Source organism: Symphalangus syndactylus, chromosome 10, assembly GCF_028878055.3.
Source record: "Symphalangus syndactylus isolate Jambi chromosome 10, NHGRI_mSymSyn1-v2.1_pri, whole genome shotgun sequence".
Lineage (NCBI taxonomy): Eukaryota > Metazoa > Chordata > Mammalia > Primates > Hylobatidae > Symphalangus > Symphalangus syndactylus.
Window position 1 is genome coordinate 121440224 of NC_072432.2, and position 133140 is coordinate 121573363.

Genomic DNA, 133140 nt, shown 5'->3' on the forward strand with positions numbered 1-133140 from the left:
TTAGTTTTTATTTTTGTAGAGACAGGATCTTGCTATGTTCCCCAGACTGGTCTCCAACTCCTGGCTCAAGTGATCCTCTCTCTTCGGCTTCCCAAAATGCTGGGATTACAGGTCTGAACCACCTCACTCAGCCCCAAATATTAATTACTTTTAAGAGGGACATTTCAAACATAAAGATTTGGACAGTTTCATAAGAAACACCCTTGATTCTCCACGAAGATTTTTTTTAAAACAGTACATTTGTGTGTATTTCACAGATACAGTAGTAGCTTCTTTTGTCTCATTCCCAGATTTCATTCCCCTCCCTGCCTGCCTAGAGGCAGTCATTGTCGCGAAATTGGTGTGCAGCCTTTCTGTCCATTTTTACGCTTTTATTATATGTACATTTGCCCTCATAAACATTGTATAGTATTGCTAGTTTTTTTTTTTTTCTAAAGAGGCATCATCACTTACATATCTTGTGGTTTGTTTTTTTTTTTTCACTCAATGTTCTTTTTCTGAGATTTAGTCATGCTGATACAGTGGTGATCATTTCTACGTCATTCCCATCTCCCGATGTTGAGCTATGATGTGTCCCATTCCTGACAGTCTTTACAGGATGGTGTGTAAATTGAATAAAAATGCACCTCGCAGCGCATCTCCGGCGGTTCCCCAGCTACAAGGGATCTGACACACACAGATTTCCCCCACACTATCCGCCCCCTCACTCACTCTCCACAGAGGCACCGCTGGCTCCAGAGGATACACTGCCCTGCCTAGAATCAACCTAAGAATCAATATTATTTTAAACATTGTTTACTGCACAAGTATTTACTTATTAGAGAAACTGAAACTGTCATTTCAGATCTCATTTATCATGCCTGTTCACACAGCTCACCTTCTGATGTGAAACTCTAGGTCTAAGTTCAATACTCTTCAACATTTACTTAACTCGTATCAAGCGCCTTTCTAAAAAAAATTGTAAAACACATAACGTAAATGCACCACTGTAACCATTTTTAAGTGTACAATTCTAATAGTCCATTCACATCGTTCAACTTAAGTTCTATGTGCTACCGACAGAACAAAATGATGCCCATGAAATCTAGGTTGACGAGGAACGAAAAAGAAGAGAAAGAAAAGATAGGTTAAACGGTGCAGTGAAAAGAAAAACAGCCCTAGGTTGGGATGAATCCAGGCCCCGTTGTTAAAACGCTGCATGGCTTTAGGTAAATCATCTAACCTTTGGGGGCGTTCTTTTCCTCGTCTGAAAAATGAGAGGTTCGGTTTAGATTATCTTTAAGAATTCTTTCAGCTCTAAAGCCGCTTATGTGGAAAAGCAGAGGAGAAACATTTCCTAAGGAGCAAAAATTGGGGCGCGCACCAGTAACGACCAGCTCCACCTGTTTCCTAAGGTCTTAGCCAAGAGGCTATGAACTATCCGGGGCGAGTAGCCTGTTCTGTCCGCTACGCTGTTTTGCATGGAGCTCTGCAGCAGGCCAGAGCTCCTGCACCCCATTTCACCCTCAGCATCCGGGCATCTGCCTCTTGAGCACCCCAAATCCCCAGGTCCGGAGGTCGACGCCTCTGGTTCTCAGACCAGGTGTAGGTGGTCCTGCAATCACACCTCCGCGCTGTGTCATCAGAGGGAGGGAGTGCATTGCGAGGAGGGCCCCAAGTGCATCTCAGATGAGCGCCTCCAGGGCTGGGAACGAGCACGCCGGAGCAAGGTAGCTCCAGGCGTCACTCAGGGAGAGAGGCAGAGAACAACGAGGCGCGCCGGGCCGGCCCCGCAAGCCCGGGCTCCGGCAGGGAGCTTTCGGCCGAGCGTGCTCACTGCGCCTGCCCCGTGCGTGCGCGCGCGCTCGTGCGCTCGCTCCCTGGGCCGCGCGCCCCGGTGCTCGCGAAAGCTCGCTGTCTCTGGGAGGCGCGCGCCGGCGGTCCTCGGCCGCTCCGGGTACCTGAGGGACGCGCGGCCGCCCCCGGCCGGCGGCGCAGCCCCCACCCCTTGGAGCCAGGCGCCGGGGTCTGAGGTGAGCTCCGCGAAGCGTGTGGGCCCCTGGGCCGGGGCAGCGGGAGAAGGAGCGGCGAGTGTGGAGCCTGAGGAGGCGCCGCGCGGCTGCCTGCTGCTCCGCCTCAGCCCGCGCCGAGGAGTCAGCAGCAGCCCGGCGCCTCCTCTTCAGGGATCGTTCCTCTCGTAGCGGCCACAACAAAAGCCTTGGGCGCCGGGCTGTGGCGGGCGGCGGAACGGGGGCCCGGGCCCGCGGTGGCGGCTGGGGGCCTCGGGGACGCCTAGTTTGGGGCTGAGGGCTGAGGGCTGAGGGGGGAGCTGCCCTGGGAGACTGTTAACCCTGTCCGCCCTGAGCCCGCGCTCGGCAACCTGTGCGAGTGTGGACCGCGGTTCGCTCGCCTCCACCCCGGCCCAGACCCTGCGCGGCGGGGAGAGGGGCCCGGCCGGAGCCGGCGGCAGCGCGGGGTGCCGGGGGCCGTGGGCGGAGGACAATGCGCCGGGGGCTCCCGGCCGCCCGAAGCGCGCGCCGCCAGGCTCCCGGCCCCGGCTCGGGTCAGCCTCGGGCCCACCTTTGCCTGCCCACGCCTGAAAGTTTCCCCTCTCGTCCATCAGTTTGCAAAGTCCTTGCTCCCTTCCGCGAGCTTCCCCCGCTACCTCCTCCGCGGGCTGTGGATTTGCTGTGGGGTGGCTGCTGCTGGATCCCCGAGGGTCCGCATCTGAAATCAAGCTGCTGTGAAATAGCCAGCAAGGTTAAGGAGACTTGTGTCCTTTCAAGACATGTAAACATCTTCCTAGAGGTGTTTTACATCTTAGGAGTCTTGAGTTCGATCCCTCTGTTGTAAGAGAAGCCAAGGGGGCTTTTCTTGGCTTTGTTTTTAAGAACAAAAGCACGTGCCATGAATTGAGGCAGAGGAGTAGACTTCAGATTTAGAGAGATTGGCGCCATGAAGGAGGTCCGGCGGTTTGCCCTGTGTAGAATGACTCTTTGAATTTTGGTTCCCGTCTGGGTTGAGGGAGATGCAGCAGCAGCACAGCAGAGTAGCCGCATCAGTGACTGTTATGGGAAAGTGTTCAGACACAGCCTTATCTTAGAGAAGTAGTTCTGATCGGGAATGCTTATTGATGGGAATTGAGTTACTTTGTAAAGCCAATATGATATGAGCAAGGAAACAAAGACCTGACTACCCCTGGGGATGTTACCTCCTTCCCTCATCCTCCTTTAGTCCTTGGTGGTGTGCTGGTGCCGTTCCTGCATTTTAGTCTGGAAAAAATAGAAGTCCTTAGTTCTATTATTAAGAAGTGGTTACTCCTGAAGATAATGCTTTCCGTCTTTACTTTTAAACAAATCAATACTATCTTTTTCCTCCAGAAAAAAGGACAAAAACCCACAAAGATAAAAAAAAATTCAGAGTCGGAGAGCCTAGGAAAGAGGTGTAAGAGCTTGACTGGGTGGGGCTGGAAGGATAAAAGAGCTAAAGATAAAATATAACTAAGATGCAGCCCTTCTTCTACCATACCCCCCCAACCCAATTGTTTGAAACTATTAGGAAAATAAGTAAATTACTGGTAAAGCCTATCATTCTACCCTCTCTTTCCTCCTACCCTTTTTCCCTCATCCGCTACTAAAATTCTCTATCTCCATCTCTCCTAAATCTATAAAAGCGTCCCATTTATAAAAGGAGAAGGACAATGAGCTGTTTCCTCATCCTAGCTACTCTATACTTCTGAGCTTTATTTTGTGCTTTGACCATTCAGGTGGCTATTTTTTGGGAGTTCAGTGATTGAGATATTTGAAGTAGAGAGAGCTAGGGGAATTTAATAGCAAAGTGCACATTCTTTCTTTGTATAGAACAAAGTGAAAGTTTTATCACTGGGGAAGGAGAGAGGAGTTTTTTGCTCACAATAAGTTATCTGCTTCCCAGGAAACAGACTTAAATTTCATGTTAGTTTGATAGTGAAACTCTTAAGATTTTTATATTCAAAACTTTTTCTGAGCATGTGAGTTTGTTGATGTTAAGCTGCTGTTGATTTTCTTTTCCTTCAGAGACAGATAGTAGGAAACAATTCTTACCACTTCGTTGAGCGGTTTTGGCCTCAAGTTTTTGTTTTTGTTTTGTTTTGTTTTTTTGTTTTCTTATCCCCAGAACTCTAGAATTATGCATGATTAAAACTGCAGCTGTGCACAAAAATAAAAAGAATGATTTTAAAAATATGTACTGGATAAATTATTCAGTATAGATTGGAGGAAAATGTGTGGTAGTCTCGAGGAAAGAAATTAGATTTTCAGTAGTGATATTTCTATAATGCTAGGAACAAATGAAGTGTAACAGCTTCTTACTGGCTAGGAAAGAATTTTACCTACTATGTCAAAAAATGAATTTCCTCTTTTTGCTTTCCAATTCATCATATTGGGAACTATTGACAGTTTGGTATATTCAAGGAGTGTATTGCACATGAAGTTTGAGATGAATGTAACTAGGCTAGTGGGCCTGAAAACCAAATCCTGGTCCCCAGATTTTATCTCATTAAAATAATTCTGTAGTCAAAGCATGCAAACCATACAAACTTGTTAAGAGGGGTGGAAAGCAGGGGCTTGGTATTAGAGAATTTTTTCATAGCAGATTTAAGAGAAGCTGGGCTGAAATTTCAGCCCATTTTAAAGTCCAGAATCTGTCTCTTAACTTTCCAGTTTTATTTTCAGGTTAATTTTTGAAGATCTTCTGTCTTCTTTAGTCTTAGTAATTAATAATTTCTAAATTGAACTGAATTTTGATGCCTACCATTCATTTAAATTTTGAACCTAGATGGATTTACTTTTCCTCTGTGTGTGTGTGTTTTAAGCCTTACTCACTTAACACATTGGAAGATTAAGTTATTTGTTGTAATCAGTAGATGATGACAAATGGACTTTAAACATTAGATGAAGTAGGAAAGTTCAGAAAAGAGATACTCTGAGATTAATAGGAATCTAGGTCCTGTGAATTAAATATGAAGCTATATAAACTTTCTTGTAGCAACCAGTAGGCAAAGGGCCAAAGACTATATAGACTTTAAGAAAAGGAAAGTAACATATGAGCAATGAGAGTACACTGAGTGTATATTTTGTCTAACAAGACAATAATTTCCTTAAGAGAAGAAGCTCTTATTTAGAGATAGTTATTGCTAATCCTTGCAATGCGTTCTTGAAAACGTGTCTGAAAAAAGACAAAGAATATCCCTCCTGTTCACTCTGTAGGCACTGTGTAACCAGCATTTACTTTGAGACAGCCTTTAGATGATCTTTCTCAATTGGAAATGCAAAATGTTACCTGTATTTATCAGGTGTCAAGAAAATGAAATCTCAACAGAATGATGGAATGGAGCCCTTTCTGTAGAGAAAGTGTAAATTGGAATGGAGTTGCTGAACATAATCTTTTGTTGCAGAACCCCTTTGACAAGCCCTTAGGGCCCACTTTTCTCATCATCCTTTCTTCTGGGATTCAGCTTGCTTTCCTCTTCACAGTTGCCACCTCCTGCGTTTCCCACCGCGTTCTTTGGGTCTGATTTTGCAGTCAGCCTGGGAAGACAGTCTTCCAAGATTGGAATCCCTTCCCTTTATTGCTGTCTTTCAGGACAAGTACTTAGTTGATTTTGTTTTAAAGACTTTTACTTTTTGTCATCAAAAGAAACCTGATAAATAATGGTTGGAAATGTAAAATTCCTGATGTTATACATTCATAAAAATAGAAATGTGTAAGCTTTAAAGTATCTAGTCCTTTTTGTTTTCTGATGGAATGTTAACCAAGTAACTTAGTCTGAAATCAGCTTTCCAGATATTCTGTATTGCTCTATGGAGAAGTGAATGTGTCTCTTTTCCCATACAAAGGGCGTGAGCAACTGTTGCATAGCATTCACTTTTTGCAGGGCCCTGGCCCCTGAAGCTACCCACTCCGATTATGTTAATCTAGTAGGTCCCCCCCCTTTTTTATTTTTCCAGTTGAAATACTACAGTTTCTTATAAGAAAAAAAATAATATCAGTAAGAACGCCCCAAATGACTGTTAACTTTTGTTTAGTGACTTGCTACATTTTGATAGGATCTCTTTGGGTCCAGAATCTTTGCTATGTCCTGCAAGTCTGGAACTTCAACTTACAACTTTTCCATGGTTGATCTTACCTTAGGAAAAATGGCATACTCACATAATTGTGATTAGAAGCAGATAATTCATTATGTTACTGAAGACATATTATTTGGAATGTTTATCAAAAGTTTTTATTTTTTTATTTTATTTAATTTTTTTGAGACAGTCTCACTCTGTCACCCAGGCTGGATGCAGTAGTACAGAGTCTCTGCTCACTGCAACCTCCACCTCCCATGTTGAAGCAATTCTCAAGCCCCTCCTGAATAGCTGGGCCTACAGGCGCATGCCAGCTAATTTTTGTATTTTTAGTGAAGACAGGTTTTTGCCATGTTGGCCAGGCTGGTCTCAAACTCCTGGCCTCAAATGATCTGCCTGCCTTCATCTCCCAAAATGCTTGGATTACAGGCGTGAGCCACTGTGTCCAGCCAGGAATGTTTATCAGAAGTTTTTAAATTTTGCATACCATTTGATTCAGTTGATTGGTTATCTGATTTTTTTAGTATTGAAAATCAGATTTTGACTCTTACTAAATTGGTCATCACTGATTTGCTTTTCTTACTAGGTACAGTAGAGCAGTAGTGTATTCCTTGGCTTGTTGCTTAATTAGTAGTCAATAAACCAGTCATTTCACTAGTATTTTTTCTTGTCAGCTAGTCAGCACATATTTACAGATTTAGCAGAGTTAATTACTTCATACACAAAATAATGTACTATAGGTTCTTTCATAAAATTCCATAAAGCATTTAATATTTTATTTTTAAACAATCAAAGTATTTTACTATATTACATGTACATATATTTTTTCTGACAAAATGAGAGATACATACACTGTTTTGTAAACTGCCTTTAAATTTTATTTTTTATTTATTATTACTATCTTACTATATCCACAAATACAGGTTTGTGCTCATCATTTTTAGTAACTATATAATATTCCATCATGTGGTTATACCATAATTTATTTAACCAATTTCTTATTGGTAGACTTTTCGGTTGTTTCCAACTTTTAGGTTTTTTTTGTTATAAACAGTGTTACACTAATATTTTGGTTGTGCATCATGTGTACTTATGTGTTTACTTAGAATAAATTATAAGATAGATTTGCTGGATGAAACTGTGTACATTTTAAGGGCTTTTGATATAAGTAGCCACTTTTTTAAGTGCCAACTAGTTTACTAATAGCATTTGAAAATGTTGAAGGTGTTCTTTACCCTATACTCCCACCCTCTACTGTGTTGTATCATTATTGTTTTTTCCCATCTGATTGGCAAAAAATCTTATCTCACATTTGCATTTTTTATTATTAGTGAAGTTGAATATCTTTTCATATATTTCTTGGCTATTTGTATTTCTTTTGTAAATGTATGTCCTTTGCTTATTTTTCTATTAAAATGTTATCCCCTATCTGCTTTTATTTTTAAAATTCATTTAATGTATATAATTACATAAACAATACTTTTATTATATTTAATTATTCTGTTCTAGGATAGCATTTCTCAAGACCTGACTTATGGAGCACTTGTAACCTGAGGTAATCATTAGAATGCATATCATTCTGCAGGATTCAGATTTCTGGGGGAATCCATGAATCTGCTACACTTTAAGATTAGAGAACTGCTGTTTTGGGGGAAATGAAAATTCTTTAACACCTATACTTTGCCTGTTTTCTTCTTGTCTCACTGAATTCCACTGCTGTTTTTTCCCTTCTTTTAATAATCATAAACTAAAGTCTTGCTATATCAAGATTATTGTCCTTTCACAGCTTAACAGTAGATTTTACAAAAGCATCTTGGTACATGGTAATTTGAATGTCATAGTACATAAGGAAGTACTTTTGTAAGAAGGTAGGATGCTTTACTTGCAAGTAAGGCAAAAGGAATAATCAAGAGGAAACCAGGTAAAATAGATGGAGTAGGCAGAAATGTAGAGGGACATTTCAGCTAGTTTTAAAAGCTCTGTGAGATATTGCTCAGTTTCTTCCTCAGGTTTTATGTGGTAGTCTTCTTTGAACCATTGATTTGAAACCCATACCTGCTTGAAAAATAGATTAATTTAAATGAAATTTTTGAAATTCTTGGTGTTACTATATGCATATTCAACAGGGAGTAATGTTCCCTTTAATTTTTTTTAGTTGCAAGCAGATGAATATGCTGCATAAGCAATAAACTACAAAGACTGAACTTACATGGATGTTTTAATACTACAATCAAATAAAACTTTCAACAGTTACTTGAAATATTTAATGATATGCATAATTGTTACTGTGCTGCATGGTAATTAAGATAAATATGTTTTTAACTATGGTTAATACCAGTTTTCTTTTTTTATCTGAGGGAGTTTCGCTCTTGTTGCCCAGGCCTGGAGTGCAGTGGCGCGATCTCAGCTCACTGCAACCTCTGCCTCCCAGGTTCAAGCGATTCACCTGCCTCAGCCTCCCGAGTAGCTGGGACTACAGGTGCCTGCCACCACGCCTGGCTAATTTTTTGTATTTTTAGTAGAGACGGGGTTTCACTGTGTTAGCCAGGCTGGTCTTGAACTCCTGACCTCGTGATCTGCCTGCCTCGGCCTCCCAAAGTGCTGGGATTACAAGCGTGAGCCACTGCACCTGGCCCAGTATCAGTTTGCTGTAGGCAGATCTCAACATTTGTGGGGAGAAAAAAAATATGGCAGGCCAAGAATCCGTTTCAGAAATTTCTGATGTAGAACATGAGGAGCTTTAGGGCTTTTTGAGCAGGGTTTGCTTTACCTTAGTTTCCTAATTCTAGGGAACATAGACTTTTCTTTTCCCTTCCATTAGTCAAGACCATCTACTAGAGGGAGAAATTGGGAAGATTCAGCCACTGTTTTACTTTCTCCAAATAGTTTTCTGCCTAGTAACTGAAGCTTGGGACATGGAGTTCCCAATCATTGATATTTAATGCACAAAGGACAGTTTCTTTCCCCACTTAAGCCAAAGCAGTTCCACGTCCCACAATCTAAGTTATCATAGGTGCTAGTATTTGAGTTGTCCTATTAATCTGGGTCTTTGAGAATTTCTGAACCTGAATTTCTCATCTTTTTCCAACCTAGGCTCTCCACAACAAACATAAGACTATCCAATGCATATGAAACAAATTGAAATAAAAGCAAAGTTAACATCGTTACTAAACCAAATCAAAATGTGATAGCTTAGAATATGCTTTTCTCATACCAGACCTGCCTTCCACTCCACCTACACCCTCTCAGCTGAAATTGAGAATCACACATATTTTTGCCCCGGAAAAGTACATAGAAGTCAGAAATTCTAAAGCGCCGTGGAAACAATAACTGGGAATTATTATTATTTTTGCTGTGACTTTTTAGGGATGATTTCTATTCTCTGTGCAGCATGGCTGTGTGTAATGACCATTCGTTGATGAAATATTTCTTAGTGCTGCATCTGTGTTATTAAATTTTTTTACTGTCTAAAAAATAATGTAATATTGTGAAAATTTCCTAGTATTTTAGAACCTTCTATATGTCAGTTCAGTATTGGTTGATAGAGGTAGCATTTGTATAAACTCAGTGATTAAAATGTCTAATGTTTAATACTGCTTTACCATTTATAAAGTACTCTTGCATACATTATCTTATGATTCACTCATATCGTCCCTGTGAGCGAGGTGGTGTTGGAATCATTTTCAAGAAGAAAAATTCTAGGTGCATAGAAGTTAAGTGGTATGTTTATATTCACACAGCTAGCAAGAGGCTTGAATCTGTATCTTTTGACTTACTTTTCAGACCACTTTCACAGATGCCTTCTGCTATGTCAGTAATACAAAAATATACTATTAAAGATTAAAACACATACAATTTTAAGTTCAATAATTTAGGTTATAAGCATAATATTTACTATTTAAATAAAATTTAGGACAATAGCATAAGAATTTTTCAAAATGAATCAATTATATATTGTGACAGATGAAAAATTGCCATTATAGATGAGAAGTTGAACCATGTGTTATATAAGCAACTGAGGGATGAAATTAAATTTGCATTTAAATGCTGTTTAAGGATCATTTTAGTGTAGCTATAGCATAAATGATAAAGTAGAAAAATTATGTCTTTATAAAGAACCCATATATTGTTAACTATTAGGTCAGTATAATATCTCTCATCAAAGATTTTTAATGTCAAGTCCATAATACTTTGAGAGGAAATGACTAATTTCTCCCATTTTTTAAAATAATACTTTTCAGATATTTCAGTCGAAGGAAGAAATAGCTCTTCTCCTAAGATGGAATCTGTGGTTTGGGAATGTGGTTGATCAACTTGAGATGTTGGCCAAATGTGCCCCATGTAATAAAATGAAAAGAAGAGACAAGATGATGTCATTTTCCCATATTGTGAAACCAAAAACAAACGCCTTTTGTGAGACCAAGCTAACAAACCTCTGACGGTACGAAGAGTATTTAACTGTTTGAAGAACTTAACAGTAAGATATAGAAGAAGTACCTTCGAGCTGAGACCTGCAGGTGTATAAATATCTAAAATACATATTGAGTAGGCCTGATCATCCGAATCTCATTCAGACCCAAGAAGGATGGCTGTGACTTGGATTGTCTTCTCTTTTTGGCCCTTGACTGTGTTCATGGGGCATATAGGTGGGCACAGTTTGTTTTCTTGTGAACCTATTACCTTGAGGATGTGCCAAGATTTGCCTTATAATACTACCTTCATGCCTAATCTTCTAAATCATTATGACCAACAGACAGCAGCTTTAGCAATGGAGGTAAGACTTGATCTATTCTTTGACGTATCTTAGTAAATGACTCTTGTGTTGTCCCATCAGCCAGTCTAATGAATGTGTTTGATAAACAACAGGAAAATAATATGCTATTTTAAATTATATCTTATAAATTTAAAAATGTATATATTTTGCTTCAGACTCTAATAGATTGAAGGATTCACAATTTGGTGAATGTTACTCTTATATTTTAGACATTATATTTTATAAAGAAATGTGAAACACCAGAACATGGGAGATAATAGCCATTCAGAAGTTTAAAATTTAAGAATAACTCCCAAGCAGTGAAAGAGTTTTTTGTCAATGCGAATTATCTGTTCTTGATCTCTCAGAATTTTATCAAAGTTTGCTGCCTTATTTGAATTTTTTAATGGTAATTCTTCAGACATTTCTTAATTATTTTAGTTTAGAAACTTTCAAATTTAGAAACTATGGACACATTAATTGATATAGTTAATAATAGGTTTAAATAAGGGTATATATGTCTATAATGGTTTTAGAATTGAGGACAGGGATATATATACCAGATAAGAACTAGGAGGCAGTTAAGCAGTGGTGGTAATGACCATAGGCTTTGAGGTAGACAAACCTGGGTTTGAATTCTACCTCTACCACTTTCTAGCTGTATACTTTGGCCATGTTATATGGACTTTCTCACCACAGTTTCTTTGCTTGTAACTTAGAGACTTCTGTAAGGTACAAAGTGAAAATCCATGTATAGTACTTGGCACATAGTAAGTACTCTATAAGTGATAGCTTTTACCATTAATTCATATTCTCATATTACCGTGGCTACATAATATAATTTAGAGGGAATGTTTGATACATTAGTCTTCAGCCTATTTCCATAGCGCTTTCAGCAAATGGAAGCCTATATGTTTTGGAATTCTTCATTTTATAATAAAATCAAAAAGTTCGTCATTTTGAAGGAGACTAACCTAAGCCTGAGAAAATTTGTAAGATTATTATTCATAGATTTTGAAATAAGGAGGGCATCTTATATATTCCAAATATTTGAAAATGCTGTAGAGGTTGAACAAAACATTTTTTGCTTTTCCTCTGAGTACACGAGGTCTAAGTGGTTGAAGAGAGAGATTTGGTATAGGCTATCAGATTAGGATATACAAAAATGGGTATTGGTTTAATACAGTAAGTTGGTTCCAGGGATGGTAGTCTTTGCTATGTATTAAAGCTATTGATTTCTCACAGAAAATTGAATTAGAAACACTTTTATTTCTGGTATCATTTTAAATCATAACTCCTTTGGGAAGCAAACAGGTTAATAAGAAGCAGGTCATACAGATGTTTGTCCTGACTTGGGTTCAACTTTTGGCTCTGCCATGTAGTAGGTTTAAGACAATGGACAAGTTACTTAACACTCCTGATCTTTGTTTTCTTCATTTGTGAAAAGGCAGTATAATGATATACCTTGAAGGGCTGTTAGGATTAAATAAGAGATTTATGAAGTAGCTAGCACAATGCATCATACACAATAGGTGATTTGCAAATATTAATTCTATTCCAGATTCCATTTCTAAATCATCTAAAGGGAAGCACTAGAAACACCATGTATTTGCTCCAGTGAATTTGCATCCCTCATTGTAGGTTCGTGGGGCATTCATTCATAGTGATAGCATGATAGGCTCTCTCTGACTTCTCAAATATACACAAATAGTCTAGGTAGTTCAGTGACAATGGGGTTGTCTCTGTTTGAATTTCAGACATTCTAGGGAGAGCACCTAAGTGAGTAATAGTTTCTGAGAGAAGGCTCTAATGACTTGAAGTAATGTTGGGAATAGTTGCATATTGCATGTTTGTCATATCAGGACAGTGATGCCACTGACAGAATAATCAAACAAAGTTTGAGAGTGTAACATTTCTTTAATAGCACATGACGTGGAAACTCAGCAGACAACACAGCCTGCTCAGTGCTGCTGCTGACTCTCTCCACCTCCATCCCTCTACTGATCCAGGAACCAGCTTAGCAGGCACAAGTAATTGGAGCAAACCCAGCACATTCTTGAGTGTTTGCTGTGAGACTGGATGAATTCAAAGACAGTTTCCTAGGTGTAGCATCTTTCAGCAGGCCCCAGGCTTTAAGCCTGCCTAGAGTCCATTCCTTTTTTCTTTTTTTATGTTTTTTTTTGAGATATGGTCTCACTTTGTGGCCCACACTGGAGTGCTGTGGTGCAATCTTGGCTCACCACAGCCTCAACCTCCCAGGCTCAAGTGATCCTCCTGCCTCAGCCTCCCAAGTAGCTGGGACTACAGGTGTGTGCCACCACCCCTGGCTAATTTTTTTGTATTTTTTTAGAGACAAGGTTTTGCCATGTTGCCCAGGCTGGTCTCGAACTCCTGGGCTGAAGCGATCCACCCACTTGGGCCTCCCAAAGTGCTGGATTATAGGCGTGAGCCACCGTGCCTGACTGGAGTCCATTCCTTTAATGTTTTGTGAGTTAAAATGAGTGCCTGTAACACAATGGTATGTGGGCAGTAAGCTAGATTAGCCACAAATAGGAGAAAGAGCGGAATCTGGGTTATTTTAAATTTTATTCACAATCAACAAGTTGGATGTTCTTACATTGTGTCTACGGGGTTCATACTCTGTACTTTTATTGAGATTGGGACATGTTTAAATGCGTAAGTGTCAATCCATTAAGTTAGAAAAGAAGGTTCTTGCTAATATGTTTATTTCTGCCTTCCAAAACATGCACATCAATATACAAACACACATGCTACATTTTTCTAAGTTGTTAACTTGATGTTCTCTTTTCTCCCTGTGTATGAGTAGCTTTTGATAGGAAAAGAATTCTCACTTCTGAGCCTTCCAAACCATTTTGAGATGTTGAAATTGCTAAGTAAATTTTTGGGAACTGTTCACCATGGAGCAATAATCAACAAATGTCAGTAGCAATCTTTACTGAGCCACCTATTATTGGGTATTTACGACTCTAGTGGTAATAAAAGATATCTGGGCAGGCTTTTCCTCATACTGAATAATTAAACCAAATTGGCTACAACGGGAACAGATTAGTGGAAGAAGCAATAGAATAGGGATAGGAGACTTGTATTCTGTCACTAACTAGGTTTGAGACCGCTTTGTGTTGATTTCTAATAGGAAGTAAATTTTTTCTCCTGCCATTTTGTAGGGTTATTGTTAAGATCAAGTGAGATAAGTGGCATTTATGTTAAAGAATTTTGAAAAGTTAAAGTGCTGTGTGAATACAGAGCATTATTCTTTGTTGCCTGTCACCCTGTTTTTTCATTTCAGTTAGTGTGTGGAACGAGTAATCTTTAATCTCTTTGGGAGGTTGATTGCTTGCCCCTCCCCACCCCGTATATAGAGGAAAGTAGGCCTCTCTATAGGATAATCAGAGGAAAAACTCCTGGGATGGTTTGTGTTTGCCTCCATTTCCTGTTTTCCTTTGTCATTCTCATTAAAGATTTTTTTATGATTTAAGGTTTTCTTACAATGGGAGCATGGGAAGCTGGCAGTGAAATAATCCTAGTAGGAACACAGAGCCTAAAAGCCTGAACATCCTGTATCTTTTATGGTTCATTAAGAACAAAGTATGTTTCAACCAGTCTCCCAGTTATCCAAACTCAAATTTGAGCTTTTTACTAAAAAACTTTATTATGGAAATTTCATTATATACAAATAGAATAATATAATGAAATGCCATGTATCCAGCATCCAGCCTTAAACATTACCAACTCGTAGCTAGTCTCATTTCATTATCACTGCACGCCCTTCTGGGTCACCTTGAAGCAAATCCCAAATATCAAAATTTCATCCATAAATATTTTGTTATGTACCTCTGAAAAGTAAGGTCTCTTTCAAAATATATGAACACAATACCTTTATTCCTTTATCAGTGTCAAGTATCAAATTAATGTTCAAATTACTCTTGCATATTTCACAATTTTTTTTCATACTGGCTTTTTCTAATCAGGGTTCATACATTGCATCCGATTGATATGCCTCTTAAGTCTGTTTTAATTTATAGGTTTTCCTTTCCTGTTCCCCTTTTTTTCTTGTAATATATTGATCTTACAGAGTTTCCCATAGTCTTTATTTTGCTGATTGCATCCCTGTGGTGTTGTTTACCATGTCTCTGTCTCATTTATTTTTGTAAACAGGCACTGTAGAGGCTTGATTAGACACCAGTTTGGTTTTTTATTGTTGTTTTGGAAGGAATACTTCCTAGGTAGCTAACATACTCCTGCCAGGACCACATAATGTTAAGTTGTTCCTCTTTTTATAAGTGTTAGCAGCCACTGATGATTTCCTAGACCAATAGTTTTGTTAGGGGTTTGCAAAATGGTGATATTCTAATTCTGTAACCCTTTCTTCATTTCTTAGCTGGAATATTTGGAAACTTCTCATTGACTATTGGATTACTTTCATGTACAGTTTATATAAGAAAGATAGGATAAGTGCTTGCATGTTCCCCCTTTATTAGTTTTTAGAATAATTAGTTGATTCCCAAGCATCCATCAAAGGTGACCAGTGAGGGTTTTTTTTTTTTTTTTTTTTTGGTTTAAGTTTCATTGTGAACTCAAGGATCTTTGTTTTTAACATATTTGATGTTTTAAATCTATCACAGTGATTATTGAGGCTCAAAATATTCCATCTTTGGTAGTGGGAGCCTCTACATGGCTCCTGAGTGTTTTGTTTTTGAGACAAGGTCTTGCTCTGTCACCCAAGCTGGAGTTCAGTGGAGCAATCACAGCTCACTGTAGACTCAAGCTCCTAAGCTCAAACAATCCCCCTACCTCAGCCTCCAGAGTAGGGACTACAGGTACATGCCATCATGGCTGGCTAATTTTAAAGAACTTTTTTTTTTGTAGAGGCAAGGTCTTACTATGTTGCCCAGGCTGGTCTTGAACTCTTGGCCTCAAGCTATCCTCCTGCCTTGGCTTCCCAAAGCACTGGGATTACAGGCATGAGCCACTGCGCCTGGCCCTCTTTAGTGTTTTTGAAACCACCCTAGTGGTGTTTAATAGTTTTCTTTCTGGTGTGATTCAAGCTCGCTTCATAAAATTCCACATCAAACCCTGAATCATCAATTATTCTCTAGGAAGCACTGGTTCCTTTTATTTGGAAATGATGCTTAAGAGATCACTGTCTGGGTGCTAAGCCTATTGATACTAAGTCATTTTTAGGCCTTTTCATGAACACAGCTAGGGAATACTTTTTTTTTTTTTTTTTAAGAGAAAGTCCATCATGAGTTTATACTGATACTTGCGATTCAAGTAATATTTCAGGGTGTTGTTTTGTTTTTGAGATAGGGCCTTGCTCTGTCACCCAGGCTGGAGTGTAGTGGCACAATCACGGCTCACTGCAGTCCTAATCTCCCGGGCTCAATTAATCCTCCTACCTTAGCCTCCTGAGTAGCTGGGACTACAGGTGCATGCCACCATGCCTGGCTAATTTTTGTGTTATTTGTTTGTTTGTAGAGACAGGGTTTCACCATGTTGCCAAGTCCAGTCTCAAACTTTTGTTCTCAAGCGATCCACCTGTCTTGGCCTCCCAAAGTGCTGGAATTATAGATGTGAACCACCATGCCTGGCCATGGATTTTATTTAGCATCTTTAAATTCATTTTTGTTTCTCTATTTTCTTATCCTCAAGTTTATTATACACATACATTATATAGTTTCAGAATAACATTAGCAATATTTTTACTAACAATGATTACAGCAAGCAGTTTAAGATTTCTTTATATTTCTTTTTGTCCTTTAGAGACAAAGATTTCTTTATACTTTTTGTCCTTTAGGGATGTATATCAACAAGGATGTACAATCAAATTGTTGTGTTTTAAGTCACTGAAATATTTTTTCTTCATGTGGTTAAACACAATACACAGTTAGGTTCATACGTTTTATTTTGATTTTGAGGAATGACTTTTTAATTTTTTTCATTTAAATTTATTTTATAATTATACTTCAAGGCACTTTCAGAGAAGTCTAGTTTCTATCCCTCTGTCACCTCTATCTTATTTTTTCCTTCCACCTAAAGGTAGCCATTTTTTAAAAGTTTTTATCCTTCCATTTAAAAACCTTAAATATAACACTTATATAAAATATTTAATATATATCTATATTCTTTCACTTTTTTTGATACAGTTATAATGTTTGTTTTCCCTACATTGTTTTTTTTCCCACTTAATATATTTTGGATATTTCATAGTAGCATTTATAGATATTCCTCATTTTCAGATTTTTAAAAATTATGGTAAGATATACATAATACAGTTATGTAACATAATTACAATTCCATCTCCAGAGTTTTCTCTTCTTCCAGAATTGAAAATCTGCACTCATTAAATAACAAATCAGTCCCCATTTTTTCTTCTCCCTAGTCCCTGGCAAGTACCATTTTACTTTCTTTGCCTCTGAAGTTGACCACTCTAGGTATTTCGTATAAGAGGAATCACACAGTATTTGCCCTTTTGCGACTGGCTTATTTCATTTAGCCTAACGTCCTCAAGGTTCATCAATGTATCATGTGTTGGAATTCTCTTCTTTTTTTAAGGCTGAATAGTATTCCATTGTAGGTATATAACACGTTTGGCTTATCCATTTATCCATCAGTGGACACTTGGGTTGTTTCTACCATTGGAGTGTTATGAATAGTGTTGCTATGAACGTTAATCTACAATCTGAGTTCCTGCTTTAAATTATTTGGGGTTTGTAGTCAGAAGTGGAATTGCTGGGTGATATGTTAATTCCATGTTTAATTTTTTGAGGAACTGTCAAAGTGTTTTCCATGTGGTGGCACCATTTTACATTTCCACCAGTAATACACAAGATTCCAATTTCTCCACATCTTGGCTAACACTAGGTATTTTCTTTTTTTTTTTTTTAAATAATAGCTGTCTTCATGAGTATGATGACATGATCCTTATTTTTTTATAGCTAAATTTTACTCCATTGGGTTGGATATACAGTATTATTCATTCAATCCCTGTTGATGGACACAGGAAACAGATGTGTTTCTGGTCTTTTACTGTTACAATGTTGCAAGTGTGTTTTCACATTTTGACTAGTGTATTTTTGGGATAGATTCCTAGAAGTATAAATGTATGTGTTACTTTCCTTGATATTGCCAGACCTCTCTATAGGGGTTGTACTATTTTGCATTCCCACTAATAATGTGTGAGAGTATCTGTTTTTTCACAGCTTCACCAAAATAATATGTTGTCAAGTTTGTTTGTTTTAAACCAGTATGATAGGTGGGAAATGGTATCTCAATGATTTTCATCACCTACTTTACAGAGACAGAAACACCTTCATAATTATTGATACATGAGGGTTCTTAATACCGGCAAGAGTATGAAATTCAGAGACAAAGCAGTTCAAGCCCAAGTTTTGCTACTTATCAACTGTGGACAGTAACAATATAATATCCATGTGCCATCATTAGAATAGAATTGGTTATAAGGATCAAATGAGATATGTGAAAATTGCTTTTTAAAATAACAGTGGGCCAGGTGCGGTGGCTCAGGCCTGGAATCTGAGCACTTTGGGAGGCCGAGGCGGGCAGATCACCAGAGGTCAGGAGTTGGAGACCAGCCTGACCAATATGGTGAAACCCCATCTCTACTAAAAATAGAAAAATTAGCTGGGCGTGGTGGTGGGCACCTGTAGTCCCAGCTACTTGGGAGGCTGAGACAGGAGAATTGCTTGAACCCGGGAGGCAAAGGTTGCAGTGAGCTGAGAACATGCCACTGCACTCCAGCCTGGGCGACTGAGCGAGACTCTGTCTCAAAAATAAATAAATTAATTAAATAACATTGCCGGCAAGATATGGTGGCTCATGCCTGTAATCCCAACACTTTGGGAGTCTGAGGTGGGCGGCTCACCTGAGGTCAGGAGTTTGAGACCAGCCTGACCAACATGGGAAAACCCCGTCTCTACTAAAAATACGAAAATTGTCTGGGCACAGTGGATCTACGCCTGTAATCCCAGCACTTTGGGAGGCCGAGGCAGGCGGATCACGAGGTCAAGAGATCAAGACCAGCCTGGCCGACATGGTGAAACCCCGTCTCTACTAAAAATACAAAAATTAGCTGGGCGTGGTGGCACGTGCCTGTATCCCAGCTACTTGGGAGGCGGAGGCAGGAGAATAGCTTGAGCCCGGGAGGAGCCCGAGATCCCGCCACTGCATTCCAGCCTAGTAACAGAGCAAAAAAAAAAAAAAGCCAGGCGTGGTGTCACGCGCCTGTAGTCCCAGTTACTCGATAGGCTGAGGCAGGAGAATCGCTTGAACCTAGGAGGCGGAGGTTGCAGTGAGCCGAGATTGCGCCACTGTACTCCATCCAGTCTGGGTAATGGAGTGAGACTCTATCTCACAAAAATAAAAAATAAAATATCAGTACCAATCCTTGCCTAGAGGATCAAATCCAAAGCATAACAGATATTCACAAATTGGCTTCTACTTATTTAGCATTCCTTAAGTCTATCAAGTCTGTAAATGCCATCTCTGCCTGGAAGGCTCTTGTAGTATCCCTTTTGGTAATATCTTAATTTTCAAGGCCTGGTGTGGATGTTATTTCCTTGTGAAACCTGGGATACCTAGAAGTTAGTGACTCTGTTCTCCATACTCACCAGTGTGTTTTATATGTACCTCTATTTTCGTGTGTATATTATTACGTTGGAATTGTTTACGTTTTTATTTCTTCTACTAGAATTTAACCCCTTGAAAGTAGAGCTTGTCTTTATTCATCTTTGTATGCCTAGTACCTGACACAGAACCTCACACATAGTAACTGCTAAATAAATGTTTGAATTAATTCATGAACTTTATAAACCCTAAATCCCTTAGAGGTGGCAGTAGTAATTGATTATGGTTTTAGTGCTATACCTGAGCTCTTAATCTCCTAGTGTTATGAATAGTTCTGTGGTTGGTGGGGATGGTGATGGTAATTCCAGTACCAAGGTTACCACATACTTTTGAATACTAGTATTTTACTTTTCTTTTTTTCTTTTTCTTTTTTTTCTGGGGTGGGGGGCAGGGTGTCAAAGTGACTTGAATCCTTCAACATTATGTGTTTGTACTTATAAGTGGTGTAATTAAGCAAAGAAAGCAACACAACTTTCTCATCTCTAGGCCTTTCCTGTTTCTTCTGCATGCATATTCTCCATCTTTGCTTATCAAAATTCTGTGGTACTTGATCCATTGTTAGGTTGAAAAAATAAAGTAAGGTAGATAGCAAAACATTAGTATGGTATCATCCTAGTTTGGTTGAAAAACGTATATGCATGTTCATTCAGAGTGAGTGATCTAGTGGGATTTTCACCAGGACCAACATTGGTTGTTCCTGAATTAGTAGCTTGTGTTTTCTGTTCTTCAATTTTTTTTTTTTTTTAATTATACTTCAAGTTCTAGGATACATGTGCATTTTCTGGTTTTTCTGTAAGGAACACATTATGCTTTTAAAATAGTAAAACTAGTAAAGAAATTTTATTTTTTAAAAATTTCAACTGTCCTTTTTTGCTCAGTTCCTGGTGCAGGGTCTGAGATTTAGTATTTATCAAATATATTTTGATTGGATAAGTACAATATGGGAAAGAACTTGGTAAATACCGCAAAAAAGCAAAGTGCTAAGGGGATTCAAAGAGAGAATGGTTATATGTGGAAGGAGTCATGGAAGCCTTCAAATTGCAGATGGTATTTAAATGAACCTTGAAAGACAGATTTTTTTACTATGGTTTTTATTTTAAGAGAATAGTATAATGTACCCCCATATAACAATAATTATTAACATTTTATGGATAGGCTTTTTAGAAAATGAAACTTCTTTTATCACATTTACAGAATTCATGGTGTTAATCTTTAGAATACATGCATTATCAAACATTTACTTTCTTTATTATTTTTTGTTGAGATTGATATTAATAAGGTGGTTTTCCCTAAACAAACATCTAGCAAAGTGGCCTAAGAAGCCTGGTTTGAGGAGAAACTAGCCAGGAATTAAACTTCTAAATACAAGTAGTAGATAATTGCATTTAGTCATTTCAGACTTTAGGACAAAAAAATAGCAGCTTCTGAAATTTTTAATTGATTTTCTTGTGTGACAAATTACTATAAAGTGATTTACTTGTCTTAAATTATTAAATGCATTGGAATTTGGTTTGTAAAGCTTTACCTTTTGAGACTTAATTCAGAACTGTCCATGATATTGGAAATATTAAAAGTTTACTTCCTGTAGGAAAGTCAGATTTATGGACCTCTCTGGGAACTCTACTTTGACTTATGAAAATACATATTATTCTGTGCTAATGAGAAATTTCTGTAAAAAACTCACTGAAAAAGTATTGGAAGGTATTTAATATGCTATCACAGAACATTTTTAAAAATTAAGATTTGAACAGGAAAATAAATCTATGGTAGGATTAAAGGCGTTTTTACAAACCTAGAGTTTTTTTTTTTTTTTAAATACAAAATAATTCTTAAAGTTTGGACCTTTTCTCATTAGGCATTTTATTGTTACAGAAAGGGGATTTTTAAAAGGTGTCATTTTTAGTCACAGTTATTCTAAAAAGTTGTTTTTGAATAATTTCTCATTCTAAGGGATCTGAAATAGCCATTTTTAAATTTTCAAGACCATTCCACATTTGGTTTTATATTTAGTGAATTTAGTCATAGTACTCCCAAACCCCATAGGGTACAGTTTCTATGGTTACCAGACCCTTTGTAGAGTGACAAAGGTTGGAATTCTGATTCTCATGAGTCAAATTTTGGCCTTTGACTGGGTCCCCCTGCACATCCTTGCTAAGCTTGGGCTGTTGCTATGCTTGAAGGCTTGTCAGCTAGCAGGTTCCTATGGTAACAGGAATGGAAATTTGAAAGAAGAAAGAGAATGGTAGCACAAAGGCTTGGTTGATTTGAATTTGAACAAAGAATGGAAGGTTCCCTGTAGTGCACCTTTGTTGTAGAAACCAGAAATTTAATTTTAGAAAGTTACTTTCCAGTTGTAAACTTCCTATACCCTGGTCTTGATTTAGTGAACAGAAGTATTATGGTTTAGGGAAGTACTCAATAAGAATCTTTATAATTCAGTTAGCTAAAGTTCCTTTTCTATACTTCATAGAGCTTTCATAGTATTTCTCATGTTATACATTTGTTCTCAGATTTTTAGTGTTCAGGCTACCTCATTTAATTTTCATTTTGCTGAGGTCAAAAATTGTTAAGGTTAAAATCAGGGCAATTTGCTTATTTGAAAAATATTAGTATTTGTTTTTATGTGACAGCTTTATTGAGATATAATGTGAGTACAGTAAATTGCCCTAATGTAAAGCATTCAGTTTGATGAGTTTTGACTGATCCTGTGAAACCATCACCACAGTCAAGATACAGAGCATTTCTATCACCTCAAAAGCTTTCTTGTGCTGCTTTGTAGTCACCCCGCTCTCTACTGCCTGCTCCAAGCAACACTGATCTGCTTTCTTTCATTATGGATTAGTTTCCATTTTCTAGAGTTTTGTATAAATAGAATCATGCCGTATCTACTTCTTTATGTCTGGTTTCTTTCACTCAGCATAATGATTTTGAGATTCATCTGTGTTTTGTTTTGCTTTTTAAAAACTTCATTCCCGTTTTAAAAACTGTCTCACTTGGCAGTTGAGAACAGAGAATTTAGCAGGGTTCCTCCTTATACCCACCAAGGAGGCCTGCTACAGCTCTATTAACTTGTACCTATTCCCCAATCCCTTTCAAGCTATCATTTATTAATTGTGTTCTGTATGCTAACTTTATCTTTTTACTTATGGGTTATTAAGACCATTTTACAGAAGAGGAAACTGAAGCTTAGAGAGATTTAAGTACAACAAATTTGTTAAATACAAGGGCTCTGGATAAGAATGCCAAGATTTGCCTTAATCCTGGGTCTATCTTTGTAGTTGTGTGATCTTGGATAAGTTACTTAGTTTTCTATGTCTCATTTTCTTCACATGTATAGTAAAATGAGTTCATAATAATAGTGCTTACCTTATAGGATTGTTGTGAAGGTTAAATGAGATAATATGTGTAAGGCATTTTGAACAGTGCTTATGTTAGCATTGGAATGTATCCAAGTCACACAGCACCAAAGTATGTTACCAGTGGCAGCGAATCCATATGGGTCTGCAGCAACCTCAGTTCTTGTCTCCTCAGAAGAATTCAACTGAGGGACATAAGGCAGAGTGGGAGACTGAGGCAAGTTTTAGAGCAGGAGTGAAAGTTCTGGCAGGGCCCGGTGGCTCACGCCTGTAATCCCAGCACTTTGGGAGGTCGAGGCGGGCGGATCACGAGGTCAGGAGATCGAGACCACGATGAAACCCCGTCTCTACTAAAAATACAAAAAATTACCCGGGCGCAGTGGCGGGAACCCAGGAGGCGGAGCTTGCAGTGAGCCCAGATTGCGCCACTGCACTCCAGCCTGGGTGACAGAGCGAGACTCCGTCTCAAAAAAAAAAAAACAAACAAAGTTCAGTAAAAAGCTTTAGGGCAGGAACGAAAGGAAGTAAAGTACACTTGGAAGAAGGCCAAGGGGGTGACTTGAGAGATCAGGTGCACGGTTTGATTTGACTTATGGTTTTATATGTTGGCATACTTCCGGGTCTTCTCCCTGAGTCTTCCCTTGGGGTGGGCTGTCCGCATGCGCAGTAGCCTGCTAGCACTTGGGAAGGGGCTGCACGTACAGTGTGTTTACTGGAGTTGTATGCATGCTCACTTGACGCATTCTTCCCTTACCAGTCTAGCCTTCCTAGAGGAAGGTCATATACCAGTAAAACGCTGCTGTTTTGCCTCTTAGTGAGCATGTTTGAGCCCACTCCCTCAGCTCCTGAGATCTTATCGGGAAGCTGCTGATCACCAATTTCAGGTTTTTCTTATCTGTTGGGAGACTGCCTTTCCCTGGCATCAGCTGAAACCAATTATTATTTTAGAGCGGCTTGAACATCAGATATTTTCTTCCATTCTGTTGGTTGTCCGTTCACTCTCCTGATAGTGTCCTTCAGTACACAAAAGCTTTTATTTTTGTTGAAGTCCAGATTGCCAATTTTTTTCTTTTCAACTTGTGCTTTTGGTTTCATATCTAAGAAACCACTGCTAAATCCAAGGTCATGGAGATTTGCCCCTATATTTTCTTCTATGAGTTTCATAGATTATGCTTTTATACTTAGGCCTTTGATAATTTTGAGTTGATTTTTGTATATAAGGTAACGTAAGAGTCTAACGTTATGCTTTTGCATGTGGATTTTCTCTTGTTCAGTATCTTTTGTTGAAGAGACTTTTTTCCCATTGAACAGTCTTGGCATCTTTGTTGAAAATGAATTGGCCATACATGTGACGGTTTAATTCTGGACTCCTAATTCTATCCCATTAAGCTATATGTCTATCCTTATCTAGTACACACTTTTGATTCCTATAATAGCTTTGTGATAAGTTTTGAAATTGGAAAATATGAGTACTCCAATTGGTTCTTTTTCAAGATTGTTCTGGCTATTCAGAGTCTCATGTAATTCCATATGAATTTTAGGACCAGCTTTTCCATTTCTGCAACAACAGAAGGCCGTTGGGATTTTTGAAGGGATTACACTGAATCTGTAGGTCTCTTTTGGGAGTATTGCCATTTGAACAACATTGTCTTCCAAACCATGAACAAACACAGGATGTCTTTCTGTTTATTTAGGTCTTCAGTTTCCATCAATAATATTTTATAGTTTTCTGTCTTACATGACATTGGATAAATTTATTCCTAAGTATTTATTCTTTTTGATGTTCTTATAAATGGAGTAATTTTTTATAATTTTCTTTTCTGTTGGTGGTTTTTAAATTTTTCATTGATCTACTTGGGTTTATATCTACAGTCTTACTATTTGATTTTAATTTGTTCAAACTATTTTGCATTATTTTTTTCTCTCTTATCTTGCCTTCTTTTTATTGTTTGTTTCCCTCTCTGTTACTTTGTTAGTTGCGCATTCTTTTATTGTTTACCCTAAAAATTATGATATGCACTTTTGACTTACAATATTCTAATAGAAATAATTACTTCAACCATGCCCCCATTAGTGCTCTTCTGACCCTCCACCTTTTCCACTTTACTATAATGCATGTTAATTTTACATGTATTTTAAGATGATATTATTTTTGTTGGCACAGAGTATTCATTTATATTTTCCCACAGTCATCCCTTTTGTTGCTCTTAATTCATTTTTAATTTTCATCTTAGATCATTTCCCTTCTGTCTAAAGAACTTTCAAGCGTTTCTTTTAGTGCAGTTTGCTGATGGCTAATTTTTCTGTTTTTGTCTATCTAAAAGTGTATTTGCCTTCATTTGTAAATAATATTTTTACTGGCTAGAGATTATAGGTTTGCAGTTATTTTCACTCAGCTTTTTAAATAAGCCATTCCATTGTTACCTGGTTTTCTGAAGTCAACTCTGAAAGTTACTGTCACTTCCTTGAAGGTAATATGTCTTTTTTCCACTGACTGCCCTTAACATATTTTTCTTTGGTTTTCAACCATTTAAATAAGATACGCCTAGCTGAGGTTTTCTTGTATTTATCCTTCTTGCGGTTTGCAGAACTTCTCAAATCTGTAAGTGGTTGTCTTTAATTAGTTTTGGAAAATCCTTAGCCATCATCCTTGTATATATTGCCTCTGCCCCGTTCTCACTGATCTGTCCTTTTGAGATTGCATTTACATGTGTTAGATCTTTTTTGTGTGTTTCACATGTTTCTTACCCTCTTTTCTGTATTTTTTGATCTGTGACCTTCTTTCTGTTTGAATATTTTCTATTGCCTTGTTTTGTGTTTTGCCAGTCCTATCTTCTGATATCTCTAATAAGTTCTTAATTTTGGTAATTATATATTTCAATTATAGAATTTTAATTTGATTCTTATAATACTAATTTTCTGATGAGTTTTTAATCTTTTATTGAAGATATTAGTCATAGTTATATACAGTCTTGTCTGTTTAAAAGCTGGATCACCACATTCTTTTATTTTTTATTTTTTGGTTTTCAGTTATATCACCCTGTCTCTTGGGATGCCCAGTAATTTTTTACTAAGTGCTAGACATAAAATATTAGTGAGGTTCCAGGTACGTTATGTTGCTATAGAAAAGATTAATCCTCTTTTCTGCTTAGCACATAAATGCAATTAGCACTTTATTTTTATTTATTTATTTATTTTAGAGACAGGGTCTCACTCTGTCTCCCAGGCTGAATGTAGTGATGTGATCATAGCTCACTGCAGCTTTGATCATAGCTTACTGCAGCCTCGAACTCCTGGGCTCAAGTGAGCTTCCTGCCTCTGCTTCCCAAGTAGTTGGGACTACAGGCATATGCCACCATGCCTGGCTTTTTTTTTTTTTTTTTTTTTTTTTTTTAAGTAGAGATAGTCTTGCTATTTTGCCCAGGCTGGTCTCAAATTCCTGAGCTCAGGTGATCCTCCTGCCCTGGCCTTTCAAAGTGCTGAGATTACAGCCGTGAGCCATTGCGTCCAGCCAGCAGATCACTTTAATTCAGTCAGTAACTGAGCTGAGTAGAGGCTGCATTGCAATGTTGGTAGGTCTCTCCCTCTGATTTGTCTCTGCTACTAGGATGTAGTCATTCAGGACTTCTCAGCAGAAAGTCTGGTATGTTGAGATGCTGTGCAGAGGTTGAACTGTAATTCAAGTCTCTTTAGACTGATGAAACTGCCAGAATCTCTACTCTGTTCTCTTTCTGCTTAGCTTCTTAGCTTCCTTCCCTGTGTAGCTTTAGAATTTTCAGATACACATAGGGAAAACTGGCTCTGTGTTAGGCTCAATCCTTCCCACTTCTTCTCACTTAGATCTTGTTTCTTTCATTTCCCATTTTGTCTCTATAGCCTCACAAGAGCACCTGTAGCTCTGCTGGTTTCTCAGGTTCTGCAGCACAGCCTAGGCAAAGCTTGATTCCTAGCCTCTTGTCTTACGCCCAGTTCAACAAATACCTCCTTTGAAAAGTGGCTGTACGTATCAGGCTACCTGTTTGTGCTTTCCTGCTCTTTGAATTCTTACTCCCTCTAAAGTTCTTTAGCAGTTCTCCAGCGGCTTTAAATAGATAACTTAAAACTATTTTCTCTTTTTAAGTTGTTCTTGATGGAAACATTGGTCTAATACAGAGTACTCTTTCTTAGAAGTGAAAGTCATAGTTTGTTGTTATATATCAGTTATTAATTCATTTTATAGTTCTTTGACATCCGTTTCTTTAAGTGACTCTTGATTTTCTAATTATATTATGTATAGGAGGCTCTGGAAAATAATATACATCAGTGCAGAAACAAATTGATTCATCCACATTTGAAAGGCCTGGTGGTAAGAATATCTCTAACCACTTTAAAATCAGCAATGACTCAAACTATTATATAAATAAATGCAAAAAAATTCCATAGTCAAAAGCCCAGATGCACATCCTTGGGATATTTTATCTATTCCTGTGGTTGAAATGATTATTTTACTGTGGTTTTATGTTTGGGGCTACTATTTTTTTTTCCTTAATACTAGCTTACAGCATTAGCTTTGTTTACATCATGTGATTTCACAGTATAAAGAACTCTGTTTAAAATGTGAAAAAGGCATGGTGGCTCATGCCTGTAATCCCAGCACTTTGGAAGGCTGAGGTGGTCAGATCGCTTGAGCCCAAGAGTTTGAGACCAGCCTGGGCAAAATGGTGAGACCCTGTCTTTACAAAAAATACAAAAATTAACCCTGTGTGGTGGTGCGTGCCTGTAGTCCCAGCTACTCAGGAGGCTGAGGTGGGAGGATTGCTTGAGCCTAGGAGGCAGAGGTTGCAGCGAGCCGAGATCCTGTCACTACACTCTAGCCTGGGTGACAGAGCGAGACCCTGTCTTTAAAGAAAAAAAAAAAAATCAAGAAAATTTGAGCCCAAAGTGAGAGACCTTTCCCCACCCTCAATGCCTAAATTACTACTATATTACTACTTACCTTCCTCTCCTTCTCCCATTTTTTCTGCTATTACTTGTTGTCCTCTCTCTCCTGTTGACAGTTGTTAATTGAAGAAGATTTAGAAATTGAAGGACTTAAAGGAGGCCAGGTGTGGTGGCTCACACCTGTAATCCCAGCACTTTGGGAGGCTGAGGCAGGCGGATCACTTGAGGTCCGGAGTTTGAGAGCAGCCTGGCCAACATGGGGAAACCCCGTCTCTACTGAAAATACAAATATTATCTGGGCATGGTGGTGCATGCCTATAATCGCAGCTACTCAGGAGGCTGAGGCAGGAGAATTGCTTGAACTTGGGAGGCGGAGGTTGCAGTGAGCCGAGATCATGTCACTGCACTCCAGCCTGGGCGACAGAGCAAGACTCCATCTCAAAAAAAAAAAAAAAAAAAAGAAAAGAAAGAAGTACTTAAAGGAAGAAAACTAAAATTTCTTGTAATCCCATCACCAATCTAGTCACACTTTTGAACATTTGGTGCATGTCTTTTGTGGATTTATTCTTTGTAAAATGGATATCGTCAGTGGTTCTCAACCCTGCTTCTTCATTAATATCACCTGTAGTACCTAAAATATACGTATAGATTCTGGGATACACCTCACATTTAACTAAATCAGAATCTTCAAGGGTAGGGCTAGGGCAGTTTTATTTAAAAAAACAAAAACTCCCCTTCAGAAAATTTTAATAACCCTCAGAATTTTCTTGTAATGAAAAAGAGAATGTTGCAGTATTATAGAAAGCTTTAACTTGTATACAACTCTTTAACTAATTATTCAATTTTAACTTTTCCCTAGCCATTCCACCCTATGGTGAATCTGGATTGTTCTCGGGATTTCCGGCCTTTTCTTTGTGCACTCTATGCTCCTATTTGTATGGAATATGGACGTGTCACACTTCCCTGTCGTAGGCTGTGTCAGCGGGCTTACAGTGAGTGTTCGAAGCTCATGGAGATGTTTGGTGTTCCTTGGCCTGAAGATATGGAATGCAGTAGGTGCGAAAATCGTAGATTTTCATGGATCATTTCTTATGTTGCAATATGTTTAAAATTACTTCTCTTCTTTTCCATCTGTTTTAAAAAACTTTTTTTGAAGTGTACATATTAGTCATTAATTTCGAATGGTAATTTTATGGCCTCAGAACTGTTTACTTGCTTAGAAATTTGGAAGCACTAAATGAAAAAACATTTCTGTGAAGAAGTTTTTAAAAGACTTAAGAATTACATAATCAAGACAGTTGATTTTTTCCCCCTTTAAAACATTTTTTTCTGATTATGAAAATAGTGCTATTTGTGAAAAATTATACGGAGAAGAAAACCATTTATTACCTCATCATTGCGGGGGCTTAAATACCTTTATGATTTTAATATAAATTTGTAGGATAGTTCTGTCAGTTCTTTCTTCTGTCAAGTATTAACATACCAAATCCAGAAAATGTCAAATACTTTTCAAATTACATCCAGTATATAGACTATAAGCATGTCTTAAAGTTCTGAGGATTTATTAGACATTCTTAAAGTTTCACTTGAGTGAGCATTATTATTAGTAATAATATACTATATTTATTATATAATAATATTTTACCTATTTGTGTTCTGAAATATTTCAAGGATAAAGAATAAGGTGAATACTTATGTATCTATTATTATCTAGCTTTTATTATTATCTATACTTATTATCTATTATTATCTTGCCCAGTCTTAACAGTTTGTAATATTGGGTTCAGATTTTTTTAAGAAATAAAGCAATACAGGTAGAATTGAAGGATTTTCCTTGTTATCCATCTTGAGCTTATTATCTTCTTTCCCCCCCAGGAGTGAGATAATCTTTACGTTGAATTTGTTTTAAAATCATTCCCATGTTTGCTTATATACTCTACTACATATATGCATATCCATAAACAATACAGCATTTTTGTATGTATCTATCTATATTTGTACCTGTAACCTGTAGGTCTGGTACATTCCTTTTAATTGCTGTGTAGTGGCCAATTGTATTAACATCCTACAATAGCCTTCTAGTGATGGTCGTTTAGGTTGTTTCCAGGTTTTTGTTATTATAAGCAACATTCTTTTCTCCTTCATATTTAAAAATAATTTTGTTTGTTATCTGGCAATAGCCCTTGGAACCAAGTAAAGCAGATGTTGTTACTCTTACTTGACAGCTGGAGAAACTTAAGAAATAATAAATCCTGTACAGTAAGTCCTCACTTAATGTTGTTGATAGGTTCTCAGAATATGTGATTTTAAGCAGAGTGATATTTAATGAAACCAATTTGTTTTCTTTTCTCTTCTCTTTTTTTTTTTTTTTTTTTTTTGAGATGGCATCTCACTCTGTCCTCCAGGCTGGAGTGCAGTGGCATGATCTTGGCTCACTGCAACCTTTACCTCCCCGGTTCAAGCGATTCTTCTGTCTTAGCCTCATGGATACCAATTTGTTTTCTTACAAACGTTGTAACAAAATGACATAGAAAAAAAAACAGTGTTATTTAAGGACCTGCTGTGTGGTTTCTTGCTTGAAGTCACAGTTTACAAGAACCTGTCTAGATTTTAAATGAGGACTACTATATTAGCTTCTTGTCAATTTATTGATGTTCTGCTTTCTCATATTTGTCTATTTCTCACCTATTTTACCTGCCCTTTTATTTAGCCCCATCTAACCATTCATGTTTTCTGTCTCCAGACACCTGGAAGTGTTTCAAGTCTCTCTTTTAGAAGTCTGTAAATTGGTATAAAACAATTATGAATTGCCTGGGCAGGAACTCTGTTTTATGCTTCTTGTATTTAACGCCTATTGTTTAGGTGTCTTTTTATTTTAATAGCTTATATATAGAAATCTCATAATCTTTTTTTATTTGTCTTGATAAGATTAAACCTATTTTATGTCCTTATTGTACCCTAGGATTGCCTAAATTTGAAATCTTAAATTCTGAAAAAGGGAACTTCCTTTTTTTTTTTTTTTTTTTTTTTTTTGAGACGGAGTCTTGCTCTGTCACCCAGGCTGGAGTGCAGTGGCATGACTCAGCTCACTGCAACCTCCGCCTCCTGGGTTCAAGCAGTTCTCCTACCTCAGTCTCCTGAGTAGCTGGGCTTACAGGTGCCCGCCACCATGTCCAGCTAATTTTTGGTAGAGATGGGGTTTCACCAGGTTGGCCAGGCTTGTCTCGAACTCCTGACTTTAAGTGGTCCGCCCGCCTTGGCCTCCCAAAGTGCTGCGATTACAGGCGTGAGCCATTGTACCCAGCCTCAGAGGGAACTTTCATAGCAACCTTTTTATTCTTTCATAGCTCTCATACTTTTGTGTCTACTATACTGGTTGCCTTGGTTCATTTGTGCTGCTGTAACAAAATACCACAGACTGGGTAAATTATAAATAATATAAATTTATTTGTCACGGTTTTGGAGGCTGGAGAGTCTTAAGATCAAGGCACAGGCAGGTTGTGTTTCTAGTGAGGGCTGCTTTTTGCTTCCAACATGGCACCTTGTTGCTGCATCCTCCAGTGGGTAGGAACACGGTATCCCAATGTGGCAGGATAGCAAGAGGGGCAAGCTCACTCTGCAGCCTCTTTTATAAGGACATTAATCCCTTAATTGTCCCAAAGGCCTCACTTCGTTTTTCCTTTTTGGAGATAGGATCTGGCTGTATTGCCCAGGCTGGAGTGCAGGGGCAGAGTCATAGCTCACTACAGCCTCAAACTCCTGGGCTCAATCAGTCCTCCTGCCTCAGCCTCCCAAGTAGCTGGGATTACATGGGCATGCCACCATGTCCAGCTAATTTAAAAAAAAATTTGTAGAGATGGTCTTGTTTTGTTGCCCAGGGAGGTCACAAACTCCTGGCCTTAAGCATCCTCCTGCCTTGGCCTCCTAAAGTGCTGGGATTACAAGCTAAGCCACTGCGCTTGGCCAGGTTCTGCCTCTGAATACCACTGCAGTGGGGACTGTTTCATGAATATTCATGTCCCCCAAAGTTCATGTATTGGAAACTTAATTCTCAGTGCAACAGTGCTGAGAGGTGAGACCTTTAAGAGATCATGAGGACTCCGCCCTCATGAACAGATTAATGCCATTATCTCAGGGGGGCATTAGTTATTGCAGGAGTGGGTTCCTGATAAAAGGATGAGTTTGGCCTTCCTTCCTTCCTTCCTTCCTTCCTTCCTTCCTTCCTTCCTCCCTCCCTCCCTCCCTCCCTTCCTTCCTTTCGTTCTTTCTTTCCCTCTCTGGCCCAGGCTGCAATCTACTCGGTTTGCTGCTGGCCGCGCCACGGACTGCCTGGGACTGCCGGCGCGCGCCACCGCTGCCTGCCTTTTCTCCTTTGGATGCAGGCACGCGTTCGCCATCTTGGCCACGCTGGTCGCCGGCTCCTGACGCCGAGTGCTCTGCCCGCCTCAGCCTCCCGAGGTGCTGGGACTACAGACGGAGTCTCGCTCACCCAGTGCTCGGTGTTGCCCGGGCTGGAGTGCGGTGGCGTGATCTGGCCTCGCGGCAGCCTCTACCCCCCGGCCGCCTGCCTTGGCCTGCCAGGGTGCTGGGATTGCAACCCCTGCCCGGCCGCCGCCCCATCTGGAAGGTGGGGAACGCCTCTGCCCGGCCGCCCCGTCTGGGAGGTGAGGGGCGCCTCTGCCTGGCCGCCCCGTCTGGGAGGTGAGGGGCGCCTCTGCCCGGCCGCCCCGTCTGGGAAGTGAGGAGTGCCTCTGCCCGGCCGCCCCGTCTGGGAAGTGAGGAGCGCCACTGCCCGGCCGCCCACCGTCTGGGAAGTGAGGAGCGCCTCTGCCCGGCCACCCACCGTCTGGGAAGTGAGGAGCGCCTCTGCCCGGCCACCCACCGTCTGGGAAGTGAGGAGCGCCTCTGCCCGGCCACCCACCATCTGGGAAGTGAGGAGCGCCTCTGCCCGGCCGCCCTGTCTGGGAAGTGAGGAGCGCCTCTGCCCGGCCACCCACCGTCTGGGAAGTGAGGAGCGCCTCTGCCCGGCCACCCACCGTCTGGGAAGTGAGGAGCGCCTCTGCCCGGCCACCCACCGTCTGGGAAGTGAGGAGCGCCTCTGCCCGGCCACCCACCGTCTGGGAGGTGAGGAGCGCCTCTGCCCGGCCACCCACCGTCTGGGAGGTGAGGAGCGCCTCTGCCCGGCCACCCACCGTCTGGGAGGTGAGGAGCGCCTCTGCCCGGCCACCCACCGTCTGGGAGGTGAGGAGCGCCTCTGCCCGGCCACCCACCGTCTGGGAGGTGAGGAGCGCCTCTGCCCGGCCACCCCGTCCGGGAAGAAGTGAGGAGCGCCTCTGCCCGGCCGCCCCGTCCGGGAAGAAGTGAGGAGCGCCTCTGCCCGGCCACCCACCGTCTGGGAGGTGAGGAGCGCCTCTGCCCGGCCGCCCCGTCTGGGAAGAAGTGAGGAGCGCCTCTGCCCGGCTGCCCCGTCCGGGAAGAAGTGAGGAGCGCCTCTGCCCGGCCGCCCCGTCCGGGAAGAAGTGAGGAGCGCCTCTGCCCGGCCGCCCCCGTCCGGGAAGAAGTGAGGAGCGCCTCTGCCCGGCCGCCCCGTCTGGGAAGTGAGGAGCGCCTCTGCCCGGCCGCCCCGTCCGGGAAGAAATGAGGAGCGCCTCTGCCCGGGCGCCCCATCCGGGAAGAAGTAAGGAGCGCCTCTGCCCGGCCGCCCCATCCGGGAAGAAGTGAGGAGCGCCTCTGCCCGGCCACCCATCGTCTGGGAAGTGAGGAGTGCCTCTGCCCGGCCGCCCCGTCTGGGAAGTGAGGAGCGCCTCTGCCCGGCCGCCCCGTCTGGGAAGAAGTGAGGAGCGCCTCTGCCCGGCCGCCCCGTCCGGGAAGAAGTGAGGAGCGCCTCTGCCCGGCCGCCCCGTCCGGGAAGAAGTGAGCGCCTCTGCCCGGCCGCCCCGTCTGGGAAGTGAGGAGCGCCTCTGCCCGGTCGCCCCGTCCGGGAAGAAGTGAGGAGCGCCTCTGCCCGGCCGCCCCGTCCGGGAAGAAGTGAGGAGCGCCTCTGCCCGGCCGCCCCGTCCGGGAAGAAATGAGGAGCGCCTCTGCCCAGGCGCCCCATCCGGGAAGAAGTGAGGAGTGCCTCTGCCCGGCCGCCCCATCCGGGAAGAAGTGAGGAGTGCCTCTGCCCGGCCACCCATCGTCTGGGAAGTGAGGAGCGCCTCTGCCTGGCCACCCACCGTCTGGGAAGTGAGGAGCGCCTCTGCCCGGCCGCCCCGTCTGGGAAGTGAGGAGCGCCTCTGCCCGGCCACCCACCGTCTGGGAAGTGAGGAGCGCCTCTGCCCGGCCACCCACCGTCTGGGAAGTGAGGAGCGCCTCTGCCCGGCCGCCCCGTCTGGGAAGTGAGGAGCGCCTCTGCCCGGCCACCCACCGTCTGGGAAGTGAGGAGTGCCTCTGCCCGTCCGCCCCGTCTGGGAAGTGAGGAGCGCCTCTGCCCGGCCGCCCCGTCCGGGAAGAAGTGAGGAGCGCCTCTGCCCGGCCGCCCCATCCGGGAAGAAGTGAGGAGCGCCTCTGCCCGGCCGCCCCGTCCGGGAAGAAGTGAGGAGCGCCTCTGCCCGGCCGCCCCGTCCGGGAAGAAGTGAGGAGCGCCTCTGCCCGGCCGCCCCGTCTGGGAAGTGAGGAGCGCCTCTGCCCCGCCACCCATCGTCTGGGAGGTGAGGAGCGCCTCTGCCCGGCCACCCATCGTCTGGAAAGTGAGGAGCGCCTCTGCCCGACCACCCATCGTCTGGGAAGTGAGGAGCGCCTCTGCCCGGCCACCTATCGTCTGGGAAGAAGTGAGGAGTGTCTCTGCCTGGCCGCCCCGTCTGGGAAGTGAGGAGCCCCTCTGCCCGGCCGCCCCGTGTCTGGGTAGAAGTGAGGAGCTCCTCTGCCTGGCCGCTCCGTCTGGGAGGTCTACCACGGAGGCCAGAAGCAATGTGGGGGCTGGACGTGGTGGCTCACGCCTGTGGTCCCGGCACTCTGGGGGGCGAGGCGGGTTGATCACTTCGGGCTAGGAGTTCGAGACCAGTCTGGCCAACTTGGCGAAACATGAAGAATACAACAGACAAACCAACCAACCAACTCAATGACAACAAAACAGGTCTACCCTGGAGTCATACTCTAATTTTTTCTATTTTCCTCCCTTTCTGATCCTTTATCCCACTTTCTTTTTCTTCCTCTTCCTTCTCCCTCTTCTTTGTCAAATAGAGGATTGAGTTATTATCACTGATCCATATAAAGTCCCTCTCTCATTTATTTTAACTCCCACCCCCATTTCTATTCCCCGACTTCCCATGTGCAACCTTCCTAATATGTTTGATACGCATCTTTTTGTTTGTATGTATTTTTAGAAAATGTTTATTGTTTTTGTATGCAAAAAAAAATTAATAAAAAAAAAAAAAAATACAAAAAAAAAAAAAAAAAAAAGGATGAGTTTGGCCCCCTTTCCTCCCTGGCCCCCCATGCTTTCTCTCCCTTTTGCCGTGGGTTGATGCACCAAGGAGGCACCTCCTTCCCAGATGCAGGCCCTCTTGACTTGGACTTCCCAGCCTCTAGAGCCGTAAGAAATAAATCCCTGTTTTTTATAAATTACCCAGTCTCATGTATTCTGTCATAGCAGCATAAAAGGGACTAAGACAGCACCTATTCTAAAAATTCATGGACAACCCCAGAATTTTTATCTTTTTATCCTAAATAGACCCTTCCTGATCTCATTTGTTTCTTTATTTAGCTTAAATGTTGTGGTCTATCACTTGAAATAATGTGTCTGATAGCAGTTTCATCTCATCCCTCCTACTGTACTTATTTAGACCTCCAAATAGACTGATTAATTTCTTACAAATTGATTATGCTATATATTTAATGACTCTGAAATTACAGCAGTTGTATTTTCTATTTGTAAGCACTTGGTCAGAAAAATTTCTGTTCATTTTCCTCAGCACTTGTGCCAAATCTGTATCACTTACTTTAAACTTGTATCTCACCTTTATTTCCTTCAACCTCAGCCTGTCCTCCTTTCCTGAAAATGATTCAGTCCATCATGTAAGAGAACTATTGTGATCTGTTATTTCTCAGACTGTTCCTTCTCAGTTTCCTTCTTGGATCCTCCTCTTTTTTCTGCCCCTTGAATAATGGTACTTCCCAGAGTTTGGTTCCTGTTCTCCACAGCCCTCCCTGGATAATCTCATCTCACCTATTTTAACTCTTATTTATATACTGATGACTCCTAAAGCTGAGTCTGTAGCCTCTCCCTGCAAAGCTCAAAACCTGCATATATCCAGCAGGTGTTGAAAATCCTAACCTATATCCAGTAGCCATTGGAAATCTTGGCCTCAGTTTGTCTCTGTGACCTCAATTTTGTCATATGTAAAATTGATTTTACTTCTTGGCTCACTTTTTTATTCCCTGGAAGTATCTTCTGTTCCTACTTCATTGATCTTAACTCCCACATTCAAGTTTTGCATTCTGTTGCTTTTAGCTAACTAATTTCGTATCCATCTCATTCTCACTGCCTTATTTGACTTTCATTTTGGCATATCTGGTATCCCTGCCCCCATTTTTGCCCAGCTCAAGTCTGTCTTTTACACTGCTCCTGGTTACCTTTCTGATTACTTGGGTTAGGGTTATATGAATATATTCACTCAACATTCATTAGTTCAACAGATGTCAATTGAATGTCTTTGGTGTGCTAGGCGCTATTCTAGATGCCGAAGATGAGCAGTGAGCAAAACAGAGATCCTGTTCTTATGGAGTGAAAATTCTAATGGTGATGGTAAATAAATAGACAATGTCAGATGAAAATGAATGCTAATAAGAACAAATGTGGTAGGTGATAGGGATACAATATAGGAGAGCAGAGGGATTCTATTTTCTATAGAGTCTTTGGAGAAGGCCTTTTTGATAAGGAGGCTTTGGGCCAGGGACTTGAATGAAGTGAGAAAACAAATGATGATATCTGGGGGCAGAACGGGCTAGGCAGAGGAAACAGAGCAGCAAGTACAGAGACTCTGAAGTGGAACCACACTTCCTAAACTCACAGAACAACAGGAGACCAAAGTGGTTGGAGCCAAGTGAGTGGGGGAGAATGGAAGGAAATAAGATCAGAAAAGTACTGGGGCTGAGGGTCTGTGTAGCTCTGGTAAGGAATTTGGATTTGACTCTGAAATGAGAAGCCATTAGAGGGTTTTCAGCAGAAGAGGCATGATCATGAACACAGGAGCAGCGTATCTTTAAAGGATTGCTTTGGCTGCTGTGTGGAAATGGAGATCAATTGGAGGCCCCTCTAGAAGTCCAGGGAAGAAGTATTTATGGCTCAGACTGGGCACCAGCAGGGGAGGAAATGAGAAGAGGTCGGTTTCTTGATATATTACAAAGTAAAATCACAGGAAATGCTGGTAGATTGTGATGTGTGTATGAAAGGTAAGGGGCATCAAGGATAACCCCAAGGTTTTTGGCCAGAGCAGCCAGAAGTATAGAATAACCATTTATGGAGATGGGGAAACCTGAGGAGTGGAAGTCAAGAATTTGCTTTCAGAAGGGTTGAAGATTGAGGTGCCTATTAGATATCTAAGTGTATGTGTTGGGTTGGCAGTTAGATATACAAATATATCCATAGATATATTAGTATTGGGTAACATGGGAAAATTGTAGCGTTTGCATGGTTTTAAATTTTATGTTAATGTTTATACATACACACACACACATACATTTCTGCAACATGCTTACCTCTCCAGTCTCATCTCCTGCCACAAGTCATGCACACTTTATATTCCAGCAATAACAAACACAGCCTGTTCAAACATCTATGCCTATGCTTATATTTGCTTACTAGAATGCTGATTGGCTTACTGCTAATACTGATTTAAAATCCTGTATTGGGGGACTGTGAAGTCTTTCATAATTCCTTCCCCTTATGTAATTAATCTTTCTCTTTATCATTACCATTTTTGTACCTTATATAGGTTTTAATTGCTAGCAGACTGTCACACTACTATATTTTGTGTATGTTGTGTTTATAAGTATGTGTCTCCTTCTAGATTCAAGGGTAGAGATCTGTATTTTTATCTTTTTAACTCCTGGCATATTGCAGGGTTCCAGTAAATACTTGAATGCAATACATTCTGTCATTTGGCTTTATAATTCTCTGTGAAGAAAATGGTTTGTATTAGAAAATTTGAAAGATTTGAAGATATTAATCAGCTACAGCATAAAGTTATGTATGTGTTTGGCAAACTTAATGATAGTTTCTTAGAAACTATTTGATGCATGTAAAACAGTAAACAGCTAGTTATTGAGGTCTAAAGTCTTAAAAACAGATATTGGCAAAAAAATTGAAGATGAAGGGAATTCATGACAATGATCTCCTTAGTTGCATAAATGTCTGCAACACAACCTTGTTTTCTTTGTCCCGAGGCTATCATACTTTTTCAAGACGTACAACTAGTATTTTTTGCTCAACTGTCGAAAATCTAGTTGTATGGACCACAAACAAGATATCACCATTTACTTTATTTTTACATATTACGTTTGCTCTCCAGGAATCAATAAGGTTGTGAGTGCCAGATTTGGAAATCCACATTGTTAGATCGAGGTAGATTTCCCCATAAGTAAAAATAGTTCTCATCTTGTTTTGTTTTTTAGGTTCCCAGATTGTGATGAGCCGTATCCTCGACTCGTGGATCTGAATTTAGCTGGAGAACCAACTGAAGGAGCCCCAGTGGCAGTGCAGAGAGACTATGGTTTTTGGTGTCCCCGAGAGTTAAAAATTGATCCTGATCTGGGTTATTCTTTTCTGCACGTGCGTGATTGTTCACCTCCTTGTCCAAATATGTACTTCAGGAGAGAAGAACTGTCATTTGCTCGCTATTTCATCGGATTGATTTCAATCATTTGCCTCTCAGCCACGTTGTTTACTTTTTTAACTTTTTTGATTGATGTCACAAGATTCCGTTACCCTGAAAGGCCTATTATATTTTATGCAGTCTGCTACATGATGGTATCCTTAATTTTCTTCATTGGATTTTTGCTTGAGGATCGAGTAGCCTGCAATGCATCCATCCCTGCACAATATAAGGCTTCCACAGTGACACAAGGATCTCATAATAAAGCCTGTACCATGCTTTTTATGATACTCTATTTTTTTACTATGGCTGGCAGTGTATGGTGGGTAATTCTTACCATCACATGGTTTTTAGCAGCTGTGCCGAAGTGGGGTAGTGAAGCTATTGAGAAGAAAGCATTGCTGTTTCATGCCAGTGCATGGGGCATCCCCGGAACTCTAACCATCATCCTTTTAGCGATGAATAAAATTGAAGGTGACAATATTAGTGGCGTGTGTTTTGTTGGCCTCTACGATGTTGATGCATTGAGATATTTTGTTCTTGCTCCCCTCTGCCTGTATGTGGTAGTTGGGGTTTCTCTTCTCTTAGCTGGCATTATATCCCTAAACAGAGTTCGAATTGAGATTCCATTAGAAAAGGAGAACCAAGATAAATTAGTGAAGTTTATGATCCGGATTGGTGTTTTCAGCATTCTTTATCTCGTACCACTCTTGGTTGTAATTGGATGCTACTTTTATGAGCAAGCTTACCGTGGCATCTGGGAAACAACGTGGATACAAGAACGCTGCAGAGAATATCACATTCCATGTCCGTATCAGGTAAGGGAAACCTTGTTACAAATTTCAGAATATATGATAATGAAACAAAGCATATTACTATAATGAGTTAATATCAGCTGTTTTTTGAAATGTCATGAACCTTCAACTTGTACATTAACATTTTACGGGTGAGATAACAAATATGTTGTAGTAAATATGTAACACACATATTTGATAGACATCTTCATTTTAAAAGATGACTTTACAAGTCTACGCTATGGGCTTTTAAGCAGTGTACTTCTATTGGTGATTTTTTTTTTCCCAGAAGTGTGCAGTTTCGTGGGGGAGAAGCACTTTACCAATGTTTATAAAAATGTGCTTTTTGTGGGAATTTTACTGATGCTCAGGTTAGAAATTGTTTTATTAATAGCAGTTTTGCAAAAGTAACAAGATGCAAGTATAAAAACTCAATGATCTTGATTTTTCTTTGCATACTGAATATTTTGTGGTTTCTTTTTGAGTTTAAAGAGTTCAGAGCCTCTGGTAGTCTTAGAATTATGGAATTTCAAATCTAGAAGGAACTTTAGAGATCATTTATTCAGATTCCCTCTGTAATTTAGAGTTCTTAAACATCTGGTATCTTTTTTGAAGCTTTGAAATGTTAAGTGACTTGCTCATGAGTAGTAAATGAACAGCTGGGATTTAGTCTTAGATAAATGTAGTCAAGGAAAATAGATCAGAGGAGTTAATGCTAAGTATTTCTCTCTCTCATCTTTAGTACTTCTAGAATCTGTGTTCCTACTATTACCCTATCTTATATATTTATGATTATTATTTAGAGACAGAGTCTTAATAGAATGCAGGGGCGTGATCATAGCTCACTGCAGCTTCAAACTCCAGGAGCTCAAGCAATCCTCCTGCCTCAGCCTCCCAATTAGCTAGGACTACAGGTGTGCACCACCATGCCCAGCTAATTTTTTATTTCCTTTTTTTAAGAGATGGGGTTTCACTATGTTGCCCAGGCTAGTCTCGAACTCCTGGCCTCAAGTGATCTTCCCTCCTGTACCTCCCCAGATGCTGGTATTAACAGGCGCCAGCCTCTCTTCTTTCTTTTAAAACAAGTTTTCTTAAAAGAGTACTCTAATGTGGTGTCTCCTGTTTATCATCTTCCAGATTTCCTGTTATAAAAGTGCACCAGACACCTTTCCATCTCCTCCAACCTTTGTTAACTCTAATACTTTTAAATACCTTTATTGACGTACTTATGGATTACAGATAACTTTTGTTTACTAGTCTGTTTCCCCTACTACTATACACAACTCTTTGCAAGAAGAACTTCTTTTTCGTTTTTTGAAGACATTCTGTAGATGATAGTAATGATAATGTGGGTATATTGCTTGAGAAGAGGAGACATTTTTAAGACATGGTAACAGAAATGTACATTTAAGAAATGGTTACTGCTACAGAGAGTATGGGGTTAGCACATAATAAATGCTGATACATTTTTGATCACTGAGAATGCCAATTTCCCTTTTATTTTGGTATAAATAGTCCTATACAAATGATATTTTATCATTGTATAGTATTAGCTACTGATTTTTAAAAAATAAACCAACTCATAACTTAGAGACTAGGAAAAAATTAATAATTGAAATTCCATTCAATTTCTTGCCAGAACTGCTTACTAAAAACTCTTAATATGAGTTTTCAGACCTAAAGGTATTTAAATAACCCAATTTTCCCTCTGAGAGAGAGAGATGTTGAGTTATATTTTATGCTTCCCCATGTCAGTTTCTAGGATTCTAAATTATTATTTTAGGGCTATTGAATAAATAATGTTTGACCATGAAATAATGGTCTTAAAAAATACCAGATTTCAAACATGTAAATCAGTAGAGTAGTTGAGATGCTGCTTTTTTCATGACATACCTAGAATTCTTTTAGCATCTTTAGAACCAGTTTGAGCTACACTGAAATATATGTGTGTGTGTGTGTGTGTGTGTGTGTGTGTTGGGTGGGAGCATTAATAGTGTTTTCTAAGAAATATTTCCAACATACAGAAATGAATAACAAATGATGATAATAACATAGGTATTAAACTGTAAGCTGGAGTAGGAGTCCTAACTTCTTTTCTTACTTTCATTAATTACTTAACTTTATAACCTTGGATGAACTTCACCTCCCTCTGCTTCAGTTCCTCATGATATGAGGATAGTAATGAATCTACCTCCTAGGGTTGTTTTTAGGGTTATGCATGTAATCCACACTTAGAAGTGTGGCTACTAGTCTATGGCCACACCACCCTGAATGCTCCCGATATCTTCTGATCTCAGAAGCTAAGCAGGGTCAGGCCTGGTTAGTATTTGGATGGGAGAAGTGTGGCTACTACATAGTAAGTGCTCAAAATGTTGGCTCTATTCTTACTTGTTATTGTCCATTATTGTTGTTGCTACCATTATTTACATATAGATATGTTTTTTAAAAGCCATCTAGTACTAAGCTTTAGCAAATGCAATATTTGCTTCAGACTTTTTAAAGAAGTCATAGATTTAGCTGAAACTTCCTGTGTACCCTTCCCTAATCTTGTTCCTCTTATTCGCTGCCCAGAGACAACCATCATCGTGAATTTGGAGTTGTTCATTCCCATAAAAGCCTATACAATTACCAATACATACGTAGTTATAAAAAATGTTTGTTTTACCCAGTGCATAAATTATATCACACTATACATGTATTTCTTTGACTAAATTCTTTAACTCAACATTTTGTTTTTGAGTTGCATTTATGTTAATACTGCAACTCTATTTTTTAAAATGTTTCCTTTTACTAATATAAAGGAAGTGTATAACATATGTCAAATATATAGAGATATAGAAAATAAATATCCATGTACTCACAACCCAACTACCTTGAAATCTTGAAATTATGGCATATGTATCTGTATCTGTCTGTGTACCTATATATCTAATATTAAAGATACAGTTGATACCTCCTCTGTTCCCTTCCATATTTCCATTCCTCTTCTCCCTCCCTCCCCAGAGAAGCCCTTCTCATAAATATGGTATTTTTCATTCTCCTGAATATTTTTACACTGTCACTGTTTTTCCATAAAATTTGCTGTTATGCAAGTTTTTAAAATGTATATATGTGAGATCATTCTGTAGCTCATTTTTTAACTCAGTTTTATGTTTTTGAGAATATATATGTTGATATGTGTACTGATAATTTGTTTTAACTGCAGTGGAGTATGCTATTGTATAACTATACTACAATTTATTCACTCATTTATTGATGAATTATATAGTTGTTTCTAATTTTTTGTTATAAGCCATTTTTCAGTGAATATTCTTGTAACACTTTCATTTCTTACATATGAACAAGAGTTTCTATTAGAATTTTTGCATTGTAGGCTATAAGCATGTTCAACTCAAGTGGTTATTTTAATTTATACTCACACCAGAATATGAGTTTCCCCTTTGTCCCCAAAAGCACTCTCAGGCTTTTAAATTTTTGCCAGCCTTTGAAATAATATCTCAATTCTGTAGTAATTTACCTTTTCCTTACTATAAGTAAGGCTGAATGTGTTTTTGTATGTTTGTTGGCCATTTGGGGTTTCTCCGTGATTTACCTATTTGTTATCTTTGTCCATTGCTCTATTAGGTTATTTGCTTTTTAATGTTTAAATATTATTGGTTTTTTTTTGTCAGTCATTTGCATTACAGATATTTTCTGCTTTGTTGCTTGTCTTTTCACTTTATTTGTGCTTTCTTAGTCTTTTGTGTTTTAAGATAATCCTTCCCTGCCACTAAAGTCATTAAAATGGCCTGCTTTTTTTTTCTAGCAGTTTCTACAATTTGCTTTTTTGATTCATATCTCTAATCCCATAAAATTTATTTTTGTGAATGTTGTAAGGAACACAATTTTATTTTTCCATTTGGTTAAGACATGTGCTTTCTGCATCATTTATCAAATAGTTCATCTATTTCAATTGTAATGCAACCTCTGTCATGCACAAGTTTTCATTTTTAGGCTCTCTCATTTATATAACCATGTGTCAACTCCACATCTTCCTTACCTTGTTCTTCTTCTTCAAAACTATTTTAGCTATTTTTGGTACTTTGCTCTTCTGCATGAATTTTAAAATCAATTTTCCATGAAAAACACTGTCAGGATTTTCATTGAAATTGTTTTCGATTTATAAATGAATCTGGGGAACATTGCCATTTTTGCAATACTGAGTTTTAATATCTTGTTTATTTACGTTTTTATTTATTAAATTGGTTATTGATGGTGTACAGGCATGCCATTTAAAAGTTTTTTAGTTTATTTATTGTGACAAAGTCTCGCTCTGTTGCTTAGGTTGGAATGCATTGGCACAGTCATAGCTCTCTGTAACCATGAACTCCCAGGCTCAAGTGATCCTCCTGCCTCATCCTCCCAAGTAGGTGGTACTACAGGCGTGTGCTACCATGCTTGGCTAATTGTTTTTTTTTTTTTATTTTTTGTAGAGATGGGGTCTCCCTGTGTTGCCCAGGCTGGTCTCAAGTGATCCTTCCACCTTGGCTTTCTAAAGACTGGGATTATAGGTGTGAGCTACTGTGCCTGGCCTGATTTATTTTGTGTATTGGTTTTATATCAAACATCCTTGTTGAACCCCTCTTAGTTCTGATTGTGTATGGATTCTCTTAGATATTCTTTCTAGAAATCATGTTGTTTCCAAATAGGGACAAATTTGTCTTGCTTGCTTTTCAGTTTCTATATTTCATATAAGAGCTGCCTACTCTTGGAAAGGATTTGCACATCCTGTAAAGCTCTGTCCTCATATCTTTGAAATAAAAGGAAAGAAGTTGGTTAAGAAAGTAGATTTTTCTAAGTTACCATTTAATCTCTTCAGTACTAATGGTTTTATTCAGGTCTTTTATTCTTGAGGCATTTTTGGTCATTTATATTTTTCTGGAACATTATTTCATCTAACTTTTCAAATACATCGGCATAAATTTGTTCATTTTTAAAATGTTTTTACCATTTTAGTTTTTGCTCCTAATATATACGTTCTTTTTTATTCCCCCATGATCAATCTTGTTAAAGGATTTTTCTTTCTTTTTTCTTTTGGTAGAGATGGGGTCTTGCTATGCTGCCCAGGCAGGTCTCAAACTCCTGGCCTCAGGGATCCTCCCTCTTCAGCCTCCCAAAGCACTGGGATAACAGGCCTGAGCCACTGCGCCCACCAAAGATTATCTTTTTAATTCAATTATTTCTTATCTTATTTCATCCCTACTGCTTTCTTTAGAATTACTTTGTTTTTCTAGATTCTTGAAAAGTTAACTCATTTATTGTCAATATTTTAAAATGTATTTTAAAAATACATTTAATAGTTACTTTAAATTTAACCAAAAGACCATTATTAACCAGGTTGGTCATTCACACTCATTCTGTATTCTGAACTTAGCTTTAAGTAACTTTATGTTTGTTTTGTTTTGTTTGAGAGCCTTTATTTATTGAAGTTTGGGAATCTCTGGCTTTTTGTTCTTCACAGAAAGGTCCCCTCACAAAGCTGAAGGAAAGGGATGTTTTTTACCCTAACAGTTTCTCATGGGTTAATAACACTTGGATACATTTTAAAAATTCCCTCCAACGTGTATTTTTTTTTTTCTAGGATTTCCTTTCTCTTTGGCATAATAATTCAGAGACTGTTCTGAAAGATAGTGCTGGTGTGGCTAAAGTTTTATTCTATATGTGAGTCCCATGAATTCCTTTGTGATTCTTGTGCTTTACAATCTTGTTTGCATAAGTAGATGTTGAGTTAAACCTCGCCTGTTCAAAAAAGATAAAGTACTATAAATATGAAGTCTTATTTGTATAGACTTCATTGTGGGTAAAATCTGTGATTGCTGATATTCACAACAACCTTTTCAAATAGATAGCATGGCTTCATTCCTGCCATTCAAAAGCATTTAAAGCAGAAAGAAGTAATGTGTCTTACACAGTTACATTAGCTTAAGGATCAGCAAACTATAGCCCATCTGAACTGTAGCCTACAGATAAACTGGAAGACCAGCCACCTGTTTTTTTAATTGTAGTTTTATAGATGCACACACACGTTATGTATACATTCTCATTTTAACCATTTTTAAGTGTACAGTTCTGTGACATTAAGTAAATTCACATTGTTCAACCATCACCACCATCCATTTCCAGTAACTTTTTCATCTTTTCAAAATGAGAAGACTTAGCAACATGGTAAGACCCCATTTCTACAAAAAATATAAAAATTAGCCAGGCATGTTGGCATGCGCCTGTAGTCCTAGCTACTCGGGAGGCTGAGGCAGGAGAATAGTTTGAGCCCAAGAGGTAAAGGCTTCAGAGAGCTGTGATTGCACCACTGCACTCCAGCTTAGGTGACAGAGCAAGACCCTATCTCAATAAAAATCAATCAATCAATCAATCAGTGAGACTGCACCCATTAAACAATAACTCCCCATTCTTCTTCCCCACATCCCCTGTCAACTACCATTCTACTTTGTCTCTATTAATTTAATTCTAGATAGCTCATATAAATGGAATTATACAATAATTTGCCCTACTTTGATTTTAATATTCAGATATTAGGATATTAATATTTGTTTTTGTTCAGAATTTATTTTTAAAGGAATCTTATACAGACTTCTGAATTGAGCACCAGTGATGTGAAATTTCTATATTGAAGTAATACCCACACATACTTGAATAAAGATCTGCTGTTATTGAGTGTGCCTTATAGAACACTCAGTAGGCACTGATGATAATTCCTAGTAAGTTTTTTAAATGTTTTAAGCAATGATGGACAGTCTCCTCAGGTGACTTAGAAAGAGAAAACATTTGAATATATTTGCTTAAAAACCAATAAGGTTGCTTAACAGTTATCTCTCATATTACAGAAACTTTCAAAAATCTGAAAAAATTAGTTCCTGAGTTGTTTATCATGTTTTTTCAAAATACCAATTGGGTTTAGTGCAAATTGCATGAATGTAAATTCATAATTTGAAGAAAAATTGGCTGAGTGTAAAGTATTTTAAAATGAGTGTTCTTGCTGAAAACAGTTTTCACTGCCTTTTTTTTTCCTGTTTTCTAAATAAAATTCTAGGTTTTAGCACAGTTTTAGATTGACAGAAAAATTGTGAAGATAACACAGTGAGTTCCCATATGCCTTGTACCAGTTTTCCCTGTTATTAACATCTTATATCACTATGGCACATCCGTTATAATTGGCTAACCAATAGTGATACATTATTATTAACTAAAGTCCATACTTTATTCAGATTTCCTTAGTTTTTATCTAATATCCTATTTCTGTTCTAAGATCCCACCCAGGAGATGACATTTGGTAGTTATGTCTCCTTGGCCTCCTCTTGGCTATGACAGTCTTTTAGCCTCTCTTTGTTTTTGATGTCGCTACCTAGATTTTAAAATACTATACCAACCATTTTTAGCAAGAACACTCATTTTTAATGTTTATTAAATAATACTTGAAAAGTAGTATTGAATGCCTAAATTCCCAATTAATTATGAAATATAGTCTGAGTAGTCAGAGTAATATTTCACAATTTAAAAACTAGTTTATTTCTAGAATACTTTTTTATATTGTGTATTTTAAAATAACAGATCAGTAATTTTACAGATATTTGGGTTTTTTTGGTCTAATAGTAATTTCCTCTATTTAGCGCCTTCTAAGAGTTTCGAAGTATCCTATGAAAGAGTTATAGTTCTCAAAGATTCTTGATATTTCTAGAAAAGAATTTGAATTTAGCATAATATTCGTTAAAAATGTGGGCTTTAAAATCAGACAGGCTGGGTTTATGACTTGTTGCTACCATTCCTTCATGTAAAATGCAGAAAATAATATGTTAAATACAGTAATATCTACCTCATGTGTGGCAATGAAGATTAAATGAGAAATATAAACCTCTTACCAGAGTGCTTTGCACAAAGTAAAATTTCGATATTAACTCCTGTTATTATAAGTACATAATTCTTGAGGCTTTAAAAAGGATTATCCTATACTCTGTACTAGTCATTTTTTTCCTTTTAAACATCGATTTTGAAAAGCACGTTTCCTTCCTTTCCTAAAATTCCCCTTCATTTTTTTCATCTCTTTCATCCATCTAATTTAATGCAGTATGTCCCAAGGAATTTTGACACTAGAACTTTTATTTCGGTAACAGAAATGTGTTACCATAGTACAAGCAGCTTAGCCAAGACTGTCAAATTCACATTACAGCCATTTGTAGAATTCTTTAAAAATTATTTTTATAGTCCGGGCGCAGTGGCTCATGCCTGTAATCCCAGCACTTTGGGAGGCCAAGGAGGGTGGATCACCTGAGGTTGGGAGTTCCAGACCAGCCTGACCAATGTGGTGAAAGCCTATCTGTAATAAAAATACAAAAATTAGCCGGGGCTGTGGTGGCACGCGCCTATAATCCCAGCTACTCAGGAGACTGAGGCAGGAGAATTGCTTGAACCCAGGAGGTGGAGGTTGCAGTGAGCCGAGTTTGTGTCACTGCACTCCAGCCTGGGCAACAGAGGGAGACCCTGTCTCAAAAAAAAATTATTTTTATAGAAAACAAACAAAAAATATTATTTCTATTCTTCTGAGCATACAAGGCATCCCATATGTTGTTTTATCTAGTGTTGATTCACAAAAATACAAAAATAGCAGAGTAACATTAAATCTAATTTGTTATGATTTTAGCTTCATTTTCTGATGAGTCTTTCCCTTTACCAGGCAGTTCCAAAAGGAATCAGAATTGTTTATGAAAGGACCATGAGGGAAATGGGTATGTTTTACACTTCCAACATTAGACAATGAGTAATTCTTTTGTATAAATATGTAGTACTACTAACCTTTTTTTTGTTTTTCTACTAATCTTTAAATTGGTAAATATCCTGCCTACCTATGACTTCTAGGGCCAAACCTCAAAATTATTTAGTTTCTGTCATAGAGGAAAAGAATGAGAATTCCCTGAAAAAATATTCTATATCTCTTGTTTTGCCAGAAAATATTACAGAATAGGATATGAAGGAAACATAGACTATTATAGAAATTTATAGAAACTGTTAATACTGTTATGTACTGGTTGTAAAATACTGTCAAATGACACTTTTGGATAAATATGATAAAATATACAAGTTATTATTCTGGCCTCTGTTAAACAGAATAACCTAAGTTGTGTGTTCAGTTTAAGTCTTCACTGCAGAAATACCTGGTATGCAAACAGCTTACACATTTTTAGGAAAAAATTCAATGTACTTGCCATTATCCTACAGTAGGGCATGGCAAACTGTAAAAGATCAGATAATAAATATTTTAGACATTGCTGGCCATTGGTTTTTGTTGCAGCTACTCAGCTTTGCTGCTGTGGTACAACTACTCAGCTTTGCTGCTGTGGTACAAAAGCAGCCATAGACAGTAAGTCAGCAAATGGAAGGAAGTATTCCAATAAAGCTTTATTTGTAGAAACAGGCATTGTGACAGATTTGGTCTTCAGGCTGTAGTTTGTTGGCCCCTCATCTATAACAAGTATTACTCTATGTCGTCTTTGATCATTCTTTTATAACAGTGGTTGGTGACCTATGACATTTTTCTGTCGCATATAAATTGTTACTGTTGCATTCTCATTACTACTTTTGAGGATCAGCCTTTTACTCTACTGCATAATAGTATTAAAAATATTTAGGCCAGGCGCAGTGGCTCACGCCTGTAATCCCAGCACTTTGGGAGGCCGAGGCGGGCGAATCACGAGGTCAGTAGATCGAGACCATCCTGGCTAACATGGTGAAACGCTGTCTCTACTAAAAAATACAAAAAAATTAGCCAGGCGTGGTGGCGGCCGCCTCTAGTCCCAGCTACTTGGGAGGCTGAGGCAGGAGAATGGCGTGAACTCAGGAGGCGGGGCTTGCAGTGAGCCAAGATCGCGCCACTGCACTCCAGCCTGGGTGACAGAGCGAGACTCCAGCTCAAAAAAAAATATATATATATATATTTAATATAGGCCAGGCGTGGTGGCTCACGCCTGCGATCCCAGCACTTTGGGAGGCCGAGGTGGGCAGATCACCTGAGGTCAGGAGTTCGAGACCAGCCCGACCAATATGGTGAAACCCCGACTCTACTAAAAATACAAAAATTAGCCAGGCGTGGTGGTGGGCACCTGTAATCCCAGCTACCTAGGAGGCTGAGGCAGGAGAATCGCTTGAACCTGGGAGGCAGAGGTTTCAGTGAGCCGAGATTGCGCCACTGCACTCCAGCCTAGGCAGCAAGAGTGAAACTCTTGTCTCCAAAAAAAAAAAATATATATATATATATATATAATCTAGTACTGTTATCACTATAATAAATAAATAAAAATGAATTCTAACCTATCACTGTAATAAACACATGTAAATAAGACGTATTTCCAGTAATCTTTGAAGGCATTACCATACCAATTTTAGGAAATAATTTTAGTATTTTATGAGAATAGTAGAGTAGAAGCAACATGGTTTAATAATCATAGTTGCTTCTAGTTTTTTATGTTATATGCTGTATGTCATATCCTATGCTCAATAATTTATACACATCATCTCATTTAATCCTCACATTAGCCCAGTAAGTTATATTGTACTCAGTTTTACAAATGAGAAAACTGAGTCTCATATATTTATACAGTTTATCCCAAGTCATACAGTGAGTTACAGAGCTGGGATGTGAACTGATTCCCAAGCCTACAGACTTAACATCATTTTACACCTCTTCATATGCAAAAAACACAGGTCTGAGTATTTGGAGAGACATCATATAGTTCTGGCTATATCTCTAACTAGTTTTGTGTCTTTAGGCTAGTCACTAAGTTTATACTTTCTTCATCTCTAAAATTTTAGGGGATTGGATTGAATAATCTGTAAGGGTTTTTTCTCAGGTCTAATATTAAATGAATCTAGAAACTATTCTCCCATAAACCACAACTTGTTTTTCCCCTTTTATAAAATTCATTTATTAATGCAAAACCATTTATTATATATGTTATATATATATTATATATTTTGGCATATTGATAGTTGCTGGAGAAGCAACTGTGAATAAAATACAGCCTCTGCCCTACAGTTCATAGCCTAGTAAGAGAAAATAAACATGGAAACCAGATAGTTCTGTGACTAAAGAACAGTTAGTTTTTAGTTCTACTCTCTCGTCTCTTAAAAAAAAAATACGGAGAAACCTAGTAAAAATAAAGATACCTTCAGGAATATGATAGTTATACCCTGTATCAGGGATCCCCTACCCCCAGGTGATGGACCAGTATAGGTCCACACAGCAGGAAGTGAGTGGTGGGTGAGCCAGCAAAGTTTCATCTGTATTTACTCCCCATCACTTGCATTACTGCCTGAGCCTCCTGACAGGTAAGCAGCAGCATTAGATTCTCATAGGAGCGCGAACCCTGTTGTGAGCTGCGCATGTGAGGAATCTAGGTTGCGTGCACCATTTATTGACTAGTTCATCTTTTCTCCACTGATCTATAATACTGCCTTAGTCATATATCAAGTTCCCATATGTGAAATTTGTTTTGCTGTTCTATTCGAGGGTCTATTTTTCTGTCCCAGTGCTACATTGTCTTAATTACTATCACATAATAAGCCATTATATTTGATAGGGCAACTAGGTGACTTTTCAAAGCATAATAACAGTAAAGGTTGCTAAGCAGTGTAGTGTAGTTAAAAAGTACACAAAAGCGGGAATCAGAAGACCTCCATTCAGGAACTGTTGTCACTTACCAGTTGTATGACAGACTCTGTATGAAGCTGATGAATAGTTCATTTTTATATAGGCTTTAGGTGACCATAGGCTTGATATAAGTCAATATTTTGCAGTGAATTTATTTAAAAAAATAAAAGCAAACCCAATGCAATATGTACTTCTATTAGTAAAGTATAGATTCCTCTTGATAGGGAAAGAAGCCAAGGACTCTGCCAACCTGATTCAAAGCTAAGGTCTCAAAAACAAGTATTGAATTTAGGCCAGCACAATAATAAAAAAAAAAATACCTTAAGTGTTTTTCTTTTTTTGCAGGGTATTTCACCCTTAGCATGAGTAGTTTTTTTTCTATTTAATTAAAAATAATTTAAGCCCTGGGGTCTTTGGTGGATTATGTATCTAAATAGAAAAATCAAAATACAGGTAAATGGTTTTTATATGATGGTTGAAAAGAGTTATTGCAACTCTGTAGATTAAATCAGAGCAGTGTTAGTGGAGATCAGTGATTCAGAAGATAGTGGATGTAGGCTATTTATAGCTAGCCAGGCTGTTGTAGAACAGGGACAGTCATCAAGACCCAGGGCTTACAGCAAGTAGATGCTGATGTCTCCCTTTTTTGCCAGGTATTCTCCAGGTAGATCAAAGAAATACATCAGGTAAGTTTTTTTTGTTGTTGCTTTTTTCCGAGACAGAATCTCGCTCTGTCGCCCAGGCTGGAGTTCAGTGGCGCAATCTCGGCTCACTGCAACCTCTGCCTCCCGGGTTCAAGCTATTCTCATGTCTCAGCCTTCTGAGCAGCTGGGATTACAGGCGCCCACCACCACACCAGGCTAATTTTTGTATTTTTAGAGACAGGGTTTCACCATATTGGTCAGATTGGCCTTGAACTCCTGACCTCAGGTGATCCACTGGCCTCGGCCTCCCAAAGTGCTGGGATACATCAGGTAAGTTTTTTCCAATTGCAAAGGTGATATAACATCAATAGGAATATAACGTTTTCAGGAACACTTAAAAAGAATACTTGACAGTTTTGTTATTTGTCGATTTTAATTATGCAAGGAACTAAAATATTTTGTGAGTTTTTTCTTTAAAAATTCTATAGCTGGCTGGGCGCGGTGGCTCACACTTGTAATCCCAGCACTTTGGGAGGCCGAGACGGGCGGATCACGAGGTCAGGAGATCGAGACCACAGTGAAACCCCGTCTCTACTAAAAATACAAAAAAATTAGCCGGGCGTGGTGGTGGGCGTCTGTAGTCCCAGCTACTTGGAGAGGCTGAGGCAGAATGGCGTGAACCCGGGAGGCGGAGCTTGCAGTGAGCCGAGATCGCGCCACTGCATTCCAGCCTGGGTGACAGAGCGAGACTCCATCTCAAAAAAAAAAAAAAAAAAAGTTCTATAGCCAAGTGTGGTGGCTTACACCTATAATCCCAGCACTTTGGGAGGCCAAGACAGGTTGATTACTTGAGATCAGGAGTTTGAGACCAGTCTGGCCAACATGGTGAAACCTCGTGTCTACTAAAAATAAAAAAATTAGTTGGGCATGGTGGCAGGTGCCTGTGATCCCAGCTACTCAGGAGGCTGAGGCAGGAGAATCGTTTGAACCTGGGAGGTGGAGGTTGCGGTGAGCCGAGAATTGTACCACTGCACTCCAGCCTGGGCGACAGAGTGAGCCCCTTTCAATAAATAAATAAATAAAATTCAGTTTATTATAGGGCTTTTTAAAAATAAAAACTAAACACTGTATCCCATTTCCTTTATTTAAATATTTTTCTTTGGTAGGCTTTGCCTTTCTAGCTAGTATATGGCCTGTTTTACGTACTAACTACCTCACTATTTTTGTGTCTCTGTGTGATTTATGAGTAGATAATAATGTATTCTCCTTCTTCTTCGTTCTTCATTTATAAGGGGACACTCCTTCTTTATAGCAGTAGCTTGGCTCTTCTTCCTCAGTGTCTTGGCCCTCTGGCTCCAACACTCTGCCTGTAGCATCTTCAAAAAACAGGTGTTGTTTTAGTTGCTTTCTCACTGTATCCCTGCCATAGGCAGGTGCTGACTTGTCTTTTCTGGAATTTTGGCTTTAACCAGAACCCTGTAATGCAAAATGTTCTGTGTTACATCCCTGCTGTCTTCCAAATCTTCTTGCCTAATTGGAGGTTTTGGGTGTTGCTGTTACGATTTTGTTTTTAGCGCTCCTTCCCTCTTATTCAAGTATTTATGTTACGTGAACAATATTTCTAATTTACACAGACAATGCCGTTTAAGGTGCTAAAGAATCGAAGTTGGAAGATAGGGTTTCTCTCTCTGTTTTCTTTCCCTTCTCCTTTTTTTCTGTATAATCTTATCCAGTCCCATGTTTCAGACTATACAGCCCAACCTTGTTTCTGTGCTCCAGAATATCTATTTACATGACACTTTCTTTTGAAAGTCTACAAAGCATTTCAGACTTAGTATGTCTAAAACACAGCTCTGAATTTTTCTCAGATCTGCTTCCTGCATCGCGTTCCCAGTTCTGCTCCGTTCAGTAAATGGTATCATTATCCACTAGTTGTTCAGATCCAAATTTGGAGCTATCTTTGGACCCTCTCTTTCTCACGTATCTCAGATCCAATCCTTCAGCTTCTCAGTACCTCTACCTCTACCTTAGTCCAAGCCATTCAGTAATTCACAGTGGCCTTCCTATTCATCTTCATGCTTCTACTTTTGTTTCTTTAGTTTATTTTCAACACAGTAGCCACAGCGAGTTTTAAAAACGTAAGTGAGATCATGTTGCCGGTTTGTACAAAATCCTCCAGTGGCTTCCTGTTACTCTTAGAATGAAATCCTTTTTTTTTAACCATTCCCTGAAGTGCCATATATGACTGGACCCCTACCTCCTTTGACTTCATCTCCTACCATTTCTCTTCCATCCATGCTCACTTTTAGCCTTGCTGGCCTCTTTGTTATTCTTCAGAGACAGCAAACTTGTTCTGTCAGGATTATTGTTATTGCTGTTTCTTCTGCCTAAATCCCTACTTAAATGTCATGTCCTTGAAGAAGCCTTTACTGACCACTTTGATCTAAAATTGCTTGCTGGCTGGGCGCTGCGGCTCACGCCTTAATCCTAGCACTTTGGGAGGCCAAGGTGGGTGGATCACCTGAGGTAGGGAGTTTGAGACCAGCCTGGCCAAAATGGTGAAACCCCATCTCTACTAAAAATACAAAAATTAGCTGGGCGTGGTGGCGCGTGCCTGTAATCCCAGCTACTCGGGAGGCTGACACAGGAGAATCGCTTGAACCCAGGAGGCGGAGGTTTCAGTGAGCCAAGATCCCACCACTACACTCCAGCCTGGGCACAACAGAGTGAGACTTGGTCTCAAAAAATGAAATAAATAAAATAAAAAAGCTTGCCCATCCACTACCACACCACACCCACACACGCTATCACCTACCTTGTGTTTTAGTTCTTATTGCTACCTGAAATTGTAAGATTTCTTTAGTTCCTATACATTGATAGCACTGCACCCTTACCCTGCTCTAGAATGTAAGTTCAACAAGGGCAGATAATTTTCTGACTATTTGCTGCTATGTCTTTTGTACCAGGTCATGGTAGCACTCAGTATTTAAGTGACTGAGTTAATTAGCTGTGTGACCTTGCAGATCAGTTCACTTCCCCAGAGTTTGATTGCATCTGTAAAACAAAGGGATGAGTAGGATAGGATATATCTCTAAGGATAGGATTTAGACTCTAGATGATCATTCATCTAGAATTGAAGACAACCTCGAAGTCATTAAGTTCAAGCCTCTTATTTTATAAAAAGTGATTTGACCCATGTCACATTGCTCAGGCCAGTGCTCTTCACATCACACAATTGTTCTAATTCTGCGATCAACTCTGATTAGCTCTCTTTATCTTTCTTCATTACAGTTCTATTAGGTTTAATTTTTATGTTCTTTGCCTTCATCCTCTTCATCATATTACTTATGTAAGTCACCTCTTTACAAATAATTATTTTTCTTCAGTTAGTCCTTGTTTTCTCACCATTTATTGAGTATAAGCAAGTGTGATTTGAAGTCTGCTTCCCAGCTCTCATTCTTTGCCTTGCCACACTCCACTGTTTTTTTTTTTGTTGTTGTTGTTGTTGTTGTTTTTGAGACGGAGTGTCACTCTGTCACCCAGGCTGGAGTGCAGTGGTGCAATCTCGGCTCACTGCACCCACTGCCTCCCAGGTTCAAACAATTCTCCTGCCTCAGCCTCCCGAGCAGCTGGGATTGCAGGCACCTGCCACCACGCCTGGCTAATTTTTGTATTTTTGGTAGAGACGGTGTTTTGCCATGTTGGCCAGGCTGATGAACTCCTGACCTCAAGTGATCTGCCCGCCTTGTCCTCCGAAAGTGCTAGGATTACAGGTATGAGTCACCGCACCTGGCCCACACTCTACTTTTATGAGATTTTCTCTTTTTGTGAGCCAAAAAAAAAAAAAAAAAAAATGTATACAGTTATGGTTAACGTATATTTTAACTAATATGATAGATTTTTTAATCATGGAAAAGGAAAATAACTTCTGTAGCAAAACTAGTCTCTAATTCCCCTGTAAAGTTTTTCCAGATTAATAGGCTCATAGGCTATTAGAATAAACCTTAGAATTTACCGATTCCAACTCCTTAATTTTTAGTGGAGGAAAGGTATCTATCAGCTTAGAAAACACTGAGGTAAACAAAAATAAACAGTTCTTCAGGACTTCTCAGAACCTTGAATATATTAATGTATAATCCCTCTGGGTGGGGAGGAGGCTCATAATACCCACATTTTATTTTACCACAGAATGTCTTTTTAAGATAATGTCTTTTTAAGATACTCTGTGCTAAAATAAAATCGGATAAATTATGGATTACCTGTTAATATCTTCTGGGATAGTAGTGCTCCTAAAACACATTTTTGAATACTTATTAGGTGTCAAACACAGTTCTAAGTACTTTACGCTTTTCAACCTATTTTATCTGCTACATTCATGTGTTCCTCCTTAATATGTGAATATCTGCCTTTAAGAAGTAGTATACCATATTGGAGAATACATATTGGAAAATGCAAGAAAGAATGTGTTTGTGTATACAGAATGTAAGTCCAAGGTATTGATTCATTTAGAAATTTATTGTGTTTTCTATCTAGTTGATCATTGATTTATTTATATAGCTTACTTTACATATTTATGATATCACTATATACCATAGATTAAATATCAGTATAATTTTTGATAATTTCTTAGAGCAATTCATTTGTAGAACATTTGTTGATATCTATCATAATATAAATTTACATTGTATCTCATGAACTTTTGGCATTCCATTAATACAGTAAAAGTTTTCCTGGTTAAATGTTTTGTCAATTTTGATTATACACGTATAGTCTTTTCCACTTTTTAAAAAGTCCAAAATATGTGGGAAGAAAATGATAAAACATACTCAGAGTAAAAGCCCCCTTACCCCTGCAAATCAATATAACCACGATTTACATTTTTCCATACTTTTTGATCCCTATGTGTCTAGTCTGTTTTCTGTTAAGTGAAACAGAATACCTGAAACTGGGTAATTTTTAAAGAAAAGGAATTTATTTCCTACGGTTATGGAGGCTAAGAAGTCCAAGGTTGAAGGGGCCGCATCTGGTGAGGGTCTTCCTGATGGGAACTGCAGAGTCCTGAGTTGATGCAGGGCATTACGTAGCGAGAGGGCTCAGTGTACTAGTTCAGTCGCTCTTCCTCCTTTTATAATGCCGCCAGTCCTATTCCTGTGATAACCCGTTAATCCATTTATGAGGCAGAGCCCTCATGACCCAACACCTCTTAAAGGCCCCACCTCTCAATATTCCCCCACTGAGGTTTAAGTTTCAACGTGAGTTTTGGAGGGGACAAACCTTCCAACCATATGTAGCAACCACTATGGCAGCTACTCTTCAGAGAGATGCAGCCCCCTGCCTCCAACCAGCGAACCACATCTCTTGCTCTTGAGTAGTCCCTTTCCTTAAATCGTGCTGGCACTGTGACTTGCCTTTGATTCGTAGAATGCAACAAAAGTGATTCTGTATGACCCCAAGACTTTGCCAAGATCTCTTGGAATGCTTGCTTTGGGAGAGGTCAGCCTCTAGTAAGAAGTCAGACAATCTTGAGACCACAAGATGTATGGAAGCCCAGGCTAGCCCTAAGCTCTATAGAAAGGCTTCATGAAGGGAGGGAAACAAAGAGAGAAAGGTGATTGAAAGGATCAATCACAGAGAGAGGGAGAGATCTTCTCAGTCAGCTCCCGTCTTTTCCAGCCAGCCTAGCTGACATTTGAGTGAAGACGCCATCCTGTATGTATGTCCAGCTCAGACTAACATCCAGATGATTCCGGCCCCAGCCATCATCTGACTGCAGCTACATGTGAGAGCCCAAGTGGGAATCACCCAGCTGAGCCCAGTCAATTCACAGAACTGTGAGAGATAATAAATTCTTGCTTTAAGCCATTAAGTTTTGGTGTAGTTTTTTATACAGTCATAGATGGCCAGAACAGTGCATATTAGTATATTAAAAAACATACCAAAAGTCATATTTAATATATGTATAAATAATGTTATAGATATTACAGCCGTGCACCACAATAACAATGTTTCAGTCAACCATGGACTGCATATGGGACTATGGTGGTCCCATAAGATTATAATGTTATATTTTTATTTTACCCTATGTTTAAATAGATACCCAAATATTTAATATTGTGATACAATTGTTTGCATTATTTGGTACAGTAACCTGCTGTACAAGTTTGTAGCCTAGGAGCAAGAGGCTATACCATAAAGACTAGGTGTGTAGTGGGCTATACCATCTAGGTTTAGCCTAAGTACACTCTGATATTCACACAATGACAAAACTGCCTAACGATGCATCACTCAGAACATATCCCTGTTGTCAAGTGACACAAGACTGTATAATTTTGAAACATAAATGGTGATCATATTTGGCACATCAGTCTATACCTAGTTGTGTGCCATAGCTGGCTCTCAGGCCCGTAAGATGCAGTTCCACGTTCAGTGATATCACACTGGTTGTTTGAAAATGATCATCGAAATTGGCAGATGCTGCAAATCAGGGCTTCCTTTGACCCAGAGAGCCAGTTGTTGAACATTTACCAGCACACAACTGTCTGTATTTTCCTTTTTTCATTTACATTATTTTTTGAATGACTGTATATTTGGTAATTTGGATGTACCATAATTTAAACAATCCCCTATTATTGACCTGTTATTTCTTTAGGATGTTATTTCTCGAAATAGAATTGCTGAATCAAATGGAATATACATTTAAATTTTTTATAAGTTTTACAAGATTGTATACTAGTAAGGCTATACCAGTTTACCAACAGTGAGGGTGTTTCCCAATGCCCCACCCAGTACTTATTTTTATATTTAGAATCTTCATACATATATTTTTTTAATTATTTTTTTTTATTCTTAAAAGTTTTTAATGGTTCAAGTCTGGGCGCGGTGGCTCATGCCTGTAATCCCAGCACTTTGGGAGGCTGAGGCAGGCGGATAACAAGGTCAGGAGATCGAGACCATCCTGGCTAACATGATGAAACCCCATCTCTACTGAAAATACAAAAAATTAGCTGGGCATGGTGGCAGGCACCTGTAGTCCCAGCTACTCTGGGAAGCAGAAGAATGGCATGCACCCGGGAGGTGGAGCTTGCAGTGAGCTGAGATCATGCCAGTGCACTCCAGCCTGGGCAACAGAGCAAGACTCCATCTCAAAAAAAAAAGTTTTTAATGGTTCAAAACCCAAAAGCTACAAAAGTATATGGGAAAAGTCTCCCTTCTATCACTGCCTGTGTTTCCCAGCTTCCCAGTGCCCCTCTCAAGGGTAACTTGGAATTTTATAAGGAATTTGTATATCCTCTTTCAGTGATGTTCATGCATGTACAAAGAAGTATATTCCTTTGCTCCCTCTTTTTTTACTCACTTGGTAAGCTCCCATACACACTTCCCCACCTTGCTCTTGTCATTTAATGATATATTTTGGAGATCAATACCAAAAGAGAAAAGTCTTCCTCAGTATCTTTTCATGCCCTCATGGTATTCCATTGAATGGATAAATCATATTGCTTCTAACATTTTACGATTGGTATATGATATGTGTACAATACTTGAACATGCATCATTTCACATATATATGAATATATCTGTAGCACACATTTTTTAAATAGTTGCTTAATCAAAGGATATAACTTTGATAGACATAGCCAAATTGTCTTTTATAGAGGTTTATGAATTTACCTCTCCATCGCCAATATATGAGAGTATTCGTCCACACATTTGCTAATGCAATATACTGTCAGACTTTTGGATCTTACCTATTTGATAGGTTAAAAAATAGAACGAGCATATAATTTAACTATGAGTCTGAGCTCTAGATGTGTCTTTTGTTTTCTGTAAATTGTTGATATATTTTGCCTATTTTTCTTCAGGTCACGGGCTTTTTTAGTTGTAGGAGTTTATTATTCATTAACGAAATTAGCCCTTTTATCTGCCATATAATTTGCAACAATTTTATATCAGCTTTTTTATTGTCTCTTGGCTGTTGTTATGATAGTTATGGCCATGCAGAAATGTGGGATTTTATGTAGCACAGTTGTCTCTTTTTTTTTTTTTTTTTTTTTTGAGACGGAGCCTGGCTCTGTCGCCCAGGCTAGAGTCCGGTGGCATGATCTCAGCTCACTGCAACCTGTGCCTCCTAGGTTCAAGCAATTCTCCTGTCTCAGCCTCCCAAGTAGCTGGGACTACAGGCGCCCACCATCACACCCAGCTAATTTTTGTATTTTTAGTAGAGACGGGGTTTCACCATATTGGTCAGGCTGGTCTCAAACTCCTGACATCAGGTGATCTGCCTGCCTCGGCCTCCAAAAGCACTGGGATTACAGGTGTGAGCCACCGTGCCTGGCTCACTTGTCTCTTTTTGATGGCTTCTAAGTTTTGTGTCATTGTTAGAAAGTCACTCTTCATCTCTCTCCTCGAAATAAAAGCTTTCATCTACAACTTTATGGTTTCTTTTTTGTTGTTAATTTTTTTCTTACATTTGAATTTTTGTTTTTTTTTGTTTTTATTTAATTATTTATTTACTTTGAGACGGGGTCTTGCTGTGTTTCTCAGGCTGGAGTGCAGTGGCGCAAAGCAGCCTCTGCCTCCTGGGCTCAAGCAAACCACCCGCCTCAGCCTCCCTAAGTGCTGGGATTACAGGCCTGAGCCACTGCGCCTGGCCTGAATTTTTGATCTTTTAGAAATTCATCTAGGTATGAAATATGGTATGGCTTCAGCTCTGTTTTTTTCTAGAAGCCTGTCCAGAATCCATTTATTGAATAAACATATTTCTTCTGAATGGTTTGAAGTGTCACTTACTTAAATACTGCTTATATTAAACATTGTGTTCTGTAATTACACAGTTTTAATTATTATAGCTTAATGATGTATTTCTCTTCTCTTTCAGGACTTTCCTGTTTGTTCTTGATTGTTTTCCATGTAAACTTTAAAATCAACTTGTCTAATTCTCATATAACTCTTGTTATTTTTTTTGGAATTTTGGGATTGTGTCAAATTTAATAACTAAATCAAGGAGAATCTGCATTCTTATGATAAATTATTTCTAACTAAGAACATGTTTGAAGTGGGGTGTGTTTTAAAACATCTTCAAATAGATCATTTTTCTTATTAAATTTATTCTTAGGTGTTTTGTCGCTTTTGTTATAGTTTGTATTAGTATGCTAGGGCTACCATAATGAGATACCACAGACTGGGTAGCTTAAACAACAGAAACTGATTTTCTCACAGCTCTAGAAGCTGGAAGTCCAGGATGAAGGTGCTGGCAGGTTTGATTTCCTCTCAAGTCTCTCTCCTTGGCTTGTAGATGGGAGCCTGCTTGCTGTGTCCTCACATGGCCTTTCTGTGTGTGTACACATCCCTGGTGTCTTTATGTCCCAATTTCCTTCTCTTACAAGGATACCAGCCAGATTGGGTTAGGATCTACCCACATAACCTTAATTACCTCTTTGAAGGCCCCACCTCCAAATACAGTCACATTCTGAGGTACTGGGAGTTAGGGCTTCAACATATGAATTTGGATAGAGGAGACAGTTTAGCCCATAACAATGGTAAATGAAGAATTTTCTTTCTTATGTCTACTAATTGATATTTATATATGTGAAAGTTATTTGTGTATTTAATTTCATACCTAGCCACCCAGCTTATAATTTATAATAGTTTTTACTTTATTCTCTTAGTTTTTCCAGGTATAAAATTATACTATTTATAAATAATGATCACATTGTCTCTTCCTTTCTAGTTTTTATAACCTTTATTTCTTTTATCTAATTGCAGTCTAGAGCTGTTGAAATGGTTAACTAAGAGTGGTGGCAGTAGATACTGTTCTTGTATTCCATATTTTAATGAAAATATTTCTAGTGGCTTTTGGTGTTTCCATTAAGCATGATGTTTGCTTTTGGATTGAGATATAGATATATAGTGTCTTTAAGGACTTCATCATCTATTTGTATTTTATTACAGTTTTTAAAAATCAAGAATGAATACTTTTATCAAATGCCTTTGTGGCATTTATGAAGATGATCATATGTTTTCCCTTTGATCTAATAATATGTTGAATTTATAAATAAATTTACTAATATTGAACCATCTTTGCATTCCCGTTTGGTCCTAGCCTATTCTTTTAATTTGCTGTTGAATTCTGTTTGCATACAAATTCCTAAATGAGACATAAATAAATAGTTTCTTTATGGAGGCTTTGTTAAGTACAATTTTATGCTTGCTTTATATAAATAATTTTAATCATTTTCTTTTTCTGTGTTTTCAGACAATTTGAAATTATGTGTTCTTTAATGGTTTATTAGAATTTTCCTATGAAACTTTGGGGTCTAGTGCTTTCTGAGAGAAGGTGGCTCTTTGACAACTTTATTTCTTCTATAATATATCTGTTTAAATTTTTTTATTTCCTCTGGAGTCAATTTTGTTAAATTACATTTTCCTATCATTTGTTTCCATTGGTTTTCAAGTCTATTTGCATGGAATTGAGCAAAGTAATCTAAGATTCTTTAATTTTTCTCTATTTGCATCTGTTTCTTTATTATCATTTCTGTGTCTGTGTGTTTGCTGTTTTCTTCCCTTTGTTGTTTTGATTAGACTGGAGTCTGGCCTATCCTTTTTCAATAACCAACTTTGGGTTATTAATTCTGCTATTTTTTTGTCTTACAAATACTTTATTTCTTCTTTTATCTTTTTTTTTTTGGAGACAGTCTCACTCTGTTGCCCAATCTGGAGTGCAGTAGTGCAATCTTGACTCACTACAACCTCCACCTCCCCGGTTCAAGCGATTCTCCTATCTCAGCCTCCTGAGTACCTGGGACTACAGGTGCCTGCCACCACGCCCAGCTAATTTTTGTATTTTTAGTAGGGACGGGGTTTTGCCATCTTGGCCAGGCTGGTCTTGAATCCCTGACCTCAGGTGATCTGCCTGCCTCGGCCTCCCAAAGTGCTGGGATTACATGCATGAACCACCACACCCGGCCTATTCTTCATTTTCTTTTCCTTAGGTTTGCTTTATTGATTGATAATACAGTTGATATTTCTAGTTAGTCATTATTCTATTAATTTGATTTAAGGCTTTTTGTTCTATAGAAATTTTAAATTTTTAGTAGTCAAAACTATCAGTGTTTTCCTTCTATGGCATCTTATTTTCACATACTCTTTTAAAAAGTTCATCTACATCACCACTGCCTCTCTCCTGCCATTGTACAAATGCTGTCCATTCTTCCCTATTTTAGAAGATGACTAATATCAGCCAAATATCTATCGTCTATCTATCTAGATAGATAGATATGGCTCAATGTATAGAGTATAAATTTATTGTCATATTTTCAGGAGTATATTTTTTCCACATAATAAGAAAATTACCTATAAAATCTTATACATGAAAACATCAAATTTGTAGAATTATTTTACTCTACTTTATTTAAAAGATTTTGGGCCAGGCACGGTGGCTCACGCCTGTAATCCCAGCACTTTGGGAGGCTGAGGTAGGTGGATCACCTGCAGCCTGGCCAACATGGTGAAACCCCGTCTCTACTAAAAATACAAAAATTACCTGGGCATGTTGGCACATGCCTGTAATCCTAGCTACTTGGGAGGCTGAGGCAGGAGAATTGCTTGAACCTGGGAGGCAGAGGTTGCAGTGAGCCAAGATCACATTATTGCACTCCAGCCTGGGTGACAAGAGCAAAACTCTGTCTTAAAAGAAAAAGAAAAAGATTTCATAATGGCCTTTAATAGAAAGTTATTTTTATATATTTAAGATGCTTTTCTTTCTGTTCTTCCAGGTTACTCAAATGAGTCGTCCAGACTTGATTCTCTTTCTGATGAAATACCTGATGGCTCTCATAGTTGGCATTCCCTCTGTATTTTGGGTTGGAAGCAAAAAGACATGCTTTGAATGGGCCAGTTTTTTTCATGGTCGTAGGAAGAAAGAGTAAGTTGAAATAAATTATCACAGTGTTCACAAACCTCACATTTACGTAAATTTTTTTGTGTTGCTTATGTTAAAATGACTTGGATTTGGAGAATTATTCAAACAAGACTGTAACATTTTCAGCAGTATCCAGTTATGATTGGCACAGTAGCATGTCTTAATTTAAAACTAAAAACTTATTTTGAGAAGATGGCCAAGTAGTCCAGAAGATGACCAGGCCTCCTGTACTAATTCAGAATATTTGAAAGAAGTCCAATCTTTGTGAAAAAAATTCAAATTGTAATTTTCTTAAAAGCAAATTAATGCTTTTCTCTACATTCTTATCTGATCTTCCTGATACTCCTTTGAAGGTTGATATATATTCTCATCTCTCTTTTACAAATGAGAAAACCACGATAGAGGTTAAGTGCTTGGCCGAAGTCACACAGGTATTTACTGATAAGACCTAGATAAACTTCTGTCTCCCGTTGTCCATTGTTCTTCCAAGCGTACCAAAAGTGATATAAAGAAATACTCTTATTCCATTCTAATATAGTACGTTAAAGCCAAATAGAAAAATGATATTAGTAGATTAATTGAAATGTGTTAGAGGTTATTTTCATTCATAGTTGGCCATACTGCATATTACAGTGTGATATAAGGGCATATTTAAGGAATCTTTAAATTTTTGTACCTTAGTTTGTAAAACAAAAACAAAACAAGACCCTTCAGTTTTCACAGTGGAACAAATGATTTCAAACTCTACTCAGTTTTAAGTCTCATAGGTATCTCTATCTGAATTATCACAAACTCTAAGTTAGTAGATTCTTTATTTCTTATGATTTTACTTAATCTAGGATCCATGGAAGAATGATTTTTTTTGTGGGGTAGTCTGTAAATATTTTAAAATTATATGTAGAATGCATCTTGTATTGGTTAATGTCATTTTCTTATATGATACAACTTGAAGTTACTTTAGTTTCTGCCTCACTAATAAAGTTTATATTTACTAAAATACCAGTAATTAACAATTTCTGTTATACAAATTATATTAACATCACAGTTTAATATACAGTCAGCCTTTTGTATCTGGGGGTTCCATATCAGTGGATTCAACCAACAATGGATCAAAAATATTTGGGAAAAAAAAATTTCAAGAAAATTCCAAAAAACAAAACTTGAATTTGCTTCATGCTGAGCACTACACTGAATCTATGCAAATAAAGTGATGTATTAGGTACTGTAAGTAATCTAGAGATGATTTAAAGTGTACCAGAGGTTGTATGCAAATACTGCACCATTTTATACAAGGGACTTGAGCATCCTTGAATTTTGGCACCCACAGGAGGTCCTGGAACCACTCTCCTGAGGAAATTGAGGGATGACTGTATACATTTCTTATTCTGATATCTGAGACTGCTACTAGTGATATCAGATAATGCATTTCTCCTTTAAATATAATTTCATAGAGCAGAAAAGGAAAGAAGGGGATGAGTTCACTCAACAGCAACCAAAAAAATTTGTCTTCTAGGCATTTATTCATTCTTTGAAAGACTTGTTGAATGCTTACTCTGTGCCACCAACTACTTTTGGATACCAATGATTTGATAGCAAACAGAACAGGCCAAGACCCAGCTTTCTTAGAGTGTCCTCCCTTATGGGATTTACTGTGATTTATTTGTGTATTCTTTGGAAAACTGTATTGTAATCACAGTAAAACACGATGCTGAGGAAAGGACTTGAATTAAACATTCCTGGACACCTCTGAGCCATATATAAATAATTCTGTAATAGAGTTGCATTAGAAATTCCAGATAGAGCTAAAACTGAAGCTTTCCTTTTAGAGATTTATCCTAGTTCGTTTGCGGGGATACTGGTTGGGCCAAAATCCTTTTGAAACTGGTTAAACCAAACACCGCATGTTCTCACTCATAGGTGGGAATTGAACAATGAGAACTCATGGACACAGGAAGGGGAACATCACGCTCCGGGGACTGTTGTGGGGTGGGGGGAGGGGGGAGGGACAGCATTAGGAGATACACCTAATGCTAAATGACGAGTTAATGGGTGCAGGAAATCAACATGGCACATGGATACATATGTAACAAACCTGCACATTGTGCACATGTACCCTAAAACCCTAAAGTATAATAAAAAAAAAAAAAAAAAAAAAAAAAAAAGAAACTGGTTAAAACTCTCAGGGGCCCTTCCATTTGGTTTTCTGCAGCTGTGGATTCCCAACCAACAGTCATTGTGATCTTCCAAGCCAGAATGTGCTCTGGGCTGGAGTGGCAGCCCCTCATTCTGTCATTCAAGAGCGTGGGCACCCTTTGGCTATTTCTAGCATTTGTCTGGTTAGCCTTTAGGAAACGACTATAAGATAATAATAATGGGTACTAATTTATTGGGCACATTTAATACTCAAAGCACTGTTCTAAGCACTTTACACATTAAATTATTTAATGCTATAAACAGCCTTGTGATGGAGGACATCATTTTACAGATAAGGAAACTGAGGCATAGCACCAAGATTTCATAACAAGTGATTGCTAACAGATTCAAACCCAGTCTGACTGCAGAGCTTTGCTCTTAACTACTTTGTTACACTGTGCTGTAGACTGGTTTCTAACATTGTGCTAATCAAATGAATGTTCTCCCCTTAAGTGAAGCCAGATTTAAGACCATACTTATGCTAATAATTCTGACATAGATTTAAATATTTTTAGAAATCCTCTTTTGGATTACCTGGGTCATTTCACTTAATTTCTCTGGACATTATCTGTAAAATGAGGGGACAAACCTTCACCATTTGGAGGTGAGTTAAATTTTTGGAACAACTAGAAGTCAGTTTTAACCAAGTTTAGAAAATAAAGTCAACAACCAAGAATGACTTGGTGGGATGTATGTATATATGAATAAGGCCATTGATTACAGAGGAACAAATCCAGATATATATATATTTTTTTTTACTATTTTTGACTTGTTCTTTTTTCTGTCATGTTTTTGACATTTTGTTTTCCAGATATATGTAAACACTGTTTTATCATTACCTTGTGATTAGCCTCTAAGACTTTAAACTTAAGTTTGATCCTTGACTGTTGGTTTCGTTGTGTGATTTTTTGAAAGTTCTTTAATTTCTTAAAACTTTAGTTTCTTTGTCTATGAAATGGGGATTACAATATCTATTATTAATAGATATCCAATATTCCCTTAGAAATACACTCTTAGGACATGAATCTCTGTAATGATGACATTATTAAGAGGATTCAAAGGAGAATATATATAAAGTACTCAATAAATACTAGACTTCCTTCAGCCCATCTACCCCAACACGAAAAACAACAGCAATAATGACAATCCTTTTGTAATGTGAGAATTTATAATATATGTAATTTCTCAATATATGATCCAATCTTTACATGCTGGAGTTTTATTTTCGAAATGAAATTGATTATCTAATTTTAACTTTATGAGTTTTCATAGTAAGTCCTTTATTTACATAATCCAAGACACTAACCTTTACAACTGTTTAATTAGCTCTTGTATTAATTTAATTACTGCCTTGTTCGTCATCATAAGCCATCTGTCTACTTAATCCTTTGATAGCAGTTAAAATTTTTTGTTTTTGACAATAATTTTTCCGCTAAATGTTTCCCTCTAAGCTTCTAATATGTCTGAGGCTTAATTGTAATTTTAATTTTTAATTTTGTTTTGTTCTAATTATGACTGCTCATGTTTATTCCAGCACTATACAACTGCTTCTGCATAAAATCAACTTGTAGACTAAAACAACTGCTCTTACAACTTAAAAAAATGTTGTATCCATGCTACAGTGAAGCCTCTACTAGTTATATAAACCATGCAAGAAAACGATTTTTCTATTTTAGAGTTATATCTTCATAATATTTCAGTGTCTTGAGAATGACAGATTTCTTTGGCTGAAAGGGAACTTTTAGAAATGATGAAATTGTATACCTTCATTTTATAGGTGAAGAAACGAAGGAAAGACGAGATAATGACATACTTAAGATCACATTTTTATTGATAAAGTTGGAACTAAAATCCTGATTTCCTTATCTAACACAGACCTTTTTCCATCATACCACCTTAGGGGACAGATTGACATAGATTGTTGTTATATTCTTTCCTCTGTCAACAATGTTTCTTCATATCAGTCCTGTAGATCTAATTTGGCAAGCAATTAATTTCAAGAATAATATCAGTGTTGCACAGAAGTATTGCTTATTGGTCTGAAGGAAGATTGGTATGTATCTTAAACTTACTATTTTGTTGTCTAGGATAGTGAATGAGAGCCGACAGGTACTCCAGGAACCTGATTTTGCTCAGTCTCTCCTGAGGGATCCAAATACTCCTATCATAAGAAAGTCAAGGGGAACTTCCACTCAAGGAACATCCACCCATGCTTCTTCAACTCAGCTGGCTATGGTGGATGATCAAAGAAGCAAAGCGGGAAGCATCCACAGCAAAGTGAGCAGCTACCACGGCAGCCTCCACAGATCACGTGATGGCAGGTGAGTTTTGTTAGTAGTGTAGTTTATTTCATAAGCTGAATTATGATCATACAGCTTAAGAAAGAAGAGCAGCCAATTCTGAAATAGAAGTCAAACATAATTAAGCCTTTGAATTTTGCTAGATAGAGTTGTCCCAGACTATGGTCAGACTTAAAGTCAGTCAGAGTTGTTTCGATTTGATGCAGTAAGCAATATGGGAGTTATTGCAGGGGATTGAGCAGGGAGAAGACAGGGTAAAAGTGGTTATTTTAGTAAGATTAATTTAGTAAACAATTATGGAACACCTACTACATCTAGTACTCTTGCTAGGCCCTGAGAATACAAAGATGACTTAGGCATGATTTTTGCTCTTGGTAAGCTCACAGTCTATTTAGAAAGATAGTGTAGTCAGTTTGTGGTTTAGAACATGGATCTGGAATGATAAGCCTCAGTTTCCTCATTTATAAAATGAAAATAGTAGTAATATCTGCCTCTTTAATAATGTTGTACAAATTAAATGAGATAGCATACCTAATTCCTTGGAACAATGCCTGTCTCAATGAGTACCTCATGTCAGCTTGTGTTATTATTGTAATTGACAATTGAATTAATATATAAGTATGATAGTATAGTTCAGGAGTTGGCAAACATTTTCTGTGAAGAGCCAGATAGTAAATATTTTAGGCCTTATGAGCCATATGGTCTTCACTGCAACTATTTGAGTCTGCTGTTGTAGCATGAAAGCAGTCATAGACAATATGTAGTCAAGTAGAAATAACTGCATTCCAATAAAACTTTATTTGCAAAAATAGGATTTGGCCAGCAGGCCTTAGTTTGCCAACCCCTGTTTACTAGGTACAGTAGTAGCATAGTGGAGGGAGTGATTAATTCTGGTGGCTAGGGAGGGGGTTGGTTTCACAGAGAAAATATTTGAGAGAAGCCTGGCTGTGGGTTTCTTGTTAAATTTGAGAAATGAGACACTAGAATTAGAAACTGGCTGGGAGCTTTTCAGTAATTCATTTGAGAGATGATAAAGGCTTATAGGAGAATGGTGGAAGTGGGAAGAGAGGAAGAGCTGACCTGAAAGATATTTAGAAAGAAGAAATGATATAGCCGGGTGTTGTGGTGGGCGCCTGTAATCCCAGCTCCTCAGGAGGCTGAGGCAGGAGAATCACTTGAAGCCAGGAGGTGGAGGTTGGAGTGAGCTGACATTGTGCCACTGCACTCCAGCCTGGGCAACAAGAGCAAAACTCTGTCTCAAAAAAAAAAAAAGAAGAAATGATAGAGATTGGTAAGAAATTAATATTAGCAGCTGGAGAGAAGGAATGTGCTAAAGATTTTTTGGGGTGTTTGTTTTTTTAAGATTTCTTTTGGGAAACTGAGAGAATGAAAATTATAATACCTGAAACTGACAGGATTCTATGTTCACTTGAAAACATCTGTTTCCACAGCTGTTTCTATCCTGTCAGTCTCAGTCTTCTCCTTGTCCTCCTAGTGTAGAATCCGATTCTCTGTACTTTTTTAATCTTCTGTTTTTTCCTCTCAACTTGTTTTCTTTTACCTCCTGTTGTTCAGCTACCCTGTGTTTAAAAGAGCAGCAGTCTTTCTTTGTGCTGATTTATCTTTTATCCATTTCCTTTTTCTTTCCTGGCTAGATTTTTGAAATGACTATTTTGAATATTTTTCTTCTCCCTAATCCATCCTTTATGCCTTGAAAGTGTAGTCTTTTTCTCCTCTCTACCTGCCTGAACTGTACCCTCTAACATCACCAGTGACTTCATTTTAACCACAAGGATTTTTCTCCTTCCTTCCTTCTTTTGTTCCACTTAGCACTCCTATATGAGAAGCATTCTTCTAAGTGCTAGGGATGCAGAGATGGAAGACAGAAGAGTAAACAATCAATTACAATACACTTCAATAGGTATAGTAAAAATATGTACAGGGTGCACTGGGATCTCAGAGAAGAAAACCATTTAATAAATCATAGAAAGTGAAAGCTTTGCAAAAGAGATGGCACTTCTACATTGAATAGGATTCAGAGGAGGCAGTTGAGAGTTAAAGACAAGGAAACAGCACATGCAGAGGCAAGGAAGACAGGCAAGCAGTTAGGTACGTGGGTATGGCTAGAGCATAGACTGCATGTTTTGGCAACTGAAGGAAAGGAATTCATACAAGGAGTTTGCATTTTTCCCTGACAGCAGTGAGAAGCTATCATAGGACTTCAGGCATTGGGGTGAGAAAATCAGATTTGTATTTTAGAAAAATCACTTGCCAACAGCATGGGAATGAAGGAGATTATGAGTAAGACTAGTTAGGAAGTTTCTACAGTAATTTAGGGGTCCCAGCTGAAAATACTTATAAGGAGGGAGGGAATCAGAGTTCTTTTAGAATATATTTATCAGTCACCACCCTCCATGGACTCAGCTTTATTTAATGTTATTGGCCTTATCCTTTCTTTTTTTCTTTCTTTTATTTATTTATTTTTTATTTTTTGAGGCGGAGACTCACTTTGTTGCCCAGGCTGAGTGCAGTGGTACTATCTCAGCTCACTGCAACCTCCGTCTCCCAGGTTCCAGCGATTCTCATGCCTCAGCCCCCTGAGTAGCTAGGATTACAGGCGTGTGCCACCACGCTCAGCTAATTTTTTGTATTATTATTAGAGACAGGGTTTTGACATGTTGGCCAGGCTGGTCTCGAACTCCTGGCCTCAAGTGATCTGCCCATCTCAGCGTCCCAAAGAGCTGGGACTACGGGCCTGAGCCACCGTGCCTGGCCTGGCCTTATCCTTTCAATGATGAATGAATAATTATTTATAGTATAATACTTATGCATGTGGCATACTGCGTATAAAGATGTATATGGAAGAAAAGTAAGATGTGATTTATGCATTCTAGGAGCGTATAACCTTATAGGAAAGATAAGATGTATATGGAAGAAAAGTAAGATATAATTTATGCATTCTAGGAGCATATAACCTTATAGGAAAGATAAGACATACACATATAAACCAATTAAATAATAGCACAAGCCAGGAATATAATTAAGACAGTGAGTGTTAAAGATAATAGATGTAGAACTGCAGGAAAGAGAAAGGTCAGATTGGTTCGTGAAAGTATCTTAGAGGAGATAAGTAGGGTGAATGAACAGTAAAAGATGAGTTTATATTAAGTAGAGAATTTCTGAGGGCAGTTAAAAATAGATTTCAGCCACTCTCATCTGAATAGAGCTGTAGCTTAGATAAGCAAGTTTACAAACATCAATATAAGGTAGTTGGCAATTAAAATTGTGAGCTAGAATCCCTTGAGTCACTATTAAAAAAAGAACAACAGGCCAAAAACAAGACCTTGGGAAATATTCACAGTAATAATAATACAGGAAGAAGAACAGTGGGCATATGAGTCAGAGAAATTGCTTATCATTCTTTTTGTTACTATTTTCCACATAATTGTCTTTCCTCAGCTAAGTTTGCAGCTTCTAGAGAATAAGAACTAGGTGACAGCATATTCCTCCACAGTATCTGGCACAGTGCTAGACATATATTTATAGTAGGGGATGAACAAATCTATCAAATAAATAATGACTTTAGAAATAATGTAGATGTTTCCCAGAAATTCAGGAGCCAGAATGACAGTGGCACCCTACTGAAAGTGTTCTGTAATGCGGCACATGAATACTCATACTGTAGGACTCTTTGCTGTACCCAGAACTTTAGGGCAGATTTGAGAGATTCTAAGACTGTGGTGAACCACAAGTCTGAACAAGGATTTTCATAATTTGAAAAGCCATCTCGTGGAGATTTCCTTCTGCTTCAGTCAGTTTTTAACTTTGTGTGTCAACACTATGTTTTGGTCATTTTCTAATCATCTCATGGTATCTTGGCTGTGGGATCACACACATACCCACTTCCCAATACTCACTCTGGCCCAGATTCATTGCTGATAATTATTGATCTCTGTGCTATATAAAACAAAATAGGCTTAGATGAATACACCTGCACACATATGTCAGCTTCAAAGAATAAGTAATTGGTGGTTAGATGAGAGGGTGAGTGAAAAAGGAAGTGGATAAGTAGGTGGAGGTTTGGAAATGAATGATTAGGTTGGTAAGTTCGTGCCATGACAAGAAAAAGCTAGGGAATAAATAAGGAGGTATTAGTAAAACTACAGTTAATTCAGTTATTGAGATTAGTGATAGCAACCAGTATGGAAACTCAAAAAGAGTAAATCATCTTCAAGATTTTTTATGTTGACTTTGGAAGGCACCATAGTATCTTTTTGACAATGGCAGCAAATTAACCATCCTAATTGTTTTGCCTAAGCTTATATTAAAATTAATTTACATTTTCACACTGTGTATTAGAGTCAGTGGTCACAGTGGTTTAAATGACTGTCAAAAAATAAACTTGGTAATTCCTACATAAACAGTTGAGATTAAACAGTATATTTAAATTTATTTTTCTGTGTAGTTGACTCTTAACTATCCATGGGCAGGTTGTTCATATTCTAAAATGTTTTGTGGATGGCCTTATGTGTCACTTAAGGAATTTAGATTAAATTATTCAATATAGTAAATTTTTCTATGAAAATATATTATTTGAGTTTTTGTAACTCAAAGCTTTATATTTCATTTTGGAAAATACTCAGCTTATATTTTTATATAGTGATTTTTAAAAGATAACTGTATATCATTACTAGAAAACCGCATCATATTTTGCTCTTTTCATTTGCCATATTTATTTGAGACAGATACTTGGGAAGCCATTGAGAGGTGAAAGATCTCCAAATCAGCTGCCAAGTCATATTTGGAAACTTGGAAAAATCTTCTACTCAGTTTTAAGGCAATAATCATTGTGCAAAATAATAATTATTAGTCTGGAATAACAAGCCCATTCTGAAATGTTTTCATCTGCAAACATTGTCATTATTTGCCAAAACATGCAGAACAAATTTAAAACTGTTTTAGGTCCTAAATATGAAGTATCTTTTAATAAATAAGAAATAACTTTTTACCCATTAACATGAGAAATATTTACAATATTTAAATATTTATCTTTTCACATTTAACTTTTCTTTTTTGCTTCACTGAAACAAACTACATGTTTTTGTTTTTTGAGACAGAGTTTCGCTCTTGTCGCCCAGGCTGGAGTGCAATGGCACAATCTCGGCTCACTGCAACCTCTGCCTCCAAGGTTCAAGCAATTCTCCTGCCTCAGCCTCCCAAGTAGCTGGGATTACAGGTGCCTGCCACAATGCCCAGCTAATTTTTGTATTTTTAGTAGAGACAGGGTTTCACCACGTTCGCCAGGCTGGTCTTGAACTCCTGACCTCAAGTGATCTGCCCATCTCAGCCTCCCAGAGTGCTGGGATTACAGGCATGAGCCACTGTGCCCGGCCAAAAGACATGTTTAAAAAAAAAAAAAAAAAATTTCAAAGGACTTCTCAAGTTTTAAACTCTGATCTAATGAAAATGTTACTAGAAGATCACCTCTGTGGTGTATAAATCTATCTTTAAGTTTTATAAATCACACTGAGTCATGAAATTTGTTACAATTATTTTTGTGAAGGAATGGTGGATTAACGCTTTCTGACACCCAACAGATCTGCAGCTGCTTATGATGTTTTTTGATGACTGTTTAAAAAAAAAAAAAAAACCTAGCCTGCTATATTTTATTTTTAGAAACATTACTTAAAACTTAATTAAAGTTATAAATTATACTAAGTTTTCTTTGAGGTTTATTATCCTAAATCAAGTACTTTTACAGAATGGCATATGTATAGGTGTTAAGTATAAACAAAAAGTATTTTAAACAAATACTTCTTGAGGCACTAGGGATTAAAAGATAAAATATGGTCCTTACCTTGAAAGAGCACACTATAAAGCCAGAATCATTGATAAATAGCATGCTAGCTCCATAAGCAAAGGCCTAATAAAAAAGTCATAATTGATTTTCCTGACCTTGACTGGCCTAGAGCTAATCTCATTCCTCATGGCAAAGCTTAGTGAGTCAGGACTGCAACAAAAGAAAATTTAACAGCCCCACTGCTGCTTTTCAAGATAAGTGCAGAGGAGATAGCCTGCAGTTAGCAGAGGAGCCCAGCTCACATACTCCAAGCTGGGTCTAGAGCTGAAGGTACAAAGAATTTGCTTTAGCCAGAATATAGGTTACAGAGTGTTAAGATGTAACTTCCAAGCAGATGTAGTTTCCATGAAGGAGCATCTTCACAGCCTCAAGCCCTGATGAGAAGTAATTAAGATAATTTGCAGGTAGTTAATTCAGTTGTGAACTGGGCTATCTGGAAAGCAGCTTTCGGCTGTCATCATTACTTGCCAGTTTATTCATTTATTTTTTTTAGGTTACTCCAATTTCTCCTCTGATTTCATATTCTCCCTCTTCCAGTCAGAGTCTTTTAATACAATTTGAATGTACCCCTCTACTGATTATAACCACTCTTCTTGGCTGCCAGGGGCAATGCCACATTTCTTCTATTTGTTGTTACCCCTCTCCCTGAACCCACCCCGTTCAAAACTGCTTTGAATGAGAAAGGTATCCATATTGAGTGCAGCTTCAAATCGTTCAGCCTTATTTAATCTTAGCTTCTGTCCTTTTGCAGAGAATGGAACCTTAATTCTGATTGGATTATCTCTTCTCTTTTGTTGGCCGTGTCAGTAATTCTACAGTGTTAACGAAGTTAAGCAATCAGAAGTTGGTTATTACTTTCTCATGGTTGGTTTCCTAATAATTTCCCTTACTGAGGCATTTTCATAAAAATTATTAGTGTTATTATATTTTCTAGTGTGTTCTGTTATCCCCTTCAAAATAAACTCTCATGACAGGTACACGCCCTGCAGTTACAGAGGAATGGAGGAGAGACTACCTCACGGCAGCATGTCACGACTAACAGATCACTCCAGGCATAGTAGTTCTCATCGGCTCAATGAACAGTCACGACATAGCAGCATCAGAGATCTCAGTAATAATCCCATGACTCACATCACACATGGCACCAGCATGAATCGGGTTATTGAAGAAGATGGAACCAGTGCTTAATTTGTCTTGTCTAAGGTAGAAACCTTGTACTGTTTATAAAGCAGATTTTATTCTTTGCCTTTTGCATGACTGATTGCTGTAACTCACTGTTAACATGCTTTCAGTCAAGTACAGATTGTGTCCACTGGAAAGGTAAATGTTTGCTTTTTATATTGCATCAAACTTGGAACATCAAGGCATCCAAAACACTAAGAATTCTATCATCACAAAAATAATTCATCTTTCTAGGTTATGAAGAGATAATTATTTGTCTGGTAAGCATTTTTATAAACCCACTCATTTTATATTTAGAAAAATCCTAAATGTGTGGTGACTGCTTTGTAGTGAACTTTGATATACTATAAACTAGTTGTGAGATAACATTCTGGTAGCTCAGTTAATAAAACAATTTCAGAATTAAAGAAATTTTCTATGCAAGGTTTACTTCTCAGATGAATAGTAGGACTTTGTAGTTTTATTTCCACTAAGTGAAAAAAGAACTGTGTTTTTAAACTGTAGGAGAATTTAATAAATCAGCAAGGCTGTTTTAGCTAATAGAGTAAAAGTGCAACAGAAGAATTTGATTAGTCTATAAAAGGTTCTCTTACAATTCTGTCGAAATAATCTTCATCCAGAGATATTCAGGGTTTGGATTAGCAGTGGAATAAAGAGATGGGCATTCTTTCCCCTATAATTGTGCTGTTTTTATAACTTTTGTAAATATTACTTTTACTGGCTGTGTTTTTATAACTTATCCATATGCATGATGGAAAAATTTTAATTTGTAGCCATCTTTTCCCATGTAATAGTATTGATTCATAGAGAACTTAATGTTCAAAATTTGCTTTGTGGAGGCATGTAATAAGATAAACATCATACATTATAAGGTAACCACAATTACAAAATGGCAAAACATTTTCTCTGTATTCATAGTTGTATTTTTCTACAGTGAGATGTGATCTTGCCAAAGCCACCAGACCTTGGCTTCCAGGCCCTCCTATAGTGAGTTGATTGTCTGCACTTGCCTTGCCCAATATCCAGTAGGCTACAGCTTTTGCCCCACACCCTTATTTTCAGATTCTGGATCATTCTTGTTTACAGCTGAAATATATATAACCTCAGTCCAAAGTGGTGATTGATTTGAGTATTTGAAAATCGTTGTAGCTAAATGAAGCATGATTAGTAGTCTTACTATGAATATCATTTAATCTTAAAAAAAATCAAGTAAAAATGTTTATCTGGTAATGTTTAAATAATTTACAATATGAACTGTAAACCTTATTAGGCATGAAATCAATCAGAAGAGAAAGAAAAATGCTGGAACATGCTTGATGTATTATGTAAAAAGCATATTTAAACAAGGGTCCTCAACCCTGACTGCAGATAAGAATCACTTGGGTTACTTCAGATGCCTAACACCTTCCTCTCGTACAAATAAGAATTGGTAGCTTTCTTAAAAAAAATTAAAAGAAGCATTCCAGGTGATTCTAATCTGCAGCCTGGCTTGCAACTCACTACTTTAACTTGCCCCTGATGATCTGATGGCATCATATATCACATGAACATCCACATGGATTCAGTCTTTCGCTTTTATATCATTATCTAATATTCAGTTGTTCTGTACCTGATGCCAAATTCTGTGCTCCACTCCTAGAGAGACTTACTCAGTAAGGCCAAAGTGATAGGACTTTAAAATCTGTAGTTATAAAAATACCGCAGGTGATTCTTATGCAGGTAATCCAAGAATCATACTTTGAAGAATTATTCTAGACTCTGAAGAGGCCTGGCTCTGCCTTATGCTATTATAGTTTATGACCTTTAACAATTTAACTCTCTGAGCCTCAGTTCCCTTGTTTGTAAATGAATATAGAAGATAAATACCTACTCTACCTACCTCACAAAGCTGTCAAATTAAGATCAAGTGAAAAAAATTATGTGAAAGCTCTTTGAAAACTGTAAAGCATTATGAATGATAAGGGATTATGTTATTGTGGATTTAAGAGGTGTGAGGACTACTATAGTACATTCCTTGACGTGTGTTGAATTCATGTATACTTTCTTTCTCACCCTTTAAAACAAAAACTGCCAAGAAATTAGGTGTTGAAAAAGAATCTTCTCATCAGGCAGCAAAGTCAGTTTTCTGATAGTAATAAGTTGTCTATTATGTTATATATTTCAAAGTACGTATATGATAATATGACTTATTCTTCATGAGAGATATTTGAATATTTGGCCGAAAATGTTTTTCATTTTTCTCTGTGTTCATTGCCTTTCTCCTTGGAACTGGAGTTAATGCTCAAAGCAGGCAGGTCTGAATTCCCTCATAACTGACAATTAGTAAACATTTTCTCTGAAAGCCAAACATATAACAACTTACTTATCAATAATTCATGAAGCTTTTGTCTGAGAATCTCCCCTGCAAACAGCATGAGAGAACTAAAACAAACATTCACAAACAAAAATAGGTTAAAATAGAAGGTACCAGTTTGAGCTCGAAGAAGATGTCATCCATTGCCATCTGCATTATATTATCAACTGCCAAAATGTTAATTGGTTTTCTTTTACAAGTGGGCCAAGGATAGACAGTTAAGTGAACATCACTATGAAAATCTTAACTTTGTGCTTCTAGATTCTTAGATAATCATTTGTATTTTCTCTATTAATTGTTGGTATATATGGGAATACTATATTGAGTTTTCAGTTACTTTCAGTAAGTATCTTAATTTTGTCCCACAGAATTTATGTAATATTGTTAATACATGGTTTTAAACAACAGTATTTAGTTTGGGCAGCAGTTTTAAGTCTCAGCTAGCTTAAACCAATCTGAGTAAGTCTGGACAGTTTTCCTACCATATGTTTAACTTTGATTGGCATATGATAATGTTTAGTGTTTTCTTTTTTCAGTTGACAACTGAGAAAATAATAGTTCTCTCTAAAATGTTAATATATTATCAAAAGGTTTTCAAAAAGTACTTTGATTTCAGCAACATTGTTTTATTCAATAATTAGACAAAAGATCTAAGATAATATTAAACTCAAAACAGTTTGTTTCAAAGAACAATTGGTTAATAACTCAGCTGGCACAGGGATTCATACACAGTTTTTCAATAAATATTTAAATGAACAATTCATGTCACACAACTTGCTTTTACCCTAGTACTGAGTCTCACATCAAAGAAATTTGAAAGATCTAAATTTAGCCTATGTGAAATGAAGTCTCTGTTTTACCAGAATAATATATGGCAGAATAATATATGGCATATGTAAATGTTTAATAATAAACATTTACATGTTTATTATGTAAAGTACACCAAATGAAACATATTTTGCATAGATAACAGTCCATATCACTATTGTAATTAAAGAAATATATGTACAGACATGTACCAATCCTTTTAATTAATTTTAGAAGATGAACAGTGATTCTTAGAAGTGAGTAATTAGACTCCTTTTAGTCTTATGCTGTTAGATCTTTGTGGGCCAGCTGGGTAAATGAATCTTCAAATCAACCTTTCTTTTTCTGCTGCTGTTAGAGCAGATTTATAAAAATTCTAAGAATGTCTTCAAATTAGAAAAATTTACTACATTTTAACCTACCTCATCAGTTTCTTTGTGATAATAGCTGAAAATAACTCAAATTGTACCCATCTTAGTTTAGGCTGTATCTCTGTGAAATGAAAGGAACCACTTAATTTTTTTATGTAAATTAGTGAATCATTTGCTGGAGCTTAGAAAATATTAACATACCAAAATTTCATTATGATGATATTTATATTGCTTTTTGACATGCCAAAGGTACATTTACATATAACCATATTTGGATGACTTACATAGTCTAGTGTAATGAAAATTCCCCTGGGATTGGAATTTTAAGACTCATGATGTCAACTGGGCTGGTCATTTAATTTCTCTGAGTCTTTGTTTCTTCAATGTAAAATGTGGATAAGGTAATTTTTGGTTTTAGCCTCCCTCACTGGATATTGTAAGGATCAAATGAAGTAATATTTATTATAATGCTCCGTAACCCATAAATTATTCTACTTAAAAAAATTTTTTTTAGAGACAGGGTCTTGCTCTGTCACACAGGCTGGAGAGCAGTGGCATAATCATAGTTCATTGTAATCTTGAACTCCTAGGCTCAAGCAGTCCTCCAGCTTCAGCCTCCCAAGTAGCTAAGACTGTAGGCATACACCACTACACCTGGCTAATTTTAATTTTTTTTTCTTTTTTTGAGATGGAGTCTGGCTTTGTTGCCCAGGCTGGAGTACAGTGGCACAATCTCGGCTCACTGCAACCTCCGCCTCCTGGGTTCAAGTAATTCTACTGCCTCAGCCTCCCGAGTAACTGGGACTACAGGTGCGCACCACCATGCCCAGCTAGTTTTTGTATTTTTAGTAGAGATAGAGTTTTGCCATGTTGGCCAGGAGTTTTGCCATGTTGGTCTCAAACTCCTGACCTCAAGTGATCTGCCCACCTCGGCCTCCCAAAGTGTTAGGATTACAGGCATGAGTCACTGCACCTGGCTTAATTTTAATTTTTTAAATTTTTTGTAGAAATGGATCTCACTATGTTGACCAGGCTAGTCTTGAACTCCTGGCCTCCTAAAGCACTGGGATTTCAAGCATGAGCCACCATGCGTGATCCATAAATTGTTCTACTGATACCATTTGGTTTTGTTAGAATTTGGGGGGGCTATAGAAAACAAGGTTACAGTCTTCATTGGTATTTCTTTTTAGCAGTAACAACAAAACAGGCAATTAGACTAGTATTCATTTGGTACAGTCTTTAAATCGGCCATCCAATTAACCTTTAAAAAGTAGGTTATGCTCCTAAATTGTATTGGCCCTTTAATATGTGTTGTACCAGAGTATGCACTCAAATTTTATGTAGTTGAATTTGTAGAGCAAATTTGGGGATATTCATTATATTTTTCCTTTTATATGAAATTGTATAAGTACATTAGCTTGATTTAAATTATTAAAAAAAAATTTGAAGAAGAATATAGACCCTATAATGTTTTTTGTCTTTGACTTTTTGGCTTTTATGTACCCAATTCTTTCTGATTGAGAACAAGTTTTGAAAAAGTAATTCACTTGTTGGTTTTCATCATGGCAAAACTTTAAATTTTAAGTCATCACACTATAAGAATTGTTTGTACACATTTATAATTTTTTTAAACTGTGTAAAGTAAGGATTTTTTCTCCATTCTTCACTCACAAAGGATAGCACTTTTATGGAACCTAGATTTACAAAGGAACTCGTGATTCTTTTAAATGCTTTTATGTCGTTTTACAGCTGATAAAGAAAAAATGTTTACATTTAATTCAGCTGTATTTCCTAGTAGCTGTATAAACTTACACATTATTCTTATATAATTTTGACCTATTTTATATGAAAATAATTGTATTGGCACCTCTTCATAATTTAATTCTCTTCTCTCCTTCTTTTGTTCCAGTTAGATGAATTTGGGAAAGGAGTAGGAAGACTAGGTATCACATGCCTTCCGTCTGATTGTAATCAGTCTCCTGGGTTTTTTACTAATTTGATCTTAATCCTGTACTTCTTTAGTCATCAAATTGATATAGGATTACAATTTTCTCTCAGGATCCAAGTCTTCTAAGAATGAAAATGTTAAAGTCTACGGCCGGGCGCGGTGGCTCACGCCTGTAATCCCAGCATTTTGGGAGGCCGAGGCGGGTGGATCACGAGGTCAGGAGATCGAGACTATCCTGGCTAACACGGTGAAACCCCGTCTCCACTAAAAATACAAAAAATTCTCCGGGCGTGGTGGCGGGTGCCTGTAGTCCCAGCTACTCCGGAGCCTGAGGCAGGAGAATGGCGTGAGCCCGGGAGGCGGAGCTTGCAGTGAGCGGAGATTGCGCCACTGCACTCCAGCCTGGGCGACAGAGCGAGACTCCGTATCAAAAAAATAAAAGAAAATGTTAAAGTCTACCCACAACCAGCCATCCTTGTAGACATTTCTATTTGGTTGATTTATAAAGATTTAATATATAAAGATTTAATATGAGTTAAACATGTTTCTTATTCTGTGATCTCTAATTAGAAATTAAAATTCTGTTGCCATAAATATAAAAGAAAGTAAAGTTTTCACTTTTATTTTAGTCAAACACCAAACCACTACGTTACTTACTTCCTGTAAGACACAGTAGTTCAATCTGTTGAAATGCATTGAAGGATAATTTCCTTCAGATTACTTTTTAAATCATCATCTGCCTCGGGAAATCTATTATGTTCTTTCTTGAATATTTTTGTTGGTGTGAAAGCGTTGCTTATACTTTATGCTCGTTTTAGTGGTCACTGTCACCAGTTTTTCCCGATAGAGATTAAAAATGTTTTTTTACCTTGAAATAATTCAGATTTTGAAGATTCACTGTTTCATTATTTTGCTAATTACCATTAACTAGTAAAGTTAGTTTTTAAAGATTTTTTAAGGTTGATATTTTATATTTCCTGGAGTAGGATGGATTACTTTATTATTATTGTAGCTTTAAGGTTTTTTGTTGTATAAGTCAGCTTGTTTGTATATGCTAAATTGCAGATATTTCTTTGTGTTGTGCTTATTGTTTTTTTTTTTAACTTAGAGCTTAATAATTTCTATTTTCTATCCTGGAGTCTAAAATTAAACAAAAAAATCTATTTTCTAAGTTGGCAGGTTTTTTTAACGATTAGTAAAATTGCATTATTTTATTTTTAAAAATACAATAGGATTTTGAGTCAGGAAACTTGACTTCTAGTCTTGCCTCTCTTTTGCAGTTAGCTGTGTAACTTTGGACAAGGCATTTTGCCTCGTGGTGCCTCCCAATTTCTCATTCTCTAGGGAACAAGAGAATTAGTTTACGTAGCGTCTAAAATTCCGCCCAGCTCTCATTTGGTTCTCATTTGACCATTTTAAAATCATTATTTTGGTCTCATTTTTATTCTTGTTATTCATCCCATGAACTAGATCAACTTTGTATTATTTTACTAGATCCACCTGTATTATTAATGTCATTTACATGTAAATTGATGGGATTCAGATATTTTATCAACTTTGTTTTTCCATTAGTGATTTTAAGTAATTTTAAAGAAGGAAAATTATATTACAGATAATAAAAATGAAAGAAAGTTATAAATATTGGACATGGCTTTTTTAAATGGGAAAGTCTTCTTAAGCACCAATATAAGCACCTTAAATTGATATATAGAAAAGAATGATATAGCATTTTGTGGTCTTTGTTCTCTTAAATATGAATATAGCTAGTTAGCCTAAAATTTACACAAAATGTATTCAAGATCAAATTAGTGAACAAAGCAATGGTTCGTATGGCTAATTTAAAAGCTATTCAATTTACCAATATTAAAATAATTATAAAATGTAAAAAAAATTTCAGAGGAGTTGATTGAAAATTTTTTGTTCAGTAATTATTCTTAAACTGCATTCTTAGGTTTATTACATAAATATAGTTGCCAGATTGCCATGGGCAAGTGAATGTCTTCATTTGAAATATTGTTAGAGATCAATGTGGCTTGTTATTTTTAATTTTTTTCTGGCTATACAGAAAATGTTCCTGGAAAGGTTCCTTAATTGTCATCTGATAGAATGTAGAGATTGAGGCCAGATGCAGTGGCTCAGGCCTGTAATCCCAGCACTTTGGGAGGCTGAGGTTGGCAGATCACCTGAGGTCAGGAGTTCAAGACCAACCTGGTCAACATGGCAAATCCCCTTCTGTACTAAAAATAAAAAAATTAGCTGGGCGCAGTGGCTCACGCCTGTAATCCCAACACTTTGGGAGGCCGAGGCGGGCAGATCACGAGGTCAGGAGATCAAGACCGTCCTGGCTAACATGGTGAAACCCTGTCTCTACTAAAAACACAAAAAAATTAGTCGGGCATGGTGGCGGGTGCCTGTAGTCCCAGCCACTCGGGAGGCTGAGGCAGGAGAATGGCGTGAACCCAGGAGGCGGAGCTTGCAGTGAGCTGAGATCGTGCCACTGCACTCCAGCCTGGGCAATGGAGCGAGACTCTATCTCAAAAAAAAAAAAAAAAAAAAAAAAGTAGAGATTGCATTAGTTCCATGTCTCGGCAGAGTTCTCTGGTAGATTAAGTGTTCTCTGCACTAGGCCAAGGAAGTTCCTGTTACCTTTGAAGATCATTGTGTTTGCTCTGATTGTCTACATTTACTAGACATATCAATCTTTTGAACACTGGTTCAAATCTGGGTGTTGGGTTAGGATCTGATGAGTAGAGAATAGTGGAAAGTTCATATAGGAAGGTATACTGGTTTCTGCTGTGATTCTTTAGCTACATTTATTCCTTGTCTTATGTCATTTCACTGGATCATGTAACTCTCCTGGCTTTCAGAAATTAAATTAGATGCCCAGCCTTTCTCGTTAAGAGATGCCTATATTATTATGTTATTTTGATTGCCTACCAAAAAAAAAAAAAAAAAAGATTTGTTTTCAGTTCTCTGGCTCTGCAAGTCTTTGTGATCACATTTGTTAAATTGAATCTGAGATTCAAATATTTCATTTAATATTTTCTGGGTTTTGATAATGGGATATTCTGTAAGATAAAGCAAGTAATCCTAGAGTGATTTACTTTATGTTTAGCCATCCACCATTTTCGTATTTCTCTACTCCTCCCATTCTCCATTTTTAAAAGGAAATTTACAAATGTCTTCCCTTATCCCTGCCTCAGATAATTTTTCCCTGAACTCATCTTGTCAGCAGAAACATTTAATATGAAATAATTCTATATTTCTGAGACAAGATCAATACAGTAGTTCTTTACATTGAGCTGAGGTGAATGTATACTTAAAAATACTCTATTTTCTTTTTATATGAACTTAAAATTTTAAAAATCATATATGGGACTCCCCAGTGTGAAAATACTAGTCTGGACATTCTCTTGCCATCAGGTGCTATTTCTACCTTAGCTGTGAATTAGACTAAATCCAAACTTTGTATCATTTATCTTTTTATAATATTTAACTTCCCTAGAATCACCCCATCTCACGTCTTTAACCCCAACTTCCAACAACTTTTCTGCTTTTATTTTCAAATGCCAAATTGTATTTTTGTGTTTTATTTTCTCATTGAAGTGTAAAAGTATCACATACATGAAGGAATGACTGGTTTAGACATTTACTTTGGCATAATAAAGATTGATATTAATACCACCCACCATCCCTTTCCTCTAGCCCCAAAAAGAAACGTTTGACAACTCAAAAACGATTAAATTATCTTATCTTGTTGTTTAATAGAACAGTAGAAGCTGTTTCTTCAAAATTAAAATATTTTACCAAAAAAATACTTTTTTGTATTTTAATCTGATAGTGAATTTGGGGATTATTTATGTAAATGTATCATAATTAATAGTAATTATGAGTTATTTCACGCTCTGTAATTTGTGATACCCAAGACTCATAATTTAATGTGAGGTGTTTTTTGAGCCTTTTTTGTTGTATCTTGTTTTCTTAACTTTTTACAGTGTTGTTAGATTATCATGGTCACATCTCGGCATGTGGATCTCTCCTGTGGATCAGCTGTTCTCTTAAGAGTCAGGCCAAGGAGGTTTTTGCTACATGGTCGTAGTTGGATAATACAGTATTATTCTGAACTATCTGAAATTGTTGGTTTTATCGGTCAAATATGATCAGATGCTAGCAATTTCATAATAGATATATTCAAGAAGGAAACAAACAAAAGATCTTTTAGAATAGATATGTTAACTTCTCATCCTAACCCTATCAACATATCAGAGGCTTTATGAAGGAGACTCTACAGATAACCACAAATCTTATCAAGAAAATTCTCCTTAAAAAAAATTATCCTTTATTTTGTTGTCAAATTTCCCAGTTTTCAAAAATGTTTTATCAAAATGACTTCATAATTGAAGCAAATACCTTTTGGAAGTATATATGTTACATAAGACTTTCACTAAATCTGTGTGTAGTTTAAAGCTTTTATAATCTGAGATATTGTTATATATTAGGTTTGTGCAAACTAATATAAAAGAATTCATCTGTAAGTATCATTTAGAGGCAAAATGATTTTCCCCCTCACATCTAGTATGGACTCAAATTTTGTCAACTGGAGTTTTATCCTCTTGGTAGGCATTCTAAATTAATGAATACTGCTCTGTGGTATAGTAAACAAATTTGCCGTAAAATGCCATGTAAAGATTTTCTTTATACCTTTATTTCATTATAAGAATAAAAGTATATGAGTTGAAGATCACATAAAAAATATGAAACTCCTACACAGGAAATCCCCAATTTTGTGATTTAATAGGTTGTAAAAAGAGTTCTTCCAAATTCAGACTACATCTCATAAATAATATTATAAATAATAAGGGTAAAAGATTAGCCAACAAAAGCTAATCTAGTACACCGTAGAGGTACTCTAGGTGTCTTGGTTTTGGTTAGATTTTTATAGTGGAGAAAGGTTACTTTGATCTCTCAATAATTGCTTGGTACACTTCTTCCTAGGCAATATGCTCATGATACCCTCTTCATGTGACCTATTCCTCAAATGCTACATTCTCCAAAACTTCCCTACCTGCCTTCTATCCCCCAGCCACTCTTATCAATACTTCCAAAATATAACCTATCTCAAGTGTTAGAAATTTGCTTTAACTAATTTATATTAAAGTGTTGGTGACTATAGCCCTTTTATCTCTCTTAAAGAGAAATCTGCATTAAAAGCAAACACGTTGCTGTTAGCTCAAATTAATCTCAATGAGTAGAATGTTAAGCTTTAAAACAAAAGTGGAAATAATTTAAATTAGTGTTGATGGGACTATTTTGAGGCAAGAGCTACCATTAAGTGACCTAGCTTGGAAATCTGCCCCCTTTGCCCAAACCCATGTTATGTCTGAAACTGCTGTATATTTTCAGTGACCTTGAGAAAGGGAGCTAGTCATTTGTATTTATGGGCCTTATGAAGTCAGGGCCTGCTGATCCTGTTTTTAAGTTCAAGGGCAATGCCTGAAGCATCCTAGATCTCCTTCACCCTCATTCTACCTGACCGACAGCTAGGTCTGTCTTCCAGCTCTTTCTCATTGATATTACATTTACAGATGAAAAGCCTTTTCCCACTTTACTATTACCATTTTTCAAGAGCTATAAAGGTAGAAAAGGTATTCCTTTTCATTATTCTAAGAAATATATCATTTTTAAATAGCTGGCACTTAGCAGTTTAGTTTTCCAAACTTTATTCTGAATCAAATTGCTGAGGTGATTCTAAATGTCTACTCTTGATTTATTATATAAACATCTAATTAGAAAGTGTTTATGCTAAAGACTTGTATTTTGTGGCATTAGTTCTTCATGTTTTTTATATGTTTATTAAAATTGTTCACTTCCAAATGAGTGGAAAAGTTGCTGTTGTTGGGATGTACAGGGCAAGTGCACTTGGTTAGAGCATGAACTGAGAATTTCACATTAGCTGATGTGCTTTGCACTCTGCTCTTGTAGATTTATTTTGTTTACAGTAGACTGATGTCAGTTTTTGTAAATGTTTTTTCTTAGCACTTTAACTGTGAGTGTACAAACTGATTTTAAATGTAGTGGTTGTATATTTTGGTTATAAATTGGAAATTTTTAATAAAATTAAATAATTTGTTCTCTTTTCTGTCATTAGTACCTGATTAATTATAATTTTCTTTGTCATCTTCCAGACCCTTTAAACAGTCTATTTAATACTACTGCATTGCACTTTTAAATGTTTTCATATTGTAAGTTTTTCATATAATAATGTAGGAATCACAGTAATCTGCCACATAGAAATAAACACACACCATCCTATATTATATCCCTTTTTCTCATACTTATTTTGTCAATACAGATAAAACCCATCTCTGTTCATTGTTATATCTTCAGCACATTACACTATTAGACACATATTAGAGGCTCAATAAATATATGTTAAGTACATTAAAGTATTGTATTTATATCAATTTCCTAATAAGAAATCCTACCCATATAAGCAAATAAATTATCAGGTGATTTATTTTCATGCACAGGAAGGCAGAAGAGGATTTAAACTATTAGTAGTATGTATTAGCATATGTCTTGCCTGGATCACACAGTCTTTGGTTGGGAGATCTTAGAAATCCTAAAGTCCAGCTTAACCTGATGCAGACCTTCTTCAAAACACCATCCTTTATAACCATCTGCTTGAATGATTTCAGTAGCAGGAAGCTCACTATGTAAAGCCTTCCATTTTATTTTTATTTTGTTTTATTTTTTTGTTTTGTTTTTGTTTTTTGTTTGGCCTTCCATTTCATTTTGAGACAACTCTAATTGTTATAAAAGACTTTCCATTTATTGAGTGGAAACTGTACCTTCACTCATTGATACTATTCTACAGATATATGATAATTCTATCACAGAAGTACTTTCTAGACATTTGAAAAAAAGGCATCCTGTTTCCTCCAAGTCTCTGCAGGCAAAATGTGTCCTATTCTCCAATTCCTATTCTCCAGTTCTCCTATGACATCCTGTCAGACCCTAGTTCTTCTCCAAAACACTCCAGTTGTGAATATTCCTCTTAAAGTCTTCCAGAGAACTGAACACTTATCTCCAGATGCTGTAAAATCAGTGAAGATTGCATTGTACATTATATTCTGTACACTACTCTTAATTCTAAGTTTATGCAGAAAAGCAGGAGCCCTTTTTTACAATCATCTCCCTCTAACCATTGAAGGGTCTAGCCATTTATATGATGAAGATATGTATATACACATATTAATTGTCCAAACTCTAATATTTGTCAACTAAAGTCAAATATTTCCCTGAGGCACTGATTATCTACTATGTGCCAGGCAGTGAACCAAATAAAGTCCCTAATCTCCTGATAATTTAAGATATACCAAAGACTTAATTAAGATGGAAAAATATCCTAAATGATAGTTGCTAAATTTAAGGTTCGCCTCTGAGGGAAGGGAGGAGGGTATTTTTGAGTGTTTTATGTTGATCATTGGCTAACTTGGTGGGCAAATGCCGGTCATTCGCCAGTTGAGGATTAATCAATGTGTGTGCTGGAGCACAGAGGTACATATATGCACAGTTTCTTCATCTGCAAAATGGAAGTACTGGACTAAGCCAATGGTTTTTAGCTATGGGATCCTTCATCAAATCAAATAGTATATGTAGTCTCAGTACATAAAATAGATAAAAGCACCCTTTTGTTTAAAAGGAATATAAGTTCCCTGAATTCCACTTACTTGGCTCAGCCCTTCTTAACCCCCCTCCATTACAGCATCCCTTGAAGCACCTAGACAGAACTCTTACAGCTCAAAGAGCCCACTTTAAAAATTACTAAACTGTTCTGTATCTTGACTGGTGGTGGTCACACAAATCTGCATGTGATAAAATTGCACAGAATTGTATATACACACACCCAAATGAGTGCATATAAACCAATGAAATCTGCTTGATATAGATGGATTATATCTATACCAATTTCCTGGTTTTGATATCATAGTAACCATTGGGGAAAACTGGGTACGGGTATTCTTTAAACTGCATGTAAATCTACAATTAGAAAGTGTAGCAACATTTTTTGGTAAATTAAAATGATCTCTTGGTCCCTGATTAATGTCCCATTCATTTTCTAGCTGCCTTTCCTTTCTGTTAATTTTAAAGAAACAATTAGCATTTGTTTTGAAGAGACTCTTGGTAAAAGTATCTTACCCAGGAATTTTTTGATTCTTGCTTGGGCCTCCTAATTGGGTGTTATCAGTGAAAACGAGACACTACTAATGTGCTTTACATAATTAGAAAATAGCCCTCACATTCTACCTGTTCCCAATCCCCCACTTACTCTAAGCTCCCCAGGAGCAATAATTCAGAAGTCAAATTGCTCAGCACTCCTACTCCGAGTGTGACAGAAGAATGGCCTCTTAAAGATGTCCATTCCCTTATCCCCAGAACCTGAGAATACCTTACGTTATATGGCAAAAGGGACTTTGCAGATGTGATTAAGGTTGCTGATCTTAAAATGGGGAGATTATCCTGTATTATCCATGGAGGCCCTATCTAATCACATCATTCCTTAAAAGAAGAGAACTTTTCCCAGCTGTGGTCAGAGAGAGATGTGACAATGGAAGAAGGCTAAGAAAGATTCAACATTGGAAGGACTTAACCCGAAGTCACTGGCTTTGAAGATGGAGGAAAGAAGCCATGAGCTAAGGAATGCAGGCAGCCTTTCAAAGCTGCGAATGGCTTTCAGCTGGCAGCCAACAAGAAAATATGGCTCTCAGTCCTGCAACTGCAAGGAACTAAACTCTGCCAACAACCAGAATAAGCAAAGGTATTAATCCTTCCTGAATGTCTCCAGAAAGGAACCGCTGACATGACTTTAAGGCAGTGAGACCCACGTCAAGACTTCTGAGCTACAGAACTGGAAGATAATAAATTCATGTTGCTTAAACCCCTAAATTTGGGTAATTTCTTATGGCAGCAATAGAAAGCTAATATACTAAGCCTCACACCTCCTCCACATCGGCAAAGTGTAGGCAGTAAACAAATGAGTAATGGAAAATGGCCCAAGGAGGCCATTAAGAGTCAGAAACATTTCAGAGAGCTGGCCAGTCGCCATGAAACAGACTGTTGAGGTGGGTGGAGGCAGGTTGGAGGAATTGAGATTAATAAGAGCAATCGGTCCTGCTGCCTTTCTTCTGATTTCATCTCTTTTATTATTCTTTTTTTATCATTTTTTCAGTTTTCATTTATTTCTATATGGTCTTCATTTTCCTCTTTTAATCTAATCAAGCATGGTGGTTTTTTTTTTTTTCAACCCCACACTTCCACCAGCAAATGCACCCATTTGTCAGAAGGAGATGAGGAGCACCTTAGGCTTTGGAAAAATGAGATTTTCACATGTACCAACTATTAAAAAGTTAGGGAACACAGCTTTAGTATCTGGTCTCTGGGTTCTCCTGAGACCGTGAACATACAAAAAAAGAGTTATACACAAATCCACTTATTTAAACAAACAAAAGCTACAACACCAGGCACTCAAAAATATTTTGAAAATAACAAAAGCTCTCTACTAAGGTACTGATGAGTCACTGTCTTCTATTCTGCAGCTGAAGAATTATGTTGAGCTCTTTTTACTATCTCTTGGACACCTCAAGACTAAAAGTCCTTTGGGGCTAATGGAATGTCCTCATCAGCCTCAAATAATATTAGACAAGCTACTGTACAATAATAAAAACAGCAGAAGAATTTAACACTCCACATGAGGTGAATCATTTTTTGACACCAGACTTGTTAGAAACGTGTTTGCTAAATATGGGAAATACGTTCATACACTATGTATGCAAGCTTCTGATTTCTCACAGGTCCAAGTGACCAGAAAGGCAGAAGGAGGGAAGTTGTTCTCTGACAACAGATTGGGTACAGTTGAGCCAGATTAAGGGAACTGTTGGTAACAGCCCCCTAGGGCACAGGTAATGCATGGGCCTCCACTCATCAATTTGGTGGATTCCAAATGAACCCTTATTATAGTGACAAAGATTCTCGTGCATTCTCAGTGTGATGGTAAGCATCTCTGAAAATTCCAAAAATGTGTGGGCCAGATATTGGCTTATTTCTGGAGCCACTGCTGCAGCATTAAAATTAGCAAATCCAGAGGTTCTCAGGTGAGAACAAGCTAAATCCTTTAATCGAAAAATCCTTGACATCCTATTTTTGGGGAGAAAAAATTGAAAAATCCTTCCTTTCTTTTCCTTGTCGTGTTCATTGATAAAGGCTCTTTACATGACGTATTTAACTGTAAGCCTGTTTTAGCTGTCATAATTTTAGTGTTTTTCAGAGCCAAGGGTCATTTGTATATTGTTCCTTGTCTGTTGATGAAAATTGCTTTAAAAACGATGTTTCAAGTATCTGTAACCATTCAATAGCATTCATTCATTCATTTATTCAGTAAATACCCATTTGTTTACCTACTCCTTCTGTAAGACCCTAGGCATGCAAAGGAGAAAATGACATGGTTTCTACTCTTGCAAAGCTCATACTCCTGTGAGGAGATGAGCTCCTAAACACCTGAGTACTGCAATACTGCTGTGCTCAAAGCATCATGGAGGCACACATGTGGAAGAAGTTACTTCTGTCATGAGGACCGAGGGTACAGAGGGGTTTATAGAATAAAATCAATCAATATTTATTGACCACCTATTGATTGTTGAGATTACATCAGGGAACAAAATGCACTTGTTCTGTTGAAGTCCTATAATCAGAATTTTGAATCTAAAGGGAGAACATAGACAATAAACATTAATTTCAGATGGTGATAAATATTATAACACTGTCTGATAAGAGACCCCTAAAGGTCTTCATAAACAATGTGGATATTGTTTAAAGTACTAAACAGTGGTTTTAGTTAAGGGATTAACATGACAAAATTTTATTTTTTAAAAAAATTTTTCTGGCAGCTCCATAGAAAATGGGTTATGAGGACCAAGAGTGCACACAGGAGCCTGGGCAATATGGTGGAACCCATCTCTCCAAAAAGATACAAAATTTAGCAGGGCGTCATGGTGTGCACCTATGGCCCCCCCAGCTATTTGAGAGGCTGAGGTGGGAGGATCGTTTGAGCCCGGGAGGTAGAGGTTGCAGTGAGCCAAGACTGCACCACTGCACTCCACACTGGGTGACAGATCAAGATCCTTTATTTAAAAAAAAAAAAAAAGCACACAAGGAGACCAATTCAAAAAGCAACTACGATAGTACACATTAGAGATAATAGTATGACTGGGACTCAGATGCAAGTTGTAGAGATGAACAAAAAAGGGAAATATTTTGAAAGCAGAGCTAGACTTACTGATGTACTGGATGTGACAGATGAAGGATAGGGGATGAATAATAGATGGCTTCGTGTTTTGACTACAGCAGCCTCGTGGATTATGGTGTCACTTAACTGAAATGAAGACTGGGGGAAGAGCAGATGCTGGAGAGAGAAAAATCGTGTTCTATTCTGGACTGGTTAGATGTAAGGTAACTGCTAGCCATCCAAGTGGAAATCCCAAGTAAGCAGGTAGACATATGAGTCTGGATCTCTGGTTGAGATTTTGACCTGAGATAGAAACTTGAGAATCATCAAGATTTAGATGGTATTTAAAGCCATTAGGCTACATGAGATTACCTTGGAGAAGACTTTGTAGTGAAGAGAATTTGTGTAAAGGACAAAAGGTCAGGAAAGCAGAGAAGGAGAGACCTGTGAGATAGGGAGACAGTCAGGGAGATGTGTTATCAGGGAAGCCAGGAGAGAAAGGTGATTTGTAAAGGAGACAGTAGTTCAACCCATCAAATGATCCTTAAGGATCAAATAAGGCAGCGGGCACAGTGGCTCATGCATGTAATCCCAGCACTTTGGGAGGCTGAGGCTGGTGGATCACCTGAGGTCAGGGGTTCGAGACCAGCCTGGCCAACATGGTGAAACCCTGTCTCTATTAAAATTACAGAAAATTGGCTCAACGTGGTGGCGGGTGCCTGTAATCCCAGCTACTCGGGAGGCTGAGGCAGGAGAATTGCTTGAACCCGGGAGACGGAGGTTGTAGTGAGCCGAGATTGTGCCATTGCACTCCAGCCTGGGCAGCGAGTGAAACTCCATTTAAAAAAAAAAAAGATCAAATAAAGCCAGACACCGTGACTCACACCTGTAATTCCAGCACTTTGGGAGGCCACAGTGGGAGGATTGCTTGAAGCCAGGAGTTTGAGACTAGCTAGGCAACAAAGTGAGACCCTTGTCTCTACAAAAAAGAAAGATATACACACACATTTTTTTTTTACATATATTATATATATATATAAATATATATATATATATTAGCCAGGTATGGTTAGCTCATAGTCTCAGCTACTCAGAAGGCTGAGGTAGGAGGATCACTTAAAGCCCAGGAGTTTGAGGCTGCAGCGAGCTATGATGCTACCACTGTACGAGACCCTGTCTTTAAAAGAAAAAAAAAAATCAAATAAGATGATGACTGAGAAAGACAATTTGATTTGACATCATGGAGGTTATTGAAAAGAACAACTTCAGTGGATGGGAGTAAAGGCAGTTGCAAATGGGTTGAGCAGTAACTGGGGAATTTGCATTTCCAGCACTTGGAAGCTTAGATACTTTCAGTGACCTTCCCAACAAAAACAGCCCAAATTCTGGACTATGTATGAAAATCTTTGTAATTTGCATTGCTAAGCTGCCCTTATCTTACCAATAAAAGTCAAAAACAATGTGAAAGCAAAAATCACTGGTAATAAGCACCAGCACCAGCTTCTGCTGTGAGAGTTTCTGCTGAATGCTAGAGACAGCACAGCATATGGGGGGCGAAAGATTGAGCCTAAGCTCCGGCCCATTAGAGAATGTAACAGGAGGCTTCCAAAGGGGTATACTTTCAATGTGAAGGTGAGGGAGGAAAAAAGAAGAAATCATGCAGAACGGGACATCAAAGAAACTTTATTGCTTCAAATTTAGCATTGGTTGGCAGGAGTATGGTGAATCCCCCCTGAGAATTTGTAACCGTAACTGCCTTCGTGAACATTGTTTTTTCCAAATATACACTTTTCTCTGTGTGATTTGAAGCTGAAGCCAAGAATATAACTCAAAGGGTCCTGGATGACTGTAATTTCATGCAACTGGCAGAAGCAAATGCACCGTTTCTTTGGAGGAATGCAATTTCAGTTCCGGTGTCAAGGAATTCCCACAGAGAAATTTGCAAGGTAAATGAAAAGTTCATAGTCAAAACTAGCAAAACACACAAAAGAGAATAAGACATTGTGAGTGAGAGCCTATTCTCCAAAGACTTCCATATTCTAAAATTAATAAAGGATACAAAATAATTTAATATATTTAAAGAAATAAAAGAAGGTATCAGGTATAACTAAGGAACAAGATACTATGAAAAATGGCAAGGCAGATTTGGAAAAAAACAGACCTAATTGAATGAATAAGTATGAACAATTTAATCAGAAACAACAGAAGAAACAACTGATGAGACATTAGTGAAATAAAAAAGTGATATTTTTAATGTCCAGAATTCTTTAGCTTTTTGCTTCTAACAAACAGAATAAAGCAGAAATGAAGCTCTACAGTTTTGGAGATAAGGTAATAGAAGTCACTGTGGCTTCCTGCAGCTTCTTGCTGTTTCTCTTGGATCCCTTTCTGGGGAAGCCAGCTGTCATGTCATGAGGGCACTCCAGCAGCCCTGTGGAGAGGCCAGGTGACAAGGAGCTAAGGCGTTGGGGCAAGCCAAGGCCTTGGAAGCAGCTACTCTAGCCCTGGTGATGCCCTCACAAGACCACAGCCCTGGCTGACGGCTTCTTGTGAGACGCTAAGCCAGAACCACCAAACCAAGCCATGCCTGGACTCCTGACTCTCAGAAACTGTGAAATGATCAACCTTTGCTGCATTACGCTGCTCCCTTTTGGAGTAATTTGTTATGCCGCTATAAATAACTAACACAAGATTAATTTGAAGAAGTTATCCCAAATGCAGGACAGAAAGACAAAGAAATAGACGTGAAATGACATTAAATCAGCATTCCAGAAAAAGTAATGGGAAAAAGAAACATTTCAAGTGCTAATAGCTAAGAATTTTCTAGAATTGTTGAAAGATACTAATCATCAAGTCCATGGAGCCCAGTCAATGCTAAGATGAGTAATTTTCTTAAGTGCATTTGGACACCTTATAGGAAAATGGAAGAATACCAGAAGGGAAAAAATGAAGCAGCCAGAACGGAGACAGATCAATCATAAAGGAATAGCAATTACACCAAAGGCTGGTTTCTTTACAGCAATAGTGGAAGTCAGGATTCGGGAATATATCTTAGTTTATTGAAAGAAAAGCAACTGTAAACCAGGAATTATCAGCCAGCTAAACTATCTTTCAAGAATGAGGGATCAGCCGGGCAGGATGGCTCACGTCTGTAATCCCAACACTTTGGGAGGCCAAGGCAGGCATATCACCAGAGATCAGGAGTTCGAGACCAGCCCGGCCAACATGATGAAACCCCGTCTCCACTAAAAAAAAAAAATACAAAAATCTTGGCTGGGTGTGGTGGCACACACCCGTAATCCCAGCTACTCGGGAGACTGAGGCAGGAGAATTGCTTGAACCTGGGAGGCGGAGGTTGCAGTGAGCCAAGATGGCTCCACTGCACTGCAGCCTGGCGACAGAGCAAGACTCCGTCTCAAAAAAAAAAAGAATGAGGGCTCAAATGATCTGGGTAGCCAAGATCACTGTGGCCACCTACCCCAAGTCCCTCCATATCTACCTCTTACTGTTTTTCAACAACAACAAAAATACGGCCATACTCATCACACACCTTTAGCATAACAAGAAGACAAACACCGCAAACTTCAAATTACCTAAAACAGGAAAGTAAACACTGTCCTACAGCAGAGATTTCTCTTGAGACCCCACTGCCAAACTTTGCAGAGCCAGAGGGTCTAGAACTGCACTTAAGAGAGAAAAGGGGCCCAGTGCAATGGCTCACGCCTGTAAACCCAGCACTTTGGGAGGCTGAGGCAGGTAGATCACTTAAGGTCAGGAGTTCGAGACCAGCTTTGCTAACATGGTGAAACCTGATCTCTACTAAAAATACAAAAATTAGCCAGGCATAGTGGTGCACACCTGTAGTCTCAGCTACTTGGGAGGCTGAGGGAGGAGAATCGTTTGAATCCGGGAGGCAGAGGTTGCAGTGAGCCAAGATCGTACCACTGCACTCCAGCCTGGGTGACAGAGCAAGACTCTGCCTCAAAAAAAAAAAAAAAAAAAAAAAAGGAGAGAGAGAGAAAGAGAAAAGGGGATTGAGCTAAAATCAAAGTTCCACTCACATTATGAAAATATTGGAAACGAGTCTTGTCAGATTAGAGGTCATAGGACCTTAAGAGTACATGCAAGATTCGAGGACATAGTCGTCATCTCAGGGCAAAGAGAGTAAAAAAATGGGGAGTAGGAGAGGCAGAAGTGCCCTGTGGAAACTGAGTAGTAAAGGGGAAAAGAATCATGAGGGGAAGTTTCAGAATCTTGCAAAATGAAAGAAAACCAAAAAGTCAAAGGACAGCTAAACGCTTCCCTTGACTCCTTCCCAAAAGCCGCCCATTGAAGAAATATACTTTACTACACCATCAGAAGAGGATGCTCCCGAACTCACCACCAACCCTGCTCAGGAAATGCATAGATGCAAACAGTCTTCGCTTATATAAACCTACTTCAAGAAAGAAACAGCAAAAGAAAAGCAAAAGATTTTGGCAGGTAAAATTTCCATCACCACTGCCCAAAAATAATATCTGCAAAGCTGAGAAAAACCAAAACAGAATGCTACCCAGAAATATAAGAAGACTTGAGTCTACAGATTGATAGGGTTCACTGGGTACTGAGAAAACTGATTTGGAATTATCAATTCTGAAACATATCCTGGCAAGGTAAACTGTGGCTGTAACCGAAATGAATCACACCACCTGGCATTCACGTCCTTTGTAATCTCCTCCCACGCTGACTCTGGCTTGGCCATATGAGTTGCTTTGGTCAATAAGACATCACCATGTTGCAAGCAGGTGCTTGTTAAGTGTTTGTATATTAGGGGTTGTCCTCTTGGAATGCTCCTATTTGGAGCCATGAGCCCCCATATAAAGAGGCCCAGCTACCCTGTGTTTTAGCCACCCTAGCTAAGGCAATAAATATGTGAGTGTCCCAACAGACACCATGTGTAGCAGAAGGATTGCACATGTAATTCCATCTCAAATTGCAGAATCATGAGATATAATAAATCATTATTGTCTTAAGTCACTAAGTTTTGGGGTGGTTGGTTAACTAAAGCACCTGGTAAAATGATTAGACTTTAAGGACGCAGAAAAAACCCTGAGAGTCTTGAGAAGAAAAAAATGTCAACTAACTTAAAAAGACAAGAGAATTATTCTGGCATTAAACTTCTCTAAAGCAACATACAAAGCAAGGCCAACATAAAGTCTCATTTTTAGGAAACTCAAGAAAAGAAAGAACCATATTCAGCTAAAGTATACCTTTAAGTATTGAAGCTTTAGAAAAAAAAGCTTTAAACATACGAGAACTAAATAACCAACGGCTCAAATAAGAAATCAGAAGGGAAATTAGAAAATACTTTGAAATGTATGAAAATAAAAACACAACATACCAAAATTATGTAGTGAAAGGAGGGAAATTTATAGCTTAAAGAGAAATTTATAGCTGTAAACTACATTGAAAAAAAAAGTTTTCAAATCAATTACCTAAACTTTTACCAAAAAAAAGAGAGCACACTAAACCCCAAGGAAGAAGAAGGAAGAAAATGATAAAAGTTACAGCAATCAATATCAGGAAATTAACACTGATACAGTACTACCATGTAATCCATGGATCCCATTCAAATTGTGAACAGATACTTTGAGCCCATGTATATATTCTATTCCTCAACAAATTTTTACCCACTTGCTTTTTTTAACCCACATCCTTCTATGAGTTTTACCTGAATAAATGTTAGCAAAGTATTACTATGACAGCTGCCAAATAGTTGACTTTGCTAATTCTATCATTCCTTACACTTTTTTTTTTTTTTTTAAAGACATGGTATCCCCCGGCTGGTGTGCAGTGATGCAATCTCAGCTCACTGCAACCTCTGCCTCCTCGGCTTAAGCAATCCTCCCACCTGAGCCTCCTGATAACTGGGACCACAGGTATGCACCACCACACCCGGCTGAGTTTGTAGTTTTTTTTGTAGAGATGAGGTCTTGCTGTGTTGCCCAGGCTGGTCTTGAACTCCTGGGCTCAAGTAATCCTCCTGACTCAGCATGAGCCACCACGCCCAGCCTGTTTACTTTCTGTTATACCTTATGCTGTAACTTATAATTAATGTTAAAATAATCTGTAATTTGGTGAAACTGTGTTTTCTGTAGAATAAAACACTTATTTTTTAAATGCTAATTTTTTTTTTTTTTTTTTTTAGAGACAGGTTCTCACTTTGTCACTCAGGCAACAGTGCAATCACGGTGCACTGCAGCCTCAACCACCCAGGCTCAAGCAATCCTTCCCACTCAGCCTCCTGAGTAGGTGGAACTACAGGCATGCATTACCACGCCCAGCTAATTTTTTTTTTTTTTTTTGTAGAGACAGGGCCCAGCTATGTGGTGCCCAGGCTGGTCTTGAACTCTTGGGCTCAAATAATCCACCTCAGCCTCCCAAAGTGCTGGGATTACAGGCATGGGCCACCGCGCCTGGCCTAAAATGCTATTTGAACTTAAACATATTAATGTATTTTATGGGCCGTGCGTGGTGGCCCACGCCTGTAATCCCAGCACTTTGGGAGGCCAAGGCGGGCGGATTGCTTGAGGTCAGGAGTTCGAGACCAACCTGACCAACATAGGGAAACCCCGTCTCTACTAAAAATATAAAACTTAGCTGGGCGTGGTGGCACATGCCTGTAGTCCCAGCTACTCAGGAGGCTGAGGCAGGAGAACTGCTTGAATCCAGGAGCAGAGGTTGCATTGAGCTGAGATTGTGCCACTGCACTCCAGCCTGGGTGACAAAGTGAGACTCCATCTAAAAATATCTCTATATATGAATGCATTTTATTAGTGCTACTCATTATTTCAGTGCCCTACCCAACCATCTCTCTCCCCATCTAATAGTTTTGTGGGGCCTCCCAAGGTCCCTCAACCAGACCCAGGTTGCTGACTCAGCTCTCTTCCCTCTTGGCAATATTTGGGGATATCTTGGATTCTGTCATGAATCAATGGTCATGAGGCTCTGTTTGGGTCCTCTTGTCTCCTTAGGCTTTTTGCCTGCAATAAGTCATAATCCTAAGAAGAGTTAACAACAGGCTTAAAAAGTGGGTAGTGTGAGTTAAAAAGTCAGTGGTGTCGGGGCTGGGCGCGGTGGCTCATGCTTGTAATCCCAATACTTTGGAAAGCCGAGGCAGGCAGATCACCAGGTCAGGAGATTGAGGCCATCCTGGCTAACATGGTGAAATCCCGTCTCTACCAAAAATACAAAAAAAAAAAAAAAAAAAAAAGTCAGTGATATGTGTTGGGCGTGGGGGCAGTGAGTGGACACTCCTGGCTTTGAGTGACTCTGGCTCCAGTTCCTGGAGATAAGAAGTCCAGGGTCTGACTGAGGGAGACGGTGACCAAGGTGGAGTGTAGGAGATGGTCATTGGAGATGAGGGTATCAGGTAACCAAGAGGCTTCAGTGTTGGATGTATTGTTGGCATAGACCTTGAAGCTGCTGAGGCAGCGGCAGGCACCAGGTTGCAGAAGAAACCTGGGACCAGGTGCTGCAGTCTTTAGCACATGAAGGAGGGAGAGGGAGTGGTAAAGAGACGTTTTTTGCAACAAGAAATGGGGGAGAATGCTATAGATGGATGGCGCATTCCTCATAGAGGCAGGGCACGTGGCCCAAGTCCTAGAACCCAGTAGATGCTCAATTCACTTATTACACTGAAATTCTCAACATCAGAGTGGCGCATAGGTTAGAGTCTAACCATTAGACAACAGAAATGCAGTTAAAATTCCTTCTTCTACTTGAGAGTGGGCTTTTTTTCTCTTCCCCATTAGCTTATCAGCATGGATTAATTTACAGATTAACATCTTTATTTTGGAATGGATGAGATAAATATAGGAAATTTTGTAAGGTAGAAGGAAATATAAGGGTTTGGTCTGGAGATACAAGTTCTAAGCCTGGAAAGTGTTCTGAATGAGGCTAGGCGAAAGGTTGTAGGCACCGAAACCAATTTCATCTATTAGGTTGGGGCAAAAGTAATTCTGGGTTTTGACATGAAAAGTAATGGCAAAAACTGCAATTACTTTTGTACTAACCCGATACTTCACAGTTTTAGACCAGACCACTCTTCACTGGTTTAAAACAAACACTGAGAAAGGAAACCTGCCTTCTCTTCAATTCCCCCTTCGTTCGTCTTTTCAGTGGTACTAATCGCCTAATTCTCAAGCTCCAAATGTTGTCTTCCTCTTCCATTCCTGGTTTTCCTCACTCTCCCTGGCCATGTCAAAAATAAAAGAAATTCTTGACGCAGGAACAATATAAATATGTCTATGGAGGGAGGAATTCATTCTTTTGAAAAGAATCTCAGGATTGGAAAAGTGCTTAGAAATCATCCAACCTGGGGACTGGCAGGCTTTTTCTGTAAAGGGCACACAGTTAACATTTCAGGCTAATTGTGACAGTTGTCTTGGGTGTGACTGCTGGGGCCCGTGTCGTCACAGGTGGTAAAAGTATTTACCAAGACAGTCATGGGTAAAGAAAGGAAGATATATTAGAGAAAGGATGAGAATAAGTTGCAAGAATGCAAGGGGCAGCACAGCAGAGAAGGGGCTGTCTGCAAAGATGCAGGGGCTGGAGGGAAGCTGTACAAGGTCATGCTAGAGGGGGTTACGTCAAGTAAGCTTGGGCTATATACACTCAGAATATGTTGGGGTGAATTATAACTGCCAGGCCTTTTCAGGTGCCTGAGGGAAACACTTTGCTGATCTTAGCCTTCTTGCAACTCACATACCTTCATTTCCGGAGTTGCAAGATAGTGGCGGTGGTTTTTCACACAAAGGGGTTGCAAACAGGGTTAGGTCCCTGGATTACGTCCCTGTTCTGCTAGCCTGGCTCCTTCCTAGTTCCTATTAACATTGATTTGTTAGGGCCCCACAGCAGTCTCTGTCACAACTCCTTATCTCTGCTGTTGTAGCACAAAAGTAGTCATGGGTAATACAGAAACAAATGAGTAAGGCTAAGGCTATGTGCCAATAAAACTTTATTTACAAAAGCAGGCTGTGGGCCAGATTGGGTCCAAGGGCTGTGGTTTGCTGACCCCTGATCCAAACCAACAGATGATAAAACTGAGGCCCCGTTAGCTTGAAGGAAAACCAGGACTAGAAATCCACTTCCTGTGAGTCTCAGAGAAGAGCTCCTTCTATTAGAACAGAGATTCTCAAATTTTACTTTGCATCAACATCACCTGGAGGCCAGAGAGGTAAGGGGAAATTATGAGAAAACAGATTCCTAAGGGATTTTTGATTCAGTAGGTCTGCGGTAGGATCCAGGAATCTGAATTTTAAAAGCACACATGATTCTGCCCTCTATGGCCCAGGGATCATGCTTTAAAAAAACATTTCCCCACATCACAGATTCTTTTTTTTTTTGAGACAGGGTTTCGCTCTGTCGCCCAGGCTGGGGTGCAGTGGTGCAGTCATAGCTCACTGCAGCTTTGACCTCCCTGGTTTCAGTGATCCTCCCATCTCAGCCTACCAAGTAGCTGGGACCACAGGTGCACGCCACCATACCTGGCTGTTTTTGTTACTGTTTTTGTTTTGTTTTGTTTTGTTTTTTTAGATATGAGGTCTCGCCATGTTGCCCAAGCTGATCTCAAATTCCTGGGCTCAGGTGCTCCTCCCACTTCAGCCTCCCAAAATGCTGGGATTACAGTCATAAGCCCTTATGTCCAGTCCCCCCACATCATGGATTTTTGAGTCACCTGGGCAACAAGTAAACCCTCTGTATCCCAGACAGACAAATAAGCAGGTGATGACGAGATGTCTTTAAAGCGCCTCTCGATTTGTCCTCCCTTCCCCTTTGCCCCAGCAGCCCTTTCTCTTTAGCAGCTGGCCTCAGCCACGGGAGCAGGTGGGGAGTGTGCAGACACACCTGCCGGCAAGCCCAGGGGGGGCGTCTCTCTAGGGAGCTTTCCTAATGAGCACCGCCTGTTGACTGACTGGAGGGGAGGAGCTCATTATTCGCTTTTGGCCCAGAGCCTTGTCTTGTAGGATTGCAAATGAAGGAATGCCTGTGGCTCCCACGTTCACCTCAGTGGAAAGATCTCAAAGCAACAGTGTAGTTCACACATCTCACTGAAAAGGGTCAGATCAGCTGGAAGGAAGCTTGTGGAAGTTGTTTGGCACTGAATTTTCACACTTGATCTATTCCTTTCTTCCTCCATCCATTACTCCCACCTTGATCCCTTGAATGGGAACATTGTTTGCCCCAAGTCATCTAAAACAAAGTCTCTGTTCTTCTGAACAATACCTGCCCCCCAGCCCCCAGATGCTTAGGAAATATAACCCGTAAGAAAATAACAGGAGGTTAAGAATATTATGTCAGCAGTCCTTATTCCTGTAAAGGGGCGGGCCTAATCCAACCACTTTATTCCTTATGTTAGCCCTGCTTCAACCCCCCGATGGGACCTTTTTCTTGCAGCTCTTCTTCTCTTGGCAAGAACTACAGAATGAAAGCTCTAGAGCCAAGCCTAGATATTTAGTGTTAAAAGTTAAGTTGGAATTTATAGATATCAATTCCAAAATGCCCTTCTGGGCCATCCCCCAGCTGACACCCAAGGAAAGGGAAGAGGCCGAGGGCAGAGGTCAGATTTAGACACAAGGTTGATGGCCTCCGCAGTAACTACCTTCTTTAATCACAAGACCACACTATGCAGACTGGGTGCCGTGGCTCACGCGGGTAATCCCAGCACTTTAGGAGGCCAAGGCAGGCAGATCACCCAAGGTCTCCATTAAAAAAAAAAAAAAACAAAGGACCACACTATGCAGAAGTGCAAAAAGGGAGGCTCCTCCCTCCACCAAAAGAGGGGGGTTCCCTTCATTCTGCCCCCCTGTTCCTGTCACCCGCAGGTCCTAGAAGAGAGGGAGCCTTAGCTGGTCTTCCTGGCAGCCTTTGCACCTGCTGTCTGTCCATGACACCCTGACTCCCACTGCCCCCTGCGCTTCTGAGCTGACATCGTATTCATTCAAAAATGTCCGTTATCCTCTACAGATGTCCCCGACTTAGGATGGTTCAACTTAACAATTTTTTGACTTATTGATGGTGGTAACAACAACATACATTCAGTAGAAACCATACTTCCAATACTCATACAACTTTTCTGATTTTCACTAAATTACATGAGGTATTGAACACTCTATGTAAAATAGGCTTGTATTAGATTATTTTGCCCAACTATCAGCTAACATAAGTGTTCTGAGAACATTTAAGGCAGGCCTGGCTACGCTGTGATGTTCTATAGGTGTATTCAACGCTTTTTTTTTTTTTTTTTTTTTTTTTTTGAGATGGAGTCTCACTCCGTTGGCCCAGGCTGTAGTGCAATGGCATGATCTCAGCTCACTGCAACCTTTGCCTCTTGGGTTCAAGCGATTCTCCTGCCTCAGCCTCGTGAGTAGCTGGGATTACAGGTGCCCGCCACCACACTTAGCTAATTTTTGTATTGTTAGTAGAGACGGGGTTTCATCATGTTGGCCAGGCTGGTCGAACTTGACCTCAAACCCCTGACCTCAAGTGATCTGCCTGCCTCAGCCTCCCAAAGTGCTGGGTTTACAGGAGTAAGCCACGGCACCCAGTCTCCTCCATGCATTTTCGACTTATGATATTTTGAATTTACAATGGGTTAATGGGGATGTAACCCCATCCTCACTGAGGAGCATTTGTATTTGAATCCTCCATTGTACAAATGAGAAACAGGGGACTTAAGAGGTAAACAGGGGACCTGAGAGCCAAGGTAGCACAGCCTAACAGACCGCAGGACTGTGAGCCCTGCTGTTGCAATGGAATGGTGCACCTCGGTGAATTTTGAGACCATGGCGCTCCCTTTCCTGTGGGGAGCCAGCTTTGATAAGGAGAGAGAGGTGGGCGGGGAGCATAGAGAGGCACTGAGGGAAGCCCATCTTCAGAGATGAGCCCAGGCTTAGCCTTGCAAGGGCTTCAGGCACATGCGGAGGCAGGGCAGGTGGCGGGGGAAGAGGCTGCTGGGCCCCCTCCCTGCTGCTTGCTCACTTTCCTTCTGGCTCTTTCTGTGTGTCTCTCCATCTTTCTCCCTCTCTGCCTCCTTCCCTTGTCTTCTGCTTCTCTGTAGCCCTGTTTAGACCAAGAGTTGTTAACTTAGGGCTCCTGGATCCCTGGAGTATAGAAACATGTTATCTATTTTACGGAAAAATGGCAGTGAACATAGGAGTACGTGTGTGTTTTTTCATAGAACAATTTATTTTCTTTGAGATATATACCCAGTAATGGGATTGCTGGGTCAAATGGTAGTTCTAAGTTCTTTGAGAAATCTCCAAACCGCTTTTCACAGTGGCTGAACTAATTTACATTTGCAACCACAGTGTACAAGAGCTCCCTTTCACCACAGCCTCGCCAGCATCTGTTTTTTAACTTTTTTTTTTTTTTTTTTTTTTTTAGTATAAGTTTAATAGGCAAAAGAGGCCGGGCACGGTGGCTCACGTCTGCAATCTCAGCACTTTGGGAGGCTGAGGCGGGTGGATCACAAGGTCAGGAGTTCAAGACCAGCCTGGCCAAGATGGTGAAACCCTGTCCCTACTAAAAATACAAAAAGTAGCAAGCATGGTGGCACGTGCCTGTAATCTCAGCTACTTGGGAGGCTGAGGCAGGAGAATCACTTGAACCTGGGAAGTAGAGGTTGCAGTGAGCCAAGATAGTGCCACTGCACTCCAGCCTGGGTGACAGAGCAAGACTCCATGTCAAAAAAAAAAAAAAAAGGCACCCAGAGAAATAGGTTGCTGCCTTCACTTTTTAATAATAGTCATTCTGACTGGTGTGAGATGGTTTCTCATTGTGGTTTTGATGTACATTTCTCTGATGATTAGTGATGATGAACATTTTTTTCATGTTTCTTGGCCTCTTGTATGTCTTGAGAAGTGTCTATTCATGTCTTTTGCCCACTTTTTAACAGGGTTATTTCCTTCTTGAATTGTTTAAGTTCCTTGTAGATTCTGGATATTAGACCTTTTTCAAATACATAATTTCAAATATTTTCTCCTATTCTATAAGTTGTTCACTCTGGTTTTTATTTTTTATTTTTGTTGTTCTTTGTTTTGAGACAAAGTCTCACTTTGTTGCCCAAGCTGGAGTGCAGTGGCGTGATCTTGGCTCACTGCAGCCTCTGCCTCTTGGGTTCAAGCAATTTTCCTGCCTCAGCCTCCTAAGTAGCAGGGACTATAGGCACATGCCACCAGGCCCAGCTAATTTTTGTATTTTTAGTAGAGACGGGGTTTCACCATGTTGGCCAGGCTGGTCTCGAACTCCTGACCTCAGGTGATCTCTCTGTTGACAGTTTCTTTTGCTGTACAGAAGCTCTTTAGTTTAATAGGTCCCACTTCTCAATTTTTGTTTTTGTTGCAATTACTTTTGAGGACTTAATCATAAATTCTTTACTAAGGCCTATGTCCAGAATGATGTTTCCCAGGTTTTCCTCTGGGATTATTATAGTTTGATGTCTTATGTTTAAATATTTAATCCATCTTGAGTTAATTTTTGTATCTGGTGAAAGGTAGGGGTCCGTTCTTCTGCATATGGCTAGCCAGCTATCCCAGAACCATTTATTGAATAGGGGTTCCTTTTCCCATTGCTTATTTTTGTTGATTTTGTTGAAGATCAGATGGCTGTAGGTGTGCAGCTTTATTTCTGGGTTCTCTGTTCTGTTTCATTCGTCTATGTGTCTGCTTTTTTTTTTTTTTTTTTTTTTTTTTGGTACCAGTACCATGCTGTTTTGGTTATGGTAGCCTTGTTGTATAGTTTGAGGTAGAGTAATGTGATGCCTCTGGCTTTGTTCTTTTTGCTTAGGATTGCTTTGGTGATTTGGGCCCTTTTTTGGTTCTGTATGAAATTTTAGGATAGTTCTGTCTAGTTCTGTGAAAAATGACATTGGTAGTGTCATAGGAATAGCATTGCATCTGCAGATTGCTTTTGGCAGCATGGCCATTTTAAGGATATTGATTCTTCCAATCCATGAGCATGGAATGGTTTTCTATTTGTTTATGTTATCTCTGATTTCTTTCAGCAGTGTTTTGTAGTTCTCCTCCTTAGTTAGATGTATTCCTCCTTTCAACTCCTTAGTTAGATGTATTCCTAGGTATTTTGTTTTTGTGTGGGTAAATGGGATTGCATTATTGCTTTGTCTCTCAGCATGAACATTATTGGTGTATAGAAATGCTACTGGTTTTTGTAAATTGTTTTTTTTTTTGAGACAGAGTCTTGCTCTGTCGCCCAGGCTGGAGTGCAGTGGTGTAATCTCAACTCACTGCAACCTCTGCCTCCCTGGCTCAAGCGATTCTCCTGCCTCAGCCTCCCAAGTAGCTGGGATTATAGGTGTTCACCACCACGCCCAGCTAATTGTACATTGATTTTGTATCCCGAAACTTTATTGAAGTCGTTTGTCAGTTCCAGAAGCCTTTTGGCGGAGTCTTTAGGGTTTTCTAGGTATAGAATCATACAGTCAGCCGAGAGAGAGTTTTGACTTCTTTTCCTATTTGGATGCCTTTCATTTCTTTCTCTTGCCTAATTGCTCTGGCTAGGAATTCCTATGTTCCTAATTTTAAAAGCCACTTAGCTGGATATTTTTTCCTTAAAAAAATTTTTTTTATGAGGATAGTTGCAGGCTGCTTTTGACTTGCCTATGACAATTCACTTTGCCCCCCAGGAACCCGGTTAACGGGAAGTTCCCGAGGATGGCCTACTCAGGCATCTGGAGCGTAACGGCTCCTCCTAGCGTCACTGTTTCAGATTGCATATTGCTCGGGTGAGGAAGGTGAGTAAGAATTCCAGTCCTTGGAGAGGACTGGCTTTCAGCAGGCTGTGGGGCCTCCAGGTCAGTTGGCTGCAGAGGCAGGGCAAAAAAGGAAGAGTCTGATACTGTGCTCCTGAGCAATGCGAGACTTTTCATGATTTGCCTCAACAATTACAGAGAACACCCCGCTGACATTCAAGGGTACAGACTGCACCCCCACTTTGTGGCATTCTGATGTCTTGGCATATAAATATTCCCGTATGCTGTATTATTTTTCAATGTTGAAATATTGGTATTTTTGTTGACACGATGCTGTCATTGTGGTATGTTGAAAATCTGGACTGGGCACAGTGGCTCATGCTTGTAATCTTGGCACTTTGGGAGGCCAAGGTGGGAGGATCACTTAAAGCCAGGAGTTCCAGACCAGCCTGGACAATATAGCAAGACCCCCATCTCTACAAAAAAAGAAAAATCAGCTGGGCATGGTGGCATATGCCTGTAGTCCCAGTGACTCAGGAGGCTGAGGCCAGAGGCTCACTTGAGCCCAGGAGTTTAGGCTGCACTGAGCTATGATCGCACCACTGCCCTCCAGCCTGGGCAACAGAGCAAGACCCTGTCTCAAAATAAATAAATAAATAAGTGAAACCTTTATATCTTGAGATATATTTAGAGATTTAGACACTAGCTTAATTTTCAAATGCAGTAAACATGCGCTCATCTAGGAAGCGTTCTCAGATGCCTAGGTAAGGAGCAAGGACAGAAAGGAAAGTAACTGATAAGAATCTCTGGGAAGAATGAGTCTTAGTTCTCAAAGACATTTGAACCAACACAATACGAACATGACAGCATTGAAGTTGAAACAGCTAACTCTGTGTTAGAATCTCCAGCTGTCCATGCCAGAAGTAAAAATGACAAAAAACAATCCAGACAAAAACTATAACTAAGAGTCAATAAAATGATTGCAGTTCTGGAAGCCAAGCACACAGCAGTTGTCCTAAAAAGATTTGTTTCAAAGTTATAAAACAAGACCAAAAACATATGTAATTTGAAATGGACTCAGAGAAAAAAGTCAAAGCTGTTAACTCTGAGGATGCCACCTGCATAACATAGCATGTCTGGAGCTGAGATTCTTCCACCCAGCAGATAGTTGTGTGTTTGCATTGCCACTGTGTTTGGTACAGTAAGAGGAAAAGGTACAGTAATGAAGCACAGAACAGGGAAAGCCGGGCCTACTACATACACCCAGGGGGCACGGTCTCCAGTGAAGTTGTTTCCCTATTTCATCTTTAGGGACTGGCAAAAGTTACCTTGACCTTCAGGGGTTAAGTGATAACCCAAATTGGAGTGCCTCTTTGTCTGACTAAGGACAATTTTTTTTTTTTTTTTTTTTGAGACAGAGTCTCGCTCTGTCACCCAGGCTGGAGTGCAATGGTGGGATCTTGGCTGAACGCAACCTCCACCCCCCAAGTTCAAGCGATTCTCCTGCCTCAGCCTCCCGAGTAGCTGGGATTACAGGTGCCTACTACCACACCAGGCTGATTTTTGTATTTTTAGTAGAGGTGGGGTTTCACCATGTTGGCCAGGCTGGTCTCGAGCTCCTGAGCTCAAGTGATCCACCCACCTTGGCCTCCCAAAGTGCTGGGATTACAGGCGCCCACCACCACACCAGGCTGATTTTTGTAATTTTAGTAGAGATGGGGTTTCACCATGTTGGCCAGGCTGTTCTTGAGCTCCTGACCTCGAGTGATCCACCCACCTTGGCCTCCCAAAGTGCTGGGATTACAGGTGTGAGGCACTGCGCCCAGCCAATTTTTATGTCACTAGATAGTTTTCCCAATATTATCATTATTTCTGCTTCATTCTTTCCCTTCACACTCTCTCCTTTCTTCCACTCTGAGTCCCATCCATCCCTGCCTATGTTTCTCCTGACCCTCACATCTTCCCTGCTTCCACCCAACCCTCTCTGTCCCACATGGCTCTCTTCACCCCCTCATATGGTTTCCTCTAGTCTCTATTTCAGCCCTTCCTGGTTTCAGAAGAGAGCTCCTTATAAGGTCCATTAGCCAGGAGTGCTCCTTCTGTCTTGAAGGGCCTCCCCCTCCTCACATACCTTTCTCCTTTTTCCTCTTCCCTTCTCTCTTGTTTGAGTATGAAACTGATGTCGGATTTTTCTTCTTGATCACTTTGCAAGCTGGGGACCCTCGGCCGGCAACATTCCACCCGGGCTTTGGTTGGCCACACTGGCGTGCCCCAGCTCACCTGTGTTATAGCTTGGACCTGCATTCAGTGGTTCCCAAGCTCTTATACCCACACCCAAGAAGAATGAGGATATGCTGGACATTGAAGGGTGAGGAGGGCGGAGAAGAATCGTATTAAGCGATGGAACAGCTCTCAGAGGAGAGGGGACACGGAGCAGGGTGGCTGGGTAGTTCCCCTATCTGATGGCGGGAAAGTCCCCCTGTGTGGCTGGGTCCGGGGCCTTTTATGAACTCAGGATGGGGAGTGCATGCTGATTGGTTTGTGAGTATGCCAAAATGGTTAAAGCGAAGACATCACTCAAAGGTGGGCATGACAGTGTAGGAAACCAATTAGGAAAGGGTAGGTATATGTCAAATAGGTGAAGGGTGGGATTAATCAGAGGAAAGCACGCCAAGCGGGAAGACAGGTTCTTAATCTGGTCTGAGGATTTCACTTGTAGCTTGGCTTTCAGGCTTTAAGCTATCTTCAGCTTGCAGGTGGGGTTTCATGGGGGATGCACCCCTATCTGCCCAGGCATTTGGCTGCCTCCTGCCACTCTCAAAACTGTCACTTAGTAGTCGGGATTTGGGTTGTTTGGTCTGACGATGCTGGTATAACCTTGCTCTCCAAATAAGATTGGCGAGAGTGTCCATCGCATGCCCAGGAATTTGCACTCATTTCTGTGACTTCCCGAGTGTGAGCCCTGCTCCCACCATGAGTTGAGCTGATGGATCTCACCCAGGCCCTGTAAGTGATGTCTGGGTTCTGCACTTCCTTGACCCAGAAATGAGACTCTGCCATCCCCTACTTTTCCACCTAAAACCTATTTTCCAGAGGCATTTGTGTGAAGAATAGACTTAGCTGATATTCAGGAAGAGAGAGTAGGTCTTTCAATATAATCCATAGGCTCTCAGAAAGGAAAAAAAAAAAAGAGTAGGTCACAATGCTTCAAGGCAAACAGCTTGAAGCAGACATCAGAAATATCTGTGTTTAAAAGTCCCTTGGGTAGCCAATGACTCCTGGTCATTTTGCCCCCTTATTGCTCTGTTCTTGTGACATCTGCACAGCTCTCCTCACGCTTCCCTTTCCCACCTCTCCTCCTCCTGTGATTTTTCTCAGTTATCCCCAAGAACTACACATGTATTTTTCTCTATTTCACAGAGCCATTCTTCATTCTAGCCTACTAGTTTTCAAAGTGTATCATAATCCATTAGCAGGAAGTAGAATAAGCTTAGTGGGCCAAAACAAAACTTTTTTTGGTTTTTTGTTTGTTTGTTTGTTTTTTTGAGACGGAGTCTCGCTATGTTGCCCAGGCTAGAGTTCAGTAGCACGATCTCGGCTCACTGCAAACTTCGCCTCCCAGTTTCAAGCAATTCTCCTGCCTCAGCCTCCCGAGTAGCTGGGACTACAGGCATGTGTGACCACACCCACCTAATTTTTGTATTTTTAGTAGAGGTGAGGTTTCACCATGTTGGCCAGGCTGGTCTCAAACTTCTGACCTCACATGATCTGCCTGCCTCGGCCTCCCAAAGTGCTGGGATTATAGGTGTGAGCCACCAGGCACAGCCTAAGATTTTCTTTTTCTTTATTTTTTTAATTGAGATGGAGTCTCACTCTGTTGCCTAGGCTGGAGTGCAGTGCCGCGATCTCGGCTCACTGCAACCTCAGCTGCCCGGATTCAAGGGATTCTTGTGCCTCAGCCTCCCAAGTAGCTGGGACTACAGGTGCCTGCCACCATGCCCAGCTAATTTTTTTTTTTTTTTAAGTAGAGACGGGGTTTCGCCATGTTGGCAAGGCTGGTCTTGAACTCCTAACCTTAGGTGATCTGCCTGCCTTGGCCTCCCAAAGTGCTGCGATTACAAGTGTGAGCCACTGCACCCAGCCTAGATTTTCTTTTAATTGAAATAGAATGGAATGGAAAATATCCATGTGGGGTGGTGGGGGAATAGGTATTGTTACTGGACGCAGTGGCTCACGCCTGTAATGCCAGCACTTTGGGACGCCGGGGTAGGTGGATTGCTTGAGCCCAGGAGTTTGAGACCGGCCTGGGCAACATGGCGAAACCCTGTCTCTACAAAAAATACAAAAATTAGCTAGGCGTGGTGGCACACACCTGTGGTCCCAGCTTCTTGGGGGGCTGGGGTGGGAGAATTTGGGCCCAGGGAGGTCAACACTACAGTGAGCTATGACCACACCACTGCCCTCCAGCCTGGGTGACAGGGTGAGACTCTGCCTCAAAAAACAAAAAGTATTGTTTTGTGAAATATGTTTGGGTTTTGTTTATTGGGTTGTTTTTTCTTGTTTTTTTGTTTTTTTTTTTTTTTTAGAGACAGGGCCTTACTCTGTTGCCCAGCCTGGAGTGCAGTGGCGCAATCATAGCTCACTATATCCTGGAATTCCTGGGCTCCAGCGATCCTCCTGAGTAGCTGGGACTACAGGCACATGCCACCATGACTGGCTACGTTTTTATTTTTTATATTTTGTAGAGATGGAGTCTCACTATGTTGTCCAGGCTGGTCTCTAATTGCTGGCCTCAACTGATCCTCCTACCTCGGCTTCCAAAGTGCTGGGATTACAGGCATGAATCACCATGACTGGCCAGTTTTGATTATACTACACAAATAAGTGTTATTAAGAGTTGTAACTTTTTTTTAAGTCTGTAAAACACCATCTGGTCCCCACTGATGAACTTAGCTGCAAGTCCACTTTTTTTTTTGCCTCACATTAATAAACATTTATTTCATTCAAATTAGAGTAATAATCTTCCATATTTAAGTATCTTCCCTGCCCAATAATTCAAAGGAAGAAATTCAGAATGATTAGTAAAGAAAAAAATGTGAGGATTAGATCCCTTTAATTTGTTAAAAAAATTTTTTTTTCTTTTTTTGGAGATGGAGTCTCACTCTGTTGCCCAGGCTGGAGTGCAGTGGCACAATCTTGGCTCACTGCAAGCTCCACCTCCCAGGTTCACACCATTCTCCTGCCTTGGCCTCCCAAGTAGCTGGGACTACAGGTGCCCGCCACCACACACAGCTAATTTTTTGTATTTTTAGTAGAGATGGGGTTTCACCGTGTTAGCCAGGATGGTCTCGATCTCCTGACCTCGTGATCCACCCGCCTCGGCCTCCCAAAGTGCTGGGATTACAGGCGTGAGCCACCGCGCCTGGCCTGTTTTAAATATTTTTGAGCTTTAAAAAGTGTTTCAAGTTTGTAATTCCTAGTAGGAAAACATTATCTGAATGAACACCATAATGGCAAACCACTGTAAAAAGCTTGAGCTGCAGCCAGGCGCAATGGCTCACGCCTGTAATCGCAGCACTTTGGGAGGCTGAGGTGGGCGGATCAGTTGAGGTCAGGAGTTCATGACCAGCCTGGCCAACATGGTGAAACCCCATCTCTACTAAAAACACAAAAATGAGCTGGGCATGGTGATGCATGCCTGTAATCTCAGCTACTCAGGAGGCTGAGGCAGGAGAATTGCTTGAAATGGGAGGCAGAGGTTGCAGTGAGCCCAGATCATGCCACTGCACTCCGGCCGGGGCTATACAGAGTGAGACTCTGTCTCAAAAAATAAATAAGTAAATAAATAAATAAAATAAAATAAAAAATAAGCTTCAGCTGCATTTGGGGTAGAGGGGTAGGGATTACTGCAGAACTGACATCCATCCGGGGATAGGAGAGCAGAGATGTCTTCAATAGGGTTAATCTCAGGGAAGGAGCAAGAATGTTTACAATTTGTAATTTTTCTTAAGGTAAATAACAATGGGCTGGGTGCGGTGGCTCACGCCTGTAATCCCAGCACTTCGGGATGGTGAGGTGGGTGGATGACTTGGGGTCAGGAGTTCGAGACCAGCTTGGCCAACATGGCGAAAACACATCGCTACTAAAAAATACAAAAATTAGCTGGGGATGGCAGCGCGTGCCTGTAGTCCCAGCTACTAGGGAGGCTGAAGCAGGAGAATCGCTTGAACCCCAGGAGGCGGAGGTTGTAGTGAGCCGAGATCGCGCCACTGCACCCCAACCTGGGTGAGAGAGCGAGACTCCTTCTCAAAAACAAAACGAAACAAAAACAAAAACAATGGTGGTTTTTAAAACTGTATCAAAAATGCTCTTGCATCAAAGCAGCTGCATCAAGCTGTCACAAATCTAGTAGAATATGGAGTTACAGGGACCATCAGGCTGGAACCAAGCTGGCTCTGCCCACGTGGGGGGAGTGTCTCTTAATTGCCGGCCAAGCAGTCTGAAATAAACTTACCAACTCATCTTGTTTAAGGGGCGTGGAACGGGGGGAGTGGGATGTGAGTGAGAGGAGCAACCGCGACTGCACACCTGCTGTATACCAGGCCTCGTATCTCATTTAGCCTCAAAACAACCCTGTGTGTTAAGTATTATCACCCTAATCTTGAAGATCTGGGAACTGATAATTAGGGTAAATGACCAGACTTTTTATTCTTACTGGGGATTTTTAAAATGCTCCAGCAAAAACACCCTGCAGGGCTATTTAAAGCCTGGGCCAGGGCCAGTAATCACAACAGTTTAGGAGGCTGAAGTGGGAGGATAACTTGAGCCCAGGAGTTCGAGACCAGCCTGGGCAACCTAGCAAAACTCTGTTTCTACAAAAAAAATTCAAAATAAATTAACACAATAAAGGCTAAGCCAACTGTAGTGGCCCAGACATCAATCTCTAAAGAGTGCAGATACCTTACTGGACACATAATGAGGTGAGTCTGTTTCACTTCTGGCTCTTTTCCTGGGGAAAGGAGCATAGACAGCAGATAGTAAGACACAGTTGATGAGTCATACCCCTGGCTACTAGGCGGAGGGTGGAGCAGGGCCCGGTGAATGCAGGGTTTGGGCCAGGTTGCAGCGATACCTGAATCCTCAGGACAACAGAGGAAAGGCTGTGCGGAGCCACCAGAGGAGGGTCCCCTACTCTTCCTCCCAGCAACCCCACCCCATCACGCCACGTGGCATGGCCTCCCCTTCCAAATACTGAACACTAACGTTTAGAGTGACAGCTATGTAGTTTAAAAATCAAATTTCCACACAGTTATGTACAAGAGTCTAAATGAAAGGGAAGTGCGTTTTGTAAAACAAAATTGAGCTTTCTCCAAATTCCTTTTTAAAAGAAAATAACTTAGAATGCTGTAAAGCATTGTGAGATCTTTCTTCCACAGCCTTGAGGTTTTATGTGAGGGAAGATCGGGAAGAGAGAGGGAATCACTGAGAGGGGGTGGGGATAAAAAAAGGAGGAGGAAGACAAGGATGTGTGGGCACAGAGGAGACTATTGTTTTGAAGGAGAGGCAGGTGGTCTGCGTCCCGCAGTCCCCAAGGTAACTTGCACCCAACCCTGTCTCTCGCCAGCATGCAGGCCTCTCCCTGCCCTGGCAGCCTCCCTCAGGGGGCCTCACTTCTCCCCCCAACCATACCCCAGCTGCATTTCCTCTCTCTGCGGGTCACACGGGATAAATGAAACAAATCTCCCACAAGAGCGTTTGCACCACGAGGCATTTTGTAAATTACTGTGTATATAAATGGAGGCTGTTTAGAAATTGTATGTGATTTTCAGCTGGAGTAAATCTTTTCTGTACTTAATGCCAGCATTGCTGTAAATTGTTTTCCTGGGGAGAAAACAGCAAGCCTACCACACCACAACCCCAACAGGCGTTATTTCTTTATTTTTTTTTTTTAACTTTTAGAGTGACAGCTATGCAGTTTAAAAATCAAATTTCCACGTGGTAATGTACATGAGTCTAAATTAACAGAAAATGTGTTTGATAAAACAAAACTGAGCTTCTTCCAAATTCCTTTTTAAAAGGAAATAACTAGGCCGGGCGCAGTGGCTCACGCCGGTCATCCCAGCACTTTGGGAGGCTGAGGCGAGGGGAATCACTTGAGGTCAGGAGTTCGTGACCAGCCTGGTTGACATGGTGAAACCCCATCTGTACTAAAAATACAAAAATTAGCTGGGCATGGTGTCGCGCGCCTGTAATCCCAGCTACTCAGGAGGCTGAGGCAGGAGAATCGCTTGAACCTGGAAAGCAGAGGTTGCAGTGAGCCAGAATCGCACCACTGTCCTCCAGCCTGGGCGACAGAACGAGACTCTGTCTCAAAAAAAAAAAAAAAAAAGAAAAAATGCAGCCGGGCACCATGGCTCACGCCTGTAATCTCAGCACTTTGGGAGGCCAAGGTGGGCAGATCACATGAGCTCAGGAGCTTGAGACCAGCCTGGCCAACATGGCGAAACCCCATCTCTACTAAAAACACAAAAATGAGCTGGGCATGGTGATGCATGCCTGTAATCCCAGTAACTCAGGAGGCTGAGGCAGGAGAATTGCTTGAACCCGGGAGGCGGAGGTGGCAGTGAGCCGAGATTGTGCCACTGCACTCCGGCCTGGGAGACAGAGCGAGACTCATTCTCAAAAAAAAAAAAAAAAAAAAAAAAAAAAAGGAAATATCTTAGAACCCTGTAAGCAATCGTGAGATCTTTCTTCCACACCCTAGAGGTTTTATGTGAGGGAAGAGAGAGGGAATCACTGAGAGGGATGGCAATAGAAAAAGGAAGGAGGGAGACAAGGCTATGTGGGCATAGAGAAGGATCTGGGAAAAATAGGATAAAATAAGAGATACAATAAGATAAAATAGGGAAAGAGAGAGACAGAGGCTCGATGGGCGCCGGGCCCCTTGCCCATAGTGGATCCCACCTGTAGAAGTTAGACCACAGGTGCGGTGCTTTTTGAGAATTTTCCTTAACTCTTAGATAGAGCATGCGTGTGCAATTAGGGAAAACGCAAGGGGAAAAACACAATCAGAGAAACTTCTTATTCCACCACTTTTCTCAGGGCATACACTCATCTCTTTATCCACAACCTAGGAGATGGCACAAGTGCAAAGGGAGGGTCCAGATCGCTGCCTGTGGCGGGGCGTGTGCTTCCACCTGCTGCGTGTCTGCTTGTCTTGCACACTCACAGCACCCTCAGATGCCGCTGGGCGCAGACACCGAGCAGGCAGCGAAGTGAGAACATGGGGAGAGGGACAGAGCCCCGCTCGATTCTGCTTTGCAATTTGTGATAATCTACGGGTTACTTTATTTTAAATTTCTAAATATATTTTCCTTTTGTTGTTTGTTTGAGGCAGGCTCTTGCTCTCTCAGCCAGGCTGGAATGCAGTGGTGTGATCACCACTCACTGTAGCCTCCCAGCTCATGCGATCCTCCCACCTCAGCCTCCAGAGTAGCTGGGACTACAGGCACACCGCACCACACCAGGCTAATTTTAAATTTTTTAAAAATATATATTTTTTAAATAGTAGAGACAAGGTCTCACTATATTGCCCAGGCTGGTCTCAAACTCCAAGGCTCGAGCAATCCTCCTGCCTCAGCTTACGAAAGTTCTGGGATTACGGGTGTGAGAATATTTTCTCACTTTTTGATTGAGGTGTAACTTACATACAGTAAAGTGTACAAGTCATACAGTTTCTTACATGTGTATAGGCCCATGTGGCCACCAACCACATTAAGACATAGGATGCTTCTGGACTCCAGTGGGCTCCTTGTGCCCCTCCCAGTCAGTATCCCCCCAGAGGTGACCACTCTTCTAGTCTCCATCACTATGCATTGGCTTTGCCTGTGTGATTTGTACCTATGGAGACAGAATGCTAGACAGACATATGGAGACATCTCTATATGCATTAGTTGTGTGTTTGGCCTCTTTTGCTCATTATTGTTTTTGCCATTCATTGGTGGATGGTGGTGCATATAGCAACAATTCATCCTTTTCTTCTCTTTTTCTTTCTTTTTTTTTTTGAGACAGAGTCTTGCTCTGTCACCCAGGCTGTAGTGACGCAATCTCAGCTCACTGCAACCTCTGCCTCCCGGGTTCAAGTGGTTCTCCTGCCTCAGCCTCCCGAGTAGCTGGGACTACAAGTGCGTGCCACCATGTCCAGCTGATTCTTTTATTTTTAGAAGAGACGGGGTTTCACCATATTGGCCAGGCTGGTCTCAAACTCCCAACCTCGTGATCCGCCCACCTCAGCCTCCCAAAGTGCTGTGATTAGAGGTGTGAGCCACTGTGCCCGACGTGTAATTCATCCTTTTTCTTCGCTGTATATCATTCCATGATGTGACTGATCACAATGTATCTATTTCATTGTTGATGGACATTTGCGCTGTTTCCAGCTTTGAGTTGTTATGAATAAAGCTGCCATGAACACTCTTGTACATGCCTTTGATGGACATAGACTCTCATTTTTCAGACTCAGGAATGGAATACCAGAGGCAGAGCTATGCACACGTTCAGCTTCAGTAGGCACCAAACCCGCAGTTGCTTTAACCCAAGGTGCCTTGGAAAGAGAAGCATCCTCCATGGAAACTCTTACCTGTGGCTTCTAGAAAACCACTCAGTTGCCAGCTGGTGGGAAGTGGTGAGGGACATAAGGACAAACTGACTGGAGAGTGTCAGAGAAAGGGAGAGAGAAGCGGGGAAGAAAAGGAAGGAAGAGTCAGGTCTCAAGCACATGGAATAAAAACTTATCAAGGGGCGCTGAGGTCAACGCCAATGAAGAAGGCGGTGTTGAGGATGCTGTCCCCAGAGCGCTCGCCAGGATTGAGTGTTCTCTTGCTGATGACAAAAAAGAAAGAAAATGGAAACAACAAAGCTTTTATAAGAGGTTAAAATCATTCAGAGTTATGCCATTTGCCTGTAAAAATGAGTAAATTAATTTTCCTGATGACAAAATCAGAAATAATTATCTCCTTGAAATCCTCTTATGTCACCACCCTGCAGTGGTGGTGGAACCTTGGTCATGTAGATCAAAATTTACTGTCCCTAAGAGGCAGAAGCCATGAATTTCCCGTCTTATTTACTTAAAAACAAAATTTTATTACAATAGTTGAACTTTATCCTTTACAAGATGGCATCTTAGAAAAACTTTATAAGCAAGTACTAAAGTTGTATATTTTCTTCATTAACCTGTAACATTTCATCTTTTTTTTTTGAGATGGAGTCTCACTCTGTCACCCAGGCTGAAGTGCAGTGGCGCAATCTCGGCTCACTGCAACCTCCACCTCCAGGGTTCAAGCGATTCTCCTGCCTCAGCCTCCCAAGTAGCTGGGATTACAGGCATGCACCACCACGCCAAGCTAATTTTTATGGGTTTTTTTGTTTGTTTGTTTGTTTGTTTGTTTGGTTTTTTGAGATGGAGTCTCGCTCTGTTGCCAGGCTGGAGTGCAGTGGTGTGATATCAGCTCACTGCAACCTCTGCCTCCAGGGTTCAAGCAATTCTATCTCAGCCTTCCAAGTAGCTGGGGCTACAGGCATGTGCCACCACACCCAACTAATTTTTGTATTTTTAGTACAGACTGGGTTTCACCATGTTGGCCAGGATGGTCTCGATCTCTTGACCTCGTGATCCGCCCACCTCGGCCTCCCAAAGTGCTAGGATTACAGGCATGAGCCACAATTTTTGTTTTGTTTTGTTTTGTTTTGTTTTTTGAGACGGAGTCTTGCTCTGTTGCCCAGGCTGGAGTCCAGTGGCGCAATCTCGGCTCACTGCAAGCTCCACCTCCCGGGTTCACACCATTCTCCTACCTCAGCTTCCCGAGTAGCTGGGACTACAGGTGCCCGCCACCATGCCCGGCTAATTTTTTTTGTATTTTTAGTAGAGACGGGGTTTCACCATGTTAGCCAGAATGGTCTCGATCTCCTGACCTCGTGATCCACCCGCCTCAGCCTCCCAAAGTCCTGGGATTACAGGCATGAGCCACCGCGCCCGGCCAACAATTTTTGTATTTTTAGTAAAGACAGGGTTTCACATATGTCCAGGCTGGTCTTGAACTCCTGACCTCAAGTGGTCTGCCTGTCTTGGCCTCCCAAAGTGCTAGGATTACAGATGTGAGCCACCATGTCCCGCCACATCTGTTTTTTGTTTGTTTGTTTGTTTTTTGAGATAGAGTCTCACTCTGTTGCCCAGGCTGGAATGCAGTGGCTTGATCTTGGCTCACTGCAACCTCTACCTCTTGGGCTCAAGTGATTCTTCTGCCTCAGCCTCCCGACATTTCATCTATTAATTCACCCCAAATATATATATATATATATTTTAAAGCCTATCTTAAGTGGATACAAAATTACAGCTAGAATACGCTCTAGTTATAGCACTATAGGGGGACTACAATTAATGACAATTTATTGTGTATTTTCAAAAGCTAGAAGAGCAGATTTTGAATGTTCCCAACACAAAGAAATGATAGATGTTTGAGAGGACGGATATGCTAATTACCCTGATTTATTACCCATTGTATACATGAGTTGAAATATCACAAGGCCGGGTGTGGTGGCTCATGCCTGTAATCCCAGCATTTCGGGAGGTCGAGGCGGGCAGATCACCTGAGGCCAGGAGCTCAAGACCAGCCTGGCCAACATGGCAAAACTCCGTCTGTATTAAAAATACAAAAAAAAAAATTAGCGGGATGTGGTGTCACGCGCCTGTAATCCCAGCTACTCAGAAGGCTGAGGCAGGAGAATTGCTTAAACCGGGGAGGTGGAGGTTGCAGTGAGCCGAGATTACACCATGGCACTCCAGCCTGGGCAGCAAGAGTGAAACTCCATCTCAAAAAAAAATAATAAAATAAAATAATAATAATAATAAAAGAAAATAATTATTATTATCATGAACAAAAAGTCTGATCCTAGCAGTTCCTCATCTACCTTCAGGATGACTGGACATAGAGACTTGCAGTTGCTTGGTAATTTCTCAGTGCCTGGCCTATTGCCCTGACAAGGGGGGAGGTCTGGACCTCTGGTCTGGGTTACTTGAGCAAATCAGCAAGTGTTTGGTTTGCATGTTCAGTCTCCCTTGCTGAGAGGAGAGAAAATAGCTATGAAGAACTGCTGGCAGAAGCTTAAGATCCTCCCCACTCCCTGGGTCAGCTTTACCTAGTCAAAAAAAGGTGTTCAGCTACCACCTGACTAAAAGGAATACTGCTCACTCTCTCTTCGATTTTTTTTTTTTTTTTTTTTTTTTGAGACAGGGTCTTGCTCTGCCACTCAGGCAGGAGTGCAGTGGTGCGATGATAGCTCACTACAGGTTCAAACTCCTGGGCTCAAGTGATTCTCTTGCTTTGTCCTCCCAAATAGCTGGGATGACAGGTGCATGCCACCACGCCCAGCTAATTTTTGTATTTTTAGTAGAGATGGGGTCTCACTCTGTTGCCCAGGCTGGTCTCAAACTCCTGGCTTCAAGTGATTCTCCTGCCTCAGCCTTCCAAAGTGCAGGGATTACAGGTGTGAGCCACTGTGCCTGGCCTAAAAAGTGTTTTAATTGTGGAAAAATACACACGACAAAATTTACCACCTTAATCCTTTTTACGTGTACAGCTCAGTTGTGTTAAGTACATTCACATCATTGTGCAGCTTCTCATCATCCCCAGAACTTTTTCATCTTCCCAAACTAAGACTCTGTCCTGATTAAACACTAATCTCCGTTCCCCCTGCCCTCAGTCCCTGGCAACCCCATTCTACTTCCTGTCTCTGGGAATCTGACTCCCCCTGGTGCCTTGTGTAAGTGGAATCTTACAGCTTTGCTTTCTGTGACTGGCTCATTTCACTAGCATCATGTCCTTAAGTTTCATCCATGTTGTAGCATGGGTCCAAATTTCCTTCTTTTCTTCCTTTTTTTTTTTTTTTTTTTTGAGAGAAATTCTCACTCTGCCTCCCAGGCTGGAGTGCAGTGAAGCGATCTCGGTCGGCTCACTGCAATCTCCACCTCCTGGGTTCAAGTTGTTCTTGTGCCTCAGCCTCCTGAGTAGCTGGGATTACAGGCACCAGCCACCATGTCTGGCTAATTTTTGTATTTTTAGTAGAGATGGGTTTTCGCCATGTTGGCCAGGCTGGTCTTGAACTCCTCACCTCAAGTGATCCGCCCACCTTGGCTTCCCAAAGTGCTGGGATGGCAGGTATGAGCCACCACACCCGGCCTTCCTTCCTTTTGAAGGCTGAGTAATATTCCATCGAATACATATGCCACATTTTGCTTATCCATTCACGTGTAGTTGGATATTTGGGTTGCTTCTACCTTTTGGATTCCTTTATACATTTTACTAACATTTACTGAGCACCTACTCAGTATAAATAACTGTGATAGTTGCTAAGGGGAGATTAAAAGAAAAAGAATGGCATGATTCTTCCCTCAAGAACTTATAATTTTGTAGGTGTGGGTATATAAAAGTAATTATATAAGGTAAGATAAAATAAGTACTATAATGTGTGTACATTCAAAAGAGTGCTGGGGCCAGGCACAGTGGCTCACACCCATTATCCCAGCACTTTGGAGGGCTGAGGCGGGCAGATCACCTGAGGTCAGGAGTCCCAAACCAGCCTGGCCAACATGGTGAAACCCTGTTACTACTAAAAGTACAAAAATTAGCTGAGCATGATGGCACCTGCCTGTAGTCCCAGCTACTCGGTAGGCTGAAGCAGGAGAATCGCTTGAACCTGGGAGGCAGAGGTTGCAGTGAGCTGAGATCACACCACTGCACTCCAGCCTGGGGCGACAGAGCAAGACTCTGTCTCAAAAAAAAAAAAAAAAAAGAGTACGGGAATCTGAGGAAGCAGTGACCAATCTCAACCTGAAAATATCAGACAGGTTCTCAGAAGGTGCAGCACCTGAGCTATGCCCTAAAGAGGAAGAAATGGGGTTTCCATAGGTGGTGAGTGGGGGTGGGGTGGGAAGGAGCTCAAGTAAAAGCAAATAGTGTGAAAGCACGTGGCATGCCATGAGAATAAGGAAATAATGGAATTTCATGTTTACTTTAGGTAACTGATCCTCCGAAACGACTGCTAAACACGGGCTTGAGGCAGTAACTTCTGTGCACATATCTGTGGTAAGAGACCATCCACTGCCATAGCACAGAGCATTGGGAACACAAGTTAACAGTGTCGAAATAGGTCATCAAGGCCTGGTGCGATGGCTCACGCCTGTAATCCCAGCACTTTGGGAGGCCGAAGCGGGCGGATCACGAGGTCAGGAGATCGAGACCATCCTGGCTAACATGATGAAACCCCGTCTCTACTAAATACAAAAAATTAGCCAGGCGTGGTGGCGGGTGCCTGTAGTCCCAGCTACTCCGGAGGCTGAGGCAGGAGAATGGCGTGAACCTGGGAGGTGGAGCTTGCAGTGAGCAGAGATCGTGCCACTGCACTTCAGCCTGGGCGACAGAGTGAGACACCATCACAAAAAAAAAAAAAAAAAAGAAAAGAAAGAAATAGGCCATCAAGCTGGTCCCATTACTGAAACACACAGAGAACTCCCTTAGCAGAGATCTCCTGGGGCAGAAGCCTTTGGATGCCCAGCCAGTTGGGACCCCTTGGGAAAGGGTTCAGTGTATCCCACTGAACTCACCCACGCTCCTGTGACTCCTGCCCAGTGAGCTTGTGCGTTTAGGCACAAACGTGCCTAATGTGAGACCATCTTGGGAGTCCAGTGAAAATGAACACTCCCCCAAGATAAGGCTCTCCACTTTACTACTAGTTTTTGTGGGTTGGAATTCAGTCCTTGATTTACCCAATCAACATATATTTGTTGACAGCCAAAGAGTTTCTGGGTGCTAAGATATAGTTAAGAAGATACATTGATAAGATCTCTGCTGTCTCATAGAACTTCCCTTCCTGTAGAGTGAGATCAAAAATAACCAAAGAAATAACCTGGCCGGGCACAGTGGCTCACACCTGTAATCTTAGCATTTTGGGAGGCCGAGGTGAGAGGATCACTTGAGCTCAGGAGTTCAAGACCAGCCTGGACAACATGGTGGAACCTGGTCTCTACCAAAAATGCAAAAACTTAGCTGGTCCTGGTGACGCACGTCTGTGGTCCCAGCTACTTGGGAGACTGAGGTAGGAGGATCGCTTGAGCTCGGGAGGCAGAGGTTGAGCCAAGATCATGCCACTGTACTCCAGGCTGGGAGAGAGAGCAAGACTGTGTCTCAAAACAAAAACAAAAACACACATGCACACAAAACCCAAAGAAATAACCAAGAAAATTATCAAACAGCAATAAGAGCTGCGGAGAATTAAAATAAAATGGCCTAACGGTGAATGGGTGGCTTCTTGTGTTGGGTGATCTGAGATTGTGACATTAGGCTGAGTTCTGAAGGAGCCTACACACAGAAGTCTGCTAGCAGAGCATCCCAGGCAGAGTCACAGGTCGTGCAAAGGCCCTCAGGCAGGACTGAACTTGACACATTTGAGGCACAGAAACAAGGCCGATTTGTCCAGAGCACAGTGAGTGGGTACAATATGAGTTAGAGAAATAGCCTGGGGCCATCTCAGAGAATTTGTGACTCAGAGAAAGGAGTCTGGATTTTTTTCTAAGTGCTATGGGAAATCGTTGGAAAGCTAAGCAGAGGGAAAACTTGATATGGTGCATATTTTTAAAAGGTCACTGGCATGAGGGTTTGGCTGGAGGGGAGGGTGGTACAGTAAAAGTGGAGAGTGGACTTGGGTGCATTTCAGACATGGATTCCACAAGCAATAAAGAAGATTAAAAAAAAAAAGAAATCTAGGGAAATTCCTACAGTTTTGATTTAAGTAACTGAGTGGATTATGTTGCCTTTTTAAAGATGAGGATGCCTGAAGGAGGAGCTCTGGGTGGGCAAGGGAAAGGTGGAATCAAGAGTTCTCTTTTGCATAAGTTCTTTTGAGATGTATGCAAGTTCAGGCACGGTAGCTCATACCTGGAATCCCAGCGCTTTGGGAGCCCAAGGTGGGTGGATCTCTGGTGGAGCCTGGGAGTTCAAGACTAGCCTGGTCAACATGGCGAAACCCCATCTCTACAAAAATTTTTAAAAAATAACCGCGTGTGATGGTGTGAGCCCATAGTCCCAGCTACTTGGAAGGTTGAGGTGGGAGGTTCGCTTGAGCCTAGGAGGTTGAGGCTGCAGTGAGCCATGATGGAGCTACTGCACTCCAGCCTGGATGATAGAGTGAGACACTGGCTCAAAAAAATAATTAAAAAAAAAAAGCCGGATGCAGCGGTTCACGCCTATAATCAATCCTACCACTTTGGGAGGCCAAAGCAGGTGGATCAACTGCGGTCAGGAGTTCGAGACCAGCCTGGCCAACGTGGTGAAACCCCGTCTCTACTAAAAATACAAAAATTAGCCTGGTGTGGTGGTGGTGCCTGTAGTCCCAGCTACTCGGGAGGCTGAGGCAGGAGAATTGCTTGAACCTGGGAGGTGGAGGTTACAGTGAGCCAAGATCCCACCACTTTACTCCAGGCTGAGCGACAGAGCGAGACTCCATCTCAAAAATATGTGTGTGTGTGTGTGTGTGTGTGTGTGTATGCATGTGAAGCAATTCCAGAGTTAGTCGAGAGTCCTGGGAAAAGAGGTCAGGGCTGAAAATACAGATGTGGGGAATCTTGCGGCAATTTCCTCATCTCTTTGTTAACAGATTGTTAATTAGGTCCAGTTCAGTGTCGTGTGCTGGACAGCCACTGTAACACACCCAGGGATCTCTTTCATTTCCCACCTGACCTAGTCCTGGCAAATACACTACCTGTGGTTGTCATTTGGACCAGAGGAAAAAGGGATGAACTGGGATCCCAGAGCCCAGGCACTGAGGACCGGCTCTGATTCCAGGAACCAAAACAAAGAAAAATAACAGTTATCGGGCGCTTTCATGTGGCAGCCCTAAATGGTGCTTCACAGAATCTCTGTCTTAATTTTCACACCAGACCTATGCGATGATTCGTACTTTCCCCACTTGACAGATGAAGAAATGGGCTCAGGCTGGTAAAATGACTTCTTCAAGTTTGTAAATCAAGCCCAGATCTGTTTCTTTTTTTTTTTTCAGACGGAGTCTCTTTCTTCTAGGATGAAGTGCTGTGGTGCGATCTCAGTTCACTGCAACCTCCACTTCCTGGGTTCAAGTGGATTCTCCCGGGAACCTCAGCCTCCCAAGTAGCTGGGATTACAGGCACCTGCCACCACGCCTGGCTAATTTTTGTATTTTTAGTAAAGATGGGGTTTCACCATGTTGGCCAGGCTGGGCTCAAACTCCTGATCTCAAGTGATCCACCCACCTCGGCCTCCCAAAGTGCTGGGATTACAGGCGTCAGCCACTGTGCCCCCCACATCTGTTTGATGCTGTTCTACTGTATTACCTCTCCTTGCTGCGTGTGCTTGGGCCAGATTTTTAGTCCCTCTGGGCTGGGGTTTCTTCATTTATTAAGTGGGACATTAAAAAACTGATTATTAGGATGGGTGCGGTGTGGCTCAGGCCTGTATAATCCCGGCACTCTAGGAGGCCGAAGCAGGAAAATCGGTCAAGCCCAGGAGTTGAAGATCAGTGTGGACAATATAGTGAGACCTCATCTTTACAAAAAATAAATAAAATTAGGTGTGGTTGTGCACACCTGTAGTCCCAGCTCCTTGGTACACTGAGGTGGGAGGATCACTTTGAGCCCGGGAGGTTGAGGCTACAGTGAGCTGTGGTCGTGCCACTGCACTCCAGCCTGGGTGACAGAGTGAGACTCTGCTTCTAAAGAAAAAAAAACCACATTGACTGTTATGGTCTTATCTAGCTGTAATATTCTGGATTCTGAATGCATTTGAGTGTGTTTATGTTTCAGTTTTCTAAGTGACTTTGAATCTTACTGTAGCTGAAATGCTTTAGCTAAAGCATGATTTCCACGCTTTCACAGCGAGAGGGGTGATGACCCAGCAGCTGGGGCATCTGAAATGCAGGGATTTGTTGTTGTGAGCCCCGAGGTGAAAGGCCTCTTGGAAGCATAAAGGATTCTGTCACAGCCACTTTGCTCCCTTTGCCCACAGTGCCTTCCTTTCCTTAGCTCTGGAAAATAGTTCTCATTTTCTAAATCATTGTGCTTTGAAGACCAAGTCTGCTGGGGAATGTCAAAGGGGTCACGGGGTTAAATACAGAACCGAGTCTGTTTGCTGCTTGCTAGGATGCCAGCCACTGCCACCCACCCCAGCTAGACCTCGTCATCGGAGCCCCCTGCAAGAGGATCATCATTTCCTCTAGGCTTTGCCAACAGTAAAGAGCAAAGGGCTCTTTCTTCACTGACATGTGCCCGCCTGGATCCAGAACGGTATTCTGATGGCAGACAGGAAGAGCCGCTCCAGCTTAGTGGCGTGATGTTTGTTCAAAATCTATCTTCAGTACAAATGTTCTTTGGATGTTTAAATCTCCTATCGTAACTTTTTGGTGGTTGTACATTTCTAACATGTCTTAAAACTCTAGCAAGGTGGGCCGGGCATGGTGGCTCATGCCTGTAATCCCAGGACTTTGGAAGGCTGAGGCAGGCAGATCACCTGAGGTCAGGAGTTCAAGACCAGCCTGGCCAACATGGCGAAACCCTGTCTCTATTAAAAATACAAAAAATAGCCAGGCGTAGTGGCACATGCCTGTAGTCCCAGCAACTTGGGAGGCTGAGGCAGCAGAATCGCTTGAACCTGGGAGGCAGAGGTTGCAGTGAGCCGAGATCGTGCCATTGCACTCCAGCCTGGGAACCTGGGTGACGGAGCGAGACTCCATCTCTCAAAAAAAAAGAAAAAAGAAAAAAAGAAAGCAAAGTAAAAAACAAAACTCTAGCAAAGTGAGTCAACTCTCCCAGTATGCTTGACCAATAATTTATCCAGGTAAAAGTTGTTATTATCTTCTTAATTTTAATAAAAGCCCCAGGGTGAATTTTTATCATGAACGGGTGCTGAATTTTATTCAATGCTTTTTCTGCATCTATTGCTGTGATCATATGAGTTTTCTTCTTTAGCCTATTGACGTGATGGATTACACAAATTGACTTTTTTTTTTTTTTCAGACAGGGTCTTGCTCTGTTGCCCAGGCTGGAGTGCAGTGGCACAATCATGACTCACTGCATCCTCAACCTCCCAGACTCAAGTAATCCTCCCACCTCAGCCACTCAAGTAGCTAGGACTATAGTCACACACCACCATGCCTGGCTAATTTTTAAGTTTTCTGTAGAGATGAGGTCTCACTATGTTGCCCAGGCTGGTCTCAAACTCCTGAGCTCATGTGTTCCTCCTGCCTTGGCCTCCCAAAATGCTAGGATTATAGGTGTGGTGACTCACCACACCCAGTCTATAATTCTTTTTAAACATTGTTGTATTCAATTTGCTAATAATTTGTAGAGGATTTTTGCATCTTTGTTCATGAAAGATATTGGTCTATAGTTTTCTTTTCTTGTAACGCCTTTGTCTAGTTTCGGTATTAGGATTATGCTGTTTTTTTTTGTTTGTTTTTTTTGAGATGGAGTCTCACCCTGTTGCCCAAGCTGGAGTGCAATGGCATGATCCTGGCTCACTGCAACCTCTGCCTTCTGGGTTCAAACGATTCTCCTGCCTCAGCCTCCTGAGTTGCTGGGATTACAGGCAACCACCACCATGCCCAGCTAATTTTTGTATTTTTAGTAGAGACGGGGCTTCACCATGTTGGCCAGGCTGGTCTCGAACTCCTGACCTCATGATCCACATGCTTCAGCCTCCCAAAGTGCTGGGATTACAGGTGTGAGCCACTGTGCCTAGCCCTATGCTGTCTTTTATAGAATGAAATGAAAAGTATTCCCGCTGCTTCTATTTTCTGGAAGAGATTGTATAGAATTGATATCATATCTTCCTTAACCATTTCTTAGAATTCACTAGTGAAACCATCTGGGCCTGGTGCTTTCTGTTTTGGAAGGTTAATAATTATTGATTTGGTTTCTTTAATAGGTATAGATCTATTCAAATTATATACTTCTCCTTATGTGAGTTCAAGGAATTGGTCCATTTTATCTAAGTTATCAAATTTCTGGGCATAGTTATTCATAATATTCTTTAATTATCATTTTAATACCATGGGATCAGTAGTGATGGCCTCTCTTTGTTAGCCCATTAGCCTAGTCACAGGTGTATTTTTTTTTTAGAGATAGGGTCTCACTTTGTGCAGTCATAGCTCACTGCAGCCTTGACCTCTTGGGCTCAAACAATCCTCTGACCTCAGCCTCTGGAGTAGCTAGGACTACAGGCCCATGCTACCACACCCAGCTAATTTTTTTATGTTTTTGTAGAGATGGGGTCTCATGAAACATCATGAGCCCAGGCTGGTCTCAAACTCCTGGCCTCAAGCAATCTTACTGCCTGAGTCTCCTGATCCCTAGGATTATAGGCATGAGTCACCAAACCCAGTCAGCTTTATCAATTTTATTGATACTTTCAACAAACCAGCTCTTAGTTTTGTTGATTTTCTCTATTGATTTTCTGTTTTCAGTTTCTTTGATTTTTAGCCTAATTTTTATTTGTTTTCTTCTGTTTACTTTGTGGAGTTTTTTGCTTTTTTTTTTTTTTTGAACATGGTCTCACTCTGCCACCTAGGCTAGAGTACAGTGGCACAATCTCAACTCACTGCAACCACTGCCTCTCAGGTTCAAACAATTCTTGTTCCTCAGCCTCCTGAGTAGCTGGGTCTACAGGCACGTGCCACCGTGCCCAGCTAAATTTTGTATATTTTGAATAGACGGGATTTTACCATGTTGCTCAGGCTGATCTTGAACTCTTGGGCTCAAGCGATCTACCCGCCTCGGCCTCCCAAAGTGCTGGGATTACAGGTGTGAGGAGCCCAGCTCTTCTGTTTACTTTGTATTTATTTTGCTGTTTTTAAATTTTCCTGAGGTGGAAGCTTAGGTTGCTGGTTTTGGGTATTTCTTCTTTTCTCCTATCTCCATTCAATGCTATAAATTTCTCTCTCTGCATTGCTTTCACTGAACCTACAAATATTGATAAATGATATTTTCATTTTCATTTAGTTCAAAATGTTTAACAATTTTTCTTGAGACTTCTTCCATGTATTATTTAGAATTATGTTTTTTATTTCCAACTTTTAAGTGTGGGGTACATGTGCAGGATATGCATGTTTGTTACGTAGGTAAATGTGTGCCATGGTGGTTTGCTGCAAAGATCGTCCCAGCATCCATTAGCTGTTCTTCCTGATCCTCTCCCTCCTCCCACCCCCACCCTCCAAATTATGTTGTTTAATCTCCAGATATTTGAGAATTTTCCAGCTATTTTTCTGCTATTGATTTCTAGTTAAATTCCATTGTGGTCTGAGAGCCTATTTTGAATGAGTTCCATTTGTTTACATTTCTTAAGATGTATTTTATCCAGAATGTGGTCTACCTTTGTCAGTGTTCCATGTGTGTGTGAGAAGAATTTGTAATTTGCTGTTGCTGGATAAAGTATTCTGTAGATGTCAATTATATTCAGTTGATTGATGGTGCTGTTGAATTCGGCTGTATCTTTACTGATTTTCTGCCTGCTGAATCTGTCCACTTCTGATAGAGGAGTGTTGAAGTCTCCAATTACAATAGTGAATTCATCTATTTCTCCCTGCAGGTCTATCAGTTTTTGCCTCATCTATTTTGATGCTGTTATTAGGCACATACACATTGAGTATTGTGATGTCTTCCTGGAGAATTGACCCGTTTGTCATTATGTAATGTTCCCCTTTATCCCTGATAATTTTCCTTTCTTAAAAGTCTACTTTGTCTGAAATTAATATAGCTACTCCAGTTTTCTTTTTTCTTTTTTTGAGATGGAGTCTTGCTCTGTCACCCAGGCTGGAGTGCAGTGGCTTGATCTCAGCTCCCTGCAACCTCCACCTCCTGGGTTCAAGAAATTCTCCTGCCTCAGCCTCCCAAGTAGTTGGGATTACAGGCATGCGCCACCATGCCAAGCTAACTTTTGTATTTTTTTTTTTTTAATAGAGACGAGGTTTTACCATGTTGGCCAGGCTGGTCTCAAACTCCTAACCTCAAGTGATCTGCCTGCCAGGGCCTCCCAAAGTGCTGGGATTACAGGCTTTAGCCACCATGTCTGGCCTGCAGCTTTCTTTTGATTGATGTTAGTATAGTATATCTTTCTCCAACTCTTGGATTTTATTACATTAAACCTATCACTAGGCCAGGCACAGTGGCACACACCTGTAATCTCAGCAGTTTGGGAGGCTGTGGCAGGTGGGTCACTTAAGGCCAGGAGTTTGAGACCAACTTGGGCAACATAGGGAGATGCTGACTATCTTTAAAAAAAATAAAAAAGAAAAAAGATATCACTGGTGAAATTATTATTGTGAAAAATGTAACTAAAGTATTTTTGCAAAGGGCAGTACAGTAAGCTACTTTCAGTCATTTATACCTTAGTGTGAATTAGTATATAAGAGACTTTCAATAAACAGGTAAAGAATACTTTTCTGTGGAGGGAAATGGGGGAGGGGGGTGAGGGATTAAGAGTCAGTAACTGAAGGAGGGAGATGGAAGCCCCACAAAGAAAAAGAGAGGCAGTCAGACATAAAAGCCAAAATGTGCTGGGCGCGGTGGCTCACGCCTGTAATCCCAGCACTTTGGGAGGCCGAGGCGGGTGGATCACGAGGTCAGGAGATCGAGACCATCCTGGCTAACACGGTGAAACCCCGTCTCTAAAAAAGTACAAAAAATTAGCCAGGCGTGGTGGCGGGTGCCTGTAGTCCCAGCTACTCGGGAGGCTGAGGCAGGAGAATGGTGTGAACCTGGGAGGCGGAGCTTGCAGTGAGCCAAGATCCCACCACTGCACTACAGCCTGGGGGACAGAGCAAGACTCTGTCTAAAAAAAAAAAAAGCCAAAATGTGTGCTCTTCAAGATGCTTGCTTGCCCAGGGCTGATACTGCCTGAATGCTTAAGAGCTTTCCTCTCTAGGTGAATTCAGTTAATAGCTGTGCGCTGAGTATGGACTTGGGTGTGGAGAGTGAGCCGGGAGTGCATCAGGGTTCCCAGGAAACAGCTGGTGACACAGCACCTGGAGACTCCTCTTCATCCGCCTTGGAACGTGTTGCCTCAGAACCAGCTGTGGACACTGAAGGGAAGACAAACGGACTTCCAGGCTTATTCTCAATGTTCCTCTTTGCTTCCTTCTTATGGTCACGTCCTCTTTTGCAATCTCGAACCCTTTTCACAAAGGCTGCATCAAGGAAACACGGTGTGCCTACTAATACTCAGCTCCAGGAAGCCCACTTCCTGTTAGAGTGTCTCAGTCTTGAGAGGATTTGTCCTGGCAGGACTTGCTTTTTAGCCAAACCAAGTATGTGGTGTGTCTCTGTGGGATGATTTGAGGAGTGTCTGCAAGATTGCCCTGTCCTACTCATGCCAAAAATTCCACCATGAATGAGTCATACCTGTTGCTACCAACACCCCGTTCCAGGAAGGCAAGGATACAGAAAGAAGATGGGGCAGCTTCCTTCCTCATTTTTCATGGGGATGGGCCGTGACTAGGATCTACAGTGGAAATAAGATCTTTTGCGGAGGGGAAAACATGTGAAGTATAAGCTAATGTTCATAGCAACATTATTCATGATAGCCAAAATGTGGGAACAATCCAAGTGTTCATCAAATGAATAAACAAAAAGGAATGTATATGTACAATATACACTGTACAATAGTACAATATATACGTACTATTCAGCCACAAAAAGAAATGAAGGTCAGGCCAGGCATGGTGGCTCACACCTGTATTCCCAGTACTTTGAGAGGCCAAGGTGGGTGGATTGCTGGAACCCAGGGCTTCAACACCAGCCTGAGCAACATGGCAAAACCCTGTCTCTACAAAAAATACAAAAATCAGCCAGGTGCGATGGCACATGCCTGTAGTCCCAGCTACTTGGGAGGCTGAGGTGGGACGATCACTTCAGCCCAGGAAAATGGAGACTGCAGTGAGACAGTGCCGCTGCGCTCCAGACTGGGTGACAGAGCAAGATGCTGTCCTCAAAACCAAAACCAATCAACAACAACGAAAAAAACAAGGAATGAAGTTCTGATACATGCTACAACATGGATGAACCTTGAAAATATTATACTGACTGAAAGAAGCCAGACACAAATGGGCAAATATTACATGATTCCATTTATATGAAATATCTAGAACATGGAAATTCATAGAGACAGAAAGCAGATTTGAGCTCACTGGGGTCTAAGGGGAGGGGGGAGTGGAAATTATTGCTTTAATGGATACGGAGTTTATCTTATGGGTGATGACAAGTTTTGGAAATAGTGTTGATGGTTGCCTAACATTATAAATATAGTTAATGCTATTGAGTTCTATACTTAAAAATGATTAAAATGGCAAACTTTATCTTATCTTAAATATTTTACTATAATAAAAAAGACAGTGAGGCCGGGCGGGGTGGCTCACACCTGTAATCCCAGGTACTTTGGGAGGCCGAGGCGGGTGGGTCCTCTGAAGTCAGGAGTTCAAGACCAGCCTGACCAATATGGTGAAACCCTATCTCTACTTAAAAAAAAGGTATATAATAATAAAACTATAGATGTGACTTGAGATTCCTGGCATGGGAATAGACTGAGGGAACTATGGAAAAGAGACAAAATTCAGAGGGGGAAAATGCAAAGGCCTAGAATTAGAAGCAAACAGAGCTCGTTGGGAAATGGGAACCTGGGTTCAATGAAGTGACCCGGGGCTGGCAGTGAATGAAGCTGGGGAGCTGAGTGGAGGTCAGATCAGGAGAAGCCTCACTTCTGGCACGAAAGAGGTTGAACCTGGCACAGCAAGGTTTCTAAGCAGGAAGGAGCATATGGCTGATCAGGTTTGACTGTGGGCAAAATCACCCAAAAAGTGTGGGGGATTTATGGCCTGAGAACAGTCGTGAAAGCAGTGAGAGAACCCCCAGGGTCAGGCCAGGCACGAGAAAATAGGCTCTAGCCCAGCTCCCACTCCCCAGGAGCGCCTAGTTCCCCTAAAAGTCAGTGTAAGAAACAGGAGACAAGCCAGGCACGGTGGCTCACGCCTGTAATCCCAGCACTTTGGGAGGCTGAGGCGGGTGGATCACGAGGTCAGGAGATCAAGACCATCCTGGCTAGCATGATGAAACCCCATCTCTACTAAAGATACAAAAAAAAATTAGCTGGGCATGGTGGCACGCGCCTGTAGTCCCAGCTACTAGGGAGGCTGAGGCAGGAGAATTGCTTGAACCTGGGAGGCAGAGGTTGCAGTAAGCCAAGATTGCACCACTGCACTCTAGCCTGGGAGACAGAGTGCGACTCCGTCCTGAAAAAAAAAAAAAAAAAGGAACAGGAGACCCACCTGTGTCTCAGTTCTGTTAC

General features: G+C 40.1%; 1 protein-coding gene across 4 annotated transcripts; it reads left to right on the forward strand.

Annotated features, from left to right (window-relative positions):
* Positions 1–1846: 1846 nt before the first annotated feature.
* Positions 1847–86835, forward strand: FZD3 (frizzled class receptor 3). 4 transcript variants are annotated; one of them, XM_055295843.2, is made up of 9 exons: positions 1869–2012; positions 7596–7641; positions 10328–10860; positions 27136–27204; positions 28639–28835; positions 38433–39450; positions 63537–63685; positions 67963–68196; positions 75010–86835. In XM_055295843.2, the coding sequence occupies exons 3-9, from the start codon at positions 10672–10674 to the stop codon at positions 75221–75223; spliced, it is 2070 nt and encodes a 689-aa protein (XP_055151818.1). In that variant the 5' UTR covers positions 1869–2012; positions 7596–7641; positions 10328–10671; the 3' UTR covers positions 75224–86835. The 4 variants fall into 4 exon arrangements, with proteins under 4 accessions (XP_055151819.1, XP_063466911.1, XP_055151818.1 ...); XM_063610841.1 differs by lacking the exon at positions 27136–27204 and having other exon boundaries at positions 1862–2012; XM_055295844.2 differs by lacking the exons at positions 7596–7641; positions 27136–27204 and having other exon boundaries at positions 1847–2012.
* Positions 86836–133140: the final 46305 nt, after the last annotated feature.

Excerpts from the sequence above, each read along its gene's own strand:
- FZD3 (XM_055295843.2), top strand. The coding sequence starts at position 10,672 with ATGGCTGTGACTTGGATTGTCTTCTCTTTTTGGCCCTTGACTGTGTTC. Across the intron at positions 28,836-38,432 it reads GAAGATATGGAATGCAGTAG|GTTCCCAGATTGTGATGAGC; the intron begins GTGCGAAAATCG and ends TTTGTTTTTTAG. Across the intron at positions 39,451-63,536 it reads ACATTCCATGTCCGTATCAG|GTTACTCAAATGAGTCGTCC; the intron begins GTAAGGGAAACC and ends CTGTTCTTCCAG.